This window comes from Haemaphysalis longicornis, unplaced genomic scaffold (assembly GCF_048455015.1).
Source record: "Haemaphysalis longicornis isolate Haplotype H1 unplaced genomic scaffold, Haemaphysalis longicornis Haplotype H1 scaffold_1, whole genome shotgun sequence".
NCBI lineage: Eukaryota > Metazoa > Arthropoda > Arachnida > Ixodida > Ixodidae > Haemaphysalis > Haemaphysalis longicornis.
Genome location: NW_027526203.1, coordinates 133488443 through 133626944, shown reverse-complemented (window position 1 = coordinate 133626944; position 138502 = coordinate 133488443). Strand labels below are relative to the sequence as shown.

The window sequence follows — 138502 nt, the reverse complement described above, 5'->3', positions numbered from 1 at the left end:
GTGGGTCAGGGGTGGGCGCAGCCGGGCGGCCTCTTGTGCGGGCGCGGAGGACCAGTAGGGCGGACTTAGATGGCTCGCAGGTCAATCCCCTGGGCTGAAGGTAAGCAGTAGTGGTGTCGACTGCTTGCTGAAGGATGTCCTGTTGTGCACCGCTAGAGCCTTGGGTGGTCCAGAGAGTCAGATCATCAGCGTAGAATGCGTGGCGTAGGCCAGGAATGGCTAGCAGTTTGTCAGGGAGGTGAAGCAGAGCTATATTAAAGAGAAGAGGCGAAATAACCGATCCTTGTGGTGTTCCCTTTGCCGGGGTGTGGAAAGTAGGCAAGAGTAGAGGGCCGAGTCGGAGTGTAGCTGTTCTTTTCTCAAGGAAGGCTTTTACAAAGCGAAAGGTATTTACGCCGCAGTTCGTGGTACTCAGGTTTTCCAGTATGGCTTCGTGGGTGACGTTGTCAAATGCACCCTTGACGTCGAGCGTTAAGATTGTTTTGGGAGAGGTGCGGCTCAGGTGGTCCACCACCTGTTCCTTGAGCTGCAGGAGGACGTCTTGAGTGGATAGGTGTTGCCGAAACCCAAACATTGTGAAAGGGTAGAGGTTGTGGTCTTCCAGGTATGCGGTGAGGCGCTGATGTACTAGGTGTTCGAAGAGTTTACCGATGCATGAGGTCAGGGAGATTGGTCGAAGAGTGGTCGGCGTCAGTGGCTTGTTGGGCTTTGGGATTAGTATGATGTCCGAGTGTCGCCACTGCTCAGGTAGAGTTCCCCCCTGCCAGTGATAATTATAAAGTTCGAGGAGATCTTGGAGTGTGTCCTCGTCGAGATTGCGGAGAGTGCGGTAGGTAATATGGTCCTTTCCTGGGGTGGTGTTGCGGGTGAGGCGGGCCAGGACAGCTTGAAGTTCAGTGAAGGTAAAGGGGGCGTCTAGTGCTTCGTTAGCTAGGCCCGTATAGCATGTGTCGGGGATGGGTGGGTAGGTAGTAGGTTCGCCAAAAAGATGGTCACGGATCGACTTGAGGAGTTCTTGAGAGGGGAGAGCGCTGTTGCGGATTAGTTGATGGATTCTATGGTTTGTGTATCTCTTAGTATTGGTGTTGTCGAGAAGGGAACGGAGGAGATGCCACGTTTTCTTTGAGTGGAGAGTGCCTTGGAGCTGATTGCAGAAAGAGTGCCAATTTTGTCTCTGGAGATCGGCGGCATATGCTTGCGCTTGCTGGGTTAGGAGGGCTATGCGCTTTTTAAGTTTACGGTTATGCTTCTGCCGTTTCCAGCGTTTAGTAAGACTACGACGCGCGTCCCAAATGTGCATAAGGTGGGGGTCGACTGCCGGAGTGCTGTCGGTAAGTGCGATTTCTTGGGTGTGCTTTTTAACCCGGTGTTCGAGGGCCTGGGTCCAGTCACTTAAATTTTGGCTTATTGCAGGGAGAGGGGTTGGATCTTCACGGAAGGCGGACCAGTTAGTCAGGCGTGCGGTGCCCGTCCGGGTCGTTTTCTTTTTGGTTGGGAAGCGAAGGGAGAGGAGATGATGGTCACTGCCGAGTGTTTCGTCGAGTCGGGACCATTGGATCCTGGAGATGTTTTTAGTGAATGATAAATCAGGTGTGGTGTCTCTGGTGACACTGTTGCCGGTGCGGGTTGGAAAGGTGAGGTCGTTTTGGAGGATCAACTGGTGGTTCTGGGTGGCGCGTAAGAGGGCCGTGCCTTTCTTGGAGGCAAAATGGTAGCCCCATGCAGGATGTGGGGCGTTGAAATCTCCGAGGAGAAGTAAAGGGGCGTCCTTGGACAGGGATGCGGCTTCGTAAATCAGTGCCTCAATGTTGTGGAGGTTATCAGATGGGGGACTGTAGATATTCAGGATGAAGATGCTGGAGCCAGTCGGCCTTGTGGAGATGAGCTCGACAAAGGTATGAGGTACGGTTTGATTAAGACAATGTGATTGGGCCGGATGGGAGTTATGTACGAAAGTGGCGGTGCGATGCTGGGGGTCTTGCGTGAAGGCGGTATAATGCGGTAGGCGGGGGGTAGGAGTGTTGGTCTCTTGCAGGGCAATGACATCTGGAGGATCTTGTTTGGTAAACAAGTCTAGCTGGTGTCGCTTGTTGTTGAGAGAACGGCAGTTCCACTGGAGTACGACGAGGTCAGTATCCGGGGGATTAGTCATGGTAAGGGTGATGTTTGAGTTTCTTGGGTTGGTGAGTCGAAGCCAGGGAGTTCTGTATGCCTTGGATGGTCTGCTCTAATTTGTTTTGTCGTTCAGTTATTGCCTGGATGCCACTACATATGGGGGCCAGAGTCTCGGTTTGTGATGCTATCAGTTCTTTTATGGCTTCCGCTATTTTCGTGTCAATGAGTGCATGAATCTGTTCAGGAAGGGGTGCTGGTGGGGGCGGCTTTTGGAAATTTTATTTTTTATTATTAAGATGTACACAGCTCTTTTGCATTGATAAATAAAAAGGTACGGAATCGTGGGTGCTACTGTTGCCTCGTGTAGAGGGCACATGCGTCGTGACTCAGTGAATATTTCACTGCCATGGGTTTGATATGGTTTTATGTTGATAAGTCAATTGCGATTATTTATGCATAGTAGTCATTGTAGCAGCACTGTACAGACCCTGCAGAAGTACTCAAAGAAAATAAATTACGAGGTATTTAAAAAACAACCATAATGTTAAGAAATGATGACGACGATGATGATGATGTTTAAGGTAGCATAATTTTGGCTCCCCCAGGGAAAAAATAGTTCCGACGCCACTGATGCAGTCACAACGTTTTGGAAACTTTCGTGCAACATACCCTCCAGTATGTATCCGTTGGTCGCTCTTTTGCTCCACTTGCTCAGCAGGAACACAACGAAGCACGCGCTCGGCTGCGCTTCCCTTTCTCAATGAGATCTATTGCAGCAACCTTGGCTTAATTCTTGAGCGGTATGTCTTGCGCACTCACGCAGAAACTATTTCCTGTGGCGTACTTCTTGGAAAGGTACCTAGGTTATAAAAGGCCACTCAAGCAACCACCGGACGTCCGTCGGCCGTCCATCATACGACCTTTCCGGCTCTAGCGGACCTGCGTTTCAGAGCCGATTGACATACCATGTACGTCCGTGGGACGTCCGGATGACACCTCCGTACGTACATTCGGACGTCCGAAAGTGGATGTATTTTGGATGTTGTGTAAGTGGGGTTTTTGGGGCCGACCTAGCCAGTTCTCCGGCGTAGGCTAAAACGCTAGATCCTGGCGTGTCAGCAGCGTGGGCCCTCGCACCTACGGCAGCCCAGCGAGGTTTGCCGATGCGAGAACACAGTAGACGGTAGTGCCGAAGCACAGCCGTTTATTTGGGAACTCCAAAAGCATTCGAGCAAAAAGCTCTACAGCGTTCACGACTCACGCTATCCTGGTCGTGATCGCGAACGGGAGGCAGGCACTCACGGCGCGCAACAACAGTTCCCACCTGAAAAACATGGTCCGCCGCCGCCGAGCTTTCCGCCGATCTCACCCAGACCGGACCTCCGATCAGACCCTCTCTGTCTTCCGCGCGCACACGTTCGCGCAGCCAGCGCGCATATGAAGTTGCGGACCGGTGGTGCCATCTCTCGGGGCTGCGACGAACCAGCGGAGCGCCGGACCGGTTTCAACGCATCGTGTCCCTCCCCGAAGCGCGCACCGGCTCGGGACCGCGGTTCTCCGCGATCCGCACAATGTTCAGTAAAAATTTACAGAATCACGAATCTTTGGTTAACGAGAAGCATATGTTCATACAATGAATACTGCACCGCACAACGCCAACGCACAGACAGGTATACAACCACGGTAAACTTGCTTCACACGTTGTTAGCGGTTCTCAATTCTTATATACCCTTCTCTAAAGAGATCATTGTGGGAGTTTTGGTGAGGTACATCAAAAAAGCTAAAAAATTAGGCTTCATTTTGGAACACAGATGCAACTTTTTAATTGGAAAGCTTTTCTGTGTCTGCTTTTATATTTAATTTGCGCCATTATTTGATGCTTCGTAATAACTTTGTAGTTCCGCGAGCGGGTGTCCTTCGAACATATAGAAATGTACGTATATCCTTTGTACATTCGTTGCTGGATGCCGAGTGTACGTCCGCAAATGTACATCCAGACATGGGCGTAGAGTGGACGTACAGTGCCCGTCGAAACTTGGTATTGGATGTTCGGCTGTTTTCGGACGTTATACGGACGTCCGTAGTTGCTTGGGCAAGCGACTAACGACAATTAGAAACTGCGATTGCTGTTGGGTGATCATTATACCTACACGATTGCCTGCACGACTATACCAAAAAAGGTTTTCCAAGGGATATCCTGCCATGTATTGCATACGTGCCTTCTTACATAATTGAGCAGTGATAATTAGCTGGATATAGTCAACCTTAGGCCATCTGCATTGAAATTGCTTGAAAATCCACCTAATCCTGTAGCATGGCACTGCCAAGAAAAAAATTAAGAAAGCCTTTCAGTTCCTGTGGCTTCCTGGAGTAAAGATGTACGGACAGATCATGTTGCAAGGCGCAGGGTGTCATCTCCTTGATGATGGCCCTGAAAGTGTACAGCATAGTATTTATGCTCTTTCGTTTCTTCCACACTAAGCGACTTTCCATTCTTCCATAGGCGGACGAACGGACGGACTGACACAGAATTCGGAGCAGGTAGTCAGTTTTCTTAGAGAGCGCTCTGAACAAGTGTTTTCTATTGAAGTGTTTTTTATGCGTTTTCTATCGAAATAAAGGATTTATATGTCTCACTGCCATAGAAAGTTTCCATATAAAGTTAGGGTGACGTGGCGTTTCAGAATTCCACGGGACTTGCTGTTGAGTGTTTTCTCGATGTTTTGTCTCTATATTTGCGGTCCACGTATGTAAAATGGGAAACTCGGTGTACCTCTAGAAGCAAGAAGTGTGATTTGTTGCTGGACCATTTTAACAAGTCGCTTGCCACTCTCCTGCCTGAGGATGAAGTGTCCGCGTGTTTCGGTTTGTTGATGACTGTTTGGTGGTTTTCAGGAGCAGCAGTACCGGCGTGCATCAAGCTACAAAACGTATTGTTGGAATTTTTTAAAGAGTGCCTTAGCCCGTTAGTTCTGACGCACGAGATTCCGGGAACAATCTATTGGATTTCTTGATCTCCGCCTGAGCTTCAAAGATTCACATGCGTGTTGGTGGTATGTGCACGTGCTAACAAGCCACTATTAGCATATAGTTTTTTGCAATTCCAAGCTTGTTAAGCTAGGAATTGTACACGCGTGTTTTTCTATGTCAGGATCGAGTCGGCACATTTTGTAAGGTGGAGGGTCGAGCTGCATGAAGCCGACACGGCGGAGGGCCGGGCGGCCAATCGGGGAGGGGGGTGGGGGGTGTCGGTAGGGGGGCTTTGCAGGCAAAGAGAAAAAATTCAGCGAATTGCCAATACAGTCGAACACGGATATATCGAACACGGGTATATCGAATTATTGTCTATATCGAACTCATAAATTATCCCCTTGAAAATTCTGTGTAAAAGTATAGGAATTCGTACTTCTATATCGAACCGCATTTTTCCCGACATTGGTTATATCGAACGCCGCGCGATCTGGAAGGTGCTCTTCGGCGGTCGCTGCACCCCCGACTGAGGTTGAGGAGGATATAGAGGAATGCGCGGGCATGGCGAAGGCTGGCTCGGAAAACTAATCTCCCCTACCGGAACAAATTTGCGCTTGCCCAGTAGGGCCGCGCTACCGGCCGCCGTAGCGTTACCGGACGGAGCCCGGTATGCTAAATCTCTCAGGCACACAAGCCCGAACGCTCGGAAAATGTGACAGTGCGAGGTAGGGATGCCCCGAATGCGCACGTCCTTTTTCTTTTTTCTTTTTTTTTTCTTTTTTTTCGGCTGAGTACGTTCCCCGGCTTGCCGAAAAAGAGTTTTGTTTTCTCTCTCTCTGGGTCTGTCTTCCCCCGATGTCGTCTCGGGAAAGGGAAGAGGGAACGAAGGCGCTGGCGGCCTGCTCCTTCTTTTGCATTTTGCTGCTGTTGCGGCTGTTTGGCGAGTTGTCCCGCACCTTTCGGAGATCACTGTTTCTCTCGGAGATGACCATCGCGAGCGCTTGGAATTGTTACCTTCAAAGTTCTTGTGGTACGTGCGCGCTGTTCTTCTTTTGCGTGCGTGTTGTGCGTGGTGTGCGAAGGCGCAGCGTACTGCTGGAATTTTCTAGTTGTGCAGCCTCGAGAAGATCGAGACCAGCGTCTTTAATTTCATTTCCAGGACGAAGAAGCAGGCGATTTTTTTACACGGAAATAAAGCGTCCTGTTGCGTCCTGAGTGCGGAATTAGTTGTCATTCTTGAATGCGACGATCGGCAAGTGATCGTCCGCCATAGGTGAGGTCTCAGAGCCCATATTTTTTATATCGAATTTTTCATATATCGAACTATTTCGCGATCCCCTTGGAGTTCGATATATCCGTGTTCGACTGTATTTGACAATAATTGACAATAATCTGGCTAAGTGTGAAGATGGGAGACAATGCCAACTGGAAGCGATCAATTCTCTGACGACGTGCTGGCGGCCGCATGCAGCCCGCGGGCCGCCAGTTGCCGACCCCTACTCTATGTAATAAAAAATCATGCCCTCATGCAATGCCAGACATCTTCAGTGTTCAGCATTCCCGTCTTCTGTTTGTGGGCTACCCTGTGTTATTGCTCAGTGCTGTCGTGTGAAGCACGCTGACAAGGGCAAGAGAGACAAGTAGACCACAAAAAAGAAAATAGTCATGACGTACTTTCGTGGTCTATCGCACAAAATGAACAGAGTCACTGAGCGGGTTGATCTTCATGAGCTGTGCTGTCTGAGCCACAAAAGACGTCTGTGCAAAATGAATAGGCCCACCTCTAAAGGAGAGTACATTTGCCCTGTCAATAACCGCACAAGATTTGTTGAATATGTTGAATGGGTTATCTACAAGATTCCCCTGTCTGGCGGTAAGGATTAGGGCAAACGGGCCGCTGTCGTGACGACAGGTTGCGTGAGCATGACAATAATGTGAGGCGTGGTCTGAAAGGGCAACTAAGCTTGCATTGCCGCACATGTGCCCATGAGGGCGGCCACCCTTTGTTCAACGTCATAACCTTTGTTTAAAGGGACCCTGCAACACTTGCCATCGACTACTAGTAATGTATTTTGGGATAAAGTCTATTGTCCCAGAAATCTCCTCCCGCAAGAATTATGAAAATCCGTTCACAATTAACGAAACTACGCGCGATGAGAAATCGCGCACAATTGTTCCCTCTCAACTCGACCGCGGGCAACGCGACGAAAGCTGCGCGCTCTCTCCCGGAGAGGGGGGCGGCTCGCGGCGTTCTCTTTGGCGGCCTTCGATATATCACATGCCGGGTAGTTTTCTCCTTTGCTCCGCAACGCGGAGGGGCCTATTTCCGGTCTGATGCCACAAAAAAGCAGGCATGGGTGCCTGCTCGCAAGTGCGCGCTCGGGCTGGTAGGGCGTTTTTGAAGCAATAAACGTTTGTAGTCGAGTGGTCCCGTTAAAAGGGAAGTATTGAGCTCATCACTCAAACTCCGCGCGCACTCAAAACACAAAAGAAACGGCAAAACTGTGCTACAGGTTCAGGCATAGAAGAGGTTCGTACACAGCGATGACGACGACGGAAATGGGAGAATCTACCCGGGAAGTTGACCAGTGACAGCCGATCGGGCAGCCATGGCCTATGTGACGTCCCTCAGGCCATGCATAATGAGGACAACTGAAGAGAGAGCGGTTTGTTTTTCCGCGTCTTTCACATCGATTTGCGCGCTCACCGCTTCACGTGCACGTGTAATATTTGGCTCAGGTATTCCTGGCAGTGTAATCTAAACGTTGCGCAGGTTTACTTGCACTGCTCAAAGAGTGTTGCAGGGTCCCTTTAACCTCATTTAACGCACCGTTTGCTTAACATCATACTCATGTCGTCATAGAGAAAGTGAGCCTTTCATTATGCTATCACAAAAAGAGATAAGTTCTTTAGGGCCTTGCATAATCTGGGTTCACTAAAAAAGGCCACTTGTCCGTCAAGTTGCTACGTTGCTAAACGGAGGGCTGTTGCGTTTAGTTCAAGAATGTTTTACCACGGGTTTGGGATATGGCTCTGGCCAATTTGATGCGACGGTTCCTTTTGTTGTGAATGTATATTTAACTGCGTGTCGTTTCAATTAAAGCTAGTTCGAAGTCAGCGCTTGTTCGTATTTTTAGATGCGACGCATCTCTTGCTCTCGGGTATGTCCCTCCTTTGTCGCGGCGTTGTCCGCATGCTCACAGCACATGTGCAACTCTCCTCCGTTCTTCTCTCCGACAGCTGTGCGCGACACTCTCACTCCGTCACATTATCATAACAACAGCTGCTGCGCTTGCTTGGCGCGCGCTTCGCTGCGTTAACAACTGCTCTCGGCGCGTAAGCGCGTGTCTGCGCATGCGCTGCGCAACTGTACTCTCTCATGTTGCGTATGCATGTGCATGAAAAGTAAAATTACGCCCATCTTCCCGCGTATAAGAACACCCGCATGTGATGGAAATGCATCATACGCGTTCACAACACGTTTCACGCGATTTAGAGAATCAACCCAATGGAAACACCAATTGAACCCCCCCCCCCCCCCCGATGCGTCGCATCACATCAGGGTTCCCTCGCGGGAAGATGGGCGTAATTTTTTCTTTGTTGTCAGTTTGTGCGCTGTGCACTGTGCAGCGGTATGGACGGACGGACGGACGGCTGGATGAATGGTTTTAGCTAGGGGAAACTTGGGGGCGGATAGGCATTGAAGTGCCGCCCGTAAAAATCGAGGGGTTTGTTGTATCGAGCCGTGGAACCCATTTTAACAAAGACAACCAGTGTGCTGTAAAAACGCGGCCTGCGAAATCTATATACATATGTATTGCCACGACGAAACTGCAGTTTAGAAAAATTGAAAAAAAAAACGGCCATTTCCGCTAACGCGAAACCTGGGGAGGCTCGAAGCATGCAGTGTATAAGTGTATTCAAAGATGGCACGACACGCGCTGATTGGGCGCCGGAGAAGCTCCGGTGGGGGAGCATTCGCGCGCCTGCTGAGGCGGTGGCGTCCTCTCTTGCGTTGAACCGGATTTAAGCAATTTGCATTCCCCATCTCCCCAGTTTAAGGTAGGGGCAGGGGTCAACGCGAGCGCAGTGCAATGCCCGCGCCTTGCCCTAGGGGGGGGGGGGGGGGGGGGTAAAGAGAATTTATTATAACCCACATATTTCCTTGGTGATCAACGAGGCCCAGGCACGAGGTAAATTTGCTGACTTTTCTTGCTTCGACCGGCTACCCGACCCGACAAAGCCTACAGCGGCGACAGCCGGTGTGTACTTGAGTGCAACACACATTTTAACCCGCCTACAAGCAGCTTCTGCTTGTGCTCGACGATTGCTGAAGCGGACAGGGAGCGTTCCGCAAATCTTTAAATCATGTTAGTTTATTTTGAACCGGTTTTATCCATTATACACTTTCCTTTTAGTACGCGTTACGTTCTAGCGCGAGACGTTGGAAAACGAGTGTCCCGGCGTTTTAGTACCGTGACTACAGGAGACGTCGGCGGGAGACGCCGACAGCCTGAGTCCCGAAGGTGCTTCGCCCCTAAAGGGCTCTTAATAACTTGTTCCTTGCTCTTTTAGCTGAGGAATCACGGACCACCGGCTCTACGAGGACGCGCTCACGAAGATCGCCCGTCGTCATCTTCGCGGCTGGGCGTTGACAGTGATGGTTGGTCTGACAGAACACACCTGCTGTGAGGGATTTCTACTGCCGACCAGACAATGCTGCATCAGCGCTGTCTATGCTTTGGTACGGGTTAAGCACGTGCCAGTATAGAGAAAGGCTTTCAGCTCGGTGTTGACATGAAACACAAAAGGCACGACGCCAGAAGGTTTGGGCATTGTCAGCATAATTTGTGCTCCGCTCTTCGACGTCTAAAGACGTCTTCCGCACACAGCAAGCAATCCGCGTTGCAGCTTATAGCCAACAGTTGGAGCTAATGAAGTGGCACGTTTTCCACGGTAATTTATTCATCCAAAAAATGTTACCACTTCCGGGAAACAGCGTAGCAGACCAACAGGAGAAGGAACAATTCATTTGCCGAGAACAGATAAAAGCTTGCCTTATGTTGGGAACTCTCGGCAGAATAATCGCAAAAATAAGTTTGGTGAGCAGGAATGCGCACCTGGACCAAGGGTCGCGATCTTTGAAAAAGGATTTGAATCAACACGCATTTCGGTATGCGTGTCTTTTGAAAAAATCCTATCGGCCGTCATTTCCCGCATAGCAGATGTGCATCGAGATTTAAATGAATTCTTTTAGGGGCGAAGCTCCTCTTGCTCGGGCCCTAGCTATCCCGGCGGTACACGGCAGAATGATGGTGATTGTGGCTCGATCTCCCTAGGGATTGGCCAACCAAAGATTGGCCGAAGAGGCCAAAACGTTCAACGCGTTCGTTGCTACCCAACAAGGAGGAGAGGAAGAAGAAGAGGTTGTCGTTCGTCGCCTGCGAGCTCAAGACTCTTGCTCGGGCCCTGTCCCGTCTCTCGTTGCTGCCATACACAGCGGAATGGTGATGATTGTGGCAGGATCCCCCTAGGGATTGGCCAACCAAAGATTGGCCGAAGAGGTCAAAACGTTCAACGCGTTCGTTGCTACCCAACAAGGAGGAGAGGAAGAAGAAGAGGTTGTCGTTCGTCGCGTGCGAGTTCAAGACACGTACCGGGGGTACGCGACACAAGACGCTCTGCAGAAGGCGACGGTCAAGGTGGCTAAAATGTCACACACCGGATTCGCCAACTTACCCATGGAGATTCTCATCCTCCCAAACAAGCCCTACATAATCACCACAAACATCGACGTCATCGACGGGCTTGTCAACGGAGCGGTGGAAAGCTTGACGTGTCGAGTCTTTATATGATGTGTGGGCGAATGTTTCACGGTTTTACCGATAAGCATTTTAGCTTCGCCCCTCTCATCATCATTCACTTGGTGGAGATGGCAGGATTTTTTTTCGCAGCGGATCGGCCGCCAGGGGGCCAATACAGTCGAACACGGCTGTAAGCTTTTTGTGCCTGCCCTAAGCAGCGCTAGTATTAAACCAAGAGTATAAAACATATAAGTATATTAGCCCTTTTTGGTAAGATGACATGTCATCACCTCGCTGCAAAGGGGAAACCAATAGCAATCATCATCATCATCATCGGCTTGTTTCGGCTCCCGTTTTGAGCTCTCAAACGCGATTTACCTTTTCTGACCAGTCGCTGTCTACACCACTAGGCTCCTTACATCACCGAGAACCTGCGGACACCCCATCTGGACTTCTCGTTCACCGGATATCACGGTAAACCGACCACGCCGGCCCCACTGCTAGGCCTCGCCACCAGGCCTAGTGAGGGCGGCCGCCTTCCTCCCAAGCCGGCGCAGCGTGGCCACCTGCGCCTCTGTCCTGCCACTTCGCCCGCAACGGGCGTGCTCTGCTGTCCCCAATAATGCCTCACGAAGACGCGGGTACCTTGCGGGTACCTTTAATCGTGCGTACGCCACTGCCTCCGGGTGACGCAAAGAGACCAAGAACAGGGAGCGTATACGCTGCCTGAGGCAACTTAAGCGGACCTCGAAAGCAACAATGAATGAGCTTTCCTTGGTATGTGTCCGAACACAAAGAATCTTAAAAAAACATTCTTGGAATGCGTCGCAACAGCACCAACCTTCAGAATGACTCGTTTAGGCTGTTCTGTGTCGCGCACTGATTATCCGAAAGCGTCGCCCTTCAGTTGACCTTACGGTAAACGAAAGTGTTGTGGAGGTTGTAGATGCGGAAAGCTACATGGAGGTGCGACGGCCACAGCTAGGATAGCTAGACCCCCACCTGCAATGTAGGCTGCCAGTGACGGCCCGAACCAACGGCACATCGTTCCTTTCGGGCGCCGTGCGGCCAGGCCGGACCGTCGGCGCAGGCGCGTTCTGCCAACCGCCACTGCACTTCGCGGCCGCCAGCAGGCGCCACCAGTCGCGCACGTGCGCTCACGGTGTTTACATACAGGGAGAGGTCCATTGCCCCCATACCAACTGGACCTGTGACTCGGAAACCCTCGCCAGCGAACATTATATCACCACAAAACTACTGGTGTACAAGAAACCGCTCAGCAGAGGTACTGCCAAACTAACTGACTGGCCCTCCTTCCGAAGGATGCCGAGAACCTTCCACCCATTCTGAATGATCTCATTGCCTGGACGGAGGCACTCGAATGAAAATTGAAGCGCTATACTCATGAAGTGGCGCGTGACTTACCGACGATCACCCAGCAGTCGACGGCCACCTGCTACATATCTGGGAGGCGCGCCGCAGCCGTACTAACCGCTGGAGGCGTCAGCGGCACAATAAAACGCTCAGGCAACGCATCGCCCTCTTCTCTATCCAAGCGAGGGAATATGCCTCCACGCTCCATCGGCAGAACTGGTTCTCGCTATGCGACCAACTCCGAGGCACGCTAAGATGTAAACGTATCTGGCATCTACTTCGCCGCCTGCTTGACAGAACCACCCACGCACCCGAAGTAACCACCAAATACCGAGACTTATTCGGAACAGCGCTCTTCGCCCAAGAGATTTGCTTCATACAGCTCAGACGAACCTCTTCGGCACGCCCGCAACCTACTTCTCTCCTCCCACCCGGACTTACACCATGTTACGAAGTTGCCATCCCGCCGCTGGCAACCAGTTGTTACATTAAGGAAGGTGTCCCCAAACCATGCTCCGTTGCCTCCGTAATGCGGGGTAGCGTGGTGAAGAGCGGCCAGCAAAGGTTGTTGCATTGGTGATGACGACAAGAAGCCGAAGGCAAATTTAACTGGTTTACTGTATGGCTAAAAATAAGCCGAAGCAATACAGGAGCAATACCCTTACAAGCGAAATTACAGTACATGTAGACTCGAACGGAGCGACTGCACGAATTTGCTGCTCCAAAACGAATGCCAACTATCCACCGCGGACGGCGGTTTTATACACAATAGCCGTAACGGCTGCGCGCCTTTCCCAGTGTTTTTATGCACACGGCACAAACATAGTACAGACACACACAACACTCTTCCCGAGTTCGGGAGGGGCCGGCAGTAGCGGCGCTCGTTGAGCCTGAGAGAGGGAGGAAAGGAAATCTCGGCCGCGACGTCCGCGTCCTTCAGAGCAATTTGCTATTGTTGCAGCCGCCGAAGTTTGAATTACCGACAGGGAGGCGCCCGCGCCGGCCGTTCTCCGGCACGTTGTGACCTGTCCGAGGCAGTAGCATGTAGTAGTAGCCCCTTTTGGCTTTCTTACACACCGGGGCACTCCGCAACTTGTAGGACGCGCGAACACGGTAGCGGCGCGCAGAATCGTAACAACCGGCAAACCCAACCCCGCACTCGACGCCCCGTTCACCGTGGAAGAATTACAGGCCATATGAACTAATCTGAAACGTAACACCAGAACTGGCGAAGATTGCATCACAAACCGCCTCGTTCGTAACCTCGACATCAATTGACCTCGACTCCCTACTCACTGCACGAAGGGCACCCTTCCAGAGCAGTAGCGGCACTCGGAAATTACCTTAATTCCAAAACCCCACAAACCCATTTCGCTGACATAACTACGTCCGATCGCCCTTACCTCATGCATTGGGAAACTGTTCGAGGGTCTTGTACAACACCGCCGCACTGAATACCTCGAAAAAAAAAACGCACCTATACCCACTTACCGTGTTTGGTATTAGCACCAAACTGTCCACGCAGGTCATTCTTTTTAAGGAGCAGGTGCTAGACCACCTCAGCCGCACCGCGCCACGCACCATCCTTGCGCTCGACGCAAAAGGCGCATTCGACAAGGTTACTCACCAAGCGATGCTAGACAACCTCAACGCACCCACTGCGGGTCTCGTACCTTCAACTACGTAGCAGCGTTTCTCCGAGAGCGCACGGCTACTATCAAGCTCGGAAGTCTGACCTCGCCCATCATCAGAACATACCCTGAAGGCACACCGCAAGGATCTGTTATTTCCTCACTGCTTTTCAATATTGCATTACTTGAACTACTCATTCGTCTGAACAAAATACCCAACCTGCATCATGCTATATACGCAGACGACATCACTTTCTGGAGTACCTCTGGTTCCAGTGGAGAACAGCAAGACGCCCTCCAAAAAGCTGTAGACGCCACCGTCATCTACCTGCGTCCCAGGGGCCTAACCCGTGAAATCAGCCCGTCTCATCCTGCGGGCCCGATCACGTGGCCGCCCTCCTCCTCCAACACCTGATCCTGAAGTGTCCATACAAGGCGAACTCAGCCCTCGGTGACCACCCTCCGCGTCCTCGCCGTCCCCTTCCGTCGGGACGGCACAGGTACAGCGCTCCTTCCGCAACTCCAGACCTCCATTACTCGCCTGGCCCACCTTATCCGCAGAATCCGCAGCCGACATCACGGCCTGCAGAATCGGAAATCTGTCGTCTGGTCCAAGCTCTCCTGGTCAGCAAAATCTCCTATGCCACACCATACCTAAATCTTCGACCACAAGAAACAGAAAAAAATGAAGCCCTCATTCATAAAGCCTACAAAACGGCTCTTGGCCTTCCCGTTTACACCTCCACGGACAAACTGCTCAAACTGGGACTACCAAACGTCCTTGAAGAGCTCGTGGAGGCTCAGGAAAACTCCCGACTTCAACGCTTCAGCTTCACGCAAGCTGGCTATGCCGTTCTCCGCACGCTCGGCTACCCTACGCCGCCAAATTAAGACTAACAACAACGTCTCCCAACTACCATCAAGCACCGCATCCACGTTTCCCCCATACCGCGCCCTATGCATCCCAGCTTCAACCAAGGCCGTCGGGAAGCGCGGGTTTGCTGTCTCATGAAGAAGCTAGCGGATCACCCCCAGGTTCGTCACACTGACGCCACCTATGACTCCTGCAATCGACGCACAACTTTGGTCACCCTCAATCGCTCCGGCGAAATCTCCACGGCCGCCACCACGCACGCCAACAAAATACAGACGAAAGAAGCTCTGGCAATCACCTTCGCAGCCACCACCCAAGTAGTCTCCGGCTCGCAGCAGGCATGCCGCCTCTACAAGGCAGGTCTAGCCCCACCCGAAGTACCCGAGGCCGTTCCTCTCCTCCAACGTCTACCCGACGAGACCACCATCACGATCGCCTGGGCTACCGGACACGCCGGCCTCCCGGGGAACGAAGCGGCCCACGCCGCAGCCTGAGCACTGCACTACCGGGCATTCTCTACCGATGGTCAAGTGATTCCACCACGCCGCACGAACACCCGCGACCTCCAAATTCCTCTCGACGCGTACAACGCTTTTCTGTCTCAATACACCATTACCCACCTGGTCTACCCCACTCCGCACCCCACCCTAGCCAACCAGCAAGCCATAATCTATCGTCGCCTTCAGACCGGTACCTTCTACAATCACGCCATCCTTCACCAGATCGCACTCGCACCCACTATCTACCCCCGCCAATGCCAACACTGCGGCACTCCACTCACCACTCCTGAACTTCCCTAACCCACCTCCCTTCCCACCCCGGAGTAGCGGGAGACTGAGCTGACCAGCCCGGTCCCGGCCCGCCAGAGGGCCTCGGTTTCTCGGGCCATCTAGTAACGTTTCGAATTTTAGATGCGACGCATCTCTTGCTCTGGGGTATGTCCCTCCGCCGTCGGCGTCGGCGTTGTCCGCTCGCTCACGGCACATGTGCAACTCTCCCCCGTTCTTCTCTCCGACAGCTGTGCGTAACACTTTCACTCTGTCTCAATATCATAACAACAGTTGCGTGCGCGCGCTTCGCTCCGCTCCCGTCTGCTCCGGCGCGCAAGTGCGCGCATGCGCGACTCTCCTCCGCTGTCTCCTCTCCTTCAGGCGCTGCGATATAAAGTGGGTAGCGCGCTGCGGCGGTTCAGTCAGCGCTCGCTCTCGTTCGACTCCGCGTGACTTCGATTGATGACTTCGTGCTTGGCTTGATTCTTCCGATAAAGACGTGATGGAAGCGACGGTCCCTTCAGCGAGTGGATTGACGCAATCCAACACCAGCGTCACCCCAAACGCTCAAGGCAACGTTACGACCATAGAGAATCAACCAATGGAAACCCCAATTGAACCCCCCGATGCGTCGCATCACATCAGGGTTCCCCTCGCGGGAAGATGGGCGTAATTTTCCTTTTGCTCTAATAAACGTTTTCTTCTACTACTACAACTACTGCTACTACTTTTGTCGCAGGCATGACACGGCCTTTCAATACACTAATAAAAACTCTAATAAAAATGAAAGTAATTAAACAGTCATGCCGTGCGGTGTTCCAGAAACAGTGCGTAGTGACGGTCGAGTCTCTTAGCTGTTGCGCATTTTGTAAATGCTTGCAATAATATCCTCCCGAGTTCCAGCTAAGGAGATTTGACCAATTTATTGGACATCAAATACCACGACACTATGCCCACTGCGGCGTATTTCTGGCCATAAAATCCAGTTGTCCAATATTTTGGACGCCTACTAGCGCCATCTGTGAAGTTTTGCTGAAGTTGAGCCAATGGAGACGGCATCACCGGCAGCACGCCAGTACTATAGCAGTACGGTAAATAACGGTATGACGGGGAAGGATATGGCGGCTTTCAGCAAAAAAGTGTTCTACGGCGACCTCCGGAGAAATAAGTGTTGTTTACAGTGTTTTATGACCGTTTTATTGGGGTATCTATGATTCACTGAAAAGGTAATGATACAGGGAGCATGCTGAATGGGAAATTTTAGTTCCGCGGACGCGTGCTTTTCTCTGTTTGTGATTTCATTTTGCATGTCCCAACACGTTGGGAACGGGCACTCAAGGCGGTCATTTCGAACGTACTGCGCACTTCAGTGCGTTAAACGCGCGTTCATTTTGTTGTCACGCGGCATTTTTTCGGGCTTTCTTGACATTGCTCTTGTGCTGTGCATGAATGAAATGGCTCCTTTTTTATTCACGGGACAGGTCTTGAAATGTGTCAACCGGAGAACTGAAAACTTTTTAACAGCAGGGCCGTCAATGAACAGAAAAAAGTGCCGAGAAAATTCCGAGCAACGTGAGCTGAGTGCGCCGGCACACACCCACGTGGGGCGTTGACCAGGGATCGGACGAGGGCTATAACACCCGCTGCACAAACCTGTAAATTAGAAACTTAAGCACTTGGATGAAGAAAGAGCATATGATTACAAGCGAGAATTGGTAAAAAAATTCGAAAGTAGAGGTCGGAACAAAATGAGTTTTGCGTCTCGGGAGAGCGCCCGGTGGAACGTATACTTACGTGGCGGATTGGCGAGGCATCGAGCGTACGGGTGGCTAATGCGCCCGCTGCACAAAACTGCGCTAATAAGAGTTTAAGGTGCCGCGGCGGCTGCGCAACATCTCTCTTGTCCTGCTGTGCTGCGCACATGGGAGATTGGGTGACCGAAGAAGGTCCGGACGCCCAAAGAAGAGGCGGCTTATCAGGAAGCGGGCCGCGAGGCGAGAATGCAATTAGTTTATGTCGGAAGGCGTATTTGCGCAATAAGCAAAGAACAACAAGAAGTAGTAGTGCAGGCAAGCACCCCCCGTGGTTGGCAGACAGTGCAAACGCTAGGCTTCGGGGACGCAGACTGAAGACGAAGCTTTTTTGCACAAAGGGCCAGCTCTTCTTCTGCGTAAGGAGGAGAGACGCTGTTTCGAACCATGGCCCACAGAATGTAAACTTGACAAAAAATTGGAAAGAAGCAATTCAGGACCCACTTTTCATTGTACCTTTTTTGACATTTGGGATGTTTTCACGAGATCAGTCAGGCGTGTCCGGTCGACATCTTTGATTTTGACGACAGTTTTACATGTAGCTCTTGTGCACAGGGGAAACATATCAGAAGTTATTTTGTGAAAAAAAAATTCCCTTCCTCAAAAAAATTCCCAAAGTCGGCTCGGGTCACTGGCGTGTTTAGCGGCACGCGGAAAACCTGAAGCTTCTGCCGCTGTAAAACAAAAACTACTGCAGCTATCGCCCTAGTTTTTTTTATGCAAAGTCTTTGCATACTCTCAGATGATGTACCGTATTCGTGTTTGGCGTGCATAGCAAATTTCTTAACATAAAAATTTTCAAATCGAAAAAAAATTGAAAATTGCCCAAATGGGTCATTTTCCTCTGCAACTAAACAAGCTAGATAGTTCAAATTTTTTCATGTTATTCTTCTGTTCTTCTTTCACCTTCGTGCAAATGTTAGTTTTTTCACCTTCGTGCAAATGTTAGTTTATGTGGTCAAGGTGGTTATATTTCAAAGAATCATTCTACTGCAGCTAGGTAACGCATTTTGGTATATTTTGAAAGCCAATTAAAAATTTCAAACTTTCACAAATTAAAGCCAAGGTTGCTCTCTATTACCTACATTAAAAACGTGTTGCACTATTTTTTGTTTGTTTTGCAGCTACAAAGCGCCAAATACTGCCTTGTTAGCAGTATCGCGGTGACATACTCAAGTCGTTTGTAAGAATCTTATGACCGCAATGTAGAGAGAGAAATGGTTGTTACAAAGCGGAAATCATTAAAGAAACGTTGCGGTGAGCATGCTTTGTTGCAATTAAGTGTGAGAACAGTACCGAGCATTTTGACAAGTTGTAGGAAAGCACCAGGTTGATAGTTCAACCTAGCGCACTCGCTCTTCTGGATGCTTCTGTTCATGCACTGTTCACGGTTTTTGTGTGCACGCTGTGCAGGCCGGCTCGCATATACAGAGATGGCAAGATGACATCCGGACCTCTCAAAAGCTACCGGGGAGCATATGGTATGCCAGAGCTGAGGTATATCTTCCAGCGTCAGGGGACTCGTTCCGGAGGAAATAAATAAATGCTGACGCACGTGGGCTGAACTTCCTGCCTAATTTTAGTCAAATGTGATCTCATGGTTCCCAGTAAAACAAAAAAAAGTATCAAACAAAACGTACAACCATGACCTTAGCCGCCGTGAGCGATAACAGGAGGCGGCTTGAAGAAACCGCCCCGGCTATAGGGTGTATTCACGGGGCTTTGGACCGCGCGCCGGCGCTACCTGTGCGGCGGCGACGACGCCATATTTGAGATTGCACTCTGCCGCGCGGGCAGCGCGTTTGTCACCAAATGGCCCCACTTTAGAAATCTCACCCAAGCCATCCCTGAAGATGCGGATTTTGTCTCAGAGATCAGCAACTGCCTCAAGAGGGCAACCCTCCAATGTGAGACCCAACCACATCAACCCGTCCCGGATATAAAACAATTAGCACTACGAGCCTCCAGACAGATCACAGCGCAAAGCAATAAGAACTGGCAGACCCCTTGACTGGAACACATACAACCGCGGCTTGACACTGCCTGCCGTCGACACGCCATCCAACGTCGCAGACAAGGATGGGAATCCCTCTGCATGCTCAACGCTTGAAGAACTGTCAAACTCTTCACGGGCCTGGCGAGTAGTTCGCTCCTTTCTGGATCCCCGCAATCCACGCCAACCAGCCCTAAGCATAGCAGTTGCGAAGGGAATCTCTACAGAGGCACTGGTCGAACTACTTGCCGACCAATTAACGCCCGTCGGATGCAGCACTCAAGCAACAGACACTCCACGCCCTCAAAGAGACAGATACGGCTTCGCCATCTCCCCAGCTGCCCACGCCCTCTAAAAGCGCCTCGCCTCCCTATCACCGTGTCTCAGCAGCCGAAACAGTCCCCCTCATATCGGCGGCCTGCAATGCCTCAACCATCACTGAACTCCACTCTGCACTAAGAAACACAAAATGCCATAGCGCCCCGGGACATGACGGAGTAACATACCAAGCACTAAAAAACCTTGACGACCCAGAAAAACATCGACTTCTCAATGCCTATAACAGAGCATGGGTCTCCGGAGAGCTCCTCACCAACACCCACCTGGCGGTAATTACCCCAGTCCTAAAGAGAGGCAAACCCAGCTCGTCCCCAACGTCCTATCGACCAATAGCCCTAACCTCTACCATAGGCAAAGTCATGGAAGCCATCGCCCTAGAGCGTCTAACATGGATTACTGAAATTGATGGGACCTTCCGGGAGCAACAGACCGGATTTAGACGATACCGCTGTACAGCCGACTCCCTGGCTGATGTAGTCTCTATCCTCGAAGAAGCCAAGTATGCCAATGAAGCTGCCTTCCTTGTCCTCCTCGACATTGAAGCAGCTTTCGACAATGTACCACACTATCAAATCTAAAACACGCTTGACGAACTTGGAATCGTGGGTCACTTACGAAATTACCTCCACGCCTTCCTTTCCAGCAGGACCTTCACAGTCAAGATTGGACACATAAGCAGCACAGAACGGCAGGTCACAGTTGGGGTACCCCAGGGAAGCAAACTATCTCCCTTTCTCTTTAACCTCGTTCTCGCCCGACTCCCTTATGCCATCTCCCAGACCCAAACATACAAGGTGCATATTACCATTTATGCAGATGATATTGCCCTCTTCGTCCGCGGACCTCGAACTGAGACAAATCTCACCCGAACTTGTCTCCAATAAAACTTGGACAGTGTTATCAACACACTTTCAAGTCTCGGCCTCAAAGCCTCGCCAAATAAAACAGAAGCGCTCTTCCTCTGTCCCAGAGGAGCCAAGAAACCACGACACCTCACGATTGGAAGCCAAAAAATACCATGGGCACCAAATGTACGATACTTAGGACTTCTCATCGACCCCAAACTCACCTTGAGACCTTCCCTCAATGCCCTCGAAAAACAGGCTAACGCTGCCAAAAAAATCGCTCGCAAACTCCTCGCCTACGGCAAGGGCTGTTCACACACCTTGGCACTCCGCATCTACGAAGCCCTTGCAGGTTCCCGGATCCTCTGTGCGCTACCCCTCATCAACCTCATGTGCACTGCCGTTCAATTGCCGCACCTCGATGCCCACCAATGCGCAACAATTCGTTTATGTCTAAGACTTCCGCGCAGCTCTCAAGTAGCCAAGACCCTCTTTGAAGCTCAGGCATGGCCCTTTTCCCTGCAAGCCAAACAAAGAGGTCTCCATCACATCGCCCGCCTCCATAAAACACAACACCGAATGGCACTCTTGGACCGCCTCCAGTTTCGACCTCACTCACAAATGGGAGCACTGGCCACATTATACCAAGAAATCTTCCCCTCCACACATAAACACCACTCAACCTCAAAACCTGGTCTTCCCCCTCATAAAAGACCCCCACTGCGCATCAGCACCACCTTACCAGGTACCACGTCAAAACGTACCACCCCCACATGCGCCCTGTACCAAGAGGCAATGGCACGTCTACACGAAACCTTCGCTAACAGCACACACCTTTACACGGATGGATCCATCCTCCAAAGCACCGGAACAGGCGCAGCTGCTTGTATTCTCCCATCCCTAGACGACAATCGTACCTGCCATCTCAACTTTACTGTTAGGTCCACGACAGCAGAAATCACAGCCCTACATCTGGCCTGTAACATGGCAAAAGACCACCTCCCACTTGACACCATAACCATCTTTTCTGACTCAAAGGCTGCATTGCAAAAGATCCTCAACCCCAACTGTGCTGCCCCATGCATTCACAACCTAATTGGAAAGATTCACCAACTTGAAGAAGAAGGGTGCAGGTCCACTTGCAATGGATCCCAGGCCATATAGGTCTCCAAGGAACTGAGAAAGCGGACGCCCTGGCCCGCGCTGCCCACAACTCTCACCAACAGTCCGTCGACGTCTTCCCAATCGACGAGGCCCGCAACATTATTAAACGACACCTCAGTGCATCCCACCCCGACCCCCGAGTCTCCCACACAAGTCCTCCGCGCCCCCTCCCAGCCCACGGCCTCTCCCGAAAAGACCGCTCTCTCCTTCTCCGCCTCAGGACAGGCTACTCCTGAACCGCCGAACGCAGACATCGACTACAAAAGACAGGTCCGTCCTTGTGCCACCTATGCAAAGGCGCAAATGAGACAATTCAACACCTCCTCTGCGAATTCCCTCATCTTGACGCCCCTCGCACCTCTGTCATCAACGCACTGAGAAGATCAGACTACCACACTCCACACTTCAAGATGTGCTCTTCCCAAATGGACCGGACTCCACCCGTTTCAAAGTAGCATCCCTCATCGTCAAATTCGTCGAAGCCTCCGGCCTCTCTGAAATCCTCTAAGCTCAATCCTACCTACCCTCCCTCTACCTCCTTCCCCCCACCTAACCAAAACCCAGTTAAGGTGTCCTATCTGAGAGACAGTTACCGGACAGTTACCGGGTTTTTTTCTTCACCTCCTTTCCTCTCTAATAACCACAAACAACAACCGGCGCGAAACGTGGTTTGAGGCGTGGTGCTGGCAAGAACGTTCGTGTGGACGGTGTTTTTTCCGCGTGATTCATGGATTTGAGAATGCCTTGTCGTAACGAGTAGTGAGCATTGTTTTCGCTGCGAAATTTCGGATGCGCTGTTCGCGTCTCCTACAACTGTAGAACCGAAGCAGGCCGAACGACGAAGGCAAGCGCTGCGGTGGTTAAGGCGGACTTCTGGGAAAGTTGGTATTCCATTGCAAAACCGTTCGAAGCGCAAAACATAAACGAGGGACGACGAGAGAGCACAGGGAAGCGCAAAACATAAACGTCGTCCCTCGTTTATGTTTTGCGCTTCGAACGGTTTTGCCCCGGGGGTGTTTTTTTTTTTTTTTCTGCTGTTTCGAAGCGAAGGCTAAGGCAGTTCTTGAAGACGGTATGATTTCGCGCGATGAATGCAACTGCCCAACGGTTTGACAATCGCGGCCAGCGGCGTGCATAACTCGGTCCGTTTCGGCGATTTCGCGCTATCTCGGTGTCATCCCCGTGGGCCGATTTTCTTATTTCCTCTGTTGCTTGATGCTACCGTGGCTCGAGTTGAGAAAATTTCTTCACCCAAGGCTGCGAGGATATTTGATGTGGTGGTGGCGTGTGAGATGAGCTGGTTTTACCGTGCCCCCAGGCATGTTGCGCGCTTCTTGAGGAGTATGAGAGACGGCGAGGTGCTCTGGCGACAGTGTTTTGTGCGTTCAACGCCCGAAGGTCGTCCAATTGAGCTCCTCATGAAGCGGAACAATTACGCACAGGGTCTGGGTGGAAACCATCGCGAGGTAAGTGCGTGATAAAATTAGATATGGTGGCGAAGACAAAGACCCCATCGATGATTTTCAAGTCCTTTCGGTAAAGACGGAGCGGAAATTATAAGCACAAGATTATGGAACACGCTTTGGCTACTTTAAAAGCAGCGCAGAGACAAGTGACAAAGAGTGCTCTAGTTTGTACCTTTCAAGGCAGTCTCAAACCCACGATTCACACAGAAAAAACACCGTCCACACGAACATTCTTGCCAGCACCACGCCGCAAACCATGGATGTTTCGCGTCGGGAAACGCGCTGCCCGCGCGGCGGAGTGCAACCTCAAATATGGCGTCGTCGTCGTTGCCGCGCAGGTAGCGCCACCACGCTGTCCAAAGCCCTGTTAATTCACCCTGTTCGAACAGTTTCTGCGTGATCATCGCCTTCTGCGATTCAGGCCCATCGACGAGCCCGAGGAGGCTCAATGGCCCAAGATAGTGAGGAGCGCGTGCTCTCCCAAGTAACCACGGACGTCCGTGGGACGTCCGATATACAGCCGAACATCCAAGGCCCAGTTTGGACGGCCACTGTACGTCCATGTTAAGCCCCAACCACATGGAGCGATTTTGCGAGCGACTTGGGGCGCGACGCGACTAGCGACGAACTACTTTTCGCCGCGCACCAAGTCGCTCATCGAATCGCTCGGTTCTGGGTCGCCAGAAACAGTCGCTCGCCTCCCGGAAGTGGCCTCAGCGACTAGCCAATAGGAGAGCCCCTACGTAGCACGCAACCTCCGGTTTTGAAAGAGAACGGGGGGAAGATCCACGCAGACGACGTTTGCGGTGCAGCGGCAAAGAAAGCTTTGCGTGGCAAAGCTTGAGTACACGCTGAAGCAGAAGCAAGAAGGCTCCCGCTCACACTGGGTGAGACCCGTGTGGGAAAAACGACGTCAAGAAAGCGAATTCTTCACGGCGTTCATGTTGGAGCCGAGAAGCGAGGCGCAGAAGGAAAAGCGTGAAGTGCAAAAAGCAAGGTAGAAAGGCGTAATACTTTTTAGTCATGCTTTTTATGACAAATGAACAAAAAAAAATGTTTGCAAACATCCAGCGTACCAAGCGCGTTACTATGCGCAGTGCGGAAACATTGAAATCGCCATCCTCAGTCGCATGCTCAGTCGCTCGAGCCGTCGCTGTCATGTGGTTGCCTCGGCGAGCGACTTCGGTTCGGCGACTGCGGATCCTAGTCGCGTCGCTCGTCGCGTCGCTGGAAAAATCGCTCCACTGGTTAGCGCTTTAGGGCGTACATTTTCTGACGTACAGTGGACATTCAGAAACGGATGTACAAGTCCGAATGACATCCGCCAACGAACGTAAAAATTACTACGAAGCATCAAATACTGGCGTAAATTGAATATAAAAGCAAAAACGAAAAAGCTACTGTGCTTTTCAATTAAAAAGATTTTGTACATCAACACTCTGGCTAGCAGGTTGCAAGTATCATCTGCATATTTCTAATATTAAGCCCAATTTTTTAAATTTTTTGAGGCACGTCTCCAACTCCAACGATGATCTCTTTGGGGAAGGTTATACAGTCGAGTCCGTTTATAACAATATTGAGGTGCCATGAAAATATCATTGTTATAACCGATTATTGTTATAAGCGGGTTATGCCGAAAATAACAAAGAAAACGTCCGAAACGATGTCCGCGCGTGCGGGGACAGGATGATCGAGGCGACAGTGACCACAGAACAGGAACAGTGACAACAGGCAAGGAAAACGACGCTGGTAAGCACCAGACTCGGAACACGTGCAAACGGCGGAGCTGGAGACGTGACCAAATTAGCGAAGAATAGGGGAGGTCGGCACAGTGCACACAGCGCTGCTGCTGCGGCGGCTTAGGCGCCCCGGTGCTTTTTCTACAGGCGGCGCACCCTCAGAATGGACTGCCCCACTGCCCGTAGAGGCGCCCATCTGGTCCTCCTCCCCCTCCTCCTCGTCGCCGCGGCAGGCGAAAGCAGCGGTGGCATGCGAGCCTCTTCGGCGCGCACTCGCCGCGTGCGAGGCCAAGTGCGCTATCGCCTGGCCGCCGCGCGTATGCTCTCATGCCCTTTTGCGTAATAGGCGGGGTTGGGGTGGCATTGTCGCAGCGTTTTTGCATTTTTGTTTCGTTCAGGGTTGGTTCCAGTGCCCACATTTAATTGTTATAACCGATACTGCATCATGACGGCATTGTTATAAGCGGTTTATTTTGCCATAGAATACAATGAAAAGCTGACGGTGCCGCGGCTGTCCATTGTTATATCCGATATATTGTTAAAACCGGTATTGTTATAAGTGGACTCGACTGTATAAGAATTGAGAACCTCTAACGAAACATGTGAAGCAAGTTCACTGTGTTCATGTATGCCGTCTGCCTGGTAGTGCGTTAGCCTTGCGCGGTGTACTATTCATTGTAGGAGCATTAGCTTGTCGCTATGTGATTCTGGATATTTTTACTGAACATACAAATTACAGCCAATTCGGGACGTCCAGTCGGACGTACGGAAGTGTTAAAACTGGACGTCCCACGGACGTGCTATTATCAGCAATATGAAAGGGAACACATGAACGCGTGGCAAACAGCCTTGAAACAGACTCGGAGCGATACGCGGATGGCGCTGTGAAAAACAAAGAGGGAAATGAGGGCGCTCTTCCCCTAACTGTTGGCACCCCCCCCCCCCCCCCGCTGGCCTTTCTGCAAAGCAGCAGCTTACGTCGTTTCGCCGATAATAGGGTATCTTCCAACAGCCGATAGGACGCACGGCGGGAATGGGAACAGTTGTCAGAACAGCGTCCCCCTTTCCACTTTGTTTCCGACAGCGGTCGCTGCGTATCACTCATAGCTAGAGTTCCTGTATATAGCTCCCCTGGGGGAGCTACGCGATATACAGGAACTCTACTCATAGCTGGGTCTGAGGGTGTTTTCTACGCGTTTCTGTGTTCCCTTTCATATTGCTCATAATACTACATGGTACGTCCTTCGGCCCTGAAACGGACGTCATACGGACGTCCGCTAGAGCCGGAACGGACGTACGGTGGACGGCCGACGGACGTCCGGTGGTTGCTTGGGTTATGCTGAGTGGAGATAGCATACGAAAAAAAAAAATGCCTCACAACACCCTCTCGGAAATTATTGAGGCCCATCTCCAAAACCAACTACAGCGCCTACAACTCACACCCGCCGGTCGTCATCTGCTCAAAACGTTAGGCCGGAAGGTGGTACAAACTCCGGACTCGCCGCAACGCATACCTCCATCAATGCGACGCAACATCCATGTCCTCCCCATTCCGCGCCATATGCACCCTACATACAACGCCGGCCGTCGTCAGCATCGTACACGCCTCCTCATCAGAAAATACGGCAGCGACCCGACCACCCTCTATTCGCCCCGAGCGCGAACACAGTCGGCCCCTGGCGGCGGCGGGACGAACCGCTCCTAGTGTGGATGGCGCTCTCGCGTCGTCTGCTTTTTCACGTTGCGTGCGGCGCAAGACGCGTGCTGCACACGACAAAACAACCAATATGTGTGCTCGTTTGGCAGTAAGCAATGACATAGTAACCTCTGCGTGCTCGTTTCCTCTAGAAACGCAATAATCAGCGGCCGTTGCGGGTTAATGCACTGGTTTAATCCCACGAAACATCTTCGCTGTGGTCACCGCTTGAGTGTGAAACGTGTTATAAACATTGCTTCCACACATTGCACTTTTCTTATTGTTGAGTGCAGTCGTCTACCGTTTCGGGAACGTCGAAGGGTGATTTTTGAAGGTGGCGTGGCGATTATTTAAAGGATAAAAGTTTAGTACGCGAAACGGGTAAGAAGCGACAAGACCTGTGCATACGCGTGCAATTTCCACACCCTTGTAAAATTGCGCTGTGTCCTTATAGAAAGAAGAAACAAACAAAAACATTTACACTGCACACGACCCGTGCGCTATCGCCCATACATTACTGGGCACGTATTTTACACCCGCAAGCGTCTGTGTGATCGTGTCCTTCCCGTACCTTTTCTAAAATAAATACCATTTTTGCACAGTCGTTGGTTATACTCAGGAGGAGGAATAAACATTTATTCAACTGTATCGAGTTGCTAATTTTACGTATTATTTAAAATACGTTTCTATGGATGCGCAAGAGTATTTAGGGGGGATGTTTCGGTAAAATTAAGCAGTTGTGAGTTTGCGTCAGTCATGTGGCATTTTGTGTGTCATTTTCATATATATCATTTTCAAATCCGACATGAATCACCTTGTCTAGAAACGTTTCTCACTCAGCATAACCAAATGCCTAATTTGGTCACGTCTTAACCTCTTCAGGTGGACCTAAGTTTAAAGAAAGAGGAGAAAACGCGTAATATATAATGCACGTTGTTGCCCACATGTGTGTGAGGTGTGTGCCATGACTCGCTTTTTTTTTCCTACAATGCTTGCTTTCAATACAATTTTGGAAAAGGCGTCCCACAATTCCTGGACAATCTCGGACCAAAGGGGGGTTAATCATTTTGGAAAATACGTGTACTGTTTTTTCACCGCTACAGAACACGACGCCTAGTGTAGTTTCGATTGTAAATAATACTGATAAACATAGTTTGGCGTTTCGCGCGCGTTACATGCGTTCTCTTCTCGCTGCTCTTGCAACGTTGGCACGGAACCCCCCCCCCCCCCCCCTCCCCCTTCCCGAAAAAAAATGAAATGCGCAGAATTTCATTTTTTAACCTATCCTCAAGAATTAAATGCCAAGACAAAGGCGATATTCAGTTTACAAAACAAAGTGGTTACCGGGAACCCGTTACGGTGATTTGCAACGAGAAATAAAAAGGAAATGTTTTACTACATCTGCAACAGCGCAACTTCATTTATTGCCGTCTTTAGGGTTCGTAAGCGACCTTATACGCAAGAATGCAAACACATCTCGTTGTTGCAGGCACATGTTAGATTTTAAAAGGAACGCAAATCGTCAACAGAGCAGCCGTCACAGAAAATTTGTGCTCACTGTGAGGTCCCAGAAGCTTGGTTTGCACACAGTAAGCCTGCTTGTCACTTTGCGAAAACCTAGCTAAACATGAGATGTTGATTGTACTGCGTGCGTTGACAATTCAATTCGCAAGTTCACTTGCGACGAAAGCCGTAAATAAGTGATCCGAAACCGTTATTCGTGAAACCTTCCTTCAGATTCGCTAAAATTTCATTTAAAAGACCCGTTAGAGCGGTTACATTTATATCTCTGCGCTGATCAAAATTCAGTAATTTTATGTTGCCTTTTGAACACACAAAAAATATCGTAAGCTCTTAGAAAGAATTTCGGGGCAGTTAAGTAGTGTTACCATTTCAGAGCATATCCCACAAATGCAAGAATGCGTCATGCTACCAGTGAAAGCGACTGAGATTTCCGTTGTAAACTGAATTTCAGAGATCGAGGCTTCCTGATTTGTTTCTATTTATGCTTTTATTGAAGGCTCAAAGCCATAGTCTTGAAAGATCGAGCTTGCTACGAGCTACAGCGTACAAGTTCATTGTCACAATTACGGCCATTCTGAGATTCCCGATGACTCGTCGCGTTTTTTGGCGTAATAATGAAAACTGACTGCCGCTTCCATGCTATACATTGAACGTTGAGTAACCGAACTACAGCATACCACTCTTGTGTGCACCTGTCGTGCGCACATACGGCGAGAAAAAGGCACGAAGCGCGCCCCCAGTGTGTATTCTTACGGGCTGCTCAGCGGAGCATCCACACTAGCAGCGCGACGCTGTCGCCACCTACATGTCGAGCTCGCGGCGAATACGGACGCCTCTCCCTATCCTCAACGACCAGCTCACGTCGCCACTGTTGCCCGCTTCGACAATGCCTTCCTCACCTCGGCAACTGTCTGCACAGAGTCTACTACCACGGCCGAAGAAGCAGCTATTGCCCTCGCAATGACCCAAGCCATGAGTCCCAGCATAACGATACTGTCTGATTCACAAGCTGCCTGCCGTCGTTTTGCACTCGGACGAGTCTCGGCTCTTACCCTGGCCATCCTTTCTCAATGCCCCACCCTCCCTCATGCCCGCATAGTGTGGACACCCAGCCACACTTCCCTCCCTGGGAACGAGGTGGCACACGCCACCGCCCGAGCTCTCCTTCACCGGGCATTCCCAGAAGAGGGCAACAATGCAGCCAGTATTACAAACTCCTTTGCGCCCCTCTCCCAAACATACACCGACATCCTCTACCACTACAGAGCAACCCGACGCACCTATCCCCCTCCCCACCCTTCCCTTTCTACCGCTGACGCCTGCATTTGGCGCCGACTTCAAACCAACACTTATTACAATCACCTCCATCTCCACCACATATCCCCTACTAACTACCCACTCAACTGCCCCCAATGCGATGAGCCTAACACCACAGCTCATCTCGTCTGGACGTGCCCCACCAACCCTCCACCTCCCAGATCCCCTACCCTTGAGCAGTGGGAGTGCGCGTTGCAGAGCTGCCAGCTCGAAGACCAGGAGGCCCTGATCTCTCGGGCGAAGATGGCAGCCGCGGCACGCGGCCTACCGGAATAGGATGGCCGCCCACAGCTCCTAACTCTTTTTCTCCCCTACCCCGTCCCTGCTTTTCAATAAACGTTTTCTCTCTCTCTCTCTCTCTCTCAAGATCTGAAAGATCTGGATATTGGAACAAAAGATCCCGTTGAGCCGACCAACCAGTATGTACATTCTGGCCTGTATTTAACTGGACGCGGCTGCCACCCTGGTACTGTTAGCATCTAAAACACTTTGGTTGCCGCTAACCCGCATGGGCCACTTAAATCGGCCTCACTGCCCTCCTGCTTCATGCTCAAGCGAAAGACAGTAAAGACGTATACGGCCTCGTCGGTGCCGAGTGCTCTGCAGTAGCATATGGTGCCCCAGAGATCCTCGGGAACCTGTACATGTGGACTCCAATTTTCAGTGAACAGACAATTGCACACGGGTGCTATTCCCAAAGTTTGAAGAGAGCGCGATGTACCAGATCAGACAACTGAAATGCATATAGTTCGAACAAAACGATAATTTGCAGTCTTGGTTCATTAGAGACATTTTTGTATCACTACGTCGCTCCGTTGCATTTTATCCAAAGTATTACGGCAGTCATTTAAAGCCCAGCAGCTCTAAAAAGGCCAGGTCTCGAATTGCGCGGTTCAGACGCGACCAGTCGATGATTATTATGTACACGGTAGCCCAGCGATTTTTCGGGCCTGGAGGAAAATAGTCCGAATTAAAGAGCAGTCCGAAAAATCCGTGAGTCATTAGTTTTATGGGACAACTGGCGGTTCTTCGGGAAAGTCCGGAATATCCAGCAAGTCCGAATTTTGGGAGTCCGAAAAAACGGTCGGCATCTATATGCGACCAAACATGCGCTCGGAAGCCGCAGCTTCAACATGAGATTTAGGTGCAGTGTACCCGATCCACATCCAATTTCAACAAAGCATGCTCTCCGCAATGTTTCTTTAATGATTTTCTCTTTGTGACGGCCATTTCTCGCCCTACAATGCAGTCATAAGCTTCCTACAAACCACTTACTATGTCACCGCAATACTGCTAACAAGGCCGTATTTGGCGTTTTGTAGCTGCAAAACAAGAAAAATAGTGCATGTTTTCAATGTGGGTGGTAGAGTGCAACCTTGGCTTTAATTTGTGGAGTTTTGAAAGAAATCAATGACGGCCTTTTTTTATAACTGGCTTTCAAAATATACCAAAATGCGTTACCCAGCTGCAGTATAGTGCTTTTTTGAAATATAACCGTCTTGACCACATGGACTAAAATTTGCACGCAGATTAAAGAAGAATAGAAGAATAACACTACAAAATTTGAACTACCTGGCTTGTTTAGTTGTAGAGAAAAATGGCCCCACATTTGAGCAATTAAAAAAAATTATTTAGAAAATTTTTATTTTAAAAAATTCGCTCTGCATGCCAAACAGGAATACAGTAAACCGTTTGAGAGTATGGAAGAACTAGGGCGATAGCTGCAGTAGGTTTTGTTCTACAGTGGCAGACGTTTCAAATTTTCCGCGAGCAGCTCAATGCTCCAGTGACCCAAGCCGGCTTAAAGGGAATTTTCTTGAGGAAGGGAAATTTTTTTCCCCACAAAATAACTTAAAATATGTTTTCCCCTGTGCACAACGAGAGAGATATAAAATATTCGTCAAAATAAAAGATGTCGACCGGACACGCCTGTCCGATCTCCCGTGAAAACACCCTTTGCCTTTGTAGAATTGTTTGTTTATTAAACGGTTCTTCAAGCATTTGTAATAATTTTCTTCGGTAAAGTTGGTTCGTGTTACTGCAAGCCCACTAGTTCACAACTTACTTGATAAAATCCTAGTGTCCAATTAATTGGACATCATGCCACACGAAAACCGCCGCGATTACTGAAATAAGAATTGTCACTTTTAATCTTCCTACACTTCTTAGTTTGAAAATTTCACGGAAATCTGTGAACCCAAATAAAACCCGGAAGTCAGGAGGATATAGGCGATTAGCTATACTCCTTTCGTTATTTCGTCGCCGTTTATCTTGAAATTTATGTAAAAACACCACTTATCTTTAAAACTACCCTAACGGCGGAGCTCCTAGAGCAGTACAAGGGTGTGCCAACAACATGAATGACATGCGTTAAAGCTGTTGCGTCAATTTTGCTCTGCGAACGTAGCGCTCTACAATTTCCAATTAATTTTCGCAGTGTAGGGAAGCTCCCCTGCATGTTTAATGCGTCAGCTTTCTTTGCCGAGTACCCCATCAAAATTTCTCCTTAACGCAATAAGTATCATGCCTTAAATCTGCACAACAATGGGTAATATTGCCGCAGGTAAATCATTTCATAAATTTAGTAGTGTAAAAGAAAATTATTCGTGAAGAAAAACAAAGAAAGCAAGAAAACAGAAATTAAAATATGAAACGTAAAGCTAGAATTTCTTACACATTGATGGGCATTTCTCAAAATTTCTGTACTATTTCTTTTCTGTTGTGTTCGTGCAAAAACGTTTTTATGGATCCGGAGATTATCAATTTTTTCTGAGGCTATAGAAAACAAGACGGAGAAGAAGGGAATTGAACAAAAAGGGGCGGGGGAGGGAACGGGATTGCGGCCAGCCTCCCAAGTCAAGGAGGCCGCGGGCCTGTGCCCAATCCGGGCTCGTTGTTCCGGCTGCAAGCTGCTCAGCGCATGGGAAGGGGAGTTGCATGCTGGGATCGGTGTGGCTGCGTGGTGACGGGATTGTAACAGTGCGGGCAGTTCTGGGGAATTGTTCTGTGGATCGAGAGGTAGGAATGGGTGGTTGTAGGTTTCCGTTTGAAGTCTGCGATGGACGTATGCATGTCCTTCTCGTGTGAGAATAATGCGATAAAAGTGGGGTGTATGTGTGATCCACTAGGACGGGGTTGGTGGTGTCGTATACCAGGGCCTCTCGTGGCGTCTTGTCGATAACGCCAGGGTAGGAACTTCTCTGGCCACGGCATGGGTTGCTTAAGGCGGGAGTGGAAACAAGGGGTCTGGATAATGGTTGTTTCGATGTCTTCGGGAATTCGCTGCATAATTGCTCAACCTTTTCACGTTAACACCTTCTCGTGTAAGTTCACTGACCTGGAGAAAGCGCGAAAATTTTTCGTGAAGTTAGTACAGGCGCGGCAGTTTCGCAGTAGGTTTAGGATGAACGGATGAAATTATGTCCGAGCCCGACAAGAAACTGATGTGCTTCTGCCTGGCGAACTTTTGGCAAGCTTTCGTCCGTCCTTGTCTGATTTGAACCGCCAGACCCCACTTACCGTCATTCCCTTCCCAGAAACGAAAACGTCACTATATCATCTTTTATGTTGGAATCTGGGAAATTCAGGCCCCATGAGTGATGCTTAGCGCTCATTCACACAGCCGTTTTTCAACCCGTCACGTCACCGTCTTCCGTCATGGGCGACGGTTTCTCGGGCGATTTCTCGCCGAAAACGGTCCAACGGTGACGGGAGGCCGAGCTCTACGTTTCCGTTCCGTCAACGCGACGGTACCGCGCTCGGTGGTAAACCAGCCAATCAGAAAACAAATTTTTGTGACTAAATTTAGCGAAAAGTGAGCACACGTAAAAAATCTAAGCCATCTAAGAGCTCCAGTACGAACGCTACTCCGTTTACGTCTCCGTCGCGGTTTCTTGACGTGACGGAGAAGGTGACGGCTGTGTGAATGAGGGCTTTTACACGCGAAGATTCTTTCCCATGTTTGCTACTCCGTGAAAAAGTTCGCTGGACCGCAATCACCATTACAACAAAATGCCCCATTTTCGGACATTTTTAAACATTACGTACGCTAACCACTAAATTATTTGGTAGTGCCATTGTAGGTGAGGATGGCAAGCAGTTTCACGACTGTGCGTGTTCTCCAGTCCGATCCGCATGATTTTTTTTTTACTTTTCTTTAGTCCGATTCGATCCACAAGACACCACAGAGAGGGCCGAAGCGTACATGTGGCAAATTTTTCGTGCGGCCAAACGCTTTTTATAATTTCCGAAAAAGTTGCAGAATAATTTTTCCTGGGAAGCCGGTGGGATGGAGGTGCACACGAACTTCCGCAGTGGGAGCACTCGTCCCGCTGCCCCACGCAGTTGACGCCGAGCTAATCTGAAAACGTTGGTTGACGCCAAGTCTGGCCAAGTCTTGTTACACAGTCGGAAGCAAAGCAATATCATTGCCGTTGACGTCTCGGCATTCCTACTACTCATGACTTCAGCCGGCTACGCAGGAAAAATGTCGAAACATCCAAGAATAACCAACAACGTCGCGTAGAGTTTCGCTCAAAATGAAACTGTGCGCATGAACAAGCACGAGAAGCTGCGAAGGCAGCCAGCCCGACCACTCCACGCGACCACAGCGCCGCCATCACCCGCGTTCCGTCCGCACTTGCCGCCTCGCTGCGATGCGTAGGGCGCTTCGGCTTGTGGAACCACTAGCCACCATGTATGGCATTTGAACTCTATGGCATTTTCAAGTTCAGTCGTTCAGTGGCGGTACCTGGGGACGGAAGCCTCTAGCGAAAAAAACAAAAACAAACTTCAATGCCCATCTAAACCTTTTTTGCCCTACAATAAGCATTTTTTCGAATATTTTTCCTGCATGCTTATTAAAAATGTATGACGTTAAATACGACGATTCACTCGCAAGCAGACGACAGTTGATTCCCAGTCGTGGTAAATAGTTGCACCTTTGAGGTTGGTTTCACACGATTCACGGGCATGCAATGCTTACATACGTAGTCCTGTTTTGTATCGCCTCCGTCAGTTTATTTTTCTCGCGTGGCTGATACGCTGAGCTCCGCTCCTACAGCTACAGCCACGAGAGGACTTGGCCATGCCGACCACCTACTATCAGTGTTTGGGGTAAAATAAGCTCATGGCTTAGCTTGACACGCTGAGCGTCCCACTGGCTACATGTGTCGCCCAAGGTAAGAAGCGAGCACATGTACCACTACCGTAGACAAAGAAAGTGCCTTCCGCGTTACTGCACGGAGGAGAACGTTCAGGATCAGAATCACAGTAAGCACGCCTGTTTTATCGCCGTCGAGGAGAACTGCACGCGCTGTCACTGTTTCCGTAATTTCCCCCCAGCCAGTGCGGAAACGCACGCCGCCCTGACGAAAGAGGTGATTGCCGGGCCCAAACGGCGACGTGCGAAATAGCAGCCCATTGGCAACGCGAAAAGCATTAGCTACAATGCCCTCAGGAATGTTGACATCGAGAAAAACTTGCCGAGCAAGTGAACTCTAAAGAAAAAAAAAAAACTGAGTAGTTTCGTATCAACGTTTCCGTAATGCCACAAGCCTATTCAAAATTTATGTGTTGATAATTTTTTTCTGAATTAATAAGTCACTGTGCAATCAGTGCAGGATTTAAAGGGAACGTTTAAAGAAAAATGTGAGTACGCAACTGTTTACATCCGGGATTTCGCGTGAACATCCTTCATTGCTTTAATGGCGGCCTTTGCTGGCATGTAAATTGTTTGAATTATTCTGTGTAAATTGCGTGAACACTTAGACTGTAATATAGCGTCGTGTATCTTCTGGAAGCGGTAGGACTTGATGCGGCTCTGTCGGATGTGACGAAAAATGCAGAATGTAGTTCATGGGAATGCGTGCGATGCCGTGAGCGACGAACCACAGGAGGTTAGTAAAGGACGTACAGGAACTAGCGATAATTTCGAGACGGGCCAGAGGCAGAGCTTGAATTCCCTGCATTCCACTTTTATGGCAGATTTAACCGAGAGTGACGACGACGAGGCATCCGAGGTAACCCAGCCTTTTTTCCCTTTGCTTCCTGCTGTCATCTAAAATGTCCTGCGTGTGCCATATACGAGAGGCGAAAAAATGCTGCTGCGATCGTTAGGCCTAGTGGGGCTTTTTTTTCTGTCCGCGTCGACCAGCCGCTCAGGCGAACTGTCGCGGCCGCTGCGCGGTGAGTGGGGCCCGGCTCTGGCCAGCGGTGCGGCGAGTGGTGCGGGCACGGGCAGCGGGAGCCGAGCGCGAGCCGACGGGGCAAGTGCTGCTGCCCATGTCGCGTTCTCCTCACGCGGCAGCAGCCGCAGCGTCAGCAGCCAGCACGAGGGCTGCGGCGGCACCAGCGCGGCCCCCGATTCGCGCTGTTGCCGGCCGCGCTCGCGAGCTGGCTGGCCGGTGGATTGCCCAGCACGTTGAGCGGCCCGTTGCGCGTGCTTGCTCGACGCGAAGCGCGCACAGTAACTTGCAGGGGGCCGTCAGATGCGGGCCTAGGCCTATTGGCCTCTGACCTCCCCCTCCACTTTTCACCTCGGGATATTGCACCCTTGGGTCATTTGTCTCGCCAACAACGCGTGCGAGCGAAAAAAAGAAGCGGGTACACGCGGTTCTCGTCGTCTTCCTCGGCTCGTGTGGTCGCGTGCGCTCGTGTCCGAGCCGTTCGACACATCGCGGGGGCCCCGTGCCCTTCAGTGGAGCCGAGTTTTTTCGGTGCTCCGGGCGAATAAGGACGCGTACCCGGGCCGAGCGGCGGCTGATGCTCCGGCGTGCGGTCGCCGATTGGATTTGTTGCCGGCAGCGCCGCGCTTTCCGAATCGGGGCGCAGCGGCCTTTATTCTCTGCTGTGGCCCGCGTCACGTTGCGAGTCGCCCAACCGTGCCCCGTCGCTGAATGCCCCACTGGCGCACGCCGAGTACGCCACCCGGGGCTGCTGCGAGCTTGAGGCGCGCTGCTGCTGCTGCGGAGCCTTCCGAGTGAGTCCCCCGGAGAAAATGCTGCTCCGGCCTTTACCCCAGTCTCGGTCGTCGTCTTCGGGCAGCACAAGGTGGTGCAGGGAGGGGGGGCAGAGGGGGGAGGGGGCTCGCACGGCGCTAGGCCTAAACCTTTCGGCAACGTGTATTGTGTGCCGCTAATACGCAGCGCTGGGACGGCCGCAGGGGGAGGACGGGGCTCGGGTGAGCAGGCCGCAGGGTGTGGGGTTCGGAGCGTGGCTCTCGTTCGCGCTGGCGTTCCCAACGTTGCCGCGGTCGTGTGATCGGCCGCTGCTGCTGCTGTCGCCTCGTGTTTGTTTTCGAGGCAGCGCTGGTGCTCGTGCGCCGCTAACAAACCTTAGCTGCACCACGGGGTGACAAGGAGCGGCCGCCGGCGTCTCGCCAGCCCCGCCTTTTGTCCGAAAACCGCGGCCGGTGCAGGACCCCGTTTGGGCGGCGTTCCAACTCCGGGAGTCGGCTCGCTGATAGTCCGGCGGTCGTCTGCTGACGCGACCACTCGTCCCAGCAGTGTGCTGCTGCCGCCGTGTCTGCCCAGCTTTGTCCGCTGACCTGCCGGCCTTCGTGGAACCCCCTCTTTGTTTTCGCATTTGACAGGTGGGCCCCGTCTTTTACGACGCTCCCTGCGATCGAGCCCGCGTGTGCATTCCAACCCCCCCACCCCGTGCAATGTTTTGCTGGCGTCGTGGTATCTGCTTCCGTGCGGGGCGTCGGATTTCGATCGGTGTGTATGCCGCCCTCCGTTTTAGTGCCTCCTCGGGGCTCGCAGTGATGAGGATGCCTGGAAGTGCGTGGTCGCCGAGGTGCCCGAGAAAAGTCCATTCCTAGAGGGCCCCTTTACTATGGGGGCATGAGTAATGGCACGTTGGGTCGCATATCCAGCTCGGTGGCTTCTCATTGCAGTGATAACGTGGTTTCGCATGTAGGCCTTTCGTGGTTATAACTTAGCATGCTGGCTTGTGTGCAACTGGAGATGGTTGGCTTTGTGCAGGTCGTGGGGCTTGCCAAAATGTGCTGGGCTTTCCAGCTTTTGTTCCGCCTTTGTGAAAGTGGTTTGTGGGAACTGAGTCGATTGCTCCTCCTAGTTGAAGCGTCCAAATGAGCTTGCAGTTGTCGCACTTGCAGTGTCATTCCATCGAGTGCTCAGACACTTCCGTGGCCTTGACGCTGCTCTGACCATGGTGTAAAGGCCACTGTTCTGCTGTGCTGCTCGTGATACCTCTGTTAGGACATGGGGCTGGGTTGTGATCGGGAAAGGACGCAAGGTGCCAGCGCCCATGTTTGTGAAAGACTGCTGCGTAGCACGCCAGGGGACCAGATGAGGATGCACGCTCGATGGGATGTATCGCAGCCACTGGGTGTTCCTGGGCTGGCAGCTTTTGTCACCAGCAGGCCACCTGGTGCTTTGGCACTGCATAAGGGTTCTGTAAATATTGGATTTTAGCTCGGGCTGTTCAATGGCTCATTGTGTTTGGAGGTGGTGCATCGTACCTCAGTGTGTCACCTCCATTCACAAGGGGGCCTGGTATTATTTTTTTAAGTTGGAGTGCCTTTTGGATACTTGTGGGTGGGTGTACTTGGCGGCAATTGAAAATGTTTTGTTAATCTCTCATTTCAACTTGGTTCTTGTGGATAAAAATGGGTCCACTGAATCCTATCTTGCATAAGGGAAGAGACCTTTTGCTTGTTGCATTGCTCAATTTTTGGCCAACCAGAAAACTGTTCTTGCTGTCTGACAGTGGCTGGAGGGTAGCAATGAAGGCATTTGGTGAGGGTGAATAGCAGATATTTGGTTTAGGGCAGTGTTTTCAAGTGAAACGCTGGTGATGGGAACAGGTGCTGCCGTACTGTAGTTTGTAATGGTCTCTGCACGTGTTTTGTAATGGTGGGAATGCGGATCCCGACGCTTCTGGCTTTTCCAAGTGTCGAAAATAAGTTGCTTTAAAGGGCCGCCTCTGCTTGATTACAACTAACACTAGGGAATTCATTGGAAAATTGGAAGCACTGTTTAGGAATTTTTTGGGGCTCCATTAAAGCTCTTGAAAGCCCAATTTCTGTATAGTCTGTCTAAAAACACTGCAGGACACAAAAGAGACAGCTCAAATATGGCTCAAATGGCCAGCAAAAGTCGGAGCACCGTGCTGTGCCCAGTGGAGCTTGGCCGGTGGTGCCGGCCAGAATGTCGCTTCTGCTTAAAGGAGCCATGAAGAGAAAATACAACTTCATTTAATTTGAAAGAACTAGGATTCAGTATCTCACTCAGCTCCATCACAGCCACAAAAGATGTTTTTTTAATGAAAAAAAAAGCAAGAAGTATTTAAAAACTTTCAAATTTTGTGCCACAGTGATGTGTTATGAGCAAGAATGATGTCATACGGGCCAACAATAAAACATAATTTTCAGTGCGTCAACTGCACGTTACCATTCAAGTGATGCGGTCAAATGGAACTACAGGCCCCATTACAGACGTCCAGTCATGTGTCGTCGCGACAGGTCAGTTAGGCGGCCGCCAATCGCACAAGCAAGGTTCTGTGACGTCATAGAAAAGTTGCGGGAAATTGGCTAGGGGGCCGCGACTGCTTCACATGTTTTCTTTAATATCTCCGTTATTTGTGCAAAGATTGCAATGATATTGGTATCATTGTTATCGGGACTAAGCAGTCTTTCTAATAAACCGAACTTTTATTTTGTCTTCATGGCTTCTTTAATGATGGCTGTTTGCGCCATTCACCTGCAGGTACAGACAGCAGAGCTATCGTTGACGTTCCTCTCGCAACCTATCGTAGGGGTGTGGTATTGGCTGATCCCACTCCTGTGAACAGGCATGTTCATGAATAGGAGAGAGGGGGCTTTTTTATGCAAAGCATCTCTGCAATCCCCGGAGGTTTCTTTGTGTCGCATTTTCGAAGCCAAACGAGGTTATGCTATCGAGTAGTCATTCGGGTGGCTTCGATTTCTGTGGTGCGAAAAGTGAGGCTTGTATGTTTTGATGTGGAAAATAACTGATGCAAATAGCTAAAGTAGATTGCACCAAGGTTGGCTAATGTGATAAATGTGACACTGTGCAGTTTCATTCAGTTGGTTACATTAGACAGGGCATTTAATTGCAGTTTGAAAACGTTTATCATTTCATGCCACCTTCTGGAATGCAGCCACACATGGTTGCAGAAGGGAGCCTTACTCTTGTCCCTGGTACACTGGATATAAAGCGAAAAATTTGATAGGCTGGCTACATTTTTAGTGACAGTTGTAGCATTCATTTTACATGGGGTAATTGCATTGTCAGAGTTGCGTGAGCTTGGAACTCTTGCGCAATTTGAAGGTTCTTAAAAAATTGGGGAAATTTTAAGCTTCATCTTCTTTAAACACTGCGCTCCGCAGAAAAAGCAGCTAATTTGGGTAGCGCAGTAATTTTTTTTGGTACAAACTTGATACAGTCGAACACGTATATATCAAACTCCAAGGAGATATACAAGTCTAGATATAAAATATGCCTGTCTGAAGATCATCTGATAACTCGGCACATTTTAAAGTCTCGACCAATGGTAGCTTGCTGATCTGTTCCTTGCAGCAAGGAAAATTCGAACCACAGCGCAACGACCACTGCGCTTCATTTAACGTGAAAAAGGGCAGTGAGATTCGCTTGCTTCTTCTGCGTCATAGAGTTCGCCAGACTTTTCAAGCTCACTAACCCCGTCGAAATAAGAAGATCCGGCGTTGTACACTGTGCCCCAGCCGTGGCGAATCTAGGCTGCAGTAGGCGGTTGGTAACGTCAGGGCTGCTAGTCGGGGTCGCTTCTTCGGCATCTGTGATGTCGCCACAGCCTGCACATCGTCAGCAGCACTTGCGAACTTGTGTGCCATTGTCATTCAGAATCTCGCGTGGGAATGCTGGCAGCTCTCGTACTTCACTCTCGAGGCTAGCGTCATCTTCGGTATCAGAGCGCCTCTCGTCTGGAGCCTCGCAACGCCGCCGCTTTGCACACAACACGCACTGGATTGGCTGGCCCGTGGCCGCGCTACTTTCGCCTTTACATCAGGTTGGTTGCGCAGTTATCGTGCTCAAAAAGGCTGCGAGAAATGCAGCCGACACTGTTTCACCGGCCTGTACCCATCCAATAATGTCTGCTTTCGTGGCTAAATCTAAATTCTTCCGTTTTTCCATGACCATGGCTCCGAAACGCGTGCCTTGTACAAAGCACTCGCCACGCCACATCGGTCCCTCTGCACGAGCCACCACTGGTAATCGCTCAAGCATTCAGAAAAAAATGCTAGAAATTGAGCGCTTCTGGTCGGTTTCCCCTCCTCCATTTTTTGCCTTCAGCACCCAATTACTCCACGTTTTCACTGCCATGCAGCTGCCCCCCGTGCTGACGTGCGAGCAGCAGGTGTTGAAGGCCATTGAAGCAGCGTGGCGACGCCTCCTCCTCATGGAGCGTGGCAGCACCCGCGAGAAATCATCATAATCATTGCATCCACTCCATCGGGGGAAGTGCACTTGCAGGGGCACTTTGTGCTGCAGCGTTCGGTAAATTGAATGGGCCTGTGATCGTTAGTTCGATGCATGGCGTACAACAGTGCTATACTTTTGCGCGGGATTTCCAAGGGGAGGGGATGTTCCGACTGTTCGGTATAGATAATAATTCGGTATATCCGTGTTCGACTGTATTACTAAACTGCAGGGAATCAAGCTGTAGAAAAAAATTTATTGCTATGGTAGCGTGAAATGATGTTTGTTTAGAGAAAACACAAGTGTATGCAAATTCAATGACAAGAATGCAAAGATGCCAGTGTTGCTTGAAACTATAGTAAAGATGTCAACATATGCATCCTTGGGTTACTTGGTTCAACTTGATGCAGTCTACAGCGCAGAAAAAAAAACAAGAACAAGAATGCCGTGTATGTCCCTTTTTTTGTTCTTGTGTGTTTATTTTTCTGCTCTGTGGTCTGGTTGGGTGAGATTTTGTTAGGGGAAGTCTCCTGCCATTACAGTATTGCAGCAAACCTGGCGCTGTTGTAGGTCGTGATGCTACGCTGCTGCCACCACAACGGGATGAGCATTGCGTCCTGTTGGTCAGTGCAGACACGTGGAAAGCTGGAAAGCTCGCTCTCACCTCCGCCCGGTGTAGGCTACAAGGGACGTTCTTGCAGCATGGCAGTCGTGTGCAACTCAGCGCATGGCAGGGTCTGATCTAAAGCCCACATTGGCCCAGGGAATGGCTAAGCTTGAATTGTCCCTTCAGTTTTCCTGACGTGGGGCTGCCATTGCACAGTGTGCACCTTGGTGGCCGTTTGGAAATCTGACTCCACAGTAGGCCGTCCACTGTGGCGTGGTGTTTTGCTTGGTGGGCCAATCACAGTGGACAAGCCCTCTGCAGCTCTACTGGATAGCCGTAGCCTGCCAGAATTAAAGCAACAGCCAACCACCACTGCCCAAGCACTGGAGGGGGACTGGGAGGAGAGGCTGCTTGGCTCGGAGGGAACTGGACACTTGGAGCGGCTCTGTCGCCCTGAAAAGCTGGGGGCCTGGAGGCTGCTTCCTTGCAGGAAAACAAGGGGCTTACTTTGGCATGGGAAATGTTTCTTAGAAAGCCAGGGTCTCCGAGGCGTTTCCAAGGACAACTTCCGTCGCCTCTGCCATGGGAAGCTGCTTGGAGTTTCGTACCTTGCTCTGGCGTGTTTGCATCAGCCCCGATAGCTTGGCTGTGTGTGGAAATGAATTGCCATCATGTCGTCTTGAACGTTGATGCTCCCTGCGTCTGTGCTCGCAAATTGAGGAAAACACCCCCTCCCTGCTGCTCAGGGGGTATGCCAGGGGGCTGCCGTTTCAGGAAGTGGAGCCAATCTCCATCTGGCCTTGCTTCCACTGCTTGCCATTAACACCCGAACAAGCATCCCTCAATGGTTGCCAAATAAAATTTCAATGGGAGCAATGTGACGCTACTACCTCCCCCCAAAACAGAGGAGTCGCTCTTAAGGAACACCCTGGAGCACAAACAGGCCTACCCTGGTAATGGCAAGCCGAATGCCCACCTACAGCCAGTGTGCAGCTTGGGTGCCCAAATGCCATTTCTGCTATGTGGAAGAGTTTCTTATCCTTTATAAGTGGCAGGCGCTTCTGTTGTCAATGCCTGTTTGAAATCTCTTCCCGCCCATCGCCTATACTCGAGTGCCCCAACTTATGCTGGAAAATGCTCTGCCCAATTTGACAAAAAATCGGGACCACCTTTTCGAACAGCCCTTTAGGCTTAGGACTGATTTTGAGCACCTCTCTTCACTTTTGCTGCAAACCAGTCAACAATCTAATTCCGCACCTTCAGAGGGGCAGCTAACGCCAGGCAAGAATCTGCTGACGACTTTTCCAAGCTTTTTTCTAAATGTATGCGATCCCATTACCTCAGCCGATTAGCTTATTTCAAGCACCTCCATGGAAGAGCTGACGTGCACAAGGCATGCAAGAAATGAAACGGGGGTCAATGCGCTGTGACCCGGTGCTCAAACATTAAACAGTACTGGCTGCACAGGATTGTAGGTGACCGTGGCATCCGGGTCATATGGGATCTTGCAAAGTTCAGGCAAGAGTTCACTGGCTCTGACACGTTTGCAAAGGGTGCTGTGGGGGAGTGGACTGTCATATAGCTGCGGCTGCCTACAGCGCTAATTGTGGGGTTTAACGCACCGGCGCTGCACAGGCGATGTGCATAGTAGTGGAGGGCTCCGAATTAATTTTGGCCACCTTGGGGATTTTTAACGTGCGCTGGAAACCCAAACTCATGGGCGTTCTGGCTTTTCGCCTCCATCAGAAAAGTGGGTGCTGCGGCCGGGAATCGAAGGCGCGTCCTTGTGCTCAGCCTTAGCCACTGAGCCACTGCAGCGGGTGGCTGCCTACAGCGCCAGCAAGATTTCTTCAGCAGACAGCTGTTGCCACCCACTGCAGTCCTTGCAAGTGCTGTCCATTTTGCTTTATGCGTTGGCGACATTCGAAGTACCGCTCCAAACCAGCCCTGGACGTCCTCCACACAATGTTCTGGGGCAGACCCCTGAAGAAAAGCAGATGGGGACCTGATGAGAGCGGTCCTTTGAGCTGTCTTGTCCCACGAGGTGCGAGAAGACGCCTGGCACTTCTGGCGCACAACAGCAGCGGTTGAGGTAGCCCAGGCGGGGGATATGAGAAACCCCTCGTAGCATCCCAGGTGCTGCACGTCCACGGACCACCATTTCCGCTTCCGATGCTGTGGCAACAGCTTGTCTGCTCTGTTGTTTCTTAGCTGACCGTGTGGCTCTTGCGCCTCTTCGTGGCACACCTGGGCAGTCTGGGATTTGGTGGTGTGGCATGCTTCTTGGGGAAGGAATGCAGGCACCTGAGAATCGCGGGGGACAGGGGAAGCATGAGGCGCATAGTAGTTTGCACGCGCGGTGGCTTGGCAGCCTGTCTGACAGCGGGTGTGGTTGGTGCGCAGGCCGAGTCGTTCATCTTGGACCCGGAAGAGCTGGAGGAAGAGCGCGTGCTGGACACGTCCAAGTTCCTGCTGAGCTCCTCGGAAGGCGGCGAGAGCCCGGACCTGCAAGGCAGCGTTGACCCCGACACGCAGGCGCGCCTCGAGGCCTTGCTGGAAGCCACAGGTGGGCCGGGTAGAGGGGGCAGGCGGCGGTGGGGCTAACGGCCGACGGCCCTGCAGGCCTGAGCAAGCTGTCCCTGGAGGGCAAGCAGTTTGGCGACCCCGAGGTGCTGCGGCGGCTGACCACGTCCGTGAGCTGTGCCCTGGATGAGGCGGCGGCTGCGCTCACGCGCATGCGGGCAGAGCACGGCGGCCCCCAGCAGCAGCCAGCAGCGGCCCACAGCAGCCGGACCCTGGCGGAGGCGTGCAGCGAGGGAGACGTGCGCGCCGTGCGCCAGCTGCTCGACCAGGGCCGCAACGTCAACGAAGTTACCGAGGAGGGCGAGAGCCTGCTCTCCCTGGCCTGCGCCTCGGGCTACTGCGAGCTGGCCCAGGTGGGTGCTTTCGTGAGGGTCTGTTTGTGTGCTCGAGGGGTTGCTTGCTCTGCATCGTGACTGGCCGCCCCCGCGTGCAGCTGCTGCTGGCCATGCGTGCCAACGTGGAGGACCGTGGCCTGAAGGACATGACGCCGCTGATGGAGGCGGCCACGGCGGGGCACGTGGACATTGTGCGGCTGCTGATCGAGCACGGGGCGGACGTCAATGCGCAGACGGCGCAGGGCCACACGCCGCTCATGTTCGCCTGCCTCGGGGGCCACGAGGGGGCCGCCCGGGCCCTGGTGGAGGCCGGGGCCAGCCTGGAGGAGCACAACGAGAACGGCCACACGCCGCTCATGGAGGCGGCCTCGGCGGGCCACGTGTCCACGGCGCGGGTGCTGGTGGCCGCGGGGGCCTCCATCAACACGCACTCCAACGAGTTCAAGGAGTCGGCCCTGACGCTGGCCTGCTACAAGGGCCACCTGGAGATGGTGCGCTTCCTGCTGGAGGCCGGTGCCGACCAGGAGCACAAGACGGACGAGATGCACACGGCCCTGATGGAGGCCTCCATGGACGGCCACGTGGAGGTGGCCCGGCTGCTGCTCGACTCCGGCGCCCAGGTGAACATGCCCACGGACAGCTTTGAGTCGCCCCTCACGCTGGCCGCGTGCGGCGGCCACGTGGAGCTGGCGCTGCTGCTGCTCGAGCGGGGCGCCAACATCGAGGAGGTCAATGATGAAGGCTACACGCCCCTGATGGAGGCGGCCCGCGAGGGCCACGAGGAGATGGTGGCCCTGCTGCTCTCGCAGGGCGCTGACATCAACGCCCAGACGGAGGAGACCCAGGAGACGGCCCTGACGCTGGCCTGCTGCGGGGGCTTCCTGGAGGTGGCCGACTTCCTGCTCAAGGCCGGGGCCCAGCTCGAGCTGGGCGCCAGCACGCCCCTCATGGAGGCCGCCCAGGAGGGGCACCTGGAGCTGCTCCGCTACCTCATCCAGGCCGGGGCCAGCGTGAACGCCAAGACGGCCACGGGCGACACCGCCCTCACCTACGCCTGCGAGAACGGCCACACGGACGTGGCCGACCTGCTGCTGCAGGCCAGCGCCGACCTGGTGGGTCTCGGCCCCTCCCGCTGTTGTGCGTCGGCTGCAGCGTTTCCCTTCCCCCCCCGCAGGAGCACGAGTCCGAGGGCGGCCGCACGCCGCTCATGAAGGCGTGCCGGGCGGGCCACCTGTGCACGGTGCAGTTCCTGCTGGCGCGGGGGGCCAACCCGAACCGGCCGACGAGCAGCAACGACCACACGCCCCTGTCGCTGGCGTGTGCGGGCGGCCACCTGTCGGTGGTGGAGCTGCTGCTGGCGCACGGGGCCGACCCGGCCCACCGGCTCAAGGACAACTCCACCATGCTCATCGAGGCCTCCAAGGGCGGCCACACGGCCGTCGTGCAGCTGCTGCTCGACTACCCCAACCTGAGCACGGCTGTGGCCACGGCCGCCGTCGCCGCCGCCACCTCGACGACGACGACGCCCGCGGTCGAGGTGGGTGCACCTCCACCCCACGAGCCCCTCTAGGGGGGTCCTGCTTTGTCCCCCTCACCCACGAGAGTGAGGCTAGGATGGCTGGGCTGCTTGGCCACGTGCCTCAAAGCACTCGTAGATGTGACGAGCAGAGTGGGAGTACGGCCGAGGCCCGATTTCCATGCATTTCCCGAGCTGCTTTCCAACTGCAAAAAAACAAAAACAAACACAGCCAGCAGGGAAGTTTTTTTAAATACCAGCACTTGAGAAATATTTGCACATTTTATCGCTGTCACAGTCGCAGTGCGTCACGGATGGAAAAGTCCTTTATATAATCAGATCATTGTGTAGTCAAACAGTACTATGCTTCAGTGAAAGAATGCCGCATCAGCTGACATTTTCCTTCTCATTGTGTAGTCAAACAGTACTATGCTTCAGTGAAAGAATGCCGCATCAGCTGACATTTTCCTTCTGGCAATGTTCGTCTACGGTACTGGAGACAAAAATGTGTAGCACTGGTTTGCTAGCTTCAAACTCCCACGCCCCCACCCCCTTCTTCACAGCCCAGCCATACGGTCGTGCCAGAGGACCTGCTTAGATAAAAGAACAAAAGCTGACGATGGGGTGTTCAAACCTAGGTGCGATAAATAAAAATCCTAGCCAAGAGAGTTGGGGAATACATTTCCCTCCCTCTTGGACTGTGGTGCTTCAGCATTGCCGAGTGCGTGCTTCTCTTAAAGCAAGGCTTTGGTTTGCGTGGTTGGGAGACAGCTTTCTGAAAATTCGAATGCTCAGAGCATACGGCAGTCCTCTGTCCTCTGGCTTGCTATGCGAAGACGGTACGAGCGCGAAGTAATTCTTGAGGGGGGGTGTCTGGAGTGAGGGTTTCATCGCTTATTCAGGGCCGATCGCTTTGAGGGACCAGAGTTTTCTCTCTAATAAATGGTGTCAAATGCTTTTGGTGTAGTCTGTGCTGTCCCGAAAATGCCCTGAGGAGATCAGTTTTGTATAAGACGTCGTGGTGACTCCTTGAGCCAGGGCAGCATGTTTTCTTCTTGCTACTGTTACGTGTGCGCATGCGTCAGTTGAGAGCTGCGTGGCAGCGTGTCCACCAGCGCCTGGTGCAACTGCCAATGTGTACCGTTGGTGTGCGCTAATAAAGCTTTTGCCTCGTCCCGTTAGTGCACTCCTTTTGCACCACCTATGTGCCACACTGACATTGCATGCGCGCATGATTAGCTATCCTAGCGCTGCCAGATAGGCCTCCTGCCCAGTGGCTCTGACCACCCACCAGTCTTGTCCGCACAGCTGGGCAGGAGGTCTTGTGCTGCGTTTCTTCCAAGGTGGGGCTGGAGCCCTGTTTGGAAGGAGTGGCTTGTCACTTTCCCTTCCCTGGCACTTATCAGGTCGATAAAGCAGGGTTTAGAATACTGAATTGAATTTTATTTCCAAAGTGTGAACACGAAACGGGAATGGGTACCAAATCACTGGAAGGTCCCAAGGTAATAACTGCAGGCGGGACCTCTAATGATAGTTAAAGCATGAATATACAGTTAAAACCTGATCCAGCAAAGTCACGGGTAACTGCAAATTATTTCATTAAATCAGGAGTCATATTAGATGTCGTTGATTCCGTAAGTTCGATGTTTAAAGGGAGGCGCATCTAAGCAGCTACCATGACATCGCGATTGCGGTGGCCTCGGCGCTGGGCTACCAATAATTGAGCATTGCGGTAGAAGCCAGCAGTGAAAATAATAAGCCAGCTGGGGCTTGCCCTGAAGTCGGCGCCCCGAAGCCGGTGCGCAAAACAGTGCTTTTTGTTGTACCACTTCCACGCGGAGCAGAACGTTCTTCGCTCTCGTATCCTCGAACCACGTAACCAGGGCTTCCTCCAACATATCGTGCGGGGTCGTCTTTAGCTTATTTTTCTCTGAAGCATTTGCAGACGAAGTAGCATGGGTGATGGCGTTCTTTCCCTGTGAGATTGTAGAAAACGTGCTGGCCGGGATGCTGTGGCCTGCAGCCACACGACTTCAGAGTTCACCTCGTAGAGATCCGTAACAACGAAGCTAGATGCCTCATTGGTGGCACCATAGTGGCACCATAGTTTCACACTAACATATGCTAGAGGGATATTGGCGCTAGTGTCCATGCGAGCCGCCGAGTGGCACCTTCAACCCCCCCAGGAGGTGGCTATGCCTGGAGGATGCGTGATTTTCGGACTTGGCTTGACCTAGCCGTTACCTTGACTTCGCTCAAAGTACTTTTTTGAAATACAAAAGCTGTAACTGATGTTGATAAGTGTATAAATTATTAATCGTGCAAACAAATTTTACTTCCTGTTAATTTTATATTGAGATTTATAAGAATTCTATGAGATGGGAAGATATTTGTAAAGTGTACACATGGCTGAGCTTAGCGGATCCATAATTGAAACAGCGCAAGGGACAGGACGAGAAAAGCTGACAAGAACGGGCGCTGGCTGACTACTAAATTTCATTGAAAGAAACAGCAAAGTACATAATAAAAAGCAACAGCAGAAGCAAAACAACAAAGGTTACGAAGAGATTTTTAAACAGTGATGTCACCCACCGCAGCCACGCCGCCCAAATAACTTATTTCGCATGCAGTGCGATTGATGGCATGCTTACACACGAGTCCCCCATCATATAGATTGTGAACGCTTCCGAAACTTCACGTGTGCGCTGGTCCGGGTACCTGGTCACAATCGAGGCGTGGTCCAGCTTAGGCGAGCAGCCGTGTTTTCCGCAATGAGGAGCGAGATTGCCATTGCAAAAAACATGGCTGCTTGCCTATGACATTGCTTAGGTGACATTGAGTACCTAACCTAACGACTGCGCATGTTCGTTTAGTGTGCTCAAAACTCTTTTCAGGACCCATTTAAATGTTGAAAATTAAGTGCAAACGATAAAACACTGACAAGAAAGAAGGACAACACCAGTGCTTAATTTTTAACAATGTATGTTCACCAACTAGCTTGACTCTCCATTTTGCCCCTTTAATATTCGTAAGTGGACAGCGTTAATGTGAGAAATTACCAAAAGTTGCAAAAAGTTTTGCATCTGTCCTATGTAAAAACGCGGGTGCCACCCGCCATGTGTGATTGGCCGTGTGTGTGGCACCAGCCATGTTCTCGAACTTATACTGGCTGTAGTCTCATATTTCTGTAGAAAAAAAAAAAAATTCATTCGCATGGCACAGCGTGCGGCTGCCATTGGACGGCAGCTGATGGCGATCCTGATCCAATGTTCGATCATTTTTAAAGCCTTTTTCATATTTCCCGTAATGGCCGCCCTGAAAAAGCGTGCTTTCGACACCCAGAAGTGTAGGCGCAAGTACCGAGCAAGGTGGCAAAGAACGCTTCAGAAAGTGACTGAGAAGGATACCATCCATGACACCCTACACCCGTTATCAGCTCTGCAGTGGAATGAGGAAGTCTGAAACATTCAAACACTGTTTTCTCATTTTGAATATCGTTGACTTTCTTGTTTTGTGGAAAGGCCGTTGCGAATTTAGAATTGACCTATAAAAACGAAATTTGGCATACACATTCTTCAAAATGTGTGGAATGCCATTATCTACTTGCAATTGCAATATCTCACAACACGAATTATGAAAGAACCCCCCCCCTTTCCCCTTGTCCCTTCCTATCTGTAGGCTGCCATGGCAAGTTTGACCTCAAATGGGGTTTTGGTGGCAGTTTTGTATTATTGTCAATTCGCCGAATATTTTTGCTTTGCATGCAAAGCGTCCCCCCCGATATGCCATCTGGCCGCCACCGTGTCAGCTTCATGCAACTCAAGCCTTTGCCTCGCAAGGTTGCTGACCCCAGCTTTAAACAATGAAAGAAAACTGAATATTACTTCTGGCTGTAAGTTTTTGTTTGAGCCAAGAAGGCACTTATCCTATTTGGCAGTCTTGTATTGCAATCAGTCACATAAGCACAACTGAAAGGAGCACGCGCATACTTAATAGCGAGGCTAAAGAAGGTGAACCAAAATTTTGTCTAAAAACTCTTATGCTACTGATATTTGAGCCACTTGCATCTGGAATCAGACACTGAAGTCGTAAAATGGCTCTTGCACAGAACAAGCTGCTGCATCCGTGGTGTTTTGAAACATGCAGGCAATGGGACTGCGTTTTCTTCGGAGTAAAGCAGTCTCTCTACTCAAGCCATGATTGCAGGTGAACCGTGCTATGAAGTGACCCTAAACCACACAGCGTAGAACCTCGTGTACCGCGGTCAAGCTGATTCGCAATTGCTTATGGGGGCAATTTACTAAAGCACATATCAAAACTTGCGTGTCACTTCCCTGCTTTGAGCTGTGCCAATGAGGTTGAGCAATACGCTGCCCTGTGTCCCATTGCAGTAGTAGTAGTACATGCCAGTGATCTGGCCTGTACTGCCTTGTCATCCAATTTGGCACGTGTGCTGTGCTTTGTGAAATGGGGATTCTCTGGAAAAAAACGTGTGCACGATATCCCTTATGGCGAACATTAGGAAGCAAACAGCAGCCGATTCATTGAGGTCAGTGTGCCCTGGTCGACAGGGCTTGGGCCCATAGAGCCGCGCTTCTGTGGCGCAACTGTCCATAGGCGCGCCGCCACTTAAAAGGCGACAGGGCAGATGACGAACCTGTTGATTCTGGCAGGGCAGGCGATAACCGGTGCGTCTGCTTATCGCTATTGGCGATCTGTCTCGAAACAAGCACATCGCTGGCGCGAATGGCACAGCCAGCGCCTACGTTGCTGCCCTGTCGCCTTTTAAGCGGCGGCTCGCCTATGGTAGTTTTGCGCGCAACGTTTGGGAGGGAGCACTGTTATGAAGGCGCGCAAGCCGGCACGTCACGTGGTATTTTTTGCATTTCGCGGGCATCTTCAATACGCTGAGAAACACTAATACCTAATGAATATAATGACAGAAAGTGCCTATTCTGAGGTTTTGAATACCGCTCTGCAACTATCTAATTGGGATTTTTTGCCTAGCTTCGTTGGTTTGAAAGAAAATTGACTAATTATCTAATTATGCATTATACAATAAATAGTGTGAGAAACTACATAGAAAAGTTGCGTCGTCTTAGAGTGCATTGCATCGAAATATTTTTAAACTCTGGCTAAAGTTAGGTGAAACACCCTGTATATTTAATGATAGCTTAGGAACGTAGAAACATTTTGTATATCTTAGAATTCCTGAAATAATTTTTAGGCTTGGTAAAGTCACTTATTTGTGTTGTGTGTATACATTTTTGTGCATTTTTTTTGTTTCGTTGACCAATAAGCTGTCAATAATTACACCTTTCACAAAACTGCTGTTATGTGTTTGAAAGAGAAATCTATAAGCTACAATTACATGCATAGCAATTCTAAATGTGTCCAGTATCTCAAGAGAGAGAATTTTTTTTCTGAAAGCACTCAATATCGGCCATTTTTGCGTGGTCACGAAAGAGTTAAAGGGGCCATGCAGACAAAACACAAGTTTGGTTCATTCGAAAGATTGCCTCGCTAGAATCATGCTGACACCACTTTTAATGCACACTTCACTCAAATAAGCTGTATAATGCAGAAAAAAGGGAATGGCCATGCGACCCACTAGCTCGTTTCCCGCAACAGACCCATAAATTCGTATGTAGCAGCTCTGTGATTAGGTGAGGCCGTAAAAGCAAACGCAAATTAGGCCACGCTTATAAGCTTGCCAAACGAGTTATTTGCGCTTAAATGTAATGCCTACTCATTTTTCAGTAGTAAGAATGGCGAAGTAAACAGTGGAAGTTAGAATGCATAAACATAGAAGTACCGATTGGTACTGCGTGCACTATGCTTGTTTCAGCCGCACATCAAGGCGGCACATTGGGGTTGTCTCGGACAACACTGGCCGATTGGTGTAAGCGATGGTGTCTTACTAGACCGTGTTTGTCAAGTGAACACCATGTTTCATGAAACGAATATTTTCTACCTTAACAAAAACAAGCCAGGTACAAATACGGCCATAAACAAAGCAAAAACAAAACGGTCCTTCACGGTATGGTGGCACCATGTAGGTTGTCTAACAGTAAACAAGGCGTCGTAATCGGCTGCAGAACGGTGCCTGTGATGTCATTGCAGACCACGAAAACGCACGATTTGGCAAATTTCTCAGTGAACAAAGCATTGTTTCCGGGGGAGCACTGGGGGCACTCTAAAAGTGTTTCGCATAAAACGCTTGTACTTTGTCTGCATGGCCCCTTTGGGCCTTTTGTGTTTGAGGCCGAAAAATGGTCAAAAAATCGTTTTCTGTAAAATGGCTTTTCAACATCCGTGGCCATTTTTATATCGGCCTGCAAGTTTTCTCATCAAAAGGCACCATATTTTATTGTAAATAGCATTTTAAAGAGCACTCTCTCAGCACCCAGAGTAGGTACGACTTTATTTTTGTTGCTTCTGATACCTGAATGCGTGGAGAATACAGGGTTGGAAACAAATTTTCAAGTGGGGGATTTGGAAAATTTTTATTGTGTTCAATTGACACCACCTCTGAGCCTTTCTGGCAGAGCGTGGGAGGAGTGAAGTTCAGTGTGTTGTGAAAGGATCAAAAATAGCGGAACCAAAGTTCTCCCAACATTGTATTCTCTAGTCATTTGTCTGCTAGCCACGTGGAAATTGCCGTTCTGCATGGAGTGGTTATTTTGTAATTGTGATTCAAGATAATAGCACTCAATCAAAAAATGTTTGCAGATCTGAAATCAGCACAAAAAAACTCCATAGTGCTGTGCAGTTTCATTAAAATTGGTTTGTAAACAAGCAAAAATAAGAGCTCCAAGACCAGTCGGCCCCCTTAACAATGTGGTGCCATGTGTTAGTTTAACAAGCAACGGTAAATTTTTTGTCTCGATATGGTAACACTTATTGCGCCCTTTGTTGAATGTTTTCGAAGTGAGCTGCCCATTAGCTCAAGTGCCAGAAGTGGGCCTAGAGCTTTTACAAGCACCCAAACCACCACTAACGGCAGTATGGAATGAAATGCGCATAACATAACAAATATCATTTCACATTAGTGCGCACCGCAGTGGAAGCGTAGCAGCACACAATGCCCTGAATCAAAAGACCCGGTTTGACGTGCACATTCTATTCAACTTAGACAATCAAGAAATGGTTTCGAACAGACATCGTCACGGCATGCGCTTTGAGGGCCGAAGCTCGAAGTTAACAGGCGATTGGTGGCCTCCAGTTTGGCGGAAGTGTAGCACTCGCTTCTTGCAATCTACAGGGGCGAACAAAGTTGAGAAGGTTTTTAAAATATCGTGCACACTCTGCATATCTGGTGTGGGGTTGAATCTTCGCAATTGATAATTTCAACATAGTTGGGAGCAGGAGCATCCTGTCAAATTTCATCGCGAAGCAAACGCGACCACAACACACACACGCAGCTTTGGCCGCCAGCCTGGGTGCAAAACTTGTTCGGACAGACAGTGCTACGTGCAGGAGTAAGAGACTTGTTCTATCAGACGCAGATTACTGGCCAGAGAAGAGCAGAACTGTGGAAGGCCGGTGCGCTACTTGCCACCATGGTGTTAACAGGGAGATAACGAGACCAGTGGCTACGCCGAACCACCACGTGCCGCGGCTTGGTAGCTTGCTAATGTCGGTGCAGCTTGTATTGTACCTGTACACTCATAATTATTTATGACTTGGGAAAGTAAACGTGCAAAAAAGAATTTACGTGTGCGCGGTTCTTGTTCTGTTGTTCTTCACGTGACTTGGCACATCCGCTCATTCTGTTTACGCCATCTCTGCTGGGCAGCTGATAGCTTCATTTTTTGATTATTTTCGCGAGTTTTATGGTACTGCTCCAGAGACTGGTATATTCGTTTTCTGCAGATGCCAATCTATCTATTGAGGCCAACTTCGGTTTGGTCTGCAGTGTTTCTTTGAATACACGTGTGATGTCCAGCCAGCCGTTTAGTCTACACGTACTCGTAGAATGGGCGGACCACCGCTAACTCCATGTTGTATTTTTCCCTCCAATAGGCGAACGACTCCTTTTTTCCATATTGAGGCTACGAAATGCAATTGCAGGGAAAGGTATTCTTGCAGTGTGAAGCCGCTGGCTCGCACATCTTTCATGAAGGCAGGCACATGCCATGCAGAGAAGACGCTCTGTGGAAAAACGTTGGTGCAGTGTTGGTGTACAAATTCAAAAATTTTTTTCTCCGCTAAAACAAACTGTTTGAATTAAACTTTCTTATTAAACTGCAATGGTCTGTACTAGTAAATGCCTTGTATTTGACATTTTACTACGAGCACAAAAATGCGCAATTTAGGGGTGAGTATGGGCCAAAAAAGAGATTTTTTTTCCAAATTTTTTTCCGAATTTGACAAAAGTTTTCTCCCACATTTCTTCTTTTTCAGTGTCAATATATTTTAACAAATTGTCAACGGTGAATATTTAAAAAAATGTTTCATTGGCAGAGACAGTGTGCTTGTATTTGAGGGAGCATTGTGGGCCTTGCTATGATGAGCCACAATTGTTACTGAATAAATCTGTGATGGTTGACTTTATAGCTGGGAGGCTCGGCATGCAGTGACCCAGATATTTTTTCTTGCAGGTTCTAGAACTATAAGATTTTATGTAGCCTCGTTATCGCATGCGCAATAGCAAAGTGGAGGGGGTTTTGCCCACACTTTTTAGCGGCAGAGCTGTTCAAGCTTTCTTCGGTCCGTGGGACTCGTTAACAGGAAATTCCCCGTGGCAAAGGGGAGATGTGGGAAATTCTGGGCCAAGAAGTGTGAGGGAAAGTGACGTGGTGGAGGCAAGGAGTCCACGAGCAGGTGTGGGGAGGGCGCGCCTCAAGAAAAAAAAAAACTTTCCCAGCCTTTAGAATCGATTCTGGCTCCCTCGCATTATGAAACCGGCGTTTATCCAGTTGTGCTATCATTGCATTTGGGGCGCAAGGCATTTCCTTTGGGTTTGTAGGGGGGGGCATCGCCCTTAGACTTTGGCCGAGTGTAAGTGCACTTTCGCTTTGGACTTTGAACTTTAGGAGGCTGGATTGTGGACTTTGATTTAACTCGGTTTGCATGAAGAAAGCCTCGCTTTTTAACCATATTTCTCTAAAGAAAGGGGCAGACCTAAGTATAGTCAAGTTAATGCTTTTGATGACTACCAGCTCAGCTGTTTCCTCAGTCTTCGCATCTGGGTTGCAAAGGGGGCAAAATTTTTTTTTACCTGTAAAACTTCTATCATGCAACGGCAGTTTTAATGCGTAGCATTCTTTGGCTTACAGCCCTTACAGCCATGACCGTGTAATGCCCTGCATTTCCACAATAATGCAGATATTGCGGAAGTTCCACCTGTAATCGCTATTATCGCGTAAATGGAGATGATTGGTCGAACGAAAGTGTGAAGAATTAAGAAAATGAGAAAAATATACTATAATTTCGGAAAATGGTGAACCGTGTAATGCCCTACATTCCCACAATAATACAGATTTCACAAGTTTCACCTGCAATTGTTATAATAGCGTAATCGGAGATGATTGGTCGGACAGGATTTAGAAACAACAAAAAATTTGGATGGAGAAAACTCGCACTCAAGACAGGCAGCATAAGAATGCTACGCATTAGTAGATAATTCTCTAAATTTCTGCAGAATTTTTATTGCATGACTTTACATAGAAGACAACAAATGTGAAGCAGTCTTTTTTTGTCCTTTAACTCTTTCCGTACGGCGCCATAGGCCATCGGACACGGAGTTCTGATGATTTCAAACGTCCCGCGAAAGCTAAAAATGGCACCTGGCGGACAACTAACGTCATCTGGCATATTTCTTGACAACTCATTTTTCCATTTTATTTTGTTTTGTTGATATTTTGCGTGCAGAGTGAAATTTAAACCCGCGGTAGTGGCGAGTTGTGGGGAAATGGCGTCCGCTGTATTTGGGCTGTATTTATAAACAAAACGGGCTTCCTATCTGGCGACTGCGGCTTTACACATTGATGTTTAGGGTCTGGACAACGTACGGTAGGGATGTTTTGCCAAATGCGCCGCGTCATATCGCGTTGTCACCTTCATGATAGCCTGGCACTCGTGTCAGATTACCGCTACGGAGCGATGCGCGACACTCCGCAAGAGCGCTGGATTTTTTTTTTGTTTTTTTTACCACTAAAGTGAAAAGGATTTTGTATCAGAACACAAAAAAGTGTGCTTGGATGCATGACCGACTTACACTAGAGTGGCTTTGAGGAGTGGCGCAGCCGTCAGTTCCGCTAGGCTGACGGGCCCACAAAAATACAAAACTTGGTGTACAGCGTTGATATATATATTGAATCATAGCCAAGAAATGTAGGAACAATTTGTATATCTTAGAATTCCTAAAATAATTTTTAGGCTCGTTACAATCGCCTGTATACGTTCGTGCATACTTTTTTGTGCATTTTTTTTTCTGATTATTTGACTAATAAACTAAGTAATTGTACCTGTCACAAAACTGCTGGTATGTGTAAGAGCAATCTATAAGCTACAATTACAGGCATAGCAATGCTAAATGTCCACTAGCTCAAGAGAAAAAAAGTTTTGTGGAAGCACTCAAAATCGGCCGTTTTTCCACCGTAATGCAGAGTTAAACATTTTATGGGGTTTTTGCAGTGGTTACAAATATATATTGCAAATTAAAATAGATAAGTGCATTCTGCATACGTTTAAAGTGTGTGCTAAGTTTATTGTTTAACAATTTTAAGTGTATAAAATCGTGCGAGCAAAATGTGGCAACGTCTGAAAATCTTGAAATGAGAAAAATGCATTTGAAAGTTTGAAGCATGTTTATTAATTGGAGCGCGCATAAATATGCCCGGAAGTGCATCCAGGGAGGGAGTAAGCGGAATGTCCAGAAATCCAGCACGGGCCTAGAACTCTTCCCATACAGTAGTTCATTTCATCCCACCCTTTTTGAGATTGAGAAAGTATGGCAGTCCCTTGCGCCTTCCCGTCTGCGGCTGTTTGTCGGTGAGTTTTTGTCGCATCACCGAGAAGAGGTTTACGCAGGGCGCCGTTGATCCTTCTTGCTTTGCGTCCAGCCTGTCGCGAGGAACACTGTGGGTGCCAAGGTGTGGCCGTTCTTTGACGATTAATTGTAGGAGTGCGCAGTGGGCATGTACAATCGCACGGATTGGCCGTGGCCGAGTACCTTTGGTGTGCGCTGGTCGCCGTCACCCGCCTCTTGCTGAAAGCAGTGTGCCAGGCAGGTTGTTCCGGGAGAGGGTGCCCGTGCACCCCAGTGGAGGAGTGGTGACCCTGGGCGGGGGTGCCCGTGCAGGTGGTGCCCATGACGGAGGAGCAGCGGGTGGCAGCGCTGGCGGCAGCGGTGGCTGCGGGCCACCCCTACCTGCCCCAGGTGGCCGGAGGTGAGTGGTGGAGGAGTGGTGGGGGGCGGGGCAGCCCCTGGCCGGGGAGTGGCAACCGTGGGCCCCTTGCAGGAGCCCCGCGCGTGTCCGAGGCCTGGAGCGGCCCGTCGACGAGCGGCAAGCGCAAGGCCAGCGGGGAGGGTGCCCCGAGTGGGGGCCGGGGGGCGGCGGAGGCGGGCGCCAAGGCCCCCCCGCAGGCGGGCCTGCGCCCCAGCGAGCGGCTGGAGGCCTGCATCAGCAGCATGATGCGGTCGGCCGAGCTGAACCACCCGAGCCGGGAGGAGCAGATTCTGCAGAAGCAGCAGATTCTCGAGGAGTTGCAGAGGGTGGAACGCGAGCTGCAGGTGGGTGCCGAGGGCGGGGCCGCCGCCGCGCCTTGCACGCCCCCTGCTCGCTTGCGCCTGCACGCCATCGGGGACGTCCACGTGACCCGGCTGGCCCTCAGGCGGGTAGATAAGGTGACGGGCCTCCTCCTCCGCATGCCTGCTTGGCCCCGCCGGCTGCTCCTCCGCCTCCTTCCTCTGTTCCTCCTCCTGGGGCGCGTGCTCTGTGTGAACCTGCTCGGCTTCTCCCGCGGGGGCTTTCTCGCGCGCTCGGGCTCGCTGGGCCTGCTGCGCTGGCGCGTAAGTAGTGCCACTGCTGGCCCCCTCTCTCTGCGGCCCGCCCGAGTGACGTGGCTGCCCAGAATGACGGCACCCGAATGCTTCCTGTCCTCCCTCCTGTGGCATGCGCACTAGCGGGCCCTAGCTAACCCACCTTCCTGGCAGAGCACGTGTGTGTGTCATCCTAGGCATCACTCACTCTGGGCGAGAACCCCGTGTTGTGCACCGTACGGGATGTGCAGTGTAGACCGCTTGTGACGTGTGTCGCCGCAGCTCACTGTGAACAGAACGTGCACGAATCCAGCTACATCGCAACCTAACTCTCAGCCATTCTTCATCATCACTCAAACAAATGCCGCTTGAAACTGGGGCACCGTCTCTATTTCGTCTTGTCTTTTCGCACCAGACACTGCTGCACATTCTCCTGTATACCAACCTCTGTATACTTTGTGTTTGTGTTTTGAGGTCTGCGTTTCTTAGGGTCTAGAACGGATGATGCGGGGAGGGAAAAAGCCAAGCTAATGCTGGCGACTTAACGAGATAAGAACTCAAGCCGGATTTTTTCCCCCCCCCCAACTCAACCTTGTGTTCGCAGTGTTCAGGGCGGTTGCTTATATCAGCACTATGTACTGGTAGTGGAAACCTCCTGCATCACAGCTCAGCTTGTTATCTCCAGATGTTCGAAAAGGGAAAAGGTGCTTGCTCATCTGCACAATGTTCTAATAGAAACAATTACATGGCCTACACTGTATGCGAGAATGTGCCAGGATGTCTAGACCCGTTGACTGCAGCCCGTGTGCTTTCAGACCATCTGCTGTATTTTTGCCTGCATAGCCTGCGCCCAGAGAAAAACTACAAGTAATGCTGCATATTCCCGAACTGTGGATCGCACTGCGCAGAAGGGTCGTGGTTGCACAGATAAAGGCGAGAATACATGGAATGAAACACAAGGCACTAAAAAAAAGAGTGAAACAAAGGGCGACCACCGCTGTTCGAGGCAGTACTGAATAATGGGCTTCCGCCGATACTGGAAGTGGCCACCACCAGCACCCCAAAATTAAGAGCCAATACGGGGTCTTGCCACTAGCCCCGACTTGTGGCCTCCCAGCTCACCTTCGTCAATCCCTATCCAAGGCTATTCTTGCCAGTTGCATGCTCGAACAGTGAGACCCACGTGGACCTGGGCAAGAGTGGCCCACCCTCTGCCTGGTAGCCTTTTGGAGGAGTGAAGATGCCAAACGTCCTTTGTATTGCTTTGGTCGACATTTGAGTGCCTGATGAGTGATCAGATAATGCAGTGAAGATAGTTTGGTTTGAGCTGCGAGGGTGTGTACGGGAGAAGCATGGCACTCCGTCGTACATAGGAACACTGGAGGAGCCTCTGAGGCTGAGCTGCCTGAAGGGCTCCTTGAGACCTACTATTGGGGTGGACGTTTGAGATCCGGTTTCACTCGGAGCCCACACGATCTTGCCATTCTCGGCCGCATTATCGTACCCGCGTGTAGAACTTTTGCCCAGAGGGTCGTTCTAGTGAGCGGTGACATCTGTAGCAGCTGCGCTCGTCAAGCCATCCCTGCGGGGGAGCGTCACGCTGGTGTGTTATTGGAGCATGTGATAGGTATTCCGGTGAGCTGGTGAGTAAAGAAAGTGGTCTGTGTACAGGAGAAGCCTGCTCATAGCAGTGTGTAGCTGAAACAGGCCGATAGCAACGAGCTTCCTTGGCATGTTCAAGGTTTGTGCCTTGTGGCTCATGGCTGTCCTCATCGCCAAAGCCACCTGCGCACAGTTCAGCTGAGTTAAGCAATTTTAAAGGCAACAGTTCCAGCTGTTTCGCTGTTGGTCCCGTGTCTACTCGTCAAGTTTGTCTTGCAGTGAGAGGGCTCTCCATTTTCCTGGCTCCATTGGTGGCCGTGCCCAAGTGGCGAAAGCAGGCATCTAGAAGAAAACCTGTGAAACAATGCGCACGGGTATGATCACGAATGCACATTCTTGTGCAAGTAGGCAGCTGTGACAGTAGTGCCTATGGTGCAGTGCAGCGCCCTCTCGTTTTTGGGACTTCGCCGTAAAAGTTCACTCCATGTTTTCTCGCCTTAAAGGGTCCCTGCAGCACTTACCACTGGCTATTTGGAATGTATTTTGGGGCAGTCTATTGTTCAAGCAATCTCCTCCAGCAAGAGTTGTAAAAATCTGTTTGCTACCACCGGAGCTACGCGAGATGAAAAATCGCGCGTTATCGTTCCCTCTCAACTCAACCGCTGACTACGCGATGAAAGCTGCATGCTCTCTCCTGGAGATGGGGGCAGATCATGGCGTTTTCTTGGTGGCCTTCGATCACAGGCCGGGGAGTTTTCTCTTCTGCGCAACTTGGAGAGGTTTATTTCCGGTCTGCTGCAACAAAAAATTCAGGCATTGGTGTCTGCTCGCAAGCACGTGCTCAGGCTGGTCTGGCTGAAAGGAAAGTATTGAGTTCGTCACTCAAACTCCATATGCACTCAAAACACAACAGAAACACCTAAACTGTTCGTACCGGTTCAGGTATGGAAGAGGCTGGTGTACAGTGGCGACGACAGAGAATTGTCATAGAAAATGCTAGATATAAACTTAGCAGCAGTCAATGGGACAGCCACCACAAATTTGCATAATGAGGGCAATTGAAGAGAATGCGGTTGGTTTTTCCGCGACTTTCACAGTGATATATTTTGCTGAGCTGTTCCTGGCAGTGTAATTTAAGCATCGCACAAGTTTATTGGCACTGCTCAAAGAGTGTTGCAGGGCCCCTTTAACCAACATTTCTTTTCCTGTGCACAAACACTAGGGTGTCACAAGTAGTGGTTTTTGCAGTCATAGTGGATTCAAAGAAAATTGATTTTATCCGAATAGTTTTGGATCAAAGTTAGGTGATATGTTGCCATTTACTATGGGAAAGCTGAAATTTATTGAGCGTGCCTCGGTAGCTATCTTGTAGAAAAGTGCAGGCTTGTTTGAAAAGCCCTTGCCGAATTTTTCTGTGGCATAAAACAAACATGCAGAAGCTATTTTGCTGCTCTTAGCTTCATCGATGACGTGTTTTATGTGGAGGCAACTTATGTAGTGGCCTTGGTTGCAAGTATATTAGTAGTAATGTTGAATCCCAACCAGGTGTGATGAACCTACACTTGAAAAAACCACTGTCAGTTTGTCGGTAAGAAAACCTACATGTCTTTCGTTTCCCCACGCGTGGAAGTTGGTTTCTACAACCTTCCACGCTGGTATGACCGCGCTGTACAACGCTCTGCTCCTTTTCCAGTACTGCCAGCACCGCATGAATTTAATTTTTGATGCTGGTGCTGGCGCTGCTTAATATAAATTGTTCAAAACGTGGGCAGACTGGCTCGGGTGGGTTTGAACACCCTGCATGATGCTCGACACGGTTGCCAGCGTTGTGCTGCGCCATTTGGTGAGGACGCCAGGGAGGCTGTGCTGACGGGCCCCCCTAGCGGGACCCTGCTATCCGAGTGCACGGGGATGAGAGGCACCTTGCTCTCCTGCAGCACCTGACCGGCGCATCGCTGGTAAGCCGCGCTGCACGAGCAATCGGGGCCAGTGTGGCGGCATTGCGCGACTCGTTCCAACTTGTTGCAAAGAGTGTATTCTTCGTTATCTAATGAGGCACTGTTCGTTTCCAGCAAGGCATTATGTCCTGTGCCTGAGCTTTCTATCTCCATTGTCCATTGGTGTTTCCAAACTTTAGATATTCCAAGCTTTCACATGCTGGGTTTTGAGAGTTAAAAAAATTTGGGGTTGCTACCCCAAGCCTAAATAAACACAAGAATGGGTCGAAAAGCAAGTGAAGCAGGCCCCATGTGGATAGTGCTGTTGGTTGCAAGAAGGTCCCCTCTTTCTTATTGGGTGCCACTTATGTGCACGAAAATTCAGTAATGTCACGTCCCTCGAGGGTGCAGACAGTTTGGAAGCACAGTAACTTCCAGTTAGCCGCTGCAAGCCTGGGTCTGTAGGCAGTGTGTGTGTGGCTCTCGTGCGGGCAGCAGTGGTGCGAAGCGCAGAGTGGGGGTGTTGGAGGAGGAGGAGGAGGGGGGAGGACGAGGAGGAGGAGGAGGGCCCGGCTGCATGTGTGTGCGTGTGGGCTGTGCGTGCAGGAGAAGGCTCATGCCCAGATCGTGCTGTCTGCCCAACACCACCACCAGCACCTGGCCACCGAGGACGTGGTGGAAGAGCTGAACCTGCGCAACACGGCCCTCTCCTCCTCGGCCACTGAGGCCCTGCACCCCACGGTGGTCGCCCCCTCCACCCTCCTGCCGGCCAAGAGGCACCTGCTGGTGGACAAGGTCGGTTGGGGGGAGGGAGGGGGCTTCACTCGGGGCTAACTAGTGTTTGGAACGCTCCAATGTGCGAGTTTGGTTCGCTCTTTGGGAACTGTGAATGCTTTCACACTTTGAAAACCCTACAGGACAGTTGTTTCAGTCAGCTGGGATACACGACATTTTGCTCTTTTGAAAACGAGGAGGGCTTTGCAACAAGTTTGAACTGGCTGGGCATATAGTGCCTTCCTCTGATAGCAGCAGTGGGCGTTCCCACAGGACACCGGTTCGGTGCAGTGCGGCCAGTGGCCCAGAGGAAGGTGTTTTTAGAGACCACCTGCTTCTCTTTTGGGTTCTTTACAAGGGTATACTGGCGTACTCACCAAGGGATTTGAAAAATTGATCCGTTTTCTTTTTAACTTGTCATGTTCATCAAGAGCAGTGCAAAACCAAGGGGGAAAGGAAGGCAGAGCACAGGCACAGATATTTGTTTTCTTTGGCTTTGCACTGTTGAAGATGAATCCATGTCATTGAGCCCACTTTTCGGTTCTTCTGCAACCTCCTTTTTGTGTTTCTGTGTAGGGCATAGGGAAAATCCAAATTGCCTAGCTTTGCACTCCTAGACAGCAACATAAAGCTTTCTTAACAAGAGGGCTTTCACCGTGTGGCACCTGTGAAGCTAGTTTGCTGAATGCACACATTTCTCATGCACTTGCTCCAATATCGACCTGAACTCTTTTTTTTATATGCATATATTCACATGGTCAAGGACGACGCAGGGTGCTGGAGGGAATAAAGTGTACTCAAGCGAGAGTGGGCTCGGCAAAGAACTTAACGAAAATGCAAGCGGCAAAGAAGCAGTCACCAAAGTGACATGCGCAGACGGATGCCAGCGAATCGAATACCGCGGCGTTTTCCCTGTGAGCATTCATCTCTCCGCATTATTCTTTCCCGAACCATTGTATTAGATCGAGAACTTGGCAAGCAAAGAACATTCTAGTCTAGTGATGACAGGGCAAATACGATAGCCAGTGCGTGCCATACAAAAGAAAGGGAAAGGCTCTCTTCGCTTCGAATAGCCTGGCCCGGCCGGACGCTAACAACAGAAAGCATGCTTTGCAGCAATATTAGGCATGAAATGCAATTTGCGGAGCAGCTATCTTATATTTGTGTGCATGCATGCGGGGGCATTTTCAGTGCCCCATTCCATGAATAACTGATGCCTGGTCAAGAAAATAGCCTCTGCTGTAGAGAGCAAGCACAAAACACGTGTGATCCGGTGAGATTTAAACCTGGGTCTTGAGGGTCTTCACAGTAGCTGCGCGATGTGCTACTACTGTGCGGTCTCCACACGTGGCCAGTGAGGGAACAGTTGTCGTTCCTTTCTTCGTGGCACATGCCTGCTTGGGTGGTTGGCCAGCATTCGGGAGATTTGAGCGGCGAATGTGCCTGCCTTGCAAAATTCACAAATCTGTGAATTGGAGGGAGGGGAGCATTGGCTGACGATTACGATACTCCCTAATGCGAAATTTGAGCGCAGCACGAACTGCAGTCTTCTTCTCGGTGACGGCGCATAGCTGCCATGTCTCCAAGTGATTGCGTCATCCACTGACGCACGGCGGCGTGCTATTCTGGCATTATCTCGCAGTGCGTCGCCACTGCCGAGCACGTCTCTCATGGCGCCCTCGACATACTGCCCTCCCCCTCGCACTTTCGCCATACTTTCCTGCTCTCTTTCTTGCCCGATCTTATCTTTGGTTTTCGTCTTCATTCACGCGGCCAACAGCGATGCGAAACCACAGGAGCGGGTGCTTAAGAGCTGCGCTCAAAAAAATCATAGAATAGTGCGCACCGCGTAACATCTTAACGTGATTGCATGTGAGTAGAACAAGTGCACATTAGCCGCACAGAACCATGATTCTAGGGAAGCTGTGGTACGTGTCGGTCTGCTTGCCAACGTAATTCGTGCCGCAAGAAAAAAGAATCAAAGGTGGAAAAAAAAAAAAGGCGCAAACACAGTCTAGCAGAAAAAAGGCTGGTTGAAGTGTTTCACACAAAAGGTGAAGAAAAGTGAATAAAGAGACTCAAATTTGTTGTGGTAAAGCAGTTGGTAACATGTAAGCAGTCTTAACTCTTTCGTCACGGCGGAAAAATGGCACATTTTGAGTGCTTCCACGAAACTTCTTTTTCTCTTGAGCTACTGGACGCATTTAGCATTGCTATGCTTGAAATTGTAGCTCATAGATGGCTCCTACAAATGCGTAGCAGCAGTTTTGTGAAAGGAACGAATATTTACAGTTTATTGGACAAACAAACAAAAAGAAATGCACAAAAAGTATACACACAACACAGCCGATTGTACTGAGCCTAAAAATATATTTAGGAATTTTAAAATATACAAGTTGGTTCTACGTTCCTAAGCTACGATTCGATATATACAACATCGCTGTACACCAAGTTTTGGATTTTTGTGGGCTTGCCAGACCAGAGGCCGTGATGGCTGTGCCGCTCCGCGAAGCCACTCGAGAGTAGGTCGGCCTCTCTAAAATATGCATACAAGCATACTTGTTTGTGTTCTTGCGCAAAATCCGTATCAGTTAAGTCATAAAAAATGAAAAAAATTTACCGCTCCTGAGAAGCGGCGTGCATCGTTCTGCAGCGCTACTCCGACATGATTGTCAGGCTATCTTGAAGGTAATAGCACGATACGGGGCGGTTCATTTGGCGACATATCATCGCCGCACATTGTCCAGACCCTACACACGGAAGTAAAACCGCAGTCGTCAGATAGGAAGCGCATTTTGTTTGTAAATACAGCGCTAAGTCAAAAACTAACTATGCCTCCAGCACTTGTTGACATCTGAGGCCGTTGAATGGGAACGTCTTCATCAGAACTAAAATCTGATGAACCCACATCATTGCTGAAGTCATCACTGCTGCTGGGATAAGTCGGCACTGCCGCTGCAGCTGCCGAAGTACCTGCCACAGGTGTCCGCGCTTTTGTGGAGCACGCCGTGAAGTGGACGCAATTCTCTACTATCGCAGGTTCAAATTTCACTCTCGACGCCATCTCTGCACGCGCAATGTAAACAAAAAATAAAAGCGAAAAAGGTGTTGCCAATAAACACACCAGGTGGCGTTAGTTGTCCGCAGGGCGCCGTTTTTAGCTTTATTGGGACATTTGAATCATCCGAACTCAGTGTCCGATGGCCTATGGTGCTGTGAAGAAAGAGTTAAGAGCCCCGAGGTATTTTTAAAATCAAATTCAGCATTGTTAGTCCTGGGAAGCAAAAAGTAGAAAATGAGGGTAAAGCGTTTGCGAAATTGTGTGAAATTACGCAAAATTTGCTAAATTTTTCATGCCTACCATTTCCTTTTTGCTGGGTTTATTCCTAAGACTGACATGAAGTTTTGGGGGACTACCGTTCGCCTTTTTCTTTTTTAGGGAAAAATGTTTTAACCTCTGCTTATCAGAATATATACTCTCATTGTTAAAGGAGCCATGAAGAGAAAATGCAAGTTGGTTTTATTCGAAAGATTTCGTGTTTTATAGTGCCCCCAGCGCTTGTCCGGATACTAACGGTGCTTTATTCACTGAGAAATTAAACAATTTAGGTTAAAATTTTGATTTTCCCACTCAATCGTGCGTTTTCGTGGTCCCAAGTGACATCACTGGAACCGACCGCTCTGCAGCCTAGAGTACCTTCATTCACGCATCCGCCGTACAGGGTAGAGACACGTATACGCTGGCGCCGCCATTTTAGGTTGCTCGCTCGCTGCCGAAGCAAGTCACTGTGTCAAAACCGCGCTAAAATTATCGCCGCAACGCGGTTTACTGAAGAAGTTTGAATCATATTGTCTGTTTCGCGTTGCTAGGTCTCGTGGGAAACGAAAAGAATAACGCGTTGAGCCCGTTGGCCCAATTGCGGCTGCACAGGACCGTTCAAAGGTTGTCTCCACCCTGTACGGCGGTGTTGGTTTGTTCCCGCGTTTCTTTACGTTCCGTAACCTAGATGGCGCCACCATACCGTGGCAAGCGTTTGGTTTGTTTTTGCCCGCATTTAAACCTGGCTTGTTTTTGTTCTGGGAGAAAACATTCGTTCCCTGAAACAGTGCTCGCTCGACAAACGGGGTCACGTAAGACACCGTTGCTTGCGTCAATCGTCCAGTGTTGTCTGAGACAACCCCAAGCGCCGTAGTGCTGTGCAGCAAAACACCAAGCATGCTGTGCGCAGTACGAACAGCAGAACGCATCAGTACTTCTATGTTTACATGTGCTTTCGTAACTTCCACTGTTTGTCCCATCATTCTTATTGCTTTGTAAAGAATGTGCCCTAAATTTAAGTGCAAATCGCTCGTTCGTCTCGTTTGTAAGTTCTACCTAATTTGCGTCTGCTTCTGCCGTCCTCTGCCAACCGCAGAGCTATCTGGTATGACGATCATAGGGTCCTGTTGCGGGAAATGAGCTGGTGGGTCGCATGACCATTCCCGTTTTTCCTAATTATGTAGCTTATTTGAGCGAAGTTTACGTTAAAAGTGGTGTCAGTATGATTCTAACGAGGCAATCTTTTGAATGAACCAAACTTGTGTTTTCTCTTCATGGCTCCTTTAAGTTCGCGACAGGAGATGAAAGTTGCCACCATATAAAACGCTGTATCATCATAAGGCTTAAAAAATCAGCAGGATAGCTTCCGTGTTTGCTTTAAAAATTAGAGCGCGCCAAACACGACACAGAAGAAGCAAGATGGGGCAAGCGGTTGTCTCGTCGTGCTTCTGTGTTTGGCGTGCACTAATGTTTAGAGCAAGTGTGTGCCAACTAAGTAGCTTCTGTGTGTTTATGTTGCTTGTGCCGTATAAATGTTTTGCAAACTTTTAAATGGGCCTTCTACTTTTCTATGGGCTAGTTGCCGAAGTAATGTTGATTTCAGTGTTCTTATTCGAAATGGTTAAATATTGGGTTTGACCTGCCATGGTGGCTCAGTGGCTAAAGCGTTGGGCTGCTGAGTGCAAAAACGGATTTGTGGTGACTTTTTTTTCTGATGGCGGCTACAAATGGCAGCAGCTGCCGCGTGCCTAAATTTGGCGCTCGTGGATGATTCCCTGCAGGTGGGCAAAGCTAATCCAGTGCCCTTCACTGCAGCATGTCTCCCAGCTAGGTGTAGCTTTGGTGCGCAAAGCCCCCAAACTTTGGAACGCAATCACAATTTGCTTGGAAAGCGGGTACTTTGGGTGGCAGCGCGGTATGCCTCCACAGGGGGGCTTGCTGGCAGGGCAGTGCTGGGAGGAGCGGTGTGTGGATGCTGGTGGTAATCCCCTGCAGGCCAAGGCGAACAAGCAGCAGGCAGCCGGTGGCAAGGACCTGGTTTGTGCCCCCTCCTCCCTGCTGGGCTCGTTTGGGGCCCAGGCCGAGGGGCTCATGGTGGCAGCGCCCGCACGCACCCTGCACGAGGCCCTGGGCGAGATCGTCACCGGTACGCCCCCTCTCTTCCTGCCCCCTGAGGGGAAGGGGGGTGCAGGGGGGCTCTGACCCTCCTCTGCACCCCCCTGTCCCAGCTTGCGTGCATCTGCACCAGCTAGCTTGTCTTTCTGTCGTACTGTGGTTCCAGTAAGGGCGTACGTTGACTGCGGCTCTACAGGCAAACCATGGCCGACAAGATTGCCTTCACTACTGTGCCTGCTTCAGCTGTGAAAGCCTGCTTGCCTACACTTCCAAATCAAGGCATCTTTCTTCCAGTACTGGCGTTTTGTTTCATCCGGTGCGTACTTTTGCCGTATGAGGTAATCGGTTGAGATCCGTGCAAGTGGACCCAAGATTTGCTGCTAATCTTGGTCATGGTGCAAGGGGTACGTGTCCGCGGGATTCACTTCTGGCCTTCCCACACAACATATCAGCTTATTGCTTTCTTTTTTTTCTGCTGAAAGTGCACTATAATGTAGCTGATTGAACTCCCCCTGCGGAGACATGTTGGTGTTTCATGTATACCTTAAAAACAAAAAAACCCCCCTATGTTTGTAATTTTTGTTCAAGCTTTAAAAAAATTTAATATAGAAAAGTAGGCATACCACTAGGGGTGGTTCCCGTTTCAACCCATTCCCGTTTCAAACTTCCCATTTCTCCTGCATCCGTTTGAACCCATTCCTATTTCAACCTTCTCGCTTGTTCCCGCCCACTTCAACCTGGGACAAAACGACCCGACTGTCCTTTTTTCCCATGTAGCTATTTCCCCTAATGACCTACTCAGTTCAACTCAAGTGACTGGTACAGACATGGGAATTAGCTTGCTTTCCCAAATTACACGAGTCCCGAAATACCTGTAGCTCATGTGTATTAAACTTTGAAGTAGACCAGTGGCATTTTGGCAGGACTGTTGCCAATAGGACACCGTACCAGCTTGCCTAACTCGCCACCCTCTCACAGATCAGTGACAATTACTCTAAGTACTGCCTCCCCCCATAAACAATACATAACATTACAACTTTATTAGAGAGGGCGGGCACGTTCGTCGTCTTGGGGATTGAGGGAAATGGAGGGGTGAAGGTTTATAGGTTACATTCCGCGGCTGAGGAGCGCGGGAACTCCCCCAGAAAAAGTGGCGGGCCAGAACGGCGTTGTTTAACATTAAAGTCGCTGTACTCCGGGCGGGAGACACTTCAAACGAAGGCCAGGACATTCCCACAACATGTGGTGCCCACTGGGCGTGGTTCTTGTGGAGCAGGGGGTGCAGGTTGCGGATCCTGGACGGCATGCTGGTGGCACACTTGGCCAGAACATCCTCTGTGAGCGTGGAACCAGCCTGTGCCTTGTGCAAAAGCACTTCTGCGCCATGGGGCAATCCAGCGGCCAGGGGTGTGGGTCTAGTTGGACCAGTTTCCGCAGTGACTGTTTGGATGCACGCGTGGCTGCAGCCTTGTGTCGTATTGTGCCAATGGGAGGGCTAACGCCAGGTTGGAGCGGAGTTCAATGGGCTCACTCGCGAAGCGTTAGCAGTCTCGTTGCCGATCCTGCCCGAGTGTCCCGGTACCCAGTCATGCTTCCTGCATTCTTAGACATGCTTTTTAGGACATGACATGTGGTTCCGACAAATGGTGGCTGGGCGTGGCTGTCTGGGAACATGTTAAATTGCTGGTTCGCATCGGTGTCGCCCTCCGCAGCGAGAACTGCTTCGAGGTGTGCTTGACATGGGCTTGGCGGGCGAAGTAACTGAATAAACTGAAGAAGCGTCAACAGTCGTCAGTGAGGTGCGCAGGGTTGTTTTGTTCAGGACTGCTGTAGTGAAGATGGCGCTGTCTCGGAGGAGGTCAGTGCATGCAGCTACTGGCAGTGATGTTTGCAGGGCCACACAGGGGTGAGAGAGGCTTTGGCACACGGTGTCTTCCCCAGGGGCTCTGACAGGTGGCAGTTGCGGGGAAAGCGAGGCACTGTGACTGGAAGCCAATGTGTGCACGAGTTGTCCTTCACCAGAGGTTGGACGTCTGTCGCCTCTGTGTTATAACCCCTTCAGGTGCGATTTGGTGTCTAGAAAGCAAAGAAATGTTCAAAAACTTGTTTGCGATTTGTACAAAAATTTTTGACATGGCGCCTCAGCCCCAAGAAATTAGATTAGACCTTACGTCTTCATATGAAAATCATAAAAGCAGTCTTGCTGCACTCAGGCACAAGGGCACATGGCACTTGCGGCAGCAAATGCGGGACCTGGAATCGCAGCCAGCGTTTCGGCACCTCTGAGCAAATTTAGAATTGGTGTGCTTCGGCCAGTGGTTGATTCCATCGAACCTCGTAGAGATGGTAGGCATAGGCATTGCATTGTGTGCCTGCCTAGAGGTTGTCTGCGCACCGCTGCTCGGTCGTCCTCTCCTGGGAGGCTTGGTCTTGTTTCGCGATCAAGCTGTGAGTGATGTCGTGTCCTTCACGTCCTTCTTAGGTAGATTCTCTGCACTTGCATCACGGACGTACTCTAGCCAGCTGTTGCAAACAGCAAATCCGATGAAGTGGGATACAACCCTGGCTGGCCGCTTGCTGGTTCTCGTAGACAAGGGATAAAGGCACATCAGAAAATCAAGCTTGTCCACCCCTCCCATAACCAGCTTGTACTGTACAATCACTTCCGGGCAGTCGATTTCCACGTGCTGCGTCAGTGCCTCAGAAGGGGAAAGGTTTGGGCGGGTTGGTTCATAGTCGCACAGGAAACAAGCGGTAAAAAACAACAAACATAGGACGAGGCGTTGACAGGACAAGCGCTAACCTTCAACAAAACGTTTATTGCAGAACCAGCGCATATAAACATGTCTGGCTAGCGTGAATAGAGGAGGAAGGAAAGGGCAACATCAAAACGGTGGGTGAAACAAGAAACGGTCACGTACCGCCTACGACAAGAAATCGAGCTCGATTTCTTGCCGTAGGCGTACGTGACTGCTCCTCTCTTCACACCAGCCAGACGTGTTTATATGCGCTGGTTCTGCAATAAACGTTTTGTTGAAGGTTGGTGCTTGTCCTGTCAACGCCTCGTCCTATGTTTGTTGTTTTTTACCGCGCTTGTTTTCTGTGTGGTTCAGTGCCTCACTCCAGCGTTTTACTTTTTTCGTGTTTCCCACGCAAACTACAGTTCTTCCTTGAACAAACCATGTTCAAGGGTCCGTTGTCATGCCAATGAACCATGACATCTTCATCCTCAGTGATGTTGGAGTCGCTGCTTCCGCGCCCTTCTTTCTTTAGCTCCTTGTCACTCTTGAGTTCACACCCAAGCAGTCGGTTGTATCAAATTGTCCCAGAAGCCAAAGTTCCAAGAAGTTTCAATTCTCAAAAAAGAGGAACAGACGAAAAGTGGTTGTCTGTGAAACACCTAACATTGAGACCCTGGGGAAGGTGTTCCACTAGGCGCACAACTACAGACCCTCCAAGGCCCAAGTTCGAATGGTCAGTACCCTTGCCTTGGTAGAGCTCGAAATTGTGGGCCATTCCATTGGAACTACAATGGACAAAAACTGAACTACAGAACGGAACTATGGAACTACAACGGACAAATGCCCTCGGGGTTAGGCTTGTTTCGCACGAACTGCTCTGCCACGACTTTTCCAGTAAATGGAACCATCTGCTCGTCAGTGCTGTTGTTGGGAAGAGGCTCAAGATGAAGGCATTGCTCCCTCACGGCATCGACAATGGGTGCTACCTTCCAAAACTTGTTCGTTGTAGGACTGACTGGGGCATTAGAATCAGTTGCATGCAGCATTGACCTCAACTTAAAAACCTTTTTGCTGACATTGCATCAGCAATGGAGGGGATTCTGGTACCCTCTTGCCAATACATTCAAACACGAGGCATCTTGAGGATGGCCATGAGCAACAGGATTCCAAAGAACACCTTAATTTCCTCTGGTGTGGCTACGAGCCCAATTCGGGCTGTGTGCAAGTCGTACACATTCGGGAAATGCGAGAGTTCAAAGAAAAGCTAATCTGGAAAGTACTTTGCGAAATACTTCGGCGGTTCTAGAGGAGGTGACCCGTGTGCAGGGGTAAGGAAGCAATCTGTTCCAATTGGTGGGAAGTCCTTTCTAATCCACTTGACTTGAAGTTTTCTCTTACGCCCCGGCTCCGGTGGAGTGGCCTCCTCATTGCTGCTGTGCTCTGCTGTCCTCTCGTTCGCAACTGACGGAGGCTAAAACTGAAATAAATGAAATACAAAATCAGAAACTGCCGCAAATTACGTTGGGAAAACCAGCAAAGGGCTACTTACAACAGCATTGAAAGTATCATCCAGTTCGTCGTCTGAAAAATCTGCATCTGATACATTCCCATCTGCAATCCTGGTGAGCAATGCTTCGGCTGAGCTCGTAGATGCTCTCAGTTGGCAATTAGAGGTATCATGAAGACCTAAAAAATCAAAACGTAAAAAAAAACATTTTGGTATCAAAAGCTTTAGAACAAGACAATTTGCTATAGATGAGAAAATACAGAAGACAAAAATGCAGCTGAATTGCCTGGCCCAAAGTGCCATGTACACAATTGTGCATGCATCATTTCCTCAGTCCTATATGCATTCATCTTGAGGCTATTGCAAATGATGTTCACACAGAAGGGAACACCAGACCTTGCGCTAGTTTATCATACAACTCTTTTTTTCTCTAAAAGCCTTTGCGCCGCGATAATCTAAAAAAAAGTTGACGTTACTCGCAAGCGCTCCCATAGGAGGAGGAGGCATCCATATTGGCTGACAGTTCACGCCAATGCTTTCTACTGCTGAAGACAGGTGGCTCTAGTGGTCCAGTCAGCAAGCATAACCAAACGCGGGCACAGCATTTGACTAATGCTGTGCCCGCGTGCAGCATTGTGAAGCACTGTGGCACTGTGCAGTGCTGTGCAGCACTCGTGCAGCACTGTGGCGGCTACATTGTTGTCAACAGCCAGCACACTGAGCGAGCCCAACTCACCGTGAAGGGTGCATTGAAAGGACGTTTCGGTCTCACCTCTTGGCAGGTGGACCCGAAATGCCCCGGCGCCTCTTTTGACGGCGATTTAGGCGCCCTCAGCATACAGACTGTTGACAATGTCTACTCCACAGTGCTGCATGCGGCTTCTGAAACAAACGGTTTTACAGTAGTAGCACGTGGCCCGTTCCGTAGATGCACATTTTGAGCAGCACTTTTAAAAGAGGTAACTCGTATGTTCTGAATGGAGTGGGTTGAAATGATACGGGCTCAAACGGCAAGAACGTTTTGGGAACGGGTTGAAACTGACGTGCTCAAACAGGGCGGGTGTTTCGGGGGCACATGCGGGACAGGTGTAACAGGAAGGGTGTTTCGGGAATGGGTTCAGTCGGGGTACACCCACCACAAGAACAGCTCGTGGTAAAAGACATCCAGAACATTCATTTTAAATGGGGCAAGTTGGTACATCTTAATCGAATAAACAGCGTGCCGTTTATTCCGTTAAAGCAGACATTTGTTAGTAAATTTTTTTCGTTTTCTTCGAGCTACTTAAGCGGAAGTGCCGCCATGGTACTTTTGTCGGCAACTACTCAGCCGCCACCACTTGCTACTGCAACTGCATCGTCGCGGCGCACTTATGCGCACTTTATTTCGCAGTTCACAGTGTCGGTGTGGACAGCCAAAGAGCATTCAGAAAGCGTGCATAACCTTGCACGTATTCACTGTCCGTGTCTGTTCTCGCCGAATGCCAGCGACCAAAGGTAACAGGATTTCCGAATCTGGCAGAAGTGGAACTAGGCGGCGGCACCTGGACAAAGTGTTGGCAAATTTAGGTGCGGGGCATTTTTGTGGCTGTGCGTGCCTGTTGACCTTCGGTGATGTAAGCGCTTGCTGCGCCATGCAATGCTAGAAATGTTTGTCCTCGCTGCTCCCCAGGGCAGTGCTTGCATTTTGGAGTGGGTGTGGACGCTCAGCTGCGTGTGCGCCCTGGCCGCTGCAGGTCCGTCGGGCGCGCCCGTCGGGGCCGCCTCTCCGCAGCAGCAGGTGTCCCTGACGGCGGCGGCGCAGCCGGCGGTGACGGTGTGCCCCGACCACCACCACCACCACCACCACCACGTGCACGGGGCGGGGCCCACGGTGGGTGGGCTGCAGTTCCACCCGACGACGGCCTTCCCCGTGCAGCACGCGCAGGTGGACCTCAACTGGCAGACAGAGAGCAACCACGACACGGCCCTGACGCTGGCGTGCGCGGGGGGCCACGAGGAGCTGGTCGGCCTGCTGCTCAGCCGGGGGGCCCACCTGGAGCACCGGGACAAGAAGGGCTTTACGCCACTCATGCTGGCTGCCACGGCGGGCCACGCGGGCGTCGTCGACATACTGCTCTCGCACGGCGCCGACCTGGAGGCCCAGTCGGAGCGCACCAAGGACACCGCCCTGTCGCTCGCCTGCTCGGGCGGCCGCTACGAGGTGGTCGAGATCTTGCTCGCGCGCGGCGCCAACAAGGAGCATCGCAACGTCTCCGACTACACGCCCCTGAGCCTGGCGGCCTCGGGTGGCTACGTCAACATCATCAAGCTGCTGCTGCAGCACGGCGCCGAGATCAACTCGCGCACGGGCAGCAAGCTGGGCATCTCGCCGCTCATGCTGGCCGCCATGAACGGCCACACGGCGGCCGTGCGGCTGCTGCTGGACAACGGTAGCGACATCAACGCCCAGATCGAGACCAACAAGAACACGGCGCTGACGCTGGCCTGCTTCCAGGGGCGCCAGGAGGTGGTGGCCCTGCTGGTGGACCGCAGGGCCAACGTGGAGCACCGCGCCAAGACGGGCCTCACACCCCTCATGGAGGCCGCCTCGGGCGGCTATGTCGAGGTCGGCCGCGTGCTGCTCGACAAGGGTGCCGACGTCAACGCGCCGCCCGTGCCCTCGTCTCGCGACACTGCCCTCACCATCGCCGCAGACAAGGGCCACTATGCCTTCGTCGAGCTGCTCATCAAGCGTGGCGCCGCCATCGACGTCAAAAACAAGAAGGGCAGCTCCCCCCTCTGGCTCGCCTGCAACGGCAAGTGCACTATTGCAGAACACCGAAACGGGGTGTCCTGCTATGTGATTTAAACGAGCCATGAAGACAAAACACGAGTTTGTGTTATTCGAAAGATTTCATGTTTTGTAGTGCCCCCGCTTGTCCGAGTGCAAACGATGCTTTATTCACTGAAAAATTAATTCAGTTACCATTTAGCGGGAAAATCAAAATTTTATGTTTTCGTGGTTGGCAATGACATCACAGGGCCTTGTTTACCGTTAGTGAACCTAGATGGCGCCACCACACCGCGGCAAGCCATTTTCTGCCCTTGGTTTGTGAACGTATTTGTACCTGGCTTGTTTTGTTCATCGAGACAATCGTTTCGTGAAACATGGTGCTCGCTCGACAAATACGGTCACGTAAGACATTGTTGCTTGTGTCAATCGGCCAGTGTCGTCTGAAACAGCCCCGAAACCCCGCAGTCCTGTGCAGCTAAACCAAGCATAGTGCGAGCAGTACCAACAGCAGTGCACATCGGTACTTCTATGTTTACGTGTGCTTTCGTAACTTCCACTGTTTGTCCCACCATTCTTAGGGCTTTAAAAAGAATGTGCCCTAAATTTAAGCGTAAATAGCTCGTTCGGCAAGCTTATAAGCTCTGCCTAATTTGCGTTTGCTTTTGCCGGCCTCTGCCAACCGCAGAGCTGTCTGGTATGACGATCATAGGGTCCTGTTGCGGGAAATGAGGCAGTGGGTCGCATGGCCATTCCCTTTTTTCCTAATTATGTAGCTTATTTGAGCAAAATTTCGTTAAAAGTGGTGTCAATATGATTCTAACGAGGCAATCTTTTGAATGAACCAAACTTGTGTTTTGTCTGCATTGCCCCTTTAATAGAGTGCTGCGAAATGCCTGTATGGTTGAACTACAAAATACTTTCGAGTATTTCCCAGTCTCAAGAATGGTTATTTGATTCATTTCCAAATTAACTACTGTTATTTGCTTCACTGTTCCAAATGCTTCGCGTATTCGCACACTCATGTCCAGGTATGCCTGTCACGGTAAATGGACAGAGCGAAGTAAAGGAAAGGCTGCAGAATAAAAAGGTCCTTTTGCAGCCTAGGCTTTCTTTTACAAAGCTGTTGATCCCCTTTACGAATACCAGTAATGTTTCATGATAATCACTTTTTCTGGGCATGCTCAATGGGCCAGTGTAAGCTAAGCTTCGATTATGACCAAGAGTGCGAGTGTGGGTTTGTTAGTACGACATGGCAACGTAGCGCTGACTAGCCAAGGACAAAGTGTCTTCTCGCTTAGTCCTTCTTTGTCAGGGCCACTTTTTCGTTACGATTTATCATGCCTGCCTTAGTCCTATGCTGTCTTAGTTACTACAATTAGTTGCTACTCGGTTACTACCCGCCGCGGTGGCTCAGTGGCTAAGGCGTTGCGCTGCTGAGCATGAGGTCGCGGGTTCAATTCCCGGCCGTGGCGGCCGCTTTTCTGATGGAGGCAAGAAGCAGGGGTGAGACAGCTGCGCATATTGCGCCTTTCTGATACAATTCCATTTTCCTGCGCCAAGCTGCTCCAAAAGCACGAAAATGGAGAAAATTGCGCCAAACTGCTCCAGAAGAGCCTCAATGGCGCGGAGTTTGATGCTCATGTCAGTTTCGGCGGGGACAAAAGCCTCCCGCATCCCGGTCACCGCTTTTATCGTCGGTCAATTGCAAACACAGAAATGGCACAAATAGAAAGACTGAAACGAAGCAAGCGAGAGCTTCTAAAACTCGATTCGCTTTCCGTCCGGGTTTGCAGAAACGGCCTTCTCGAGTAGGCATCGCTGTGGCAACAAACATGGCCGCCGCCTGATCTGGCTGTATACCAACGCGCTCAGTGCGTATCGCCGATATTTTCCCTGGTTTATTTTACGCTATCAGCTGAGTTTCAGTCTATTCATTCTATCTGTTGTGGCTCTGAACAGTGACGTTAACGCAAGGATACGGTTTGAGTTTGGTGCCAGATTACGGGAAGTTGGGCGGCTCGAAAAAAAGTTCATTGAAATGTGGGGCCTACGACTTCGGCGGGGTTTGTCCTTGAGTGCGAAACGCGGTGTGCGCGTCTATAATCGGGTTCGTGAAGTGAATTTTTTGGCTTGTTGTGCTGTTGTAAAATGTTGAGGTGTTGCTGTGCTTCGAAGCGCGATCGCGAGCCTCGGGGATGGAACGATCGACACGAAAGTTGCGGGCTGTGCTGCGGCGCCGCGACCTGTTCAGGCTGCAGGACTACACGGTTGCCATAGAACGCGACTATAACACTTGATTTATGCAAAGTGAAATTTAATGCCCAAATCTAGGTGGCTAAACATTAACGCTACTCAAATGACCATAGGGTGAACCTGCGCCCCGGGGACTGAAACGTGTAGTCTGGTTGGGCTATGCGACCGTTAGCTCGAAGCTGCTCAACTGTTGCCGTGACTACAGTCGTTCGTACAACACAGCCTGGGATTACAAAAATATTAATTTTAGCATTAAAACAGCAAAAAAAAAAACGCCACAATTGCGGAGCTCTTAAATTTGATGAGAGTTTTAGCAGTCCGTCTGTTCTGTCGTGTACGTAGTTACCGTGCTCACCGAGACTCGTCTGGACACTTGGGCATTCGTAGCCGTAGGGGGATTAGTTGCCCGCGCCTCCTCGCCCTTCCGCGCGCGCCGGCGCAGACCGGTTCGGTCAACCCGGTAACAAAGTAACCGACAGAACAGACGGACTGCTAAAACTCTCTAATGTAACAGCAGTTTTGTTGTCAGTGTTGCATGCAGGCGCAACACAATATCACCAGTTAGGAAAAAGGTAGTGCAGTTAGTACTTTGTGATACTCTTAAAAACTCTTTCAGGTAAGGCTGTTTGAGTGTTCTGTGTATTCAAAACTGATTGAAATGTGCACTTGACCCTGCAAATTGCTGAAATAATGATTTTTTAAGCTCACAAGACGATGTATTAAATGTCCCTAACTGCTCCAAATCAAGATTCTTCTGCTCCAAAATCGAAATTTGGCTGCTCCGAAAACTGCTCCCAAATGTATTTGGGCTGTCTCACCCCTGAAGAAGCAAAAACGCCCTTGCGTACGAGATTTCGGCGCACGTTAAAGATCCCCAGGTGGTCAACATTAATCCGGAGCCCTCCACTACGGCGCGCCCCATCGCCTGCGTTGCGTGAGCGTGTTAAGGGGACATGCTCCTCGAAACAACTTTTTTTTTAATAATAAAGTTAGGAGGCTGAAATTTTCACACCTTGTAGAGATTGAGCTCCTCTGGTCATATATGCAATGAGATTTCGAATAGCTGCTCCGGATAAAATGTTATGCAGCATGACTTGCAGAAAAATGGCTTTTTTGTGGACACTTTCTTCTATAGTAAAAATTTTTCCTGAAACTTTTAAAATAGCCTAGGTGGTTCCTTAGGATCTGCAGAGTGCACAAAACTACCTGAAAAAGCCTCATATTCATTTTCCTCACCACGAAAAAAAAATGACTGGTAGTGTGCCTTTTCTTGTTCTGTATATTTTTGTTTTATGACAGTCAGAAATATCTAAGGACACAAATTGCATAATGAACAAGATTTGTGCACTCTACGTGTTATAATGAACATCTGTGCAAAATTTCATCGTGATACAACAACTTTAAGTGGGAAAATAAGTGTGCACAAACTCAGAAAACGGACAAAAACATCAAACTGAGAAAAACGCAATTGAAAGTTTATTTCTTTGGCAGATTCAGAAATTCTTGCTAAAACAACATGAAACTTGGTGGGGATATAGTCTGAAATGTCCACATTAAGGTACTAAAACTAGTACGCTCCTGCTGCATAAGTTGCACCCTCACGGTTCTTGCGGGTGGAGTCCTCGGTACAGGCCCGTTTCACCAGGCTGTGGCGATGGGACCTAGCCGCAGCAGTCAGCCTGGCAAACATCTGCCCGATCCTCTGCTGGTCACTTGCACTGCTTAGTCTAACCAGTTCTTCCGAAGGGAAGATTCCCAGTTCTTGGAGAACTTGCTCAAAGCTAGTGTGGCCCCTGTTGAACCACAACACCGCGAGAGCAGTGGCAGTCTCCACTACAGTGAACTGCAGGTTGTACGATACCGTCCTGTGCCAGATGCGCAGTGCTGCTTCTGTCTCCATGGATGAGTAGTCGACATTTTTTTCACACACAGGGGCATGAAAGGCTTGCCAGACTTCCTCCTCTTGCTAATCAAGCTTTTGGGGGTGGCTGCAATCTTGACAGTAGTTTGACAGCACCTCAAAATCCAGGCAGAGACCAGTGTCGAGAGAATTGGCAGTGTCAACACAGTTCTGGCTTTCGTGTCCTCGTTTCTGCCAAGTACAATCAAACATCACACTGACGTCAGTCTGACCAGTTTGCAACACAATTACTTGCCTTGCTTCAGCATGGTTGTCAGAGACGACTTCTGTGGCCGCGGCATGAACTTTACTTTCTTAGCAATGTTGTGGAACGTCTTTTGGTGCAGTGGTTTTGGTAGACCAAGAATAGCACACAACCTGCACAGCTGATCGTGTCCGATGCCAACCGCACGTGCAGCGAGTACCGCTTTCACATTGATGGCGAAACTATCACGGGGACTTCCCCTGCAGAACCCGCCGCGGTGGCTCAGTGGCTAAGGTGTTGCGCTGCTGAGCACAAGGTCGCGGGTTCGATTCCCGGCCGCGGCGGCCGCTTTTCTGATGGAGGCGAAAAGCAAAAACGCCCGTGTGTACGAGATTTCGGCGCACGATAAAGATCCCCAGGTGGTCAAAATTAATCCGGAGCCCTCCACTACGGCGCGCCTCATCGCCTGCGTTGCGTCGGCGCATTAAACCCCACAATCAATCAACTTCCCCTGCAGAGTTCCGGGTTGCGGCCTCCGCGGCCGATGGCGGCAGCGCGCTGCGACGAGTAGATAGATGAAACCACTCCTGCAGGGCACTCCACGTTTTTGCAATTGAGTTCCAGTACCAATGCGAGGCCCTTCCGCTTGTTTGCGACCTCAACTACGACAAGTTCGTACTTTCCGCACATCGCGCACACGGCGCCGCTCACAAGGTCACTCAGACCGTCGACTTCGGAGATAACTGCGCTTGCACCACTCCCATTGCCGACTGTCTCCCCGCCTTGGAAGGCTGAAACTTCTCCGATGCGCTTACAAAGCTGATAGCGTCACTAATAAAACCAGCCTCGCCTGGTTGAGCCGCGCTCGCAATGCTTGAAGGCGGGTCGCCGTTAGGCCTCGCCGTGCCGGTCGTGCCGGCGTTGGCCGTAATCGTCGCAAGGCCGCGCCGCTTCCGCTTTCCCTTGTACGGGCGTTAAGTCCGGGACTTGCGGCGATGAAAGTCATGCTTCTTCCCACCGTTCATGAATAACAACACATGATAGAAAAGATAGCGCGAAGTAGCGAACGGAACGACACGGGCGATGGCGGCTCACAAGCGGCGAGAGCCAATGGCGGTCCCGATTTCACGTCACGTGATTTAAATACCCAGTGGGAGCTCCCAAAACAAGCGGGAAGAAATATTATTTTTTTATTTTTTACGCGGAGATACGAAGCTGGCGAGCGGTTTGATTGAGAGAAGGCTTTGTCTACCTCTCTCAAGTGACTGAAATGGCGGCCAGCCGCGCTGCCGTGCAGCAAAAATTCTCCAAGACGGCTGAAATTCGGCTTGATTGCGTGATTTCTAGGCTCACCGCGAGTCATTCAGACACGATTTTCACTAAGTTCTCGTTCGTATTTCATTTTCATTTTTTTTACCATGAAAGGGGATAGTCAAATATGATAATGCAAGTGAAAACAAAAAAACAACATATTTCGAAAAAATGGCGATTTTTCGACCCGCGTGTCTCCTTAAACCCTACAATCAATCAAATCAATATTACTCCAACACTAACTACTCAGTTACCCAGTTAACTACAAGTTTAAGTTACTGCAATGTATTGCTTTTGATCCTGATAGTATTTTGTTAACGTGAAGGAAAAGTGATATAATTTTTTGATGTGGATGAATACTCTAGTTGTGACTCAGGATTGATCCAGTGCACAGAAAAGGCTGACAAAAAACAGTGCATCAATGAAGATGAGGAAGGAAATTCACAAAAATGAGTATGAATTCCTTTCCTTGTCTTCATCTGTGCACTGTTTCTCATCATAATGCAACAAATCCAACTAGTCCAAGTTCAAACCATAGCACAGAAAAGAAGCTTAAAGGCCAACTGCACTCAAAATTTTTTTTGTCGAAATAAGTAGGCTATGCTCTTAAAATCACCATGGCGAAATCCTTAGCTTCGTAATCACAGAGAGCGCTAGGTACCGCCGTTCAAAGTACCTCCGAGCAGACGACGTTTGCACCTGGCGGAGAGTCGCCGTAACAAGTTCCGAGCGGCCTGTGACGGAGGTTGGGGAACCTGTCCCGTGAAGCTCGCGCTTCTCCGGCGACTTGCAGGGCGCTCCGCCGGGCGCAGGGATGCGTTCGCCCGGGGTTTCTCTGCTACACCAGCGCGCTTTTTCGGCGTCGCCATCAAGTGTTTAAACTAACCGCATAGGCAGTAATATCCCCCATTTTTCTCAATGCAAAAAAAAATTAGAATTGAGCCTAAACCTATTCAGGCGCTTGCGAACGTTGTTGGAGTTAGCAAAACTCTTTTTACTTGAAAGTAATATTTTTACTGAAAGAAAAAAATAGCGCGAAAGGAGCACTTGCCTTACATTTGTCATTCCTATTGCATTTACCACAGAAAAAAAATATATTATAAATTATTGACCACTTGCACTTCCGCGTCCAATATTGGCCTCATTTGGGCTGGCCCAACGCCACCTCTATCCTTTAGACATCTCCAAAAGTTTTACGACCCAAATAGAGTTCCTGTACACGCGGCTATAAACATTTCTGCGACCTTTGTCTTCCTAGCTAAGTGAACCAAAATCAGCCTTTCTCGTAGTAACAAATACACCCGCAGAAATATTAGCCGTCGTATTTGGGAAGTGCAAAAACTAAACTGCTCCTCTCCTAAACAATAGATTATATTTTTGTTCGATTCCCAAGTGAAGTATTTACTTTGAGCGTTAGATTTAGTTTATTTGAAAGTAAAACGTTTTCAACAGTACCTGTCTCTGGTTAAAGTAGAAAACAGCGGTAGATAGGAAGTGTTTTCGTGTTTTAGTGCGTCATTTAGCTCTGGAGGCGGGCTTATAGTTTCAGATCCCTTTTATAATGCGATTCTCGATGTGCACACAGGGGAAAAAATACTGGGCCGATATTCACGAAGCTGTTGGCATGTAATGTATAGTAGAAATAGTGATTTATCTCCGCCCGCGTGCGATTTGTTCCCTTCAGAGATGGCGACGTGATGGCCGAGGGGTCAGCTATAATAAAAGCTGCTTTTCGATATCGTATACGAGCAAATAGCTTTGTAAATCAGGGTCCGTTTTCTACTTGCAATGCCACAAATTGCTATTCCGGCAGTTATTATGATGGAAAAAATTACTGTCGGGTGGTCTACTTCATCTCGATTGATAGCAACGGGATGCCGGAATTGCGCCTAACTCCATTATCATGGGCAAACGTTAGTGGAAGTTCTTGTGTGGAAATAAAAAAGCGAAACGCGGCGCTACCACGCGCATTTGAAGGCGGCTCTGAGCGGCCGCCGGCTCTGGCGCGGTCGCTTCCGTTCCCTCACGTACGTCACGTCCGGCCGCCGCTATGGCCGCCTTTTCTATTCAGTTTCGGTTCCGAAAACGCGAATGTCGCGAGCCGTTTGCGTCACGCGCGTTGATGTTTGAAGCGCAGTATTTTGCATTTCGCACACTTTTTATATGAACTGTTAGGTGACATTCTTTTTACGTTGTCGAAAATTTGAGTGCAGTTGGCCTTTAAATGCTGAATGTATTACTCTCACCCCGGTATTCGGAAAGCGAACTTTGCTTATGCCATAATGCAACCTTTCGTAAGGGTCGAAAAAGCACCTGAATCGGGAAAGACCACCGCGCATTTCATAAACCTTCCTCAGGTGCCCTTCTGAAAGGCACCCTTTTCGGAGCATGTTAGGCTCCTGCAAACGAGGCTAGCACGACGCTTGCCAATCCACACATGGCGCGTGGGCGGGAGTTGACTTCTGCACCAATTGCGAAAGATTCCCCAGTGGTGGCATGAAGTGCTCCGACCACCCAGCTTAATCAGTGGCCGGTCCCCGAGAGCTGTAGGCTTAACATAGCGACTGATATGCGATTTTTGCCTGCACTATTGCCTGTGCAACATTGTGTTCACCACGAGTTTCAGTCTGGCGAGCAGTGCCGCACTGTGTCGTTTCATGCATGGAGGCAGCGCCATGGTGCCACCAGTGACCGCCTCTCGTGCCATTCAGGCCGGTGCGTGTGTGTGTGGGGGTGCACGGCTGTATCATGATGGCCGGTGTGTGTGCGCATCATTTTTATTGGGCAGAAAAGGCTCCATTTTTTTTCCACTTAGCGAATTTCATGCCCACGACACGTGAAATCTGCAAACTCAACCATGCTCATAGGTTGCCATAGTTGCTCATCAGTACTGTCACAAGCAGAGGGCTCACAAATGCATGTACTCGCGACTGCTGTACTTGTGAATACTGTACTTGTGAGTACCGTACTCATGATTACATGCACCCATAATTAGCACTCATAAGCAGGGGTGTGTGAAAAATCGCATATCCCTCGCACGAGAGGTGTGGCTGTTCCAAGCAATTTGCAACAGTTATCAGCTTCGAAAGTACATTGCTCCGCCGATTGAGCAGTGCTGCAACTCATAATATGCACACAACTTCACCGCACACAGTGCCGTCATGTGTTTTCGTGCTCGCTGTGCCGCCAATGAACTGATAACCCACCCAATTTGCAACTCTGGTTATAAAACATTCCACTCAGGGCGGCGTCAGTGCACGCGAGGCATGCAATTGAAGGAGAAACATATTTTGAACATTTCTTCCAACACTCTGCGTAGGCAAATGCGTTTATGTAAGTCCAAAACGAAAACGAAACTGCCTGCCTGCAACTTCCACATGCGATTGAGCGCCACTCCGAATCGAGAACTACCCATCACGCCCATTGCGGTGGATGATCGCAGCGCCCGATTCCTCTCCATACTCGGGAACAAGTTAAGAACGGACCACTCCGCCGAAGCGACGGACCTAGATGTTAACGGGCGCGCGCGTTTTGAAAGAAGGTTGCTATGAATGCGTGATATCGTCTACCTTTTCTCAAGCAGTTTGTCGTCGCAGAAGTAGTTTATAGCATATTAAGTCCAAAAAATCAGGGAATCTGCTCGTGCCATGTTCGAAATATTCCCAGTAATGCACTAGTTGCGCCGCGCGGAGTAACATCCGGCTGAGGTGATGGGGCACAACGGCAACTTCCGTTGCTGTTCTTAAGTTATAGCCGAGTATAGTTGTTATTGTATGAAACCTATGGGTCAGACCAGTGCAGGCCATGGCAGCCACCGCTCGTCTCTGCTCCCCAGAATCAAACCAGTCGCCAAAAAAAAAAAGAAAAAAAAAAGGTAAACATGCGAGTGAGTAGATGATATTTTGGTGAAAAAATGTGCTAGGTATTGTAATTTACGGTGATTTTGAAAGCGGTGATCAAACGTGCCGCGGCGCTATGCCTACACTTCTCTACGCCGACCAACTGCGAAGGCTAGTGAGTGACCCGGCACCAGCACCTGCCCGAGCATGCAGTGTGGCGAGGGGCCGAAGGATTGCACTGTCTACGCGTAAGAATGAACACAGGCTCTACACAGCCCGCACCAACTGTCTTGCCACCGATCGCCAAATTGCCAATTATGGGGTAAAGAAAGCTCCACATGCGAGAAAGGGGATGATAGTGTGGGGAAAGACTGTTACGGATTGTCATTTGCAATGGTAACGAAAGCGGCTACCAAATACTTGTCGCGGTAATAAGCTGAAAGTTTTTAACGTCCGAGCAACCCAAGCCGGCTGCAAGCTGTTCGGGAAGTACCTCTTCTAAAGGTGCGTTCCAACTTGCAACACCCGCACGTTGTGCAACGGTATGCGATGCGTGTCTCGCGATGAGGCGGTGTTCACGCTTGCAACCAGCTCTGGTGCGACTGGTGTAGCGCGGTCGTTTCTCGTTCCATACAATTTTCTTCGTGCCTTCAATAAATATAGCACATGTAAGACATGCTATTGACCTGAAACAGTGCCATAAGCATTGCTGGAAAAGCCGAAAATAGCATCAAGCGGGCTTTTTTCTGTATAATATTGCAGGCAGAAATGTGCACGTTTACTTTCACATCACAACATTCACTGCAAGCTGCAAGGGGGTATTATTTTCAAAGATGCAAATGTTGTGGTGCCTTTGAACTCCACGGTGTTAACTACGCGCCGATAGAGGTACGAAAAGGCTGGAAGCCAACCTTCTGTCTAGCTCTCTGTGCAGATTACTTGCTTTTATAATCTAAACACATTTCTGGCTTTTATAATCTAAACACATTTCTGCGGACTGATGAGTCCTACATTGTTGATTCGTACGCGTGTACGCTAAACCCGCCGACCAAAGAAGGGAAGTGCATGGCAAGTCGCTTGTCGGCGGCAGCTCGTCACCAATTGTAATGCCGTTTAGTTTCTGGTGGTTTCCGGCAATGTCACCGGACTGAACAGCCGTGATTGGCTCGCTGGCTTGCGCAATAAGGGAATTCGGTCTGAGAGAATTTACTGCGCCATGGCAAAACAGTGAACAGGTCGCAAACATCATGCGACGTCTGCGATTCGCAAGTGGGAACGCGCCTTAAAGCTCATCGCCTGGGAGTACAATGGCTCTTCTACCACGCGTGTATGCATTCTTTTAGTGTGGCTGCGGCGCTGCCACTAGGCAGGGAAAACTTGCTTCCTGACGGCGCATGTGGGCTCGCGTCGCTTGATGCATGCTTATTTCGTTGTGTGTGCTGCAATTTTTGTGCTACAAGGGTCCACTCAAATATGCTTTGTTTAGTGATGCGGTATTTGTTAGTACGCATACTGCAAGTTGGGTCAAAATGTACAACCGGGACTTAGCTCATTTTGGCCAGCTGCTTGTCTTGTTGCCTGCTGTAGATGCGCTGTCTGCTCAGTACGCCACTCTACCGGGCCGTGGGTGAACGTGCGACGGCTAATCCATGTGCACCTATGCACCGCAATACGAGTCGCCGAATTTTGCTATACAAAAATAGTCCTCCCTCGCATTGTAAAGAGGGTTCAGGAGTGCCGGGCACACTTTATTCGTTTGGGGGCTCAGAAAAGAAAAACTAATGAGCGCCTCAAACCTCACCTACTATATCCTAAAGAGCGAGGTGCACGCATATAGCGTTCTGAGGGACAAAACACCAACAAATAAAATAAAACTTGAAACTTTAGGTACAAGCAGGTCAGCAAGTTAGCACTGTTTTTTGCGGATCTGCCACCGTTGTCATGCAGTGTTACGCACCCGAACAGAGGCTTCGAAAAGATCTCCACTTCCCCTGGTCAGGATTGAACCTGGATCCCTCGCATTATACAAAGCCATGTCAGTCCCATGGCGCCACAGAGGCATACATTACACATATGCAAAGTGCTGAGACTGGTCTTTGCACTGCGCCGTTGCCACAAGGGCTGCCGTTGCTAGGCTGCAAATAAGTACCGAATAATATAAGGAAAATGTGATGAATTAATGCATCAATCACCCCAAATTAATGAAAACTTCATAGGTCTTTTCAGAGGCTGCGGCACCCTCTCTTGACTACATTCGGTATTGATGCCAGGCTGATACTGAAACCTAGTCGAAAGGGCATGATGGCCCCTCTAGGAATCCCTGCTCCCCACTTGACAGCTTTCACGTTGAGTGGAACTGCTTTAATTTTTTAGTAGCCACATTTGGCTACTAGTAGCCAGGCTGGGCTGTTTTGTGTCATTTTAGTTCGCACTGGGCTACGTTGAAGGAGCCATGAAGAGAAAACACAAGTTTGGTTCATTCGAAAGATTGCCTCGTTAGAACCATAACGACACCACTTATAACGCAAACTTCGCTCAAATAAGCTACATAATTAGAAAAAAAGGAAATGACCATGCGACCCACCAGCTCATTTTCCGCAACAGAACCTATGATGTCACTCGAGAATGCTCTGCGATTGGCGGAGGCCGGCAAAAGCAAACGCTTGTTAGGCAGGGCTTACAGTTTGCATAGCGAGCTAAATGCCCGTGAAACATACTGCACATTCTTTTTATGACAAAGAACGGTGGAGTAAACGGTTGAAGTTCCGAACGAACACGCAAGCGTGTGCGCCAATGCGTACGAAACTACCGCCAGCCGAACTCGACATCTCGCCGTCGCCACCGTCGCGCAGACAAATTTTCGGGATCAAGGCTCTTCGGGGCCAACGAACCGTCCCAGCACGCACAGCCGCGACCTTGCTTGGTATCGTAATCCCTTCACAGGAGGTTGGCCGTCATATCGCCAACCAGCAAAGGTAAAAATAGAAACAAGGGGAGTAAGGAACACAGAGCAGCAACGAGATAGTGCCACTCGTCGCACAGGTTTCGGTATGGAGGTCGTGTTGGCTTGCTGCTGTCGTTACGAGCTCGTTTACAGTTTACAACCACTGAAAACTTCAGTTTGTTCGAGTACTTTACAATGAAATTTCGTTGCTGTGTCTTGAAATGCCCATGTAGTACGGGCAAATCGTCGAGGGAGTGCGACATCCCCGCCGGTGAGATCTCCTTTCATGTGCTGCCCAACGACGAACCTCGGCGAAGCAAGTGGCTACGTTTTGTGAACTTTGCAAACGGAGGAGAAAGAGAGCTAAAGGAAGTACGAGTGTGCTCGCTTCATTTCCGAGGAAGTGATTACGGCAGGGACCCGGACATGCTGGCGCTCGTCGCCGACTTCGTCAAATCGCCTTTCAAAGCGCTCTGACCTTGGGGAAAAAAAATTGCCGTACACATTGACGCTCGAATCTTTCTGGTCGGAGCAGAGAGCTCGAGCGAACGGCTTTCCATACACGACACCGGCCAACTGGCATAAGTGATACTGCTACTGAAATTGAAAATACGGCACATACGTACCAGTCTATATTCGTCCGTCGCGACGGGGCTGACAAGGCAGCGGTGCCGACGGCTGGGCGTTCGTCTGTTGTGGCTATCGCGGAATGGTCGCTTTCCCGTCCACCGCATATCCGACAACTCTTGCCGCTCGTGCACTTAGAAGCATTGAGCGTTCAAGTGGTGTGAGGTTGTTAAAATGCAAGCCCGAGCTCCTCGGCGAGAGTTTTGTTCTCCGGATCAGGCGATTCCATGACTAGGGCTGCGGGTGCACTAGGTTTTACTAGTATTTTTAAAATGGCCGCCGTCTCGGTCGACTCCCGCGTGTGGGTGCTATATGGAGTCGACATACTAAGTATCTGTTTCATGGACCGGCTCGTATGACGCCATTGTTCACGTGACGAAATGTGCAATTTTAGCGGGAGATTTAAAATTTTGGCTTAAATTGCCTTATTTCTCAGTGAATAAAGCATCATTTGCTTCCGCGAAAGCGCTTGGGGTACTATGAAACACCTAATCTTTCGAATAAAACACTTTTGTTTTCTCTTCATGGCTCCTTTAAGGGGGACTCGCCTTATCACATTCCTATGGGACTTACTACTAAGTCATGACCCACGGGCCTACAAAGCATTGTGTATGGATACAATAGGGTTTGTAAATTCATAGAAATATTCCCAATGGCGTAGTTTGCTTGTTTTGAAAATATATCACTTCTTTACTCAAACAAAAACTAAACAAACACATTCTGGTTTACAGCAAAATGTTGATGATACGAATCTCGCGGGACCGCGAAAAATATTTGTATCGCCTGAAATTTGTATGAACCAACACAAACAAAAAAATTGAGCACTAAAAAACGTTCGTTTATTTCTTTTCTTACTTTCATGTGAAGAAAGTTTAAAGCCTCCATGTTGCCGAGCAGTCCTTTCTGGAGCGCGCAAAACTTCGCATTCGTCTCCTCACTCGCGGTGCCCAAGCTCACTACATGCTGCAACAGTGAAGGCTGGAATCGCTTGGTGCGTTTTTTCGCGCGATTCGTGCGTGTCGGTGTTGCGCGTGTGATTTTTTTCACGCCCACGTCGATTCCACGCCCGCGGCAGCTTCTGCCTCTGTCAGAGAATGACCCGCGACGCATGCGGCACTGGAAGGAGCTTTGAAGCGCTCGAAACAGCCAGCTGGCTCCACCGGCGGAGCTGGCTGACCACCCCGGCAGATATTTCATGGGCGCTTTCACTAGCAGTGCGGGTAATGTGTTATAGTACCGTTCTTGCCCGCATTATCAGCTCCTTTACCGCAAAAGCAACTTCGTGTGTGCCTTGAGCGGCTTTTTAAAGAGCAGTTGGAAGTGGTCGTGCAAGTGCCGCGATCACTTTGCCGCCGAAGCCGCTGCCATGTTGCTGCCACTGGCCACGCAGCGTGCGGGTGGTTCCGCGGCGGCATCAGCGCGCCTGTGGAGTGCACGGCACGTTTCTGCGAGCAGAAAACAGCCCGGCCGTTCCTTGAGACAGAGTGACAAAGAGGGGAGATAGAGCCCGTATGTCGCCATCGCTTGCTTGCTCGGCAGTCGGGCGCCTCGCTGGCTCGTTCGTATCCGCTGGGCCGCGGAGGTCTGTTCGTAACAACCAAAATTTTGCCCATTGCAAGCTATGCAATTTTGCCAGGACTTCTCAGAGATGCATATCATCCCGAAATTCGTATCGCACAGAATCGTATCACTGGGATGTCGCTGTACCTGGCTTTCACTAGCGGGTGCTAGCTAGCTAGAGTTTTATTCCTCTATTTCAGTACACAAGTGCCATATTTCTGAAATAAGCAAACTAGGTCGTTTGGGCGGGTTTTGGCGAGAAAAGAGATCAAGACTCTCTACAAACACATTTAAATAAACTAAAGAATAAAAAAAATTGTCGTAGCTTCCACTAGTGCAAGGCTGGAGAAACAGCAGAGCTGGCGACCCCCCTCCCTTCGTTGAACACAGCTGTTGCACCTGGTTCATTCCATGCCAGACATCCCAGCTGAAAAGTCGATTATCGTGGATTTTTTCGGTAAAAAATGTGGCTCATCCTCGGATGTCCCACAATGCTCCCTCGAAGTATTTTTGTCCAAGAAAAATTTTTTTGTAGACACCCTTTTATCTCCAGGGTTTAAAGCAAATTAAGATCTGTCAAAAAATTTATTAAAAAATCACTTCTTCAATTGCCACCATTTTTGCGTGGACATCATGTTGAGGACCTTAGCTGCCCGATGCCACATTAAAAAAAAAAAAATTGCCTTTTTTTACGCCATTCAGAAAATACGTGATGTTGTGCATTTTCAAACTATTTCAGCAAAAAACAAGCGCACTCTTTCACTAAATTACGCATTGTTGTGCTCGTAGTAAAAATATCAAATACAAGGCATTCACTAGTACGAGTCATCGCAGTTTATTTTGAAGTAATCGGGACAGTTTGTTGTAGCAGAGAAATTTTTCGAATTTTTACACCGACACTTCACCACGTTGTTCCATACTCTGCACGGCATGCGCCTGCCTTCGTGAGCCAACGGCTTCGCACTGCAAAAATATGTTTCCCTGCAATTGTATTTCGTAGCGTCAATATGCGAAAAGGGATAGTTCGCCCGTTGGAGGGAAAAACTTGGAGCTAGCACTGGTGCGGCCATTCTATGAATACGTGCATACTCGGCAGCTGGGTGGACATCAGACGTGAAAGATGAGCCTAAATTTTTACCGAAGAAATCCGCGATGGGCTGCTTTACGGCTGGGATGTTTGGCATGGAATGGCCACCTCACATGAATTTCTTCACTTGCCGCTGAAAGTTCTCCATGACTGGCAGGCCTTGATCGTTCACAGGCTTTTTCACATCTCTCCGAAAGTGGGTCACGATAGCATGTGCTAGAATTGGTGGCAGCCAGCTTCGCGAACTCGGCGTCTGTAGTGCGAGCCGTTTGGTGCTCCCCACTTCAGCGCGAACGCACGTGAACTGGCAAGAGAAGAGCATGCGAGAGATCACACCACGAACGCTGGGCTGTGTTCTTAACTCTTTCGGGACCGCTCCCATAGGCTATCGATCACATATGATCGATGGTTTCGCACGCCTGCAGAATACAAATTTTCGCTCAATGGAACACCTAGCGACATCTAGGAGATAGTTTGGAAAGTGGAGCTTTTTCTTTTGCGAAGTTTCTTTTTTTTTTATCGCCAGGCGGCAACGCATCAGATATTTTATTCCGACAGGCGGTGGTTTCGAATGTAAACAACATGGCGTCATACTCGCACCCGAGTGTGATAAGAAATCCGCGTCGTCTCGTCTCGCGTATCTTCGCCTTCTACTGTGGATTTTAACGATGAGAGTGGCAGTGAAGAGTCCACACGACTTTAGAGATCGGATTTCAGCTCGAGTGAGGATTCGGGTGTCGATCAACCTGGAACAGCAAATCGGGCTCAAAGGTGGGTGTTGGTTTCGGTTTCAATTGGCTCTGGAGTAGGTATGTGTGCTCGAAATAGGTTCTCGCTGGTTTATATCTGTTCGCTAGGGTGTGAGATACCTATGGTGGTGATCTCCTGCCACCAGCGCAGAAACTTCGAGTTCTCGCCAAGACGAGAGCCAAGCGTGTACCTGGGCGGCGACTAGCCATAGCCAAAAAACCGGTTACACCTAGCCGCTCAAACTTTCGCGATGAAGAAAGAAAGCATTGTGTCAGATTTTGTATATTCTGAAATAATTTTATTCTTTTTGAATATTTTTATATTATGCTTTTTTTCTATCCTTTTCTGTACTTTTTTAACTAAGTTCTGTCTTTCGGATTTTTTCATGGTGTAATCGTCAGTGTTGGAGTAAAACATGGCATTGTATGCCAAAGAACATATAATTAGCTGCATTTTGGTATATGCTAAAGCAGGATGGTGCCTTTACTTTATGTAATAAAAAATTTGTACCGAGACCTCCCGAGGTCCCGAAAGAGTTAAAGGTCGAGTTGGATAGTGTATGTTTGAAGGCAAATTACAAGTGTTTCAGTTATGAATGCCAGTTGTTTTTCATTCACAACAAAATTAGCTATTTCATTGTTGAAGGAGGTATTTTTTGTTCAAGCTACTGAACACGTTGCTTGGGGACCTTGAAGTTACTATGTTGGGGTCATGGAAATCTGTTGTTTTTGAGTAGTCCAAGAAAAATTTTCTTGCCATAAAAAATTTTTGATGCGTAAGTGTAAGGTATCAAATGATAGAAGAAGGATAAATCTTTCCAACAGTAATAATTCAAACAACAGATTACGAATTTTATAAAAAAATCATCAAAACAAAAAAGTAACAAAAAGATAAAAAAAATGGATGAAAACTGAATAGATAACCTTGTTCCTTTGAGATGACATGAAGAAGAACACTCAATTATGCAGCCAAGTACTCCTGTGGAACAAACTACCCGCCATGTGCAGTTCAGGTCTCAGTGTTAGTCTAGATGCTCGTGCAGGTGTTAGAAGTGGTCCTCCATGAGCTGAGGGCTGCAAGCGTAGATCACGCCACCACACCATTGTTTTTATTTCTTATCTCGGGGTTTAGCAGCTTCTTGCGCTGAATTGCTCAACTTCAGATTTTAAGTATTTTGTAGAATGTTCTAACGTAATAGCCGTGCCCAATTGTCCTTGTGAGAAGTAAGCAGCCATAAGATGGCCACTTGTTTTGCTCAGGGGAACCATGGTAATCACTATTGACTCCCCCGATTAGGCTTGTTGAGATATGACTAAAAGAGGAATGCTGCATCCATATTAATTGTGATACCATAATCGGAAGTCGCTTATTCTTTCTGGAAGAGAAGTATACCCCAACGGAAATGTGCTCAGTGAGCAGATTGACTACGGCTTAGGCGAATTAAGCTTTAATGGACACCAAAAGCTGTACGGCTTTTTTTTTTTTTTTTTTTTTGTTTCTGGTGAAACACCTCTCATGGCAAGTGCCTAGAGGAAAGGTTCCTGGGTGTGGCCATTGTTCATTGGCTTTCAAGCTCTGACTTCCTTTCGAGACGATTCGGGAGCCGTCAAGCGCTTCCGTGTGGTGCAGAGGCTGATTGCGTGTTGTGTGGGTGTTGCAGGCGGCTACCTGGACGTGGTGCAGCTGCTGGTGGCGGCGCAGGCAGACATCGACAGCATGGACAACCGGCGGGTGTCGTGCCTGATGGCGGCCTTCCGGCGGGGCCACGTCAAGGCGGCCAAGTGGCTGGTCAAGCAGGTGGCCCAGTTTCCCTCGGACCAGGAGATGGCCCGCTTCATGGCCACCCTGGGGCCCGACGCACGCGACCTGCTGCGCAAGTGCCACCAGTGCACGGAGGTGATCCACGCGGCCAAGGAGCGCCAGGCGGCCGAGGCCAACAAGTGTGCCTCCTCCCTGCTCGAGGAGCTCGACCTGGAGCGCTCGCGCGAGGAGAGCCGCCGGGCCGCGGCCGCACGCCGGAGGGAGCGCAAGCGCCGCAAGAAGAAGGAGAAGCAGGAGCAGCTGCGCCTCGCCAAGCTGCAGGCCGAGGGGGCAGGGGAACAGGGGGCACAAGGGGGCACGCCAGAGGACAAGCCCCCGGCCAGCTCCCAGTCGGAGGAGGAGGACGAGGAAGAGGAGGACGAGGAGGAGGAGAGCACCACCGAGACGGACGAGCGGCTGCCCAACCCGGGCGGCGGGGCTGCCGCCACGCCCGCCGGCGTCATCGCCACAGCAGGTGGGTTGCAGTGCTTGCTGCCAGTGTGCATTGCCGGTGTGCCTGCCAGCGCATTCGGAGGGCCGTTTATTTTATCCCAAAGCGATTGGTGACCTTATTCACTTTAAGAGACGGCCTCGCACTGCGTTCATGGGTTCGTAGGGATTGCGTCGTATGGTAACCCTTTGCATTCCGGAACTTGCCCACTTTCGGGCCGTTTTGGTCCGCAACCATTTTGGCAGTTTCTGGCGCCACGAAGAAAACCACAAACTGGGCAAGAACAACGCACAAGATATTTTTTGCTTGCATTTTGCTTGCAACTCCTTTACCAATATTTGAGCAGCATAAGAAACCACTCGGTGCAGGCGAGGATTGTTACTGCAGATTTTACTGAAACAGTTTTCCACCTGCCTCCTTTTATTTTTCTATCGCTACAAACAGCACAGTCCTTGCTGCTTTGGCCTGGGAGCTTGCAGATAAAATGGCTCGTCCCAAATAGCCTTTCCACACACTCCATACGTGCGGGCGGGCTCCGCTTTTTGGCTCGAGCCCTCAGATGTTGGATGAGGTGGCGGCAGTACTGCACGTTTCGCTGCTCTTTCTCACCATAATGCTGCACCTGTGTGCGCCTCCAAATAAACTATTGACAGTGGAAACCTCTAGATGCCAGGAAAAAAATCTTTCGCCACCTATTCATTCTTTCGACAAAATGTGCAGCTCAGAGTAATAATCTGCATGGTGCTGTCTCCACCGCCGTAGTAGTCACTCACTTCTGTTGAATCACTGTGATCACTAACTGATAGAGGCACACAATTCTCTTCCTCACTGAAGTCATCATCGCTTTCGCTAAGTGCACCACTGTAGAATGCATGCAATGAGAATGCGGCCGTGCTTCTCAGCAAACAGAGCACACGTGAAAATGCTCTGCAATACAGGAGGCCCATGCTAAACATTGTGGTGCACCCTAGTGCACAAAGAAGAAAACTTCAACAAAGTTCACTGATCCCTTAAGAGGTGGTGCATCATGTATACAAAGAGTGTGGGCTCGTCACAGTGAGGACGACTGTGAAATGTAACCTTGGAACAACTTAGTCAGGCGTGGCCCGACAGCGGACCGCTAAAACCGTGTTGCGTTGTTGGGCAGGGCCCGACATTGTGGTGCAAGTGATCGGCAGTTCGTTTTTTTGAACTGACCGATTATCTGAACGCTATCTCAGCCCCTTGAGGGTGTAAAAAATTGGTCGGCGATTGCAGTAAGGAAGCCCTCGCTGGTGAATTTTTTCGTGAGGTGGAAGTGTGAAAATGTACGAGTCCAGCGAGCTAAATACGAAGTAAACTGCTTAATCAGTGTTCTGAATTCTTCGCAGTGTGCAGGGTGCCCTAATCTTGTCCCTTGTTGCAGTGTACACCTCTGAGCGTGCCAGTGGCCAGCCCAATGCCCCCGGGCGGCCCAAGGCTGCCTGTGGCCCCTCCTGCACGCCAAGCAAGGTGCGCTTAAAAGAGGAGGAGCAGCCTGCCGAGCCGCCCCCATTGCCCCCCAGCAAGGCGGGCGGGGAGGGGGGCAAGGGGGGGCGCAAGAAGAAGTCTGCCCCCCTGGAGCCGCCCCGACTGAACCACGTGCCGGCCCCGTCCGCCAAGAAGCAGCAGGGCAAGGCTCCGCCCGGGGGGCCCCACCGGCAGGCCGCCAAGCGCGGGGGCGACGGCCTGGTCAACGGCCTGGCTGCCGACGCCGAGGACTGCGCCGCCACTGTTGTCAAGGGGACCAAGCACCGCGGGGGGGCACACCATGCAGCCGAGACCAAGACGAGCACGTGCGTCCCTGCTTCTTTTCTGCAGTGCACGGGGTTGTCTCTGCCTCCTGCTGAAAATTCAGATTTGCCGCTGCTCAAAAGTCATGTCTGGGGTCAGCTACAGTTGAACCTCATTATAAGAGGCATGGACGTAAGAGACTATCGGGTATAAGAGACGCTGCTCACCTACCGTATAATGCGGAATATAGGTCGAGGCGGAATATAGGTCGACCCCCTTACCTTGTAGCCGAAAAATGTAAAAAAAAAATAATTAGGTACCAACCACTGTTTTATTGAGACTATAACTTGTTTCGTCTCAGATTACTCATTTAAAACTGTCTGAAGTATCGTCGGACGACTGCTTCTGGCTCGCTGTCGCCCACACAGCAGGTCGTCCTTGGTGCAGTCCAGGGAATCGCTTATGCAGCACTTCTTAAACACTCGCAAGACCATGTCATCGTGAAGCGAGCGCAAAGCATGGGACACTTGCGTGCAGTCCGGAGCGACAGCCAGTCTGTGCAGGCGGTCAGCAAACCTCTTGGGCTATCCATTCGTAGAGACATCGCACGACGCTAGCGGACAAAATTTGCCCCTTTGTACAGCAGCACAGGTGCACAGAGCAGCATCCATGAAACGAGGCCTTCCGAGCGTTGCATACCGAGAGCTGCCCCTTCAGCTAACGCCGCTAGCAACACTTCTTTTGGTGACACCGAACTGGCGCAAGGCGGACACGTCATTGGCCTTGGAAAACCCCCAACTTTTCTTTTAAATGCTGCTGCAAACTGGCACCAAGTGTCTAAACTCATTTTGCGGAAGAAGAAAATAGCACGCACACATTCGCCAACAGCGAGAGAAGCAACAAAACAAAGATGGCGTCGCGTCCGATTGATGGTGGTGGCGATGGTGCCTTTGGGGTTTGAATGGGCTCGATGGGCTGCCCGGTCAGTGACAACTGTCAGTGACTGCAATATAGGTCGAGGGTGACTTTTCTGCAAATTTTTCTGTAAAAAATCTCGACCTATATTCCGCATTATACGGTACATGGATGGCCACCCTATCTTTTCCATTAAGGGGGGCACACTGGTCTTAGGAACTTTTTTTTTTCCTTTCCAACCAATTTTGGCGAAACTTCATAGGCTTGTTCAGTTTTTTTTAGCTGATTTCAAATATCTGATTAGTTTGATGCGAGGTAACTAGTTTATTATGTTAAAAAATTTTCTTGATTGTTTTTGAGAACAGTAGAAAAAAAACTATTCAACAAAAGATTACCAGCAAGACATGAATAGATACCAGAAGTTGTGGAGAATGAAACATGGGAAGCAGTTTTTTTGTTTTGCAATCACATACAAGTTTACATCAATTCTAACTTCTAGGCTTGAACTACTCTTGCTAACCAATTAAAAATAATGCTAATTAAACAACTACTGAAACACAAAATGCAAAATCTGCTTCCTATATCGCATGGTTTACACATTCAGCTTCACAGTTCAAAAGAAATGATGTTCTTAGCTGCACTACATGCTGGGATGTACCTCTGGAGAATTTTGTATCACTGCGATACCACTCATGGCAAAAAAGTGGGGAATTATGGGAAAATAATTATTTTGTTGAAATCGGGCCTCTATGGCTTTTATAAGTACCTGGAATTTTGTATCACTGCGATACCACTCATGGCAAAAAAGTGGGGAATTATGGGAAAATAATTATTTTGTTGAAATCAGGCCTCTATGGCTTTTATAAGTACCTGGTACTGTTCCACATACGGAATTTTTGGGGGAAAAACTGTGCAAATCAAAAGAAAAGTGGTACAGTAAAACCTCGTTACAAGAGACACTCAAGGGAACCGAAAAACGTGTCTCTTGTAACCGAGGTCTCTTGTATGCAATGTTGCTAACATGGTGAACATAGGAAAACCAACCAAACCGCCTTCATTCAAATGTCTCTTATAACCAAGTGTCTCTTGTAACAGTGTCTCTTGTAACGAGGTTTTACTGTACCTAAAAAAATTCTTTTTTGGGCAATTTTTTGGTCCCTGAGACCCATGTGCCCCCTTCAATTGACCTCATTTATAACAGACATCGGATCTAGAAGATGGTTGATTATAAAGGACAAGTAAGCCTTGAATTTTAATCAACAATCGTGCTCGTAACACATTTTAAGGGGTGAGTGACGTGGCTTTCAACTTCGGAAAAATGACCAAAACATCGTTTTTTTGAAAGCCACATATTCGGCTTCTATGTTTCCCTTCTGGGAGTCTGCAAAGTTTTTCCGCTGAAAAGAGTTGAAAAGTGGCATAAAAAATACTTTTGCCAGGCGCAGTGAAAAAACATCAGTGCAAAAGGGTGAAAAAACGGCAATTGTCGGAGCGCTGTATCTCCGCAACGGGGCCACCGGGCGCGGCCATTTTGATATTGTTAGATCGTCTGAGCGATCGTCTTTGCTCGGCCAAGTTTCTGTTCAGTCTGTGGCATTCAACATGGACGTTATCGTGATGGGAATGCGTGAGATCACGAGCCAGATTATGGGAAGATGTGCGGCTTGAAAGGCGGAGGTCATCGAACGCTTCGTGGTGCGCGTGACTGTACTGTTGCCAGACCCTGAAAAGTGACACGCAATGTGCGCGCTTGCGATAGCAGCTTGCGAAGTGAACTTTTAGGCGGAATTGTGATGTTTACATGCTTGGCTCGCCAGCCGTGGGAAAGAAATGGTCGACACGTCAAACGCTGCGGCGCGCACGGCATGGCCGCTGCGCATTGGAGCATCACATGACTGCACAACCGGTTACGATTGAATGCCAGTAGTTGTAATTAATGCACATTAATCTTAAAGGCGACCTGACAAGCCATATCAGGGATAATCAAAGTACGATATGTCGCGGTAAGCGTGCGCTGCGATGCGCGCGAGCCTTATTGCCTTTCTTGCGTAACGTTTCCTGTGCACGTCTAATAATAATGCAAACAGGTTTGAGTTAGGAATATAGGAATGAAAATATGTTCTCTGCGTTAAAAATTTACCTTTCTGTCGCAGCATTTAACAGTGACTTTTTTAGGGAAATTATTGATACCGATGCATACATCTATGGCTTAGGGCGTACTGGCTGTGCTGCGAGAAATATTGGATGCCTTGAATGTCAAAAGTAGTAAAAAAAATGCCCTTGCATTGAACTTGGACTTATGCAGAATATTATACCAAGCTTCAAAGTAGCTCATTTGCATCCTTGTGGTATGCAAACTTTTGGCAATGAACACCCGCACGTATAAGTACTAAGTTGCTGCTCCAGGCAAGATTATAAAACATAAAAGAAGGCAGGAGTTATTTTCAAATTGAAGTAAAAAAAAAAGTGCTTCACTTGTTGCCATGGTGACACTGCAAAGGGAGGTTGTCCAGTGCGATACAGCCAACCAGCTAACCTACTTTGTATTGAAAGCCCATTGAAAGCCATCTCCCCCTCCGTTTGGTTTGCAAACTGGGCTATGTACTGTTCACGAGGAGCTGAAAATGTTTTGCGGAACGAGAAAGGCTGTAAAAGGCACACCAATTTCAAGGCAAGGCCTTCCAAAAGCCCCATGTTCAAAAGGACACGAAAGGCTACAACCCTGACGACTTTTGATAAGCGAAACCTACGTTGCAACTTCGGAAGCGTTTTCTTAAAAGATTTTTTTTTTGCCACCTGTGTCGCTTGTAACAGGAATTTCTTTGTGACCGCTGAGTCTATTTTGATTCCGTTTTTTGCATTACATTCTTTGATGAACAGTTCAAGTCGTGACACTCGTGGTTTTCCTGATTTGTTCTTTGTAATTTTTTTATTCTACTAGTAATTCGCAGTTGACATGCCTGTTGTGCATTAACCTCTAAAAAAAGGAAAACTAAAAACATTGTGTTGTAAAAAAAAAATTCTAAAACTGTCACGACCTCGTCCATTCATTTGGGAATGAAAAGCACTTAGAACAAGTTTTCTATCGTGTTTTATAAGCCGCTGAAGCTCGGTACAAGCGGAACAGAAAGAAAAATTAATAAATAAAGTTCTCAAAATATTACTTTGAAATTTTTACAGAAGCATTTTCAGTTGCTGTGCCAAGTTTCATCGAAATCCACAAAGAAATAAAAAAGTTCATTTTGAAAGCCACGTCCCCCCTTAAAGGGACACTGAAGTGATATGTAAACATTGCGGGATTACTAGCGCAAATTGTAGTCCGGAGTCCCCAGGCCATGTTTCGGCCACTCTGGGTGCGTTTACGCGATTATATTTAGTAGAAAAATTAATTCGAAAATGCTGTCCTCCTCTCTTTACGCTCGCCCATTTTCTGTGGCGTTTTCGTGTGACGTCGGGAGGAGCCAGCTCGCAATTGGCTGCGCTACTGCACGGCTCCCCGGCCTTCAGACAGAGTCACCCGACCCAGCGTTTCGTCCGCCGGCCGTCGACGGGTCGTCGCAATTCGTTCGTTCAGTTGAAACGAAGCCAGGACACGTTTGTGAACGGAAGAATGTGCCTTTCTTTACTTGGTTAGTTTGTACACTGTATCTAGCTCCAAGTCAAGGTCGCTTCACACAAGCGCTGCACAAGCGCACATGCGAAGCTTCGCTGACTGGTACGCCAGTAGGAACATATAAGGCCTCTTGAAGGCGGGAAAAGAGTCAGCGAAGTCAATATAGGTACTAAGGAAATAAAATCAACTGATATTTTTACCGTACAGCGTAAAACTAGGGTGCGGGAAGCACTTTTTTGCGAACAAGCACAGCGGCCAGCAGCACGACTATGCATCTGCGAACGCTTTTCCGTCTAAGAAATGCAATTACTAGACCTGAGATATTGTGGAACCTTGGGGGATGCTTACTGCACGAGCGCAAAACAACAAATAGTCACCTAAGCTGCTTGGAATGCTAAAACTAAATAAAAGTGTAAACTGGTTATACATTATATATCTTATATTTCCAAGGTCGGCCGCGCTCGCCTGTGGCCGAGTGGTTTGGGGCGCTAGATGTGCTATTGCAAGTGGTTTGCTAGTCACAGGTTCGAATCCCCGCAGGTATGTGCTGTTTTTTTTATAAGTTAACTTTTTCGTTTTCTGCCGTTGTTTTCTATACTGAGTTCACCTTTTTTTGGGCCGCAACGTTCATTGCTCCACGAACTAGTTCACAGAACGCGCGCAGGCTGGCACTGGCGCGCTAGTGAGTTCTCGTTGGCGTGCTGTTGCCATAAGCACCGACTTCTTGCGGGCAGTGGGCACAGGCCACAATCAAAAGACCCTTGGCCTGGTGCGAACAAGCTTTTTACGATACAGGCATGAGTGAGGCAAGCTCCAAATATGGGGGAAAAGCGCATGGCATTTGAGCGTCTGCGGGGACGCGGAGGGCGTTCATGCACTGCGTAGGCCTCGGCTAGTGAATGCTACGATTCCAAGCCGTCCTGGGGTGCTTATCTTATGCATTTTACAGCTGACAACATGGCAGGAGCGCGGTACGATGAGATATTACTGAGATATTGAGAATGCCCATCCAACAACAACGCCATCGGTTGTGTTTTACAGAACCGAAACCAAAACCGAAACTTGTTTGATTGCTAACCTTGGGTATCGTCCAATCACGGTGCCCCCTCCTTCCAACGTCACAGCCTTAGTTGGTGCGGCCGCCGCAAACCGCGCATGGTAGTTTTTCTTCTTTCGCGCTTTGTAAAATAATTACCGATTTGTCAACCGGATAAACGATGAAAAGTGTGCTAATTTGAGCCAGTCTACGCAGTGCAAGCAAAAACGGGAGCTTGACAAATTCACTTCAGTGTCCCTTTAACTTAGATATGGTGCCACCAATCACTAACTGCGTTTGTGTCCTTTGTGGAATCAAAGGGGATGACACACAACTTCAGCAAACACACAGTGGCTCAGTCAGCTATGAAACGACAAGAAGCCCTGGCAATGGAACTGCAACGTACAGAAATGGTTAAAGCTTACCACCATGCATTCGAGCGCGACTGCGAATGCATGCATGCTGCGCAAGCCAAGAATACCGGGAGTATGCAGTGGGTTCTTCCCATCGCGTAGCTCCCAATCAAAAAGCATCGCAGATGTTGAGTCCTGCAAGCGTGACAAATAGCCAGAGCACACAGCGCAAGAAGGTGCGAGCTCTGGCTATCCATCAGGCTTGTGCACCTGGGACACATGTGTTTGACATTGTCCTTTGGGAGACTGGTTGAAAAACCACTGGTCTAAAAAACAAACAAAAAAAAAAGAAAATGCTTTGTTTTATGTTGCCTTGTCATTTTCTGGTGATATCTGGTTGAAATTTCCACGCGAAATTGAAAATGTTCATAAATGGACAGCAGTGGTGCGAGAAATTGCCAGTCGTGTAAAGATAGCTCTGTTTGCGTCCGTCCTGCGTGAGTGCGGCGCCACCCGCCATTGGCCGTGCATGTGGTAACGGCCGTGTCCTCCATTTATCACTGGCCGCAGCTTCGTACTTCTGCTGGAAATAAAAGAAAAGCAAGAAAAAGAATGCATGTGTTGTTTTAAATTGGGCAGCACAGAGCGCGTGGCAGCCATTGGATTGCACCTGATGGCAGTTCGATCCAATGGCTGTGCATGTCCACGAGTAGTACTGATCGATCATTGTATGAAACTCTCCGCATTTTCGCATCATGACGCATCTCCGCATCGTCGCATCTCCGCATTTTCGCATCATGAATGCCCGAAAAAGCGTGATTGCGATGCCCGGAAGTATAGAACTGGATGCAAGTACTGAGGAAGGTGGCAAAAGGTAATGAGTGCGTTAGTAAACCTTCGTTGAGCATTTCGATGATTCAACAATGTAGAAATTTAGGCTGCTTGGCACATTTTCAAAGACAGCAAAAACACGTCTCATTTCGATGAACACGTGCTACGGGTGTGACACTGACTTCAATGAGCCCCCTTTCTTTATTTTATTTTTGTTTTATTTTTGTAGCCTTCTTTGTTTGCCGCTTGCTAATCCATCTGCTGTAGACAATTGCCTGATGCTTGTCCATTGTGATTCTTCCACCCTGTTCTCTCGAATGCTAATAATAATCTGGAAGCTTGCGCGCGGTCTGTCTAGCCCTCTCCCAAAATAATGCTAGAGTCTTGTTTAAAAAAATGAATTTCTTGTTGAGCTTCGTGTACTGTAGTGAGCCATACAGGTTGGAGTAGAGATGCAAATAGGTGCCAGTGTCTTTGTTGTGGGCAGATTCAGAAAATGCTACCCGCTCAGCCGTTTCAGCTAGTGGCGTGTGGGACAAAATACGTGTGTAGCAGCACTGTTTTTTTTTTTTCCAGGTGCAAAATGTTGTACTGAAAGGCAAGCACACATTAGCTGGCAGCTTTTGAGCTCGTTGATTATGTAGTCACGACCTCATGGCGTACAACATTTTTCTTTTCTGAGTTTATGTATTATCATGGCAGCAAAGAAGCGGCGAAGGGAAACACAGATTTGTTTAGATTTTGCGAGTTGTGCATCTTTTGGCTTCAGTCGCCTGGGGCCGCATTTCAGTGGGTTTGAGTCACTCGAGAGCCTCGCAAAAGGGGCCGGGCACTTTGCTGGTGTTCACGCTGCTGCCCCCCTGCAGGTTGGGCGAGCTGGCCCTGGACGTGGTGGAGAGCAGCGGGGGGCCCCGCAGCCCACTACCGCGGCCCTCGCCCGGCGTGTGCTCGTCACCCAAGAAGGCCTCCTCCTGCTCTGCAGCAGCCCAGGCGGCCAGTGGGGGGCCGGGGGCCGGCAAGAGCCACCACCGGGGCGAGGAGGGCTGGAAGGAGGTGGTGCGGCGCTCCAAGAAGGTGACCGTGCCCTCCACGGCCATCAGCCGGGTGATTGGACGCTGCGGCTGCAACATCAACGCCATCCGCGAGGCCTCGGGCGCCCACATCGAGGTGGAGAAGCACAAGGGCCAGGGCGAGCGCACCATCCTCATCCGGGGCTCGGCCGAGGCCACCAAGCAGGCGCAGCTGCTCATCCAGGGCCTGGTCCAGGAGCCCGACCGGGACCTGGCCGACATCATGGCCCAGCACGGCGTGGCTGCCCCAGCCGTCACCAAGGCCACCACCACTGCTTCCGCCTCGGCCCCCGCCAACCACACTGCGGTGAGGGTCGGGGGCACGGGTGTGTGTGTGTGTGCACTCCTCCTCCCACCGGAGCAGCAGCGTCTGACCCCTGCTGCGCTGCAGGGGCTCGGGTAGTGTCCCAGCTGACGAGCAGAGAGACTGACTCCCTGTCCGCCAGGCCGGGAGCTCTGCTGGGTATCGGGGAAGGCTCGCTGGACTTGGCACCCAAATCCCCGGCTTTTATACTGTGCCCAAATGATCAGCAAGAGGTCGCAACCCAGTTCTGCGAAATGACTCGCCCAACAGCAGTTTTTCAGATATTCCTGGTAGTTTATTGCGCAGTAGAACCCCGCTTATATGTTTTTGTGTGACTGCGGGGGAAAAAAAAAGTATTGGCTGGGAAACAAATACCAGAAACATCCAGTTTACATGCTCTAAACATTATACAGAAGACATAAGCCATGTTTCAAACACAAAATAAATTTACTTGGCAAGGCAGCAGCCAAACAGTCTGTGTTCTTAGTCTCAAACTGCCTAGAAAACAGTGCAGTTGTGACTATAACTTCGCATTGCACCATTCAAGGCAATCTCTGAGGCAGAACTGAAAGAGACTGAAGAAAGAGTAGCTGCCTTTTGGAGTGTCACAGTAAGAATGGATTAAAACGACGTCCCAACGTGATATTACTTTAATAAGCTGCCGGATGCAGCTATACATCTCAAAGCAGAGACTCTGTTTAACGTGCCAGAGGAATGGCCATGGCACTCCAGCTTGCCATGGCCATCTGAGGGGCTCCAAATGTGGCAGCGGTGGTGTCCACCTGTAAACTGCCACAACACAGTGTCCAAATTGCAGCTGTGCAAACCCTCCCTCTCAACCTTTCCCCGCTCTTGGGAAGGACATCGCCTTCCGAAGTGCGAGGGCACTACGTTAGTCTGTCTTTATAGCTACCGGGAGAAAAAAATACGCTATTATATGGTAGGGAACCCTTTTATTGCTTCGTTTGAGTCATCAGCAGTGCACACGATAACGATCCAACGTCGTTACAGCATGGGGGAGAATAACTTAGAAGCATAAAACACAAATCGTGAAGAACTGTACTTCAAACGTGAACACGTTTTCCACGTCCTCATGGAAAAATTGTTCCACATGGGAATGCCACTAAACATTTCGCGTGCACTGTCCGACGTTACGTGCACAGAATGCTCTAGCAAAGAGAAAAATGGAGCGAAATATCCCATATAAAGTGGTTGTTCAGCAAACATTTATTTACAGCAGCATCTATCTAACATACGCAGGCAACACTTGAAAATAACACAAAAGCTTTTGAGGTTAACTTTCAGCAGCCTGAATGTTCGCATAAGTATCCTAATATTCCAACAAATGATGAACTCAGGCTAGGCCATAACGAGAAGGTTATTTTCGCAGCAGCTTGCGCCATTCATAGCATGAACTCAGGCTAGGCCATAACGAGAAGGTTATTTTCGCAGCAGCTTGCGCCATTCATAGCACTGCATCCGAACACAGGGTAAAGGAGAAATTTCCTTCTTCCACAATGGGAAGTCTTCATCGGCTTATGCTTGTTTCGTTCAAGTGGACATGGGCTAGGAGATAGGCGTTTGCTACCACGATCATTACCTCCAAACAACTGACTCTGACAGCAAAAAGCACACGCAGAACAAACAGGGTAACACGTATCTCCGCAATAAAAGTGGTGATGCGGCTATAAACGTGACGGCACAGAAAAACTTTCTTCTCTTGCGACAGCTACAGCTCTAATGTCCGGCCCCGCACAGCTCCATCTGCTACACTGGCAGGTGGCGTCCCCTTAAAAATGTAAGCTGGACCGTCCCTCCGACTGCAAAAGCGCAAAAACGGAGGCTTTTTCCACATCTGCAAGGTTAGGTGGGGTTAGATGTAGAGCTCGAGGGGGGGCGAGGAGAGCCAGCAATTGGGTCTTCGCCCTCTGCTTTTTTTTAATTGTAAATTTTCTCCGCCCTCCGACGCAGCCGCTTTGTTGTGACGACGGAGGGAGTGAAAGGGACGGTTTTTGTCCATGCGCAAGCCAAGTCTCTGTTTCCTTTCGGCTATTGGTGCCGATTGCTTGCCGCAGTGCACAGAGCACATGCGGTGTGAGCTATTTGGATAGTTAACAAGCTCGGTAAACGGTCGCTCCGGGCCGAAGATTGTGGCGACGACGGGGGGCACACGAAGCCGCATGCAGGCAAACACGAAACCACATGCAGGCAAGCACACCAATCAGAGTTGACGTGAAGCAGATGACAGGACAGGCAACGAAAACTGAAGAGAGAAAAAAAAAGGTGCATATTTACCCATAGCCACAGCCGCTATCCCAAGGCTAGGGGGAAATCTTTAAACCGCATGCGCACCATTTGCTGAATACGCCAGTCAGGACTACTGCTTGACTACTTAGTGAGCACACTTGATTGGGGACTTGAAGGCAGTTTCGGTTAGCCAGGACCTAGTTGGCGCTGACTAGCGTAAGTCGTGATTCATCGAGGCTAAGATTAGTCAGACTAGTCCCTAGTCAGTCATTCATTGCCCATCAATACGGGCCGATGTAATCTAAAGATTGCACTATGCTGTCAATGATGCCGACAATATACTGTTTTTTTTTTTTCCTTTTGCGGTGTGTATGGGCAGATTTTGCTGCAACGAATTTCCTCTTTGTTGAAATTTTTTGCACGTCTCGCCAGTGTCGTCATAGGGGGATTTGGCTGTACCATTGGTGCTTGCACATTTATGCTTCATGGACATTAATTTGATGGATGGGATGTTGCAGGGCTCCGTGCTGGTGGCGGGCGGTGGCAGCAAGCTGGGCCGGCAGGGCAGCTCAGCCAAGGTGGTGAAGGCTGCGTCGACGCCTGCGCCCTCGCTGCCCCCCTTCAGCCAGACGCGGCCAGCGCCCCGGCCGGGGATTCCCACGGGGGGCGGCGGTGGTTCCTCTGCGAGCACGCCAGCACCGCCCTTTGCCTCCCCGGGCTGGGGCCCCCTGTCGGCCAAGCCGTCAGCTGCGCCGGTCACCACCCTGTCTGCCAGCTCGGCCCCCGTCAATGGGACGGCCGCCACCTCAGCCTCCTACACCCAGGCGGTGATTTCGCCCGCCAAGAGCTCGAGCCGTGCTGCCTCGGCCGACCCCCGGCCCAGCTCGTCGCCCAGCTCCGGCGGAGGCAGCCCCTCGCCCACGCTCACGGGCCCCCCCGCCTCCTCCGCCACTGCCCCGGTGACGAGTGGCAGCAGCTCGGCGGCCACCCCGCTGCCGGCCTGCACCTCGTCTTCGTCGACCAGCACTGCGGCCGCCATCAGCATTCCGCAGACGTTCTCGCCCTTCAACAACGTGTTCAGCAAGGAGACCCAGCCGAGCGTGTGGGGCCAGCGGGAGGCCTCGAAGCCCAATTTCGCCTCTGTGGCGGCCTCGGGCGTGTGTGGGGCGGTGCCCAGCGTGGCTGCCACTCCTCCCCCCGAGCCGCTGGTGGACGCGGCGAAAGCACCGGGCTACCGGGGCAACCTGCACGTGTCAACGCCCAACTTTGGGCCCATCGGCAGCGGGCCCCGGAGCGCCCCGTGCACGCCCCCCATGGGCGGGGGGGCGCCTTCCCCCCCGGCCGCCCAAGCACCCCCGTCGCAAGAGTTGTACGAGACCTCGGCCTCTGCGTCGTCTCAGGGCACGCAGCAGTCCTCGCGCCTCATGTTCGCTCCGCCCCACTATGCATCACCAGACTTGGCCTCTCCATCCCAGCAGCAGGCTCAGCAACAGCAGCAGTCGCAGCAGCAACAGCAGCAGCAACAGCAGCAACAGCAACAACAGCAGCAGCAGCAGCAGCAGCAACAGCCACAAGCTCAGCAGCAGCAGCAGTCTCAAGCTCAGCAACAGCAGCAGCCGCAAGCTCAGCAGCAACAGCAGCCGCAAGCTCAGCAAGCCCAGCAGCCGCAGCAAGCTCAGCAAGCCCAGCAGCAGCAGCAGCCAGTGCCGCCCCCTGCACCGCAGCCTGCCACCATCCAAAGCACACTGAACCCGAACGCGCCGGACTTCTCCAGCCGGTCAGCGCCCGCGGTGATGCTGACGGCGACATTTGCGCCCGTGGGAGCAGCCCCTGCCCCCCCGCACCACCACCCGGGCCTGCGGGGGGTGCCCTTTGGGCCGCAGGACTTCCTGCACCCGGTGCAGGGCAGCCTGGGTCCCCCCCACCACCACCACCAAGGGGCCCTGGGCCACTTCCCCCTCCAGATGATGTCCCACCTGCAGCAGCAGTACTCGGGCCTTGTCGCCCCCGCCGTCGCACCCATGGGGCCCAAGGGCGCCGATCGCACGCAGCTCGGTGGGGCACGCCTGGCCGGTGAGTGCTTCGCCGCGGGTCCCATTTCCGGCCGTGTAAACTGGGCACCATTTGGATATTCAGAGCGGACGTTTTGTCCTGAGGAGAGGCTCATGAAGGAGGCTGTTCTCTGCTCCGACTCTTGTTTTGCAACTTCAAACTGTTCCGCAGCTGTTGCTCTCCTCACTTTAACATGAAGACTGCAGGGCTCACACTAGTTATTTGCCCACCCTGCAATCATCCACGCTCGCCAAACACGGCGTGTGGGCGCTGGCTGTGGTGGGTTTGTTGTTTACGGGGACAGGCGCAGAGGTGTCAAGATAGTGTTATTCGTAGGCTAAACAAAAACGCGAGAGGGAGGCATTCCGCTGTGCTGCAGATGTTGCGGTGGCTCTACTTGCTGGTCACATCTCGTTGGCTGCCAGCTGGATTGGGACTGGCACATTTGTTCATCCGACAAATAGTTTCTAGGTGTATGTTTCTGAGAGATCAGAGGGATTGCTTTCTACGTACTATGGTACAAGCCCGACTACGTGATGTTATTCCGGACTATGTAGTTTCAACTTCTGAAATGCGATGTGTACATGTGTGTGGGTTCTTGCACGAAGTCGTGGATGCTTTTAGGTTTTTAAGGGTTAGGTTTTCCTCCGAGTATTTGAGTAGTGTACCACGGAAGAGTTTGTACAAAGATATGATTGATGTGTGTCTATATGTTCCGGTTTATCGTCAGTTGTATGCAGTGGGTTCAGGAAAAGATGTTTTAAAAAGAGTGAAACGAATGCCAGTACGTTCATCTGTTAAATCTTCCTTCTTTAAACTTCATAGCGGCACGCTACAGGTAAAACCCTGGCTGCAGGAAAAAGGACTATATGTACACCCATGGACATTTAACTGTCGATTATGCAAAAAGCTGGAAACAATCGAGCACATCTTTCTGGACTGTTGGGATGCGGTGTTCCACTGGGACATCCTCCAACGAACCTTGAAAAAAGACTTACCATTAACGCCTTATGGCATTCGCTTTTTGCCGGTAAACAATGATGGAGGCATGCCCTGTGATGTGTTCATGGCACTTCGTCTGCATTCTATGTGGAAAACTCGCATGGCGGTTCAAAATGCCGAAGAGGATGCTCGCACAGTGCGAGAGTGCTTTATTGAAAGCATTGCTTATATAAGAGAAGTTTATGGAGTCATGCCGGAAGAACCTGAGTGGTTACCCATTCTGGATTTTCTAGCGCAATTTAAGATGTTTTAAGCCACTCCCTTCAGCCGATTGGTGGCTGGAGCTACTAATTTGTGTACTGGGCAGTGTGTTTTGTGTTGTCGCCAAGCAGGCAATAAAGAAAAAAAAAAAAAGACTGGGGCTCGCAGGGCACGAAAGCTAAGTGTATGCCCTGATCGGAAAAAAATGTGCGTTTTTTTTTTTTTTTTGTCCCTCAGCTGACTTCACCACCAGGAGCACTGGTCACAAAGCAGCAATAATTTCTGAGCAAGGACACGGCTGGCGCTAAAGTGAATTTGCAGGATACAGGATGAACGAAGAGCATTCAGTGGCATGCTTGCAACAGCAACATTGAACAAGGGCACATTGAACAAGGGCCCGTCATGGCACATTGCACAACAGCGTCCATGTTTGCTAAAGCCAGCTATAAAGTTGATCGCGGGGATGTCGCAATCTGCACAAGATGTACCATAACTTAGGGTTCGGCCAAAGTTTGCCTGGTCAGGCACGAGTCTAGAGTAACGAATCATGGACACTGATGAAATGTGAAAAGTATTTGGCATTTTGAAACCGAATACAGGTTCCTTTTAAGGGGGGACGCGGCCTTTGAAAACCGAAAAATCGCGAAATAAGCGATTTTTGGAAAACCATATATTTGGGTCGTATATGTCATAAACTAGCTACATGTCATAAAATGTCAAAAAACGAATATATAACCAGCCGCGGCATCTCCCGAGGGGCGAGCAAACGCGAAAAATCGCCCGAACGCAGCTGCCGTGCTGCTTTCTGTACAGCCGCCATTTTTATCTTGTTTTGTTTGTTCGTTCTTGCGCTTCCTTTTCCCGCCATTACTGCTGGCGGCCGAGGCGTGGTACGCTTGTGATTGAGGGACTTGCAGCGCTTTCGAGTTTCCCGCATCCCGTGTGTGAAGCTACGATTGGCCTGTGTGCGCGCTGCTCAAGCGAGCGAGCTGACGCGCGAATGCTAGTGGCTGCTGCGCATGATGACGCGCTCGCTTTTCCCTGGCCGGCGACCTGCGCCGCTTGCATCCACCAGATTCCCCGCGCCATCGTCTGCTTTTCGCCGTTCCTTTGTTGCTCTGCCGCACTGTTTACCACCTTTTCGTTCGCTTCTCCGCTTATTCTACTTAGTTCTGTGCCGTCCTTACGATCGCTGACGTACTTCAATAGTTCGGAGTAGCCTGCCAGATCGTGTACATGATCGGACACGATGCACGGAGTGAAGTTCAGTACGCTACATGCGTTCGGTGCACGGAAGCATTCCATGAAGCTTGTTCGCATGGCCAAGAAGAAGGTGGCGCAGAGCATCGCTAACGATAGTGTCGGCGCTTCCAACGACGCATCTCCTGCCCTATCTGTGCAAGACTTCGATGCTGCGAGAGTGTCCGGCATCTCGAGCGCATCGACTTTGGCGACCGCGCCCTCAGTCTCCGGTCTCGCATCAGCCTCGACAAGCGGGAACGTGTCGCGTACAGTTCACTTGGAGATGCATTTCCTGACACGCGAGGAGGTCGAGGCAGCGAACAGACAACGTGCTGCTGTTCGAAACGAATTTGGTGCTATGCCGGCGACCCAGAGGAAGTTCCAAGCCATGGAGCCCGACCCTGTACCTGCCATCGCTACAGGTGAAGGTGGGAAGTTTTGCTTAGTGAAAATTCAAATAGTCCTGTGGTCCCTGATGCCCATGGGGCAGCATGCTTCGTTGATTGCTGTTCAGACAGCAGTGCATGAAGCCATGCTGAGGTGCAATGCAGGCTGCTACAGGGCCACTCGAGAAATATCCGCGTCTGTGGGGCTCATCACACCAGGCCATCTAGCCCTCCAGCGAGCTGCTGAAAAAGCTGCCCTGTGCATGAACAAGGCCAGCAAACGAAAGCAGGAGAAGATGAAAAAGCAACAGAGGAGGAAGACAGTGCGGCAAGACCCCTCTAGCTATGCTGCGGGGTCCTTCTAGGAGTGAAAATGTATACATAAACTTTGAACACTGTTTTCTCAAAAAGAACTTTTCCCCTTTTGTGACCGCTTATCCCAGGGATATCTCAGGAACTGCTTGTCAGATTTACATCCCGTTTTCTTTATTCTGTTCCTTAATAAATTTCTAAGGGCAAGACAAGCCCGTTTTTTCAAAATTTTTGTCTCGATTTTGTAAAAAAATCAAAACAAAATCGTGTTTGCATGTTTGATCAGCAACAATAATTTTAGTGCTGTGCTACACTTTTTCTGCAGAAAAATTCAGAAAAAGAACTCTGTCTTGCCCCTGAGATTCATATTCAGGAATAATCATAATGAATTTCATAGTCTCAGCACGCTTGGCTAATTCTCCAGGACGGGATAAGAAACCCATACAAACCACGGTGGTATACTCTGATAACTTGAGAACTAACCTCCGTTGCTCAATCGCACGTTTTCTAATGTTGATGCTATAAAAATACCTTGAAAATTTCATTGAGATATCTCAAGAAACATAAAACTTAGTCTTCAAGGGTAGCCTCCCCCCTTAAAGTACAGAACAAGGAGCCCATAAACAGCTGCGCCATTTGCGCCATTGGGCGCCAAACTTGTTTACCTGCTCCGAACGTCCCCTGTTGCGCCAAACCCATTTATCAGAGCCGTCCTGCGCCGCAGCGCCTGAATTGACCAGCAAGATATGACAGCCATGATGCCCCATGCCTGAAACTTGGCTGAAACGTTGCGTTTTCGGTTTCATCACTGCGGTTATGGTTTCGGTTTCATCAATGCTGTGAGCGGCTATTGTCTTTGGCTTAGCCGTAAGGCCGCAGGCACTACTTGCCTTCTCCACCTTCTCTTTGCGGTTCTTTGTCGCATTTGTATAGGTTTTTTTGCCAATGTCGGCCGCTGCTCCACAATCAATGGGAAATGACCAGAAGTAAAATGTTTTTGTCTCGTCGCAAACAGAAAAATGTTGTAGCTTACTGGAGGTGACCATCAATTTAGTTGCCCATTTTTGACGATCCTAGCTTTGTTGCCCGCAACTTTCTGTAGCTGCATGCCTGCTAGGCCCCAGCCAACATTAATCATGCCTTTTAACACGCTCCAGTTAAGTAGTCTACGTCATGTCTGTCGGCACTCACAACTCTGTGACCGGCGAAGACAAAGCTATGTTCAACTTCGCTCACACTAAAACCGCTGTTTGATAATAAAAAAATGCAAGCAAACACCTTGTTGTACGGAATGCCACTGTGAGTCTGCTTAAACACTGCCGCTGACACGAAGCAAGGCCTGCTATTTGATCCTTTTCAACTCTGCGCACGAGATTTGACCTTTTAACGGTCATAACGCAGCACGTTTGATGGGGCAGAAGCTACATAACTCCGCATGTTGTAAACCTCTCGATATAGAGCAAAAAATGCGTTACTGGTTCGGAGTAGGTACCAGTGCATGGCGGAACGCCTGATATAGTAGGTAGATGAAACGTAAATGGCAGGGGGCTGGCACAGCTGGCTGTAGGGAGGTTAGGGAGGCACCATAATGCTGTGAAATGGTGTTACATCTGCTCCAAATGGCATTTCTGGCTGCTTGGAACTTGCTCCAAAAGGCCTTTTTTTGCTGCTCCACGCTTGCTACAAAAGGCATTTTCGGCTGCTCCCAGGGCTGCTCCCAAACCCATGTACAGGGGGAAATACGAACAATGGAGCGCACAGTCTCAGACGCATGCTGCACCGTCTGGCTGCAAAGTCAGTGCACTGCGCGCTTGCGCACTTTTTCGATAGCGTTTGAGAACGCGGTCTACTGTTATAGGAAAGGCTTTATCGAAAATTGACACCGGTCGTTTATGTTTGGGTGCTTTTTTATGCTCTCGCCACTGAGCAGGATGGGAGTCCCTGCTATCTGCTATATTCGACGACCAAGCGTGCAGCACCGTGATTGCAGGTGGCATCACGCCGATCAACAATCACCCTGCTCAGGGGCGACGCCGCCTGAAAAGGTGCTTCAAAATAAACGACCATGCGTCGCTTCTTGATCAAGCATTTACCATAAAGGAAGGTAGGCTGCAGTCTCAAATGCTATCGCAAAAGTGCACGTGCGCACAGTTTATTGACTTTGCAGCCAGACGGCGCAGCATGCATCGGAGGCTGTGCGCTCCGTTGTTCATTTCCCCCTGCCGTGGTAGCCCAGTAGCTAAGGCGTTGCGCTGCTGAGCACGAGGTCGCGGGTTCGATTCCCAGCCCCGGCGGCCGCTTTTCTGATGGAGGCGAAAAGCAAAAACGACCATGTATACGAGATTTCGACGCACGTTAACTCTTTCACGACGGCGCCATAGGCAATCGGAAGCCGGCGTCCGATGATTTTAAATCTCCCGCAAAATCTGAAACCCGCGCTCCACAGACAAATATCGCCATCTGGTGTGTTCATTTGCAACTTCTCTTTCAATTTCGGTTTCCTTTGTTTATGTGTCTCGTGTGGTGCCGGCGTAACAAAAGAAATTTGAACCGAAGGGTAAGGGGAGGAGGAGGAAAAATGGTGTCTGGTTCACGCCGCGCTCCGCACAGTCGGACTGCTGTAGCAAGCACTTCGGCAGCTCCTGCTGTCAATTTTTCTGATTCCAGCAGCAGTGAGGGGTCAAGCAATGATGTGGGATCTTCAGATTTCAGTTAGGACGACGGAGCTCCCGTTCAGGTGCCTCGCACTTCAACAAGTGCTGGCAGGTAATTTCGTTGTGACTCCGCGCTGTATTTATAAACAAAACGTGCTTCTTATCTGACGACTGCGGTTTTGATTTTGTGTTTAGGGTCTTGAGAACGTACGGCCAGGATATTTTGCCAAATGCACCGCGCAGTATCGCGCTATCACCTTCAAGATAACCTGGCGCTCGTGTCAGATTAGCGCTGCGGGGTTGAGGTGCTACGCTTATCGAGAGCGCTCGATTTCTTTTTTCTGGTTTTTTACCACCGAACTGATAAGTATTTTGTGCGAGGACACAAAAGAGTATACCGTAATTACCCGATTCTAACGCGCACCCGATTTTCCTGAAAAAAAAAACTAAAAAACTGCTACCTCCGATTATAACGCGCACGGAACTGTGTGAGCAAGAAAAACGAATGCGAGAGAAACGGGTGATTTATTTCCCGAAGTAATCTCACTCATCTCACTCCTCATCGCTCTCCGCTGACCACAACATCTCGTCCTCGGTGCCGTCAAGCACGTTCGCCATGCCACACTTCTGAACGAACGTTCAACTAGAGATATTCTAGTTCACTATAGTTCAACCATGGTCGATGGGATCGTGGCCCACGCCTCAGACGCCCATCCCGCGAGCTTCTCCAGGGGCGCACGCTTCAGCCGACCGCTCGTTTTGAACGCGTGAGAGCCGCTGCTGCCATTGCTGTTATCAAGCGCGCAAGTAGAACGATTTGACGATTTGTGTGAACGCCGATAGAAAAGCCTAGGCGCCTATGCTTTCTGCATCCGAAAAATCGTTGCTAAAAGCTTGGGCGCCATCTTGACATGGCGATGGCGATGGGTGGGACGAAATTTCCGCTGTTTCGGTTACGGTTTCGTATCCGATTCTAACGCGCATGCGATTTTTCGACCTATTTTTCCGGAAAAAAAAGTGGCGCGTTAGAATCGGATAAGTACGGTACTTGGATGCACGTTTTACAGAGACTCACTCACCCTTGAGTGCCCTCACAACGTGGCACAGCCGTCAGTTGCGCTAGGTTGACGGGCCCTCAAAAATCCAAAACTTGGTGTACACTGTTGATTTATATATTGAATCATAGCCAAGGAACGTAGGAATAATTTGTATATCTTAAAATACCTGAAATAATTTTTAGTCTCGGTAAAAGTGCCGATTTGTGTTTTTCGTATACTTTTCTTGGGGGCTTTTTTCTGATTACTGGACAAATAAACTGTAAGTAATTGTACCTTTAACAAAACTGCTGCTTTGTGTTTGGAAGAGCAATCTATAAGCTACAATTTCATGCATAGCAAGGCTACGTGTGTCTAGTAGCTCAAGAGAAAAAAAATGTTTGGTTGAAGCACCTAAAATCGGCCGTTTCTCCGCCGTAACGAAAGAGTTAAAGGAGCCATGAAGAGAAAATACAACTTCGTTTAATTTGAAAGAACTAGGATTCAGTATCTCACTCAGCTCCATTACAGCCACAAAAGATGTTTTTAGCGAAAAAAAAGCAAGAAGTATATAAAAACTTTCAAATTTTGCGCCACAGTGACGTGTTATGAGCAAGAATGACGTCATACGGGCCAATAATAAAACATAATTATTAGTGCGTTAACTGCACATTAGCATTCAAGTGATGCGGTCAAATGGAACTAGAGGCCCCATTACAGACGGCCAGTCGTGTGTCGTCGCGACAGGTCAGTTAGGCGGCCGCCAATCGCACAAACAAGGTTCCGTGACGTCATAGAAAAGTTGCGGGAAATTGGCTAGGGGGTCGCGACTGCTTCACACGTTTTCTTTCATATCTCCGTTATTTGTTACAAGATAGCGATGATATTGGTATCATTGTTATCGGGACTAAGCAGTCTTTCTAATAAACCCAACTTGAATTTTGTCTTCATGGCTCCTTTAAAGATCCCCAGGTGGTCAAAATTAATCCGGAGCCCTCCACTACGGCGCGCCTCATCGCCTGCGTTGCGTCGGCGCGTTAAAACCCAACGATCAATCAATCCGTTGTTCATATTTCTTTTAATCCCTCCTGGACCCTGTTCCACTCCTGAGTCCTGGAACATTGAACAGATTTTTACATGTAATCAGTGTCCATGACTCATTTCTCCAGAGTGTACCGTATATCCACAAATTGTCACCCTAACTTGGAGTACATTGATTGGGCCATGTGCCTGGCCTTTAAAGTGCTCGGTGCTGAATTTTACACAGATGCTTCTGAAGCATTCTTATGGTGTCATGTTGTGCTCGTGGGCCCAATTTTTTATAATGGAAAACATTGAACCCTAACACGAATATATACAGCTCACGTTAAAGGGACACTGTAGTGATTTGTAAACATTGCAGGATTACTGGCGCAAGTTGTTGTCTGGAGTCTCTAGACCATGTTTTCACCACTTGTTGCGTTTACGCGACTAATTCAAAAAGGCTGTCCTCCTCTCTGCATCCTCCATGCCGATTTTCTATGACGTTTTGTGTGACGTCGGAACGAGGTGGCTTGGCTTGACTGTGCTACTGCATGGCTCGGCGACCCTTGGCAGAATCAGGCGACCCAGCGTTTAGTCGGCCGGCTGTCGGCGAGTCTCAAAGCTGCGGCACTGTCCGCCATTTGCAATCACTCAGCATACCTGCCAACTATTCCGAATTTTGTACGAATTTTGACCTGTCTTATGATTTTACGAAACGCGCCTGAAATTTTACGATTTTTTTTTTTTTTTTTTTCAAAAAGTATGGCAACATTGGTTGAAACGACACTGCGGTACCTTGCACCGCCACGAAGGGCAATAAGTACTCTTCTTATCGCCATCTGCAGAAGCAGTTATTTTTGTTGTCTTCTCGGGGTCCATACCTCGGGGTTCTGGATATGGTCCATACGCATCCATATCCAGAACTCTCTGCTACCTCGGCAAGCGTGTTAATAGCACGTTGTTCGGGGGCCAGTTAAGACGTCCATGTTCACCCGCTCGAGCATCTGCACTGCTTCACAGCACAGCCAACCCTTGGCAAAATTGCGCACCGCACTCTTTGTATCGCTAAGCACCGTCGTCATCTCTGGGTTCATGATGGCGAGGGCGATGGCCAGCTCTTCCGCTCGCTGCACGTCTCTCGTGACTATGCTTGCGGCGTTCACCGTGACTCCAGTCTTCCTGTCTATCACCACCGCCGCGAAGCACCGGCGGTCGCCGTACTCCGCGGCGTCGACGAATCTGGTGCCCGGAACGTTAAGGTGCTGTTCCAACACAGCCTTCGCCCTGGCCGCTCTCCTGTCCGCGTTTTGTGTTGGATCCATGTTCTTGGGTAATGGGTACACTTGGACGGCGTTTCAGACTGCCGCCGGGACGTCGCGCTCTTCCTGCTTGCAAAGGCTCTGAGGGTCGGACGCCGTCTCCATTCCGAGCCGGGCGAGAATGGCCCTCCCCGTTCGCAAACCCTTGAGCCGCTCTATCTGGCCGACCCGCTGGGCTTCCGTGATCTCCTCCAGCGTGTTATGTATTCCCAGCTCGAAGAGCTTCTCTCTGCTCGCGCTGTTGGGCACGCCTATGGCTGCCTTGTACGCCTTCCTCATGGCCGCGTTCAGGCGGTTGCGCTCCTGAAGCAACCAGTTGTGGAAGCACGCCGCGTAGGCGACGTGACTTATCGCGAAGGACTGGATCAGTCTGAGCAGGCTGTCCTCCCTCATCCCGGATCTTCTGTTCGCAACTCGCTTGATCAGCTGCGTTGCGGCCGCTACCTTGCCTACCAGTCGGGTGACGGTGTCGTCGTTCCGGCGGTTCCGCTCGATCTGGAACCCCAGCACTCTGATTTTGGCTGCCTTTGGTATCGTCTGCCCGTTGCTCGTGCGCAGGCTGATGTCGCTCTCCTGCTTGGGTCTGGATTTCGGCGGGATTATCAGTACCGTAAAAACCCGCGTAAATGCGAGGTTTTTTTCCAAATTTTACTATGTAAAAATTTGTGCCTCGTATTATATGTGGATCCCAAAGTTTTCAGCCGAAAATTTGCACTTTTGGTTTCGGTTTCAGCGGAGGGTGCACCATCTTGCGGTGCTGTTAGCTGGCTGCTGTTTCTCTCAGCCGGCGCCATTTTGATTGTTTTGACCACGCGAAGGATGGGCACGTTCACCGCAAGTCTCGATGTCAGGTGCACGAAGGCAGTATTCGGCTGCAATTAAAAGAAAAGTTATTTTATGTGCCGAGACCACCAGGAATTGCGCCGCAGGACGACTATTCGGCGTCACCGAAGGCAGCATTCGCGGGTGGAGAAAGCAACTGGTGCTTACTCGATAAAATCTGTGTAGTGTCGGCGGCCTGGAGCACTGTTGGGGGTTTCCGTCAGTGCTCGTGTTGAATGCCTTTCGCTGCCACCTTGCTGATTCCGTGAAGAAGTTGTTGCGCGCACCCCGCACTGAACTCATTGTCATTCCAGGAGGAATGACATCCAAGCTGCAACCGCTAGACGTTTGCATCAACAAGCCTTTCAAAGACTGCATCAGGTCCTGCTACCAAGAGTGGATGAGGTCAGGAGACCCGTAAGTGACAGCTACCGGATGGCTGACGCGGGCTTCTCCAGCGGTGCTTTGTGGCTGGATCGTGGATGCGTGGGCCAGCATCCCAGAGGAGCTCGTCAGTCGCTCTTTTAAGAAATGCGGCATCTCGAACGCCCTTGATGGCACTGAGGACCACTCTCTGTGGGTAGACATTTCCGACAAGGCGACTTCAGGAGACAGCGGCAGCGAACCTGACGATGACTGAACGGACGTCGGGAGACAGTGCCAGTCACTGACAATGACTGAATGGTAACTGCAGTGCAAATAAATGTTTTCTGTGCTCTTTACCTCGCATTATATGCGGATGAAATTTTTTTTTTCTGATTCTGATGTCTCCGAATTACACCTCGTATTATACGCGGGTCCGTATTATACGCGAGTTTTTACAGTAACTCGGACTTGTTCGGGGAACAGATCAGGCCCGTGCCCCTTAACTGGTCTTCTATGGCGTCCACCGCCTGTGGCAGGGAAGACTCAACGTGGCCGTCGCATCCGCCTGGCACCCACAGCGTGATGTCGTCAGCGTATATGGTGTGACGGGCCTTGGGTATGGCTTCCAAGTGTCTCACGACTCCGATCATAACTAGGTTGAATAGCAGCGGTGATATCACTGCGCCCTGGGGCGTGCCCACGCTTTCTATCTTCCGCTCGTCCAGAGAGTGGTCTCCCTCGTGAATCTTGGCCGTGCGTCCCAAGAGGAAGTCGCGCACGTAGTTGTACGTGCGCTCCCCCATCTGCAGGGAGCCGATTTGGGACAGGATGGCTGAGTGCTTCACCTTGTCGAAAGCACTCTGCAGGTCCAGTCCCGCTATCACCTGTTTTTCCTTCGTCGCATTGCCTATGACCTCTGTCTTGATCTGGAACATGGCGTCTTGGGTGCTCAGCTTGCTCCTGAAGCCGATCATTGAGTGGGGGTACAGATCGTTCTTCTCTAGGTACGCCTGCCACCTGTTCATGAGGACGTGTTCCAGCACCTTCCCCACGCAGGACGTCAGAGAGATCGGGCGCAGATTCTTGATGCCCGGGGGCTTGCCCGGCTTGGGTATCAAGATCGTCTTCGCCGTCTTCCAGCACTTGGGTAGCTTGCCCTCCTTCCAGCACCTGTTGAACAGGGCCGTCAGGCTCGCGAGTGACGGCTCGTTCAGATTCTTGAGTACCTTGTTCGTCACGTGATCCGGGCCCGCTGCCGACCGGCAGTTCAGCTCCTGGACCGCGGCGCGAACCTCCCAGAGTTTGATGTCTTTGCCCAGCTCCTCGTTGGCCGGACCCCCGAAGTCGGGGTGGCTCTCCTCCGGGATGTCTGGTAGGTACTTGTCGCCGATTCGTTTGAACGTCTCTTCCTGGCTGAGCTCTCTGATCGACTTCTTCAGGATCTTACTGAGGTTGTAACGCTGGTGGGACTTGGTCTTGGTCTCGTCCAGCAGCAGGTGGCGTAGTAACGACCGCGTCCTCCCCACGTGGAGCTGACCGCCCGCCGCACTGCAAACCTCCACCCATTGCTGGCGGCAGAGCGTGGTGGAGTGTTTTTGAATGGCCCGATTGAGACCTTGCGACCTTCTGCCGTAGCTTCCTGTTGTGCCGCTGCTGCATCCGTCTCTTGTGGATGGAACGCTTCGCCTCGAGCATGTGAGCCAATCTGCTGTGTACCGCTTCAATCTCGGGTTCTGCCTCTATCTCCTTGGTGGCTGCTCCCGTGCATTCCACGATCTTGGCCGTCCAAGTCTCTACGTCTTGGATGCCCTCCTCGTCCTCCGGTAACAGGGTGCGATACAAGTCCCAGTTCGTGAACTTGTGGATTCGTGTCTCGAACGGCTTCTTGTTAATGGGGACCCAAATTTCTAAGATGCAGTGGTTGCTGCCTAAGTTAAGACCCGTGTTGATCCACGTCGGGAGCTTCCTGCGCGTTCTGACAAACGTTGGATCCGGAGTGGTATCTCAATCGTTCTTGGAGCTGGTGCGTGTGTGGTGCGAGGGGTCAGTGATCAAGGTCAGATTCTCTTACAAACCCGTGTGCTGTTGTATCATTTGGAATCACGCATGGGAAAGCTGTCTAAATTCACTCTCGAGACACTTAGCACCGTTGCTTTCAGTATACGAACACCTCTCGTCTGGAGCTGCGCAACGTAGCCGCTTAGCACACGACATGTTCTGGAACGGCCGGGCAGTGGCCATGCTACTTTTGTCGCCCTTATGTCAGGTTTGATGCGCAGTATAGTGTTCAAAAATGCTGCGAGGAATTTCGAAAACCTCTGCAACTGACATCTTTTCACCGGTCTGTATCCGTCGAATGATGTCCGCTTTCACAGCTAAATCTAAATTCTTCCTCTTTTTTTTTTTTTTTTTTTTTTTTCATGACCATGGCTCCGAAACGCATGCTGCAGGCAAAATACATGCAACACACAGCATTGGCCACCACTGCAGAGCATGCAGAAAAAAGGCCAGAAACCGAGCGCTTTTGGTCGGTTTCCCCTTCTCCCTTATTGCCTTTCGCACCCAATCACTCCCTACGTTCTAATGTGGCTGCCCCCCATGCTTGTGTACGAGCAGGTGTTGAGGCCATCAAAGCTCCACGCCGCCGCAGCTGCCTCGCCAAATGCACCAGCAGTGCCTGTGAGCAGTCATCATCTTAGCATCCATCCTGTCAGGAGGAGCACCCTAGCAGGGGTACTTGTGGCGCGGCATTCGATATATCGAATGTGCCTGTGATTTAGAGTTCGATGCACACTTAGAACAGTGCTATACTTATGCATAGGATTTCCAAGGGTATGCTACGACTGTTCGATGTTGACAATTCGATATACTTGGGTTCGACTGTATCCCAATGAAACCTGGGTGCCAGGTTGAGAACTGCTGGCATTTAGCTTCTGGGGACAAGGGTTTAAAAACATGGAGCATCATTTGCAGCTGCACCGTCGAGGGGTATATGACAAGGAATGCTTAGGTGTCCTCAGGTTTTTTTATATGTGCAGTTGAGCTATTTAACGGACATTTTTGCTCAAAATAAATAAGCATTTCTAAATCTCGTTAAAACACAGTTTCATAAATCTCAATTTTTTTTGCACGCAGACACGAAACAGTGCAATCGTTACGAGCCATTATTATTATTATTTTTTTTTTTGTTCTTGAGCATAACCCGAATGGAAGTTTTATTTATGGAAGGAAACGAACAGAAACCGGAACAAAAAACATCTCATTCCGACACTCTGCTGCAAAGTGCTCGCTTCAAAGATCCAAGGTGCTATGTAGTAGTTGCCTACGATCGCAGTACAGCAACTCTAGTGCAAGTTGTTACAGAATCCAAACAAGGCTGATGCTCAAGCCTCTCGATTGTGGCTCGAACGTTAAGTCCTGACAGTCCCAACAGACCAGAGGTGTGAATGCAGCAGACCTCCAATGGGTGGACCAAAGCAGGAGGGGAACAACGTGAGGTGTGAGTGGATGAGACGGGGAAGGTGTTGAGACTTGTCTTTCTATGACATTTGCAGCTACGTGGGCTTTTTGCTCCCGTTTGTGTGTGTTCTTGCGGCGTTTTATGTGCAAGTGCGTCGTGGCCACGGTGGTTCACTGGCCCCTCCCCTCCTCTCCTTGCAGAGGACGGCTCGCCCACTTCCCCCCAAGGGGGCCTGTCACCTGGCGGCGGCAGTGTGGATGACCGCAAGCTGCCCCGCCCCATCGGGACGGAGCGGGCCCAGAAGAAGGGTGCGCACGCCTCCTACCCAGGCATCTGGTCCTACTCCAACAGTGAGACCCCCCTCATCTCTCCCGTACTAGTGGTGGGAGGCTGTGCAGCTGGGGGGCACAAGGATGCTTGGTGGAGGTGAAGGGTGTCTAAAGGGTGTCTAACTGCCTGTGCAGTGGCCCAGACAGCCAGAAAGTTTGTTTCCAACTTTTCCTTGGCATTTAGTCTGCTTATAGCGATGGCGAAAATTTTTTAAAAAATTCACGGGAATGCCAAACCTGGTCGCCCACTAGCGCCATCTACTGGTTCGCTTGGAGACACTGCTAGACATGCATCTCTGTTTTGCCGCAGTGGCCCCAAGGCAGAGTGGTGAGTTTTCACGCTAATGGCCTGGGTACAAGCCCCAGTTATTCGGAACTTATTTTTTTTTGCTGCAGTATATTCTCGTTGGTCAGTTGCACGCATTCTTGCCCAAAGTAAGAACAGTTTGGTATCTTCGAAGTCGTTTAGTGCTAACTCGATCTTTAGTTCTTCAATCCGTTTGGAAGGGGCGAACGTGGGGTGCGTCTAGGCGGCCAGGTTTGTCGAATATGCAAGAATGCCATAAACAAGGGCTGCCAATCATACCTTTGTAACACCTAAATGAAATTTTGCATTTGCGGTGAAAAATACAAATGGAAAAATGTAGGCTTTGAGAGAGAAAGAAATCGCCTAATGTGTTCCGAGCAAGTGGTATTAGGAATGCATGGTCGCTCGAAGTAACGCTTTGGAGGATCACATTTAATGAGTGCCTTCAGCATTGAAGAAGTTGGTGACGAGTGATTTAAGCACTTAGGGGGGTCATTGGTGCCAGAGACAGGCCTATACCGATTTTGTCGTCACTGATATTGCTGGCTTTGCCCTCGCAAGACGACGCACTCTGGCGTGGCCCCACATTCTCGGCATTTGCCTTGTTGGCGACCTCCTCACAAAATGCAGCGGTACTAGGGACCCCTCAGTGAACACGTCGCTTCTTTCGTCGAAATTTGCAGCACTCTCCCAGGGCCGGGCTTTCACCGGTCTGATTCCACTTGAAGGAGGTGTTATGCCTCCTTGATGCAGTTTTTTCTTGTCGAGACCTCAGGCTTGTAGAGTAGCCGTGAAAAAAGCGCACAGCTTTCAACTGGTTGATCCAGGGCCTGCGCTAGTGTACGATACAGTCGAACCCCGCTACAACGAACTCCGCTTCGACGAAAGTTCCGCTTCAACGAAATATTTCCGATTCCCCGTCAGCTAGCCATTGAAGTCAATGCAACAAAGTCCTCGCCACAACGAACCATTTGTCAGGCTTGCTTTCGCTTCAACGAAATTTTCGATGATTTGGGCTGGGTTTGAACAATTACTGTACAATTAAATAAGCATAGCGCCAGCTATCTAACTTCTTGTGCATTCAGGACGCTTAGTTTCACCGAAAACATGCGCGGTGCGCCCACACCGCCACCCAAAACAAAAAACAACAACAAAAGAACTGATAGGCGGATGCCATTGTTTGAATGTGATAATGATGTGGCTGGCCGTCTTTACATGAGGCGGTGGGCCGGTTCGCTAAGCCAGAGCTACAGCCAATCCGTATCCAGTTGAAATCGCACGAATGTGCTCTGCTGCTGGCGCGGCGCCGTCATGTATGCGTTGTGAGCAGCTGTCCTTGCCGTTTTCCTTCTACCATTCTTCATAGCCAAGAGCAAAAATCATGTTTGCATGTTCGGTCTTGAAGCCAAGTCATCCTATCTTAGTCGCGAGCACGCGGTCACGTTAAATGCAAGCGCGCGCGTCTTGCGTGCCAAGGTCAGTAGCTGCCTTGCCCCATCAGAGGATAAGATAACGGCACTGCTCCTGCCACAACCAAGAGGGGGGCTTTCCACCGTCTAGCAGCTATCTGCAAGTAATCAGCTCGGTGGACACGCCTTGTTGTACAGCAATGTTTTGCGCCTGCATTTCTTCACCCCCCTCTGTAACGCGTTCTTTGCGTGCAGTAAAAAAGCATAACCATTGGTATGTTTGTTATCCGAATAAACATGACGTTATTCCGTGTCACTCCTTTTTCTATACATTGTATTATGCTGCCAATAATGTGGAAACATACGGGGCTATTTTTCTGGCTTTTCCGTGGTCTGTTGGGGCAGATTTCGCCTCGACGAATTTTCACTTCAACGAAATTTTTCACACGTCCCGTGAATTTCGTTGTAGCGGGATTTGGCTGTAGACTGCAAATATTGGCCACTCGAGCACGCACCCCTTAACCGGGCCATGAAGGCGAAGTGCAAGTTTTGTTCCTTCGACGGCACTTCAAGTGCAAACTTCACTCACACAACCTGAGGAAGACAGAATGGGTGTGCGACTCACTAGCTACTTTTCCCCATTGAACTTGTTATTGGCGGCTCTTTGCAATTGGCTCAGGCCGGCAAAATAAAAAAATATTAAACGAATTATAAGCTCGCTGAACGAGTTTGTGCTTGAGTTCAGTGCATATCCTTCTTAATTAAAGCAATAAGAGTGGTAGGCTAAACAATGAAAGTTATGGATGAACACGTAAACATGGAAGCAGTTGTGGGCACTTTGCCGGCCAACACTGCCTCACATGGCCATCGGGCGTGTTGGGCTTGTCTGACACGACACTGACCAACTGACATAAGTCACTTATGTGATCCCATTTGTCGGATCATACCTGTTGTTTCGCAAAACGTTTACTATCAAGTGTAGCAAAATAACGGCAGGTGAAGTCCAGCTAAAAGTGAACCCTGTAGTAACAGCGGTCCTTGAGTGGTATTGGTGCGCCGTCTATGGTTACCAAAAACGCAGTTTATGAAAAATGGAAGCCTTAGTCAACTTACTGTTGTCAGATGGCCAAGAACGATGTAGATAAACAAGGTTTATTCGAGTGAACTTGTCCTCCGCTGCAAACAAGAAGTAAACATAAGCAGTGAAAAAGCAGTCAACAAAGCGACACACACATAGTGGAGTGTCAGCGGAGGGAAAGCAGTGGCGTCTACCCTGTGAGCATTACTTTGCATGGTATACTTTCAGGAACCATCGAATTAGATCGACAACACTGGCGATCAAAGAAGAGAGTTCTAGTCTAGTGACAATGGGGCAAAACACTCTCTATCCAGTCAGATAGCTTGTGCAGCATACAAAAGACACAGGAAACGTGCTGTGCTTCAAACACAGAACAGGCAGTGGGGTGCGGCCAGGCGCTAGCGACAAAAACTTGCGTAAACAATATAGAAGGCATGTTTTGCAGCACTATCTTTCGCTCTCGGTACCTACCCTGAATAGGTCATTGCTGACGTCACGAAACATACAATGCAGCGGGAGAATTGAAAGGTCAACTTGAAGTGTTTGGTTTCTCAGCGACTAAAGCGTGGTTTACTGCCGGACAAGCTCTCAGGGTACTATAAAGCACCAAATCTTTTGAACAAAAGAAACTTGTATGTTGTCTTCATGGCCCCTTTAATCTGTGACATGCTGCACAAGTATCTCGAAGCAACTGCAGGCAGTACAGGTGCTCGGGAAACTCCTTTTCTTTTTTTCCCCCTCTCCATCTGTACTGCAGCAGCTGCAGGCGATGTACAATAATGATGATCCCCTTTGAACCGTGTTGACGGCATGTGCCACCTTGCCTGTGAAGTAATTATCCTGTACTCCGACTCTTATTTTGTTTTAATAATGGCCATGCCCCAACTATGGTTTTGATGGCCCTTGGTCAGCCCCTTCCCTGCTTTTCTTTTTGCACTAGTTGCCCGTATCCCCTGCAGACGAGTTCAGTTTCCCTTTCCCTTTTCTCGGGCAGGATTGGTATACAGTCAACCTTGGTTGTCTTTTTGGACCATAAATGATTCTCTTGCTCGCTTTGCCTACCCACGCCCCTGATGGCCCAGCCAAGCGCACAGTTTCCCCCAAAGTCTTGTGCAGTGGCCCAACTCCCGACTTTAGCTGGCTGGACGTCGCCATCTTCCCAAAAGCCTGCTCTGATCGGTCTACAGAAGGGGAAAGCCAATCAAAGAGGGCCGTTCGTTATGGTGTGGTAGTGCCCAGACAAAGTCCAGAACTTGACCCCCGGGCCGATGTGAGTGGGTCTGCCTTGTTCTCACTGTGCTGCAGAGGGCACTAGCAACTTGAGGTGGCATTGTCACAAGGAGGCTGCTATGGCAGCAAAAACGTGCCAAGATGAGAGTGCTCACGTGTACACAGCACTGAGCAAGGGTCGTACAGTGATCTAGCCGAGCAGTCGGGCATCACACCAGAGCCGAAGCAGAGTTGGGGTTGCTGCATCACATTGTTATTAGGTTTTACTTCGTTTGTCGATGTTCAGACGTAGAAACGTCTTGTTCTGCCATGTGGCTTTGTAGTGGTGCGAGTCATGCCCGGATGGCGTAGACATGGGGAGAGGCAGGCGAGGGATATGCGGAGCCAGGTGGCGGGCACTTGCACAGTCTCCCTTCTTCCTGGGGGGGGCTGGCTGCACTGGCTGGGCTGATGGCACACCTTGGGGGTGTTTGCAGTGGCTTGCACAGGTGTTGTGCGTAGCGAGCGATGGCCACGTGTGTTCGCCTGTCAGCCGGGTGTTTGGCCAAGGCCTTGTCAGCTGGGGCCAGTAGCTCTCCCAAAGGTCGAGGGGGCCACTGTGAAGCGGGTGGGGTGGTTCACCCACACGTAGGCACTGAGAAGGGGTTTTCGCATTATTGCTTGTATTCACTGGTGAGGCGCGCATGCAGGAGACTGTGTGAGTGCGCCGTCACTCGTTACGTCTGGCTCCGCGGGATGGCGGTACTTGTCCGTGCTAAGCACATGACTGTGTTGCACGTTACAAACTTATCCCACTGAACGCAAAGTATTGCCTCGAGTCCAATCTGAGTGCAATTAATAACATCTGTGTAGACACCACCGTTGAGAATCGGGTTGAAACGGAGCAGACGCACGCCGGTGTTTTTTTTTTCTTCGGCGTGCGGGTGCAGTGCCCCGCCATGTCCGTGGTGCGTCGGCCATGTCTGTGGCCGTTTCCAGTGTTGCCAAGCGAAGAAATTGACAGCTAAACTTCTCAAAGAATACCACATATAGTTTCTATTTTGTTGGACTGTAGGTGATGATAGCACGATGCTGTCGGCTGCCTCATGTCCATGCATGTGCGTGTATCTTGGAAGACTTCCAGTGTAAAGTACGAGTACGGGGCTCTGTCAGTGATTAGCTGTCGCAGAAACTTGCCTGCCTCTGCCATATTTCGCAAATGCTGCACGTACCAGCTTTCACGAGGCGAGCGCCAGCAGTGTGCGTTGCCCCCCGTGCTGAGGCGTGCCGTTGTTGACAGCCCCCTGGCGCCCAGCAGGTGGCGGGAGCGGCGGCCTGGCCCCTCCCCCGGAGCTGAGCGCCATGCAGGCGTGGGTGCAGTACCAGCACGCCACGGGCCCCCACGGGGACGGCCTGGCCCCGCTGCTGCAGCAGCAGCAGCACAGCCGCTTTGCGCCCCCCGAGGCCGAGCTGGAGGGCCCCCACTCCTACCACCACGTGAGTCCCCGACTCATCTCCTGTGGGCCTAGGGTGAGCTGGCAGCTCCTGCGGCCACCGGCGCAAAAGCAGGCACCCCCCCTCCCCAAGGTTGGTCCCCCTCGCGCGGCCGGCCGCTCCTCCTCTCCCCCCTCTTGCTCTGCGCCTGCCCGGCGGCCCGTGGGTGACCCCCTTGCGCCCCCCTTGCAGCCGCCGCAGCCGCAGGGGGCCCTGGGTGCGGCCGGCCCCCCGTTCCTCAATGGCTTTCCCGGTGGAGCGGCAGCCGGGGCCATGCTCGGGGGCGCAGCGCCACTCTTCCCCTCCCCCGCCCGGGTGTCCGCTGAGGCGCCGCACCAGCCACAGGTGAGCTAGCTGCAGTGCACTTTGTTTCACGTACGCAGGTGCGAACAATGTTCCACCCACCCTTGGCGCGTTTCCCGCTCACTCGCACCGCTCGGATATCCACCTATGAAAGAAGTGGCAGTTTCTGGGACGGCTGCTATCAGTTGTGCCTGTTCAGAGCTGTGTTGTGAGTGTGCACTTACCATATACAGTGTAGACCGCTTATAACGTATGTCGCGGGAGCCGCAAAAATCCGCACTATAAGCGGTACCGCACTATAACCAAAACACGCGCGAATTCAACCACATCGCCACCTATCCCTCAAGTCAACCTATATTGATCATCACTCAAACGCACAGCACTTAAAAACGAAGGCACGGTCTATATTTCGTGTTATTTTTAACATCAGCCGCTGCTGCAGGGCAAAAGCGCAGTCTCACAAACGGCGAGCGCGGCTCTAACTTCTGTTGTGTTTGTTTTGAGGCCATGGCTGCGTTTTTAGCGTCTAAGAACAGATGCCGCAAGACGTGATAAGAACGCCAGCGGGATTTTTTTTTTTTTTTTTTTTACCCCACCTTGTGTTCACGATGCCGAAGGCGGCTGCTTATCAGCGCAACGGAAATCTTCGGCTTCGCGCGGCTCGAATGTTCGGAAAGGGAAAGAGCGGTGGCTTATCAGCAACAACGTTCTAAAGCGTGAACCGCGTGGTAATCGCGAAAACGTGCTGTGCACGCCAGCGCGGATACAACTGGCGTGGTGTGGGCGGCGCGGTAAAATGCGCAACATGGCGTCGGCACTGGCCGTGAAGCGGTGCAGGCAGTTCCAGCAAGTTCCAGCGACCGCTTCTAACCGCTTGCTGAAATGCCGCACGGGGCGCAAGCGAAGATGCTCATGCAAGAAAGGAGCAAATAATGTGGGCGAAAAGTGGAATATAAACTGCCATCCACGCTGCTTGTGAAAGCGCCCATCAAAAAATACCGCGGTGGTAAGCCTAAACATCTCTGGCGCGGCTAGCCGGCTCGGAGCGCTTCGAATCTCCCGCCATTAGGTACGCGTCTCCCCATTGGTGCAAGTCGTCAGGCTCCTCCCACTGCCACGCGAAGAAGCCACCGCGAGCGCGGAATCGTCGACACGAGCACGAAAAAAAAAAAAAAAAAAAACACGCGCAACGCTGATGTGCACGATTCGTGCGCGAAAACGGGCCATGTGGTTCACGATTAATAAAATCAACTTGCCGCGCGCGGATGGGGACACTGTCGCTATCTTCCGAGATGCATCAAGCAAGGTCAGTTGTGGTTATCAGGTACGCACGAACTAAAGGGTGCCTATTTTTTTTCTTTGGGTGTCTACGTTAGAGGAGGGCAAGGGGTGCACGCTGCGTCAGATGGCCGATTTCACCCTTTCTTTTTTCTTTTGCTACCCTAAAACGATGCCTCAGCTGCGCCGGTCGATCAGCAGACCCGCCGAAAACCGCACTATAAACGGTATTGTGCTTCGGCCGACCGCATCTTAAGCGGTATGCTTATGCATTGAGTTCTATGGGAGGCAAACCGGTGGTCGCAAAAACCCGCGTTATATCCGGTCCCGCACTATAAGCGGTTACGTTATAAATGGTCTACACTGTATACTGGTGTAAAGGTGGCACTTCTTTCCCTACAGTTGGGGCTGGGTGCGGCTTTTACCCAAATCAGGCCCGTGGCACCCTGCTAACTCTTTGTACTGTTGGAAAAAGAGGCTCAAATGACGGGTCGGACGCTGCTCTCGTCACTCCCACAAGCACTGGCCTCGTCAGTGGGCTCCCAGAGACAATTGTCCTCGGTACCATTCCGTCACCTTGAAACTCCTAGCGACGGTGTCAAATGACGCTACACACTCAACATATTGTAGCAAGGTCTTGCTTTTGTTGCAAGACCTTGCCCATGCACTCCTTGCCCACATCACGCTTGTGCCCAGCCCCCTGCTGACCATGCTGCAAGTTCAAATGCTCCGCTTAAGTACCTCAGGTGCCAGAAGGCGAAATGCCACCCCTTCCTTACCTCCAAAACGCACGGCTGGCGAAATGGAAAGACCGCATAAAAATTTGTACGCGTTTATATACAATTCTCAATTTCTGAAAATTCTTTCTATGCCTTTGGGCGTTGTTTGTTCCTACAAGTTGTCACAGCGGCTAAGCTCAAGCGACGCAGTTTGTTTATTCAAGCGTAGGTGGAAACTTGTGGTAAAATATGACCACAGCAATAGGGCAAAACCTGTGCTCAGTTGGGAAACTGAATGCAGGTTTTTGGCACTCTTGTCTCTCGTCGTTCAGCCACGCAGCGATCGTTTTTAGAAAAACCATTAACCAACTAACTAGCCAGGAGCCAAGTCCTATTACAGGCATAATGCAATGCTTTTCCACTTTCAGCAATAACTTTCTACTGTCATGCGGTATTCATTCTGGAAACGATTCCCGATGACCGTTGTAGACACATTTTTGTGAAAGTAACCACGTTTGTACCAAAAGTAATGAGGTTACATAGCATCGTCCCCCAGCCTTTTTCTTTTGGGGTCAATCTTAAAAGATACCCTCAAACTTTGTCTTTCGCTAGTGCATGGCGTAGTTTCTTCACCAGCTGCCAAAATCCAGCACCGCAGCATGCTTGGATCGACTGCCCATGCCGGCCTTGCAGGAGCATTCAGCTGCAATATATTCCTCGATGTGCCAAACTGCACGCAGGCAACAATACTGCAGGGAAAATTTGCACAAAGGAACGGACTTGCACTTCCAGCTCGACTTCTGGCTTGGCGCATTGAGCGTTGTCTGCGATTTGTAATCACTGAATGTGGGCTCAGATCATACACATAGCATGCCTCACAAAGGTTGCCTCCACCGTGAAGATTTACCGATCTGGGAATGCCCTTGTGCTTATCTACACTTTGCAAGCTGCGCCTCGGCATGACGACAGAAAGCCGGGCACAGGTACGCCACACTGACCGCCACCGGCATTCCACTGGCGAGCAAATCGCCACTGTTGGCGCTGTTTGCCGAAGTGACGGTGGTGCCATACAGCGGCCGCCCGGGGGCTGTTGGTGTGCTCGTGTGGGCGCACCAAGTTCTGTTGCAGTTACCTATGGTGGAGTTAGCGTGCCTCACACTGTGGCACTTGTATGAGGCTGCCAGTGAGCGCAACTTTCTGGTCTGTGTTTTATGTGGGCGTGTGCCTTCAGCAAGTGAATCTGCCGCTTTATAATGCCGCTCAGCCACTTCGCTCGGCCGAGTGCTCCCGAGAGGGACCGAAAAGTGTGGCTGGGCAGCGTCGCCCTGTCCAGGTTGTAAGGCCAGAGAACGGCAAGCGAGCAAGAAGGCATGCTGCTGGGCTGCACTTGAAGCAGGTTGTGACGCGCTCCTCCTGCTGGAGCAGTGCTACCACCCACATTACTTGCCTTGAAAGTTGCGTGCGTGCGTGCGTGCGTGCCACCGCCTCACGGGTGCATGAGGCGCGGCAGTGAAAGTCCCGGAGTGAGCGGCAGGGCTGCAATTGTGCTTGCTCGCGGTGGGCCGGAAAATATTATTTTGACTGTGGCAGCAGAAAGGAAACAGCCCAAACACTCCGCAAAGGGTCTTACTTTGGGGAGTGACCTTCTTTCTTAATTTGCATAATCCACATGAGCCATGCAAAGGAGGCGAGTGAGAAATGCTCCCAATTGCTCCACAAAAAGCGCTCATTTCGCTGGCAAGGGGTGTGCCAACGCATTACGAGCCCCTCATCTCCATTCACTTCCCCAGCTGTTTGATTGATTGCACTGTAATGATGGGTTCAAGGCCATAGCTTGGGAGGTAATGAAGCTTTTGCACTAAGGTTAAGGGCTTACTGTGTTAATGTGACCCTTTTCTAGAGAATGGGCCTTGCTTCTGTCGAGTGCTGGTGTAAACTTAAACATGTGCAGATATTTATTCTTATCGCAAAGCACACCAAAGCCAAGAGTCTGCTTTGCGCCTGGGGCGTGCACTAAGTTCAAGCACTTGAAGTGAGAATTTCGGCCTTTTTTGCGGTTTGAGTCTGGAAGCTTATATGGAGACATGCTTAAGTCAAATTCAGTGATTGGGTGTTGAAACAGTGAGAGCAGGGGCGTGAGGGTGTTGCCACTTTGAGGAGGTCTTGTTCTTGTACTTGTGTGTTCGGCCGTTTGGAGAGCCCCGTAACTCTCTGTGCTTCAGTTCTCCCCACCCTGATTTGGGGAGGGAGAGGCGGCCTGTCGTGCGCACCTCCCCCTCACAGCAGTGCCCCCTGCAGGAGGCCACCCCCTGGTCCCCGCACAAGCTGATGGGCGGCGCGCCTGGCGACTCCCTGCACCACCACCACCAGGCCCACCACCCGCAGCAGCAGCCACCACCCCACCACGGCCACGTGGCCACTGCCAAGCTGGTGAGGCTCTCTGCCACGTTGGCAGGGGCTAATGCAAAGGGCCCCACCTCGTGGCCCTCGGGGCCTTTTTTTCCCATTGCTTTGGCGTCGTGCAGGAAAGGCCCTGCTTGAAAGTTTGCACGTCGTGTAGCAGAGTTAACTTGTGCGCTTCCCAGCATTTGAAAAGCTCATATACGTCCAACAGTAAATGCTATGAATCAGGTGGCAAATGCTCTTTGCGTAGAATTCCAAGTTGTAGATATTCGTGCACCCCTGAATATTGTTCTTTTTTTTGGGGGGGGGGGGGGGGGGGGGGGGGGGGGGGGGGGGGTACTTCTGACCATTTGAATTGCAGGCTTGAAAACACTGGGCACCACTTTAGTCCTTGAAGCCTGAAAACCTTACGTCACAGCAAGCTGCGATGCATGGGATGCCACTGTTGGGATGCTTCATGAGGGAGTCTCTTGGCAATCTATGTGCACAGTTCCCCGATGCCTTCTGTGCAGCCTGTACACGAGGGCGGAGGGGGCGGGCAGTCTCTCCTCCTGGAGGTGGACGCACACCCAGAGGCTAGGCCATTACGTGCAGCCGAGCTTCCCCCGGCTGGGGTGTGCTGCAGTGGGGCCTTGCCTGCCCAAGATACGCAGAGAAGCGCCAGGGACAGTGGTGCCCATTTGTTTGAGCAAGTGCAGGCAGCGTTTGCCCCGATTTCAACCTCTTGTCTGCGATTGCTGCCGCGATGGGGGGCCGCCAGTGCTTGTCGTCGACTGATGGCCCACCTGTCCCTTGCCTTGCAGCCCTGGCAGAGCTGGACGCACCACCAGACATGATGAATTGGTCCACCCAGTCGTCATCCCGGCCGGACGAGGCTGCCCCCACCCCGAGCAGGGGCATGGAACCCGTTTATATATATTATAAATACACACACACACACTTACACACTCCCACACGCACACACACAACACGACACGTGGCGAGAGATTAGACACCGGGCGGGCGGCAGCGCTGTTATAAATAAGAAAAAAAAATAAAGGCAGGTTCAAAAGATGTGTCCGTCTGTGGCTCCTCTGGGCGTACCAGGGATGTGTGCACACCCACTGTTGGCCGCCTCCCCTCGGGGACTTCTGCCAGGCCGCTGGAGTGTCTTGTCGGGCACTGCACGAACTCTCCTGCATAAATTGTAGCCTCCCTCCTGCAAGCACTCTGTGTGTGAACCAGTGTTGCTGAATCTAAAATAACCACGCCAACTAGGGTGTGATGTTGCCACCGTTTCTGCAGCTGTTCAGGGGCCACCCGGTGTTCCAGGAGACTGCAGTATTATACAGCCTGTTGCAACGAGAATTTGGTTTAAAAATTGCACGAGGTTTATGCTCTAGAATGGAAAGATTTGACTGCTGGCATTTATACAGTTGAACCCCTTTATAAGAGACACGTACCGGGGAGCAGTTTCTGTCTCTTATATGAGATGTCTCTTATAAGCAGAAAACCATGTTTTCACTTACTAATCAAATGTGGGCACCGCATGACTAAAATAAGCTCAAAAGAACGCTGCAGCAAGCTGCAAAAGGTTCATTCTAATTTATGTTTGGCCCCCAGAATTCATGAAACAGTTCTAAATCTTTTTTGCTTCATGACTGTATTTGCACTGTTTTTGTACAACCGATTCTACAAGCTTTTTCCCTTTCCTTGTTTTGTGGAAGATGAATCGTAGATGTTGAGTCCACAAGCCTGATGAATAGCCAGAGCGCACAGCTTCTTCCGCTGTGTGCTCAGGCTATTCATTACGCTTGCAGGACTCAACACCTGCGATGCTTCTTGATTGGGAGCTACGTGAGTGGGAGAGCCCGCATGTGCGGTCGCGCTCCAATGGATGGCAGTAAGCTTCAACCACTTCTGTAAGTTGCATTTCCATTGGCAGGGCTTCTCATCGTCATTTCATAGCTGACTTTGTGTTTGCTGAAGTTATAATAAATAGCGACTGCAGGCATCTGTCGTCCACCTGTGTTTCCACAATGGAAGAAACTGCAATTAGTGACTGGTGGCACTGCATCTGATGTTAAAATGTCTGTTACAAACGAGATTATTGATTAAAGTTCAAGGATGACTTGTCCCTTATAGCCAATCTTCTACATCCGATGCCTGCTATAAAAGAGGTCAATTTAATGGGAAAGATAGGGCATCCAACCATGTGGATGAATAGTGTCTCTTATACCCATTTGTCTCTTACATCCATGTCTCTTATAACGAGGTTCAGCTGTAATGGTAAATTAATCCAAGCAAAACTCAAGCGCAATATAAAAGCGGCCATATTTTAAACTTCACAAAGGTAGGTTCAGCATGCCTACAAGTTAGCAAGGTGGAGGGGGTGAGAGCTCACGAGAGACCCATGAAGCAGTCGTAACGTAGAGCCAGCCTGTGCAGGTGCCAGCAGGCATTTTGGCATTGTTACCGGCCATCCATTCGTAGGTGTCGCACAGTGCGCGCAGACAAGTCTTCACCTTGTCTTTCATTTCGAGGGGCACAGCGCAGCGTTCACAAAACAAGGTTTTTCGAAGTGTTGCATACCAAGAGCTACCCCTTCAGCTTATGCCAGCAGCATGCACTCTTTTTGGTGACACCGAACTGCTGCTAGTCGGACATGTTGCTGTTGGTTTGGGAATACTATACGGCTGTAGTTGAACACGGATATATCGAATTATTGTCTATATCGAACAGTGCAAACATCCCCTTGAAAATCCCATGCAAAAGTATAGGGCTGTTGTGCGCATGTATCGAACTCCTGATCACGGGCAAATTCGATATAGAATTCCGCGCCGAAGGTTCCCCTGAAAGTTTGCTTCCTCTGATGGGGTGGAGTTGATAATGTTGACTCATCGCAGGAGCTGCCTGGCTTGGTGAGACAGAGGCGGTGTCCGCGGCATTACGTCGCTTCGATGGCCTTCAACAGCTGTTTTCACGCTAGCACGAGGGGCAGCTCCATGATAGCTAGAACGCGGATAGTGGTTGGGGCGAAAGGACATAAAGGAGCAAAATAAATTGACCGGAGGCACTCTTTTTCTGTGAATGAGCTGTTTGGTGGCTCGTGCAGGGGGACCGATGCAGTGTTGTATGTTTGTTTTGTCCAAGGCATTCATTTCGGAGCAACGAAGGCGGGAATTCGTCGGGTGCAGGCTGCTGAAAAGATGTTGGTTGAAAAGGCGTTCGGAATTCCTCGCAGTAGTTTTGAGGGCGATGCACGCATCAACGTTGATGTAAAGGCGAATGCAGCACAACCCGCCCCGGCTATTCCGGAGCGTGTCGGGCGCAAAGCGACTTCGTTGCACGCCTCCAGATGGGGGAGGTGTTCGGTTCGGATACTGAAGATAACGGCACTCAGTGCCTGACAACGTTCCCAACCGCCTACTGCAGCTGAGGTTACGTCAGCGTTATTCGCCTCTGTTGTGGCACAGTGTACAGCGTTGATTTTCTCATTTGTACGTGTTTGTAATCTTGAAGACAATTTGGCAAACTTTACGACGCAGGAGAAAAAAAACAAGCGAAGCTCAAAGACATTTCAATGATAAATAAAGTACGGTTGTCATCATGCTGCGGTTCAGATTTTCTGTGCTTTGAGGGTCAAAACGGTAAACTACCGTTCTACACGACTTCAGAAAACTCTCAGTGATGTGCGGAGTTGTCAGATAATCTGCAGATACAGTCGAACACGGATATATCGAACTCCAAGGGGATCGCGAAATAGTTCGATATATGAAAAATTCGATATACAAAATATGGGCTCTGAGACCTCACCTATGGCGGACGATCACTTACCGATCGTCGCTACAAGAATGACAACTATAATTTCGCACTCACGACGCAACAGGACGCTTTATTTCCGTGAAAAAAAAATCACTGATCTTGGCCATGCTTTTTCGTCCTGGAAATGAAATTAAATACGCTGGTCTCGATCTTCTCGAGGCTGCACAATTAGAAAATTCCAGCAGTACGCTGCGCCTTCGCACACCATGCACAACACGCACGCAAAAGAAGAACAGCGCGCACGTACCACAAGAACTTTGAAGGTAACAATTCGAAGGCTCTCTGAACGGACTCCAACAAAGCGCTCGCGATGGTCATATCCGAGAGAAACTGATCTCCGAAAGGTGCGGAACAACTCGCCAAACAGCAGCAACAGCAGCAAAATGCAAAAGAAGGAGGAGGCCGCTAGCGCCTTCGTTCCCTCTTCCCTTTCCCGAGACGACATCGGGGGAAGAATCTAGTCGGTGTTGGGAAGACAGACCCAGAGAGAAAGAAGAAAAAAAACTATTTTTCGGCAAGCCGGGGAACGTACGCAGCCGAAAAAAAAAGCACGTGCGCAGTCGGGGCATCCCTACCTCGCGCTGTCACATTTTCCGAGCATTCGGGCTTGTGTGCCTAGAGAGATTTAGCATACCGGGCTCTGTCCGCTAACGCTACGGCGGGCGGTAGCGGGGCCCGACTGGGCAAGCGCAAATTCATTCCGGTAGGGGGGATTCGTTGCGCGAGCCAGTCTTCGCCATGGCCGCGCATTCCTCACATCCTCCTCAACCTCAATCAGGGGTGCAGCGACCGCCGAAGAGCACCTTCCAGCTCGCGCGGCGTTCGATATACCCAATGTCGGGAAAAATACAGTTCGATATAAACGTACGAATTCCTATACTTTTACACAGAATTTTCAAGGGAATAATTTATGAGTTCGATATAGACAATAATTCGATGTATCCGTGTTCGACTGTAGACGTATTTTATATATCGAATTATCGATATGTCGAATTCTTTCGCGATCCCCTTGGAGTTCGATATATCCGTGTTTGACTGTATTACGAAGCATGAGGGACCATCACAATCGTTCGTTACACGTCGCTTCATTATATGCGTCTTTCTTCACTAACTCCTTATAAAGCAGATAAGTGACTGAGAGAAACATCCATGCGTGATATGCGGCGGCCACACTAACTTAAGCAGGGACGTTCATGCAAGGTGCTACATGATTGGACGATGTCTAAGATTAAAATTCAAATCACTTTCGCTTTTGGTTTGTGAAAATCAAATGCAATAGGTGCAACAAGTAAATTTTCTTTTGCACCGTAGTATGATGCACTGAAAGCACAACCACCACCGACCTGATGCTGTAAAGGTCATGGCATGCTACGGTGCGAGGTCAGGGAGAACAGAGGTGCCTGGAGCGCGACAAATACCGCTTCTCTGGTACTCATAACGCATACCTGCCAGGTTTCCCGAATTTTCCGGGAGACTCCCGAATTTTCATGGTTTTGTACGATTCTACGACCAAAACGAAAATCTCCCAAAAACGCACCCGTCTTCGGCTTAATCTTTTTCCCAGTATGGCCACAATGTGCCGGAGGTATACCTGACAATCCAACCCGACACCAGTTCGCATCATTATTAGTGAAGTGCTTAAAAAGCGTAGTCTGCCATGTGCAGACGTTGAACCTGTTCGCCCCATTGTTATTTTACTGTTTATAGAAACTCAATGCCGCCGCCGCTTTCATTTACGCACGAGCATGGCCGTTCTGAAGATTTACAAGTCTCCAGTGGTGTAGCTTGTTGTTTAGACGAAACAACAATAAAATTCCCCGCATTTCCCCGAGGGGAAGAATGTGAAAGTGCGAATGCAGGAGTTGAATTTGCGCGGTGCAGCCCTTTGGCGCTTTCAGGGTGCAGCCCTTTGGCGCCCATTCCTGGGCTGAGTAGCGTGGCCGCCATCGTAACCAAGCGAACGATGGCAAAACCGAAGAGTGAAAGAAAGCAAAGGAGGAGACTCGCGAAATTGGGAGGGGGGGTTCGCCATGGCAGCACGAGATCTGAAAGTGTGCAGGGGAGAGGGGGCAGTATAGGGGCCCGAACGTGGGACAGGTGGCGCTGCTGGCGACGTTCAACAGCGCCACCCGCCGAAGAAAATCGCAAAAATGAACTGGGTATTCCCTGGCGTGTGAATGTGGAGCACGTGTGCTGCGTGTGCTTCTGTGTTGTTAAAAAGTGCAACCGCTTGTTACCCTGATAATGTTAGTCATATGACACACACACATTTTTTGTCAGAAATTAGGTGCGGGCGACGCTTGTTCATTTTATTATTTACCTAATTCATGTTATTTATTAATTATTCATTGATTGGGTTAAAAGTCAAATTAATGTCACTAGGGCTTGTGAGGTATCAAATTAAAGGTATCGATGAGGGGAATCATGGGGTGACAAATTAAAAATTGCTTCCTAGTTATACTCATGAGATAGTCACGTGAGTCATAGGTTGGGTTAAAAACAAAATGATGCGACTAGGGCTTGTGAGGTATCAAATTAAAGGTCTCGACGAGGGGAATCACGTGGGAGAAATTAAAAAATTTCCCCGCATTTCCCTGAGGGGAAGAATGTGAAAGTGCGAATGCAGGAGTTGAATTTGCGCGGTTCGGTAATGTTCGCGAAAGAGAGATCACACACACACACACAACTACAAAGAAAGAAAGATGCATTTATTCACAGACACCTATTTGTGTTGTCGTTGTACTTGATTGCTAGAGCGCAGGGCCGTACCCAGA

The 138502-nt window shown here is 50.2% G+C and overlaps 1 protein-coding gene across 6 annotated transcripts; it reads left to right on the top strand.

Moving 5' to 3' along the window:
* Window positions 1-34391: 34391 nt before the first annotated feature.
* On the top strand, window positions 34392-132977 carry Mask (multiple ankyrin repeats single KH domain). 6 transcript variants are annotated; one of them, XM_077708774.1, is made up of 19 exons: window positions 34392-34612; window positions 43887-44049; window positions 44106-44419; window positions 44500-45513; window positions 45576-45938; window positions 57226-57313; window positions 57386-57771; window positions 62052-62240; window positions 67534-67684; window positions 73635-74696; window positions 92811-93425; window positions 94807-95215; window positions 102768-103278; window positions 106041-107595; window positions 121596-121745; window positions 127028-127314; window positions 127414-127566; window positions 131820-131951; window positions 132728-132977. In XM_077708774.1, exons 3-19 carry the CDS (start codon window positions 44219-44221, stop codon window positions 132758-132760), a joined length of 7299 nt encoding a protein of 2432 aa, XP_077564900.1. In that variant the 5' UTR covers window positions 34392-34612; window positions 43887-44049; window positions 44106-44218; the 3' UTR covers window positions 132761-132977. The 6 variants fall into 6 exon arrangements, with proteins under 6 accessions (XP_077564900.1, XP_077564893.1, XP_077564917.1 ...); XM_077708767.1 differs by having other exon boundaries at window positions 34392-34703; XM_077708791.1 differs by lacking the exon at window positions 34392-34612 and adding an exon at window positions 35117-35452 and having other exon boundaries at window positions 57386-57657.
* The last annotated feature ends 5525 nt before the right edge of the window (window positions 132978-138502 follow it).

Excerpts from the sequence above, each read along its gene's own strand:
- Mask (XM_077708761.1), top strand. The coding sequence starts at position 35,273 with ATGCAGAATGTAGTTCATGGGAATGCGTGCGATGCCGTGAGCGACGAA. Across the intron at positions 67,685-73,634 it reads CCTGGGCGAGATCGTCACCG|GTCCGTCGGGCGCGCCCGTC; the intron begins GTACGCCCCCTC and ends TGGCCGCTGCAG. Across the intron at positions 93,426-94,806 it reads CGGCGTCATCGCCACAGCAG|TGTACACCTCTGAGCGTGCC; the intron begins GTGGGTTGCAGT and ends CCCTTGTTGCAG.